This window comes from Peromyscus californicus, unplaced genomic scaffold, assembly GCF_007827085.1.
Source record: "Peromyscus californicus insignis strain IS unplaced genomic scaffold, ASM782708v3 Scaffold_10__1_contigs__length_136768540, whole genome shotgun sequence".
In the NCBI taxonomy this organism is placed as follows: domain Eukaryota; kingdom Metazoa; phylum Chordata; class Mammalia; order Rodentia; family Cricetidae; genus Peromyscus; species Peromyscus californicus.
The window spans coordinates 67377946-67498071 of record NW_026294391.1 but is presented as its reverse complement, the minus strand read 5'-3'; the positions used below and the strand labels follow the sequence as shown (position 1 = coordinate 67498071).

Here is a 120126-nt window from a genome sequence, read left to right as displayed (position 1 = left end):
ATCAGTAGCGAACTTCTGTCCTCTGGGGTTCTCCCATTGTGCTGTAAGCCTGTATTTAAGACCTCCTCCCTCCTTCAATAAACAGCATTAGTCATTCAAAAAAAACTCAAGCATCTAAATTCCATATGCATCTAAAAAAAAAAGAAAAGGCACAGTCTCTCATATCAAGACTGGAAGAGGCAACCCAGGAGGAGGAAAAGGGTCCCAAGAGCAGGCAAAAGAGTCAGAGACACCCCACTCCCACTGTTAGGAGTCCCACAAAAACCCCTGAGTTAAACAACCACAACATTTATATAGAGAACCTAATGCAGACCCATGTAGTCTCTATGATTGCTGCTTCAATCTCTGTGAGCCCCTATGAGCCCCTCTTATTTGGTTCTGTGGGCCATGTTCTCCTGGTATCCTGGACCCATCCAACTCCTACAATCCTCTCTCCCCCTCTTTTGAGGGATTCTCTGAGCTCCACCTAATGTTTGGCTGTGAGTCTCTGCATCTGCTCCCATCAGTTGCCAGAGGAAGCCTCTCTGAGTACAACGGGGCTAGGCACTGATCTATGAGTATAGTAGAATAATATTAGGAATCATTTCATTGTTTTTTTTAAAAAATTCTGGTCATGTTTGCTTCTACCCTAAGTCTCTGGGCTATACAATTTTCAGTTCCTGGCCATCCAGGCAGTGTTCAGCCTAGGCTACCTCTTGTGGCTTCAGCCTCAAGTTAAACCAATCATTGAGTGGTTGCTTCCACAAATTCTGAACCACTATCCCAGCACATCTTGTGGGTAGGACAGGTGTGGGTTGAAGGTTTGTGGTTGTGTTGATGTCCCATCCCCACTCCTAGAAGCCTTTCCTGGTTACAGAAGATGGCTAGTTCAGGTTTCATACCCTCATTACTAGGAGTCCTCACTAGGTCACCCTCATAGATTCCAGGAAATTTCCACTATACTAGGTTTCCATATCAACCACCAATTCCAGTCATCTCTCTCTCTCTCTCTCTCTCTCTCTCTCTCTCTCTCTCTCTCTCTCCATACTCTTTCCCTCCACCCCATACCTGATCATTACTGTTCCCATTTCCCCGACCACCACCCCAGTCCACTGGCAAAATCTGTTCTATTTTCCCTTCCCAGGGAGATCCATGCATCATCCCTCCCCCCAGCCCTCCTTGTTCCTTAGCCTCTCTGAGTCTGTGGATTGTAGCATGATTATCATTTACTTAAAAGCTAATGTCCACTTATAAGTGAGTACTTACCATATTTCTTTCTAGGTCTGGGTTACCTCACTCAGGATGATGTTTTACTAGTTCCCTCCATTTTCCTACAAATTTCATGATGTCGGTGCTTTTAGCAGCTGAGTGATACTCCATTGTGTAAATGTACCACATTTTGTTTATCCACTCTTCAGTTGAGGGACATCTAGGTTGTTTCCAGTTTCTGGCTACTATGCCACTATGAGCATAGTTGAGCAAGTGTCTTTATGCTAGGATGGAGCAGCCTTTGGGTATATGTCCAGGAATGGTAAAGCTGGGACTTGAAGTAGATCAATTCTCAATTTTCTGAGGAACTACCATATTGATTTATATAGTGTCTGTACAAGTTTGCATTCCCATCAGCAATGGAGGAGTGTTCCCCTTCCTTTACAACCTCACCAGCATGAGCTGTCACTTGTGTTACTGATCTTAGCCATTCTGACAGCTGTAAGATGGAATCTCAAAGTCATTTTGATTTGTACAGCTAAGGATGTTGAACATTTCTTTAAGTGTTTCTCAGCCATTTGGGACTCCTTTATTGGGATTTTTTTTGCTTAGATCTGTACCTCATTTTTAATTGGAGTATTTGATTTGTTGATGTCTAGTTTCTTGATTTCTTTATATATTTTGGATAGTAGCCTTCTGTCAGATGTGGAGTGGATAAAAATCTTTTCCCATTCTGTAGGTTGCTGTTTTGTACTATTGATGGTCTCCTTTGCCTTATAGAACCTTTTCAATTTCATGAGATCGAATTAACTAATCTTTTATTTTAGTGCTTGCGATACATGTGTTCTGTTTACCAAGTTGTCTCCTGTGCCAATGTATTCAAGGTTTTCCCTACTTTCTCTCTTTGGTGGTTTGAATAGGTAAGGCCCCCATAGACTAGTGTTTGCATGCTTGGCTCATAGGGAGAGGCACTATTAGGAGGTGTGCCCTTGTTAGAGGAATTGTGTCACTATTAGAGAAGGCTTTGAAGTCTGATATGTTCGAGTTATGCCCAATGTGATACACACAGTTGCTTCTGCTGCCTATGGATCAGGATATAGAACTCTTAGCTCCTTCTTCAGCACCATGACTACCTGCATATCACCATGTCCCACCATGAAGATAATGAACTAACCCTCTGAAACTGTAAACCAGCTCCCATTAAATGCTTTCCTTTATAAGAATTGCCATGATCATAGTGTCTCTTCACCGCAATAGAAACCCTAACTAAGACTCTCTTCTATCAGGTTCAGTGTATCTGGTTTTGTGTTGAGATCTTTGATCCACTTGGACTTCAGTTTTGTGCAGAGTGATAAATATGGATCTACTTGCATTCTTCTACATGCAGACATCCAGTTAGACCAGCACCACTTGTTGAAGATGGTTTCTATTTTCCATTGTGTCTTTCTGGATTCATTATCAAAAATCAGGTGTCCATATGTGTGTGAATTTATGTCTAGGTCTTCAATATTTTTGACTCTTTGTTTTTCTAGTTCTTTGCATATTCTGGATATTAAACCTCTATCAGATGTATAACTTGCAAAGATTCTCTCCCATTCTATGGGCTTCCTCTCTACCATGTTGATTGCTTAATTAGCTACACAGAAGCTTTTTAGTTTTATGAAGTCCACTTGTCAGTTGTTGGCCTTAATTCTTGGGCAAATGGAGTCCTATTCAGGAAGTCATTTCCTATATATATTCATGTTGGGTGCTGCCTATGTTTTCTTCTAACATTTCTGTGTTTCAGGTTTCACATTTAGGAATTTGACCCATTTGGAGTTAGTATTTGTGCAAGGTGATAGATAGGAGCCTAATTTCACTCTTTTGCATGTGGACATCCAATTTTCTTACCACCGTTTGTTGATGACAGCTTTCTTTTCTCCAGTGTATTTTTGTGGGGCTTTTATTTGTTTGTTTATCAAAGATTAAATGACTAAAGTTATGTGAGGTCATGTTTGGATCTTCAGTTTTATTCCATTGGTCTACATGTCTGTTTTTGTGATTGCACCATATTGTTTTGATGTCTATGACTCTATAATATATCTTATCATCTGAAATTGTAATCCCTCCATCACTATTCTTTGTCCTCAAGATTGCTTTGGCTATCTGGGGTCTTTTGAGGTTCCATATTAATTTTAGGATTTTTTTCTATTTCATGAAGAAATGGATGGAGATTTATATTTTTATTGCATTGAATCTGCAAATAGCTTTTAGTAGAATGGTCATTTTCACTTTAGTTCTACCAATCCATGGGCATGAGATGTCTTTCCATTTTTAGTGTTTATTTTTCTGTCTTTCCTCAGAGATTTATATTTTTCATTATATCCATCCTAAGTTTTCTCACAGACCAAATAGCTGAAATGAAAAGTGGATACGAGAAGCAGGTGGCTAGTTCCCCCTTCAGTTTCACTAGAATTAACAAGTGTTTTGAGCTCAATTGTTTTGAAACAGTCTATTATGTAGCCTAAGCTTGCCTTAAATACAGGAGGTGGCAGGTGAGAGAGAAAAAGGAGTATTGTCATATATCTGAGACCTGCTCAGTTGTCTCTATTTCTTGTTCTCTAAACTCTGAAAATCCTAAGAGTCTCATTTCCAGCCCAGAGGGTCCAATAAATGGTAATTCTTTATGCTCAACCAGTATTCAATATTCCTGTATTGTCTTTGAAAAATAAATGTTTAAATTGGGATCCAGACAAAGCCCATATGTTGTAATTGCTTAATGTGTTCCCTGAGTCAGTTTTTTATTTGTTCTTTGTTTTTGGAGACAGGATCTTACTACATAATTCTAGCTGGGCTGGAACATGTTATGCTGTCCAGGCTGACCTGGAATTTGTCATGATTCCCATGCCTCTACATTCCAAGTCCTGGGATTACAGGCATGCACCACCTAACCTGACTTGGGTCATTTTTGATTCCATTTACTAATAGAATTTACTAATTGCATTTACTTTATACAATGTGTTGTTGAAAACAAACTAATTTTCCTGTACAGTGTCTCTCTTTCACATTTTGTTTTTCCAGATTGCATCTCTCTCTCTATCTCTCTCTCTGTCTCTGTCTGTCTGTCTGTCTGTCTCTCTCTCTCTCTCTCTCTCTCTCTCTCTCTCTGTGCTGGAGATTGAAAACTACAACCTCATACATGTTAGGCAAGTACTCTACCCCGGAGCTATATCCGTAGTCTTGCTGGTTGATCCTTCATGGTGACTTTTATTTATTTATTTATTTATTTATTTATTTATTTATTTATTTATAATTAAGAAATTTTCTATTCACTTTAAATACCAACCACAGATTCCCCCTCTCCCCAACCCCCAACCTCCACCCCCAACCCACCCCCCATCCCCACCTCCCCCAAGCCAAGGTCTCCCTTGGGGAGTCAGCAGAGCCTGGCACACGCAGCTGAGGCAGGTCCAAGCCCCTCCCCCCCTGCATTATGGTGACTTTTAAAGTGTTCTTTCCTCTGTTGTTCTTCATCAGATCCTTGATGATATATAGTGCTATAATTGAGTTATACTCTCCAAATTTTATGTATTATATGTATTATATAAATAATTCCACAGGCAACTGTATAGTGACTAGATTATGAAGCCTCTGTCCTTATTAGTGGATTAATGTCTTTAATGTGGGAGTGGATTAGTTATCATAAGAATACTGAGTTTGAGTTCATCTTGCTGGCTTGCTGTTTAAAGCTCTCCCCCTTTTTATACCTCTTTTAGAATTCCATACAACACATTTAGAGCCTATTCATCCCCTTCCACCAGTTCTTGCCAGATCAACCACCCCTCTCCTACCTACTCAACTTTATGTCTTATATTTGTAATATTTCAAGACCAATTTGTGCTGCTCAAAAACCCATGGATATGTGGTCCTCTACTGAAGAGTGATCAACTTCCTGGGATCTACAGCATAGACTCTGTACTCTCAGAGAAAACTGCCTCTTCCTCTCCCAGCAGCTGGCCATCACCTCTTTAAAGCTCTTCTGCCATCTGTCTTAGTATAACCCAGCAAGACTGCCTGATGCTAACATGTTGACAATGTGTTTCCAACCTCTAGAACCTGAGAATTTAAATTTTACTTTTTATAAATTATTTAAGTGTATATGATGGTTAACTTTTACTTTCAATTTGACACAGTCTAAAATCATGTGTGAAGAGAGTACCAAAGAGGGATTGGTCTGTGGGCATGTTTTCTGGGAAAGTCTTAATTAATTGATGTCAAAACACCTGGACCATTGTAAGAAACACCATTTTTGTATAGCGGGTTTTAAACTATATAAGAGTGGAGAAATTGAACTGAACAAGAAAGAAAGATTGTATGCATTCATTTCTCTCTGCTCTTGACTGTGTGTGTAATATGACTAGCTCTTTGACATTCCTGCTTTGATTTTCCCACTATGGTGAACCATAACCTGGAATTATAAGTTGAAATTAACCCTTTCTCCTTTAAGTTGTTTTTTTGTCAAAATATTCTTTCAATAATAGAAATAAAACTATGTAAATTTGGCATTCTCTTATACAAAACAAAACAGATTAACATATCAGAATTCAAATTTTTGAATATAGTGTTATATATTTCCATCAGGAGGCACACAATGCCTATTTTTTTCCTTTGGGGGATATAGCTACTAAGGATATTTCTTAGATCTGTTAATTCACTGGGGTTTCATAACTTTGCATGACTATAGCAATACAAAGAGAACTATCTCTATAAGATTATAGTATTGTACAACTTGAAGTTTTCTTTGTGTTTCTAAGTTAAGTAGTAAAATAATCAGCTGAAGTGATTGCAGAGAAGATACAGTGGAGATTTGAGGAAGAAAAGACATGAAATTGCTACCAAAGAGAACGGGAACATGACTGGACTAGAGAAATTTAGAATGATTTTGGGATAAGAATAAAAGGATACAGATAAGATTCATGCCCAACAATTTACAATAAGGCCAATAAATGCAGTTATATAGTTTCCTTGAACCACTTTAACTTGCATTGATTTGGATAAATGGAGGTAAAGAATTGGATTTAACTTAAATTGCATTTTGATTGGTGAAATCGAGGGATAAAGATGTAAGCATATTGAGAGCATATGTGAGAGAGTGATGATAATGATGTACCATGGTATTCACATTAAGAAAAACTAAATCGAAGACTTGAGAATTATGAGGAACGGTTACAATTTGATGGTGTATAAAGAGTAAGTGTCCTGTACAGTTTTAAAAAGACTAAAGGCCCAGGTGCCAAAAGGATTAGATAGTAGTGTGTTTGAAATTGAGGATATGAAGAAAGTAATAAATAGGCCTACAGAATAACTGTGAGAATAAGTACTGAAGAGAAATAGTGTGTAGAATCTCTTGTCCTTGACAAAGACCTAACTACCCGGGGGACCAATATTTTTACTATCTTTTCTCATGTCCCTCTCTTTTCCATTTACTTCAAAATTTGACACTTACTTTTGATCATAGAATTAAGCCTTCAGACATTTTTGAAACTATTCTGAGTGACCCCAAGCAGGAGGCATGTAGATAACATTGGGCAAGTGTCTTAACTTTTCTAGGTTTCAGTTTTCTTATCACTGAACTAATGATAATATAAAACATCTACCATAGTGCCTGGACAGTTTGTTTTCAATAGCTGTGTTGGCTAGTTTTTATGTCAACTTGACACAGGCTAGAGTTATTTTGGAAGAGGGAACCTCAGTTGAGAAAACACCCCCACCATATTGGGCTTTAGACAAATCTGTAGTACATTTTCTTTATTATTTATTGATGTGGGAAGGTCCAGTCCATTGGGGGTGGTGCCACCCTTGGAATGGTGGTCCTTGGTGCTAAAAAAACAGACTCAGAAAGCCAGGTGGAATAAGCCAGTAAGCAGCACTCCTCTATGGTCTTCTGTTTATGCCTTCACGTTCCTTTCCTTATTGAATTCCTGCCCTGATGCAGATCTGTAAACTGAAACAAACCCTTTACTCCCCAAGTTGCTTTTGGTCATGGTATTTTATCACAGCATAGAAAGTTAACTAAGGCAATAGGTTACATATTCCTTGTTATTAAGGAAGGGAAAAACTGCAAAAACAAAACACTTGAATGGGTATACAGTGGTATACAACCTCTTTCCCTCTCCCTCTCCCTGTTCCTCTTTTTTCCTTTTCTTCCTCCACCTCCCCCATCTCTTTTTCTCTCCTAGTGTCATTCATTTATTAAAGAATACTTTGTTTTTATATTTTTTGGTTGTGAGCCTTGACTTTAATGACTGAGCTATCCCTGAGCCAGAAGCTGGAACAACCTAGGTGTCCCTCAACAGAAGAACGAATTAAGAGAATGTGTTTTATTTACACAATTTACTCAACCATTTAAAAATGACATCATGAAACTTGCAGGCAAATGGATGGAACTAGAAAAATCATCCTAAGTGAGGTATGACAGACCTAGAAAGATAAATGTGGTATGTATTCACTTATATGTGGATGTTAGCTGTTAAAACAATGATAATCAAACTACAATCCATAGAACCACAAAGGTTATGTACAGAGCAAGGGACTGGAGGGAACAGGTAGATCTCATTTTGCTAGGAAATGGAAATAGAATAGATAATTATGGATGGATGAAGGGGCCTGGAACAGGAGGATCAAGTGGGGATGGGGAGGGGAGAGGGAGTTGAGAAAAGGAATATGCAGAGACACAGCTAAAATTAAGGGACATTTAAAGGGTAGTATGAAAATCTACAGTAGAAGCTTCCTAAAATATATACATACATTGAAGGTGATCTAAATGAAATTGTCAAATAATGTGGGAGACAGAGTCCAAACGGAACATATCTTGTTACCAAATGAAGCTTCCAGTACCAGGATTGGGTTACATCTAATTGACTTGATTGCCAAAGGTGTCACATGGGAATGCCCAAACAACTTAGGCTGTTACCAAGACTACAGATTGCTCTCCACAAAGTGGTAGTAAGGCCCTATTGCTTAAGACAACACTTATACAACTCATTGAACTTGGAGAAGTTGAGGGGGTGCCCACATAGAGCCTTTACCCTTATGTTCTAGCATCTTTATTATAGCAATGAAGGTACTCTGCTTGCTACCAGAAAAGAAATGTAAACACCAATCCAGCCACAAACCCTTTGATCTACAATGTTGTCCTGCTACAAGACTTGCTAGGGAATCGTAGCACAAAGCTTATGGGAGTAACCAACCAATATATGATTTGACTTAAGGACCACTCCATGAGATGAAACCCATACCTGTTACTGCTTAGGTGACCAAGAACCAGAGACTGTGTATCCCAGGGACCTACAGTAAAACCAAATACTACTGATCAAAAATGAAACAAACAAAATGTGATGAAATAACGCCTAACATTATTCTACTATATTCATAGATCAATGACTTGCTCAATCCTCATCAGTGAAGCTTCCTCTTGCAGCAGATGAGAACAAATACAGAGACTCACAGCCAGTCATCCATAGAATTACAGACCTTGGAACACTGAGCTCTAAATGGGATGTATCAACAAATCCCTGCCCTCAGGTCTCAGGGAACTCAGCTAAAGAGGAAGCCATTGAGGGAGGACACCAAGAAAACAAAGACTTCTAAATCAACATGATAAAACTCATGTGAACTCACAGGGATTGAAGCAGCATGCACAGAGCCTGCACAGATCTGCACCAGGTCCTCTGTGGATACATTATGACTTCCAGTTTAGTGTTTTTATGGGATTCCTGAGTGTGCAAATGAGTGGGTCTCTGATTCTTCTGCCATGTCTTGGACCCTTTTCCTTCTATTGATTTGTTTTGTCCAACTCTAACATAATACTTTCTGTTTTATCTTATTATATTTTATTTTGTTATATTTTATTAATATCACTTAGAAGCCTATTCTTTTCTAATGAAAGACATAAAGCAAGTGGATCCAAATGGGAGGGGGGATGGGGAGGAATTTGGTAGAGTAGAAGAAGGGGAAACCATAATCAAGATATATAATGTGGGAAAAGAATCAATTTTCAATAAAAGGAGAAATAAAAAGTAGACTTCATTTTTATTTTATATGTGAAAGCAATAGGCAATATACACCCAACTATGACTTGTGCTGACTTGTATTGAACCTTTACTTCCATAGTTATAGTAAGTACACAATGGCTTCTTCATTTCTATGTTTAAGAACATATTCTTTCCCTCTAAGTCTGAGTACATGATTTCTTCAATATTTATGGGAAAAATATAATGTTAATGCAGTGACAAATCTAATTATAACTGTTAATATAATACTTTGGGCATTGAAATACTAGCTTGCTATAGTTAGCAAGGGAATTCCTCAATATTAATAATGAGTTCACTAGTGAGTAGTGTTTCTACAGGGAGCCCTGGGACACAATAGTAATTTAATACATAGTAAAAATACAGTGTAACAATGTAGTTTTACAATGGTAATATGTATGAGTTACAGCTTATTATACACACAAGCACACACACAGAGGGAGGGAGGGAGGGAGGGAGGGAGAGAGAGAGAGAGAGAGAGAGAGAGAGAGAGAGAGAGAGAGAGTATTAAAGTATAGAATTCCAATGAGAAAACTTAATGCATTTACCAGTTCTGTGTTTGAAAATTTATATGTTATTGTCAACTGTGACCTTTCTGAAATAGAAAACAATTTTGTAGAATGCAGGCTTCTGGCATAGAGGTCCTGTCTTTCATTTTGGAAACAAATGAACCTTTTTCTGTTTAGCCTAGTAAAATTATCAGGACTAAAGATTTTTAAGAACTTTTTGAAAGAATAAAACAGTCTGATTTCATTTTCTCAACTGCTTTCTGATTGGATTTGAAGGTTTGCTCCATTGGAGGGAATACATGCCTGGTATTGTAAACCTGCTCAAAAGCCAGTGGATGGGGAGGTCACAGTCCCAGACGGGGGCAAGCATCTACTACTGATCTTTAGTTGAATGGACATGTGATCAAACTGGCTTCTAAATATGTATGTTTATACATACAAATTTGTGCTGATCTCAGCATTGGTCAGAAAAACTTATTTGTAGAGAACCATAAGTAATGCAGAGACCTGTAAGTAGTGATGAACTTACTGGCTGTAAAGGACTGACGAGTGTTTAACCATAAACTATACATCTATATAACGCCCTTAGAAGAGTAAAAGGAGCTGGGCGGTTGTGGCACACAACTTTAATCCCAGCACTCAGGAGACAGAGCCAGGCAGATTTCTATGAGTTCAAGACCAGCCTGGTCTACAGAGTAAGATCCAGGACAGGCACCAAAACTACGTGGAAAAACCCTGTCTCAAACAAACACAAGAGAGGGGGGGAGGGAGAGAGAGAGAAGAAGAGTGAAAGGAGTTATGCAGAGAAGAAGCAGAAAGAATATGAGTCTGAGCTTATATTGGAGAGGATGTGGAGCAAGGGGAACACTCCTACCCTGTTGGTAGGAATGCAAACTTGTACAGCTACTTTGGAAATCAGTATGGCCATTTCTCAGAAAAGTGGGAATCAATCTCCCTCAAGACCCAGCTATACCACTCTTGGGCATATACCCAAGGAATGCTCAATCATACCACAAGGACACATGCTCAACTATGTTCATAGCAGCATTATTTGTAATAGCCAGAACCTGAAAACAACCTAGATGCTCTTCAACTGAAGAATGGATAAAGAAAATGTGGTACATATACACAATGGAATACTACTCAGTAGAGAAAAACAATGACATCATGAAATTTGCAGGCAAATGGATGGAACTAGAAAATATCATCCTGAGTGAGGTAACCCAGACTCAGAAAGACAAACATGGTATGTACTCACTCATAAGTGGATACTAGATGTAAAGCAAAGGATAACCAGACTGCAACCCACAGTTCCAGGGAGGCTAGCTAGCAGGGAGGACCCTAAGAGGGACACATGGATCACCCAGTGAAGGAGAAATGAATGAGAGCTACATGAGCAAACTGGGGAGGGGGGTAATGGAGGGCAAGGATGGGGGATGAGAACATAGGGGAACGGGACGTTTGAGCTGGAACAAGGACATTGTGGGAGAGCAAGGAAAGAGTGCTAGGGAAGTTCCCAGGAATCTGCAAGGATGACCCCACCTTAGACTACTGGCAATAGTTGAGAGGGTGCCTGGACTGTCCTACTCCAGTGATCAGATGGCTGAATACCCTAACTGTCATCATAGAGCCCTCATCCAGTGACTGATGGAAGCAGACGCAGAGATCCACAGCCAAGTCCCAGGTGGAGCTCCAGGAGTCCAATCGACGAGAGAGAGGAGGGATTATATGAGCAAGAGATATCGAGACCATGATTGGAAAAAGTACAGAGACAACTAGCCAAACTAGTGGAAATGCATGAACTGTGAACCAACAGCTGAGGAGCTCCCATGGGACTGGACTAGGCCCTCCTGATAAGTGAGACAGTTGTTTAGCTTGAACTGTTTAGGGGACCCCCCAGGCAGTGAGGCTGGGACCTGTCCTTAGTGCATGAGTGGGCTTTTTGGAACCTAGTGCCTATGGTGAGACACTTTGCACAGCCTTGGTGCAGGGAGGAGGGGCTTGGACCTGCCTCAACTGAATGTACCAGGCTCTGCTGACTCCCCATGAGAGACCTTGCCTTGGAGGAGGTGGGAATGGGAGGTGGGTTGGAGGGGCAGGCTGGGGGGCGGGAGGAGGGAGGACAGGGGAATCTGTGGTTGATATGTAAAACAAATAGAAAATCTCTTAATAAAAAAAGAAATATAACATAAAAGAGAATATGAGTCTGAAAATGAAGTGTACTATAAAATGCTGTCCTTTGGATATGATATGACCATTGTAGTCATGAACACAAAGTAGCTGTGGTGCCTAACCAAGTCTTACACAAAATTGGCTCCTCAACATCCCTTCATGGACAGATGAGGGGCTCATAAGGCCTCAACTTACCTAAATATTTTTGTAGTTAAGGGCTCCTGGGGAGGGGGGAGTCATTTTTTTTACTTCATTATGTAGCTTGGTATGTTGCTCAAGATATGGTAAACCAACTACCACCCATTCTCATGAAAGCAACTCTAATTAAACTCAGTGAGTCACACATAAAATGAAGACATGAAACCAGGATGGGAATTAGTTGGAGAGAGAAAAGGAGTCAGCAGCAGTGGGAAGGCGATTAAGAGAGAACAATTGGGATCAAATATGATTACAAAAATAAGGTATACATGTATAAACTTGTCAAAAATTAAAAGCAAAAATGAAGCAGAAATCTAGACATCTGGAATGTGGGCAATTTAGGGTGCAATGTAGAAACCTGGTGCATTGGGAACTCCCAGGAATCTATGAAGGTGACCCTAGCAAGGACTCCTAGTGATGCGGAATAAAAGACCTGAACTGGCCATCTTCTATTACCAGGAAAGCTTCTCAGTGGTGGGACTAGGACACCAACCCAATCACAAAACCTTCAACCCACACCTGTCCTACCTGCAAGATGTGCTGGGGTAATGGTGCAAAACCTGTAGAAGTGACCAACCAATGGCTGGTCTAACTTGAGGCCAAAGTCTCAAGAGTCAGCCTAGGGTGAACAATGCCTGGATATCCAGGAACTGAAAATTAGATGGCCCAGAGACCTAGGGTAGAAGCAAACATGATCAGAATTTTAAAAAAATCAATGAAATGATTCCTAACATTATTTTACTATACTCATAGATCAGTGCCTAGCCCAATTGTCTTCAGAGAGGCTTCCTCTGGCAACTGATGGGAACAGATGCAGAGACTCACAGCCAAACATTAGGTGGAACTCAGGGAATGCCTCAAAAGAAGGTGAGGGAGAATTGTAGGGGCCAGAGGGGTCCAGGACACCAGAACATGGTCCACAGAATCAAATAAGTAGGGCTCACAGGAGCTCACAGAAACTGAAGTGGCAATCATTGAGATGGCACGAGTCTGCATTAGGTTCTCTGTATAAATGTTGTGGGAGTTTTGTGGGACTCCTAACAGTTGGATGGGGTTGTCTCTGACTCTTTTGCCTGCTCTTGGGACCCTTTCCATCCTCCTGTGCTGTCTCTTTCAGTGTTGATATGAGGGTTTGTGTCTAGTCCTATTGCATTCTTGTTATGTGCATTCAGTTGACATCACTGTAGGAATGCTCTTTTCTGAGGAGATATGGAGGAGCAGTGGATAGGGGAGAGTGTGGGTCGGGGACTGGAAGGAGATGAGGGAGGGAATGCTGTGGTTTGGATGTATTGTATGGGAGAAGAATAAATGAAAAGAAAAAAGAAAAGTCAAGGAAAATGTCTCCTTTTCTTAATTAGTTCTCTGAGAATTCCATCCAATGTATTTTGATTATATTCACCCTTGCCTCAATTCTCCCAAGGTACACTCCCATTTCCTTCTCACTCAACTTTGTTTCCTTTTTTTTCACTTGTCAAGTCCAAATTGTGCAGCCTATATATGCTTGGATGTGTGATCTTTCACTGGAGCATGGTAGACTTACTAGAGAAAATAGTCTTAAACAAATTAACCTTCCCTTTCTCAACAGTTATTAAGTGCTAATAGCTCCTTGGCTATGGGCAGGGTTTCATGCCCACCTCCCATCTCCTTGCTGGAATTTATTCTGGTTTGAGTTTGCACAGGCCTTGTGCATGCTGTCATGATCTCTGGCACTTTATATGTGTAGTTGCCCTATTGTGTTCCCATCCTCTGGCTCTTATTGCCTTTCCACCTCTCTTCCAAAATGATCTCTGAGCCCTGAAAGGGAAAAGGTGCAAGACATGTTCTCTTTGGGGATTTACATTCCAATCTCTTATTCTGTGAACCTATCCTGACAAGTTGTGGATCTCTATATTAATCACCATCTACTGCTAAAAGAAACTTCTCTGATGAGTACTGGGAAATGCATTAATATGAAGGTATAACGATATGTCATTAGGAGTCATTTTATTGCTATGTTCAGGTAGCAGAATAACAGTAACTGGTATTTCCTAGGGTCCATGACTTAACTAGTCTTAGGTTCTTGGTCTCATTAATAGTTTCAGATACGCATTCCAACTCATTAAGCAGACCTTAAGCCCCATTAAGAAATGGTTATTTACTTCCATTATCATTTGCACCAGCAGATACATCTTGCAGGCAGGTTACTATATATTATTATAGTTAGCAGAGTTTGTAGCTGGGAGAGATTGATGATTACTTTTCTGTTCTTGTAATGTGTATAGTATAGTATAGTATAGTATAGTATAGTATAGTATAGTATAGTATAGAAGAATATCCAGCTATACAACTCTTTGGCATATACCCAAAGGACTCTACTTACTACTACAGAGACACTTGCTCATCCATGTTCATCGCTGACTATACATAATTGCCAGAAATAGCTAGACATTCACCATTTAATGAATGGATAATGAAACTTCAGTACATTTACACAATGTAATACTATTCAGCTATTAGGAAAAATTGAAATTATAAAAATGATTGTAAATGAATGGAACAAGAATCTTGGCTAAAGTAACCCAGACAATAAGACAAACACCTTATATTTTTCCTCATATATAGATGTTAGCTTTAAGCTTTATATATGTGAATTTCATTTAGAATATCCACAGAGGTTAGATAACTAGCGAAATACTGTGGAGAGGAGCAGATCTTTTGAGGAAGGGGAAATAGAATGTAGTGTTATAAAGAGATAAAGCAGAAAGAAGAATAGAAGGATTACATGGTGATGGGAATGGGAGGGCAGGGTAGAAGAGGGAATATGGGTAGAGATAACTAACACAAAAGGTCTTTTGAAAGGCTACTTTAGTAGAAGATTTGTTTGTGTGTGTGTATGTGTAAGTGTGTGTGTGTGTGAGTGTGTGTATGTGAAAATAAATTTAATTGGAATTACCATATAATGGAGGAGACATTGCCCTAGACATCATATGCTATGAAATAAAACTCTCAGTACCAGGAATAGGTTATATCTTTGTGAGTTGCAGACCAAAACATTACAGGCTACTGCCAATGCTACTGTTTACCCTCCACAACCTGGTAACACCCTATTTTCAAAGACACCAATTATTTATGTCAGTGAACATAGAGAAATCGAGCTGTCATTCAACTAGAAGCTGCATTCCTTCTGACTGCTTCTACTTTAGTAAGTTTCCATATGAGTTTTTTCAAAAGGCCTTTAGTATTTCTTATCTCTCCCCATATTCCCTCATCTATATCTCTCTCCTATCCCCCACCCCAATTTAATACTTCCTGTTTTAAAATTATCTTTAAGCCTTTATACTACTATTTTCTCACTCCCCTTCCTTGAAGGCTGTCCCTGCTATGGTCCTGAGTAAACTGGGAGTGAGGAGGGGCGATTGAGGGGAGGAGACTGGGAATGAGAACTTAAGGGAACAGGATAGTCGGGCTGGAACAGGGACAGAGTGGAAGAGCAATGAAAGAGATATCGTGATAGATGGAGACATCATGGGGATAGGGATAAATCTGGTGCCAGGGAAGTTTCCAGGAATCCACAAGGATGACCCCAGCTTAGACTACTAGCAATAGTGGAGAGGGTGCCTGAACTGGCTCATCCCAGTAATCAGATCAGTGAATACCCTAACTGTCATCATAGAGCCCTCATCCAGTAACTAATGGAAGCAGATGCAGAGATCCACAGTGTAAGGATTCTGTATATGCTCAGCTCAGGGGGTCTCATCTGCTGCCTTATTACGTCATCAGCAGGCGACTGCGTCTCATCCTAAAAGCTGCACTTGCACCCCGCGCTCTCTCTCTGTGCCTCTCTCGGTCTCTGTCTCTGTATCTCTCTGTCTCTCTGTCTGTCTGTCTCTCTCTCTCTCTCTCTCTCTCTCTCTCTCTCTCTCTCTCTCTCTCTCTCTCTCTGAGCCCCTCTGCGCCCCTCTCTTTCTGTTTCCTCTCTGCCAGGCCTGGCTTCTCCTGTCCTATCCCCTCTTCTCTCTGATAAAGCCCACTCTAACTCTGGTAACCATGGATCGTGATTCCTCTGCTCATGACTCTTCTGCCGCTAGCCAAATCGCAGCTGCTGCAGTAACCAGTGCTAGCCAAACCATCACCATATACCCTTTCACACAGCCAAGCACCAGTATGAGCTCCAGAAGTCCAGTAGAAGAAAAGGAAAAGGGATTTTATGAGCAAGGGGCATCAAGATCATGATGGGGAAACCTACAGAGATAACCGAACCAAGCTAGTGGGATCTGTGGTAGGTATGTAAAATGAATAAAAAAAATTTTAATAAAGAAAAAAATAAAAAAAATAATTTCCTAACCTCTATGGGCATTCAAAATGAAACACACTTCTCTGAACATACAAAGCTAAAATCCACAAATGAGAGAAAACTTGCCACCTTTGTCTTTCTGGGTCTGTGTCACCTCACTCAAAATAGTCATTTCCAGCTTTACCTATTTACCTGCAGTTTTGAGATTTCATTTTTTCTTAACAGCTGGATAATATTTGATAGTATAAATATACCACATTTTTCATTATCCTTTCATCAACTGATGGTTATCTGTGTTGTTTCAATTTCCTAGCTATTATGGTTAGAGCAGCAATACAATGACTTTGATGAGCAGGTATCTCTACAGGAGGATATAGAGTCCATTGGGTACATGTCCAAGAGTGGCATAGGTGGACCATGTGGTGTATATGTTCTTAGATTTTTGAGACAACATCTCATTGATTTTCACAGTACCTGTATCAGTCTGCATTCCCACTAGCAATGAATAAGTGTTCTCCTTCTCTCACACCATGCCAGCATTTGTCACCATTTTGTTTTAATGTTAACATTTATGTATGGGGTGAGATCAAAATCTCAAAGTAGTTTTAGTTTGCATTTCCTTTATGGCTAATAATCAATCCTGAACAAATTTTCAATGTTTTTTAGACATTTATATCTTTTGATAACTCTCTGTTAGTTCCATGCCCCATTTTTTTTATTGGGTTGCTTGTTTCCTTGATGTTTAGGTTTTTTTTATTTCTTTGTATATACTAGCCCTCTGTCAGGTGTATAGTTGATAAAAACATTTTTCCCATTTTCTAGACTGCTTGTTCACTTGAATGATTGTGTCCTTTGCTGTACAGAAGCTTTTTTTAGTTTCATGTGGTCTCATTTATTAATTGTTGGTCTTGATGCTTGAATGATTAGGGTCTTGTTCAGAAACTTCTGTGACAATGAGTTTAAGTGTTTTTTCAACTTGATTCTCTATCAGACTGAGAGAGTCAAGTCTTATGTTGAGGTCCTTCATCCATTTGGAGTTGAGTTTTTTGCAGAGTAAAAGATAAGGATTGACAAATAGGATAGGAATAAGTAAAAAACACCCTTATTTGCATATGATATAGTTCTATATATAAAAGACCCTAAAGATGCCACAGGAAAACAAATGACAAACACATTCAACAAGGTAGCAGGATGCTGTGGGATGTTCGGTATGCTGAAAATGTGTTGCTCTGATTGGATGATAAATAAAATGCTGATTGGCCAGTAGCCAGGCAGGAAGTATAGGCAGAATAAGCAGACAAGGAGAATTCTGGGAAGGAAAAATAGGCTGAGTCAGGAGAAGCCAGCCTGCCGTTCAGGGAACAGGCACACAGGTAAAGCCGTGGAAACATATAGATTAACAGAAATGGGCTGAGTTTAAGTGTAAGAGCTAGTCTTACACTAGCCTGAGCTAATGGTCAAAGAGTTTTAATTAATATAAGCTTCTGTGTGTTTACTTGGGGGATGCAAATAGGAGAGATTTGTCCTGACCGCCGGCCAGCCGGGACACAGGAAATGTTCTAGCTACAGCAGGATATAAAATTAACCAAAAGATCAGTAGCTTTTCTATATACAGATGACAAATATGTAGAGAAGGAAATCAGGGAAACAATGTCATTCATGATAGCCTCAAAAGTATCAAGATCTTTATCTAACTAAGAAAATGAAAGATTTATGAAACTGTAAAGAGAAATTGAAGAAGATATCAGAAGATGTAAAGATCTCCTATGCTTATGAATTGGTAGGATTAATATTGTGAAATTGGCCATCCTACCAAAAGCATATACAAATTCAATATAATTGCCATGAAAATTCCAGTATGAATCTTCACTGAAATTGAAAATAACAATCTTAAATTTCTTATAGAAGCACTAGTGACCCGGACTAACCAAAACAATCTTGAACAATAAAAACACTGTTGGAGGTATCACCATCCTAGATTTCAAGTTATGCTACAGAGCTATATAATTTAAAAAACTAGGGCATAAAAACTCTAGACCCATTCATCCATGGAATGGGATTGAAGACCTGAACATAAACCCAACACTCCTACAGCCACCTAATTTTTGATAGAGAGGCTAACAACATACATTGGAAAAAAGACAGTATCTTCAACAAATGGTACTGGACAAACTAGATACCAACATATTAAAAAATGAAGCTCACTCCTTCTCTTTCATCCAACACACACACACACACACACACACACACACACACACACACACACACACAGAGAGAGAGAGAGAGAGAGGAGAGAGAGAGAGAGAGAGAGAGAGAGAGAGAGAACTCTATATTAAAAAACTATTTTTAAAAATGACATACAGTTTTGTTAAAAGGACATGAAAATGCGGCATCTTGTAATATCTCAATAGCAGATCAATATTGCTAGATGTGGTAGTGTAAGCCTGTAATCCTCAAATGTTAAGACCGAGGAAGGAGAAACCTCATGATTTGAAGATAACCTTAGCTAATTAGCAAGATTTTGTCTCAATAAACCAAAAAAATTTAATGAAAAGTAAATTTCTTCTCCAACTGTGCTGGCTAGTTTTATGTCAACTTGACACAAGCTGATGCCATCTGAGAGGAGAGAACCTCAATCGGAAGTTGCCTCTATAAGATTGAGCTGTAGACAAGTCTCTAGGGCATTTTTCTTAATTAGTGGTTGTTTGGGGAAAGCCCAGCCCATGCTGGGTGCTGCCATTCTTGGGCACCAGGTGGTCCCGGGTTCTATAAGAAAGCAAGTTGAGCAAAGCCATAAAGAGCAAGCCAGTAAGCAGCACCCCTCCATGGCTTCTGCATCATACCCTGTCTCAAGGTTCCTGCCTTCCTTGAGTTTCTGTCCTGGGTTCCCCCTGTGGTTGATGGTTACTTAGAAGTGTGATCAAGTTTTTCCCTCTCCAAGTTGCTTTTGGTAATAGTGTTTTATCACACCTCCCTTTCACTGAGAGATTCCTCTAGCCACACTGATTCTTCATGTAGGCCATCATGGACTAGGAAAGGCAAACCCATACCCAGCTTCCAGTAATTTCACCCTTTCCCTGGAGGCCTCCTACAGCCAAACTTCATCATTATATGAAACCAAGCCTGGTGAGTACCCAGAGAGGTGGTCCACCTCGGACCTCATGGGATCTCTCCCTTGATCCACTGCCTTTCCCAGGCAAATTGCCAAATGTAGGTCTGGCATGGATCTGTAAGGCAGCCCCATCCTCAAACTGGAGCCCTGTCTAACTCACCTACCACAAGCAGCCTGTTAAAGCAGCCCTTTGACCCTGACCCACCCTGTTCTCCTCCCTCCAAACTTCCTAAGCCTCCTAGTGTGCTGCTTACCCCCAGATACTAGCTGAGTGGAATGAAAAAGCAAAACAAAAACACAACAGCAGACATCCAGGTGCCATTGGAAACACACAAACAGTAAGAAAAACCAAGACAACATGTCTGAAAACAAAAACAAAAACCAAACAACCCCATAGCAATGATCTCCAAGGAGAATAACTTAGGTGCATTCAAGACATGGAATTCAAAAACAATTATGAACCACATGCAAAGGTTTCAAAGAATTTAAAAGAGGAATTGTTGTGTAGTAGTTTCCTCTGAGATTAAAATCATCCATCTTGGAGCTAAGTTCTTTAACACCCAAGATATGGATAGAGAGATGAAATACTCAGATGTTATGAGGGAAGATAAAACAGACCATAATGCAGGGAAGCTCCTTAAGACAGGAAGTTGAGAGGACTGGGTGGCCAAACCAGGACCATAACAGGCTCCTCTGGCAGCCTTGACATGGACCAGGCCTTTGTTTCGGTTCACTAGAGCGGGCTGGAGCTAAGCAAGCAATTCTCAGAAAAACCACAACTTAGGGGCAAGCAATCAACAGGTGCCCCCCTAGCCTCCTGCCAGCTCAGCAGGCACCCCCAAGCCCCTTCTGCTGGCTCAGCAGGCACCCCCAAGCCCCTTCTGCTGGCTCAGCAGGCTCCCAAGCCCCTTCTGCTGGCTCAGCAGATGACCCCCCCCCCAGAATTCTGCTAGCTAAAGATAGCTTTCCCTACCCTCTTGCCAGTTAAGCCCCTAGACACTAGACCCCACCACCACCTATGGGCCCCTGACTACTACAGCCTCCCACAAACCAGCTCCTAGACTAATCTTTCCTCCACCAATCAGCACCAGATTAATACCTCCTCTCTGGAATTCCCCTAACTCTGTTTAAAAAGGAGCTTGCATCACTCCTTGGGGGTTGCTATTTGCCACCTCCATCATTCTGGAAATAAACGCTCTTGCTAAATTGCATAAGTGACTGTTGGTCTTTCTTGGTGGCTTCTCTCAGACCCTAAGAGAAGTAAAAGACTCAAAGTAGCTTCAGGAAATCCCTGAAACTTACCAGATTTACTAGCTACTGTCCTGTCACCCCAAGAGTATACATAAGCAGTAAAGTCTGCTGAGAGTCACTCTCAGACAAGTTGAGCTTCATAGACAATACAGAGATAGTCAAACAGTCTGGAAGATGCAGAGGCCAGCTGTACAGCCTGAAACAAGTAGAGACCAGTTGTGCAGCCTAGAACAAGCAAAGAGCTTCTGAACTGCCTAGAAGAAACAAAACCAAGCCAAGCTGCCTAGAAGAGGCTCATATCAACTGAGCTACCTAGAAATGATACTCTCCAACCTGCTGAGTTGCCTTCCGTTCATTTCAGTGTGCTCCAGGTTTCCAGTTTTCATGAGCTGTCATCCTTTCTAGGATGGACTTTGGTGATACAGCTGTCTTGGTGTCATTTCTGCTCCTGTAAGTAACTACTTACTCATAGTCTTACATGCAACTCTAATAAAATTCACTGGTTCACTAAGTTGGGCTTTGGTGGTATCCATACCCTAATTTTTCATCAGTTCCCTACCCAGAATGAGTAGATGTGTGCTCACATCTCTCCAGGAATAATTCCACACAATAGGCATTAATAAACATCTGGAAGAGCTGAGAAAAGTCAAGAAGCCCAAGTTATTTGAAGCCCAAGAAAACACAAGAATAAATAAGATAAGTCAGGATATGAAAATTGAATTCAATAACAAGAAATACTGAAAGAAACTCAAACTTCAAAGAAGCTATAAATGAATCAAACAAAATGATTGTAGCTAGAGTTTTCCTGCCTGGCCCACAGTCAGGACAAATCTCTCTCACCTGCCAGTCCCACAGCCGCTCAGACCCAACCAAGTAAACACAGAGACTTATATTGCTTACAAACTGTATGGCCGTGGCAGGCTTCTTGCTAACTGTTCTTACAGCTTAAATTAATCCATTTCTATAAATCTATACCTTGCCACATAGCTCGTGGCTTACCCGGCAATCTTCACATGCTGTTTGGTCATCATGGCGGCTGGCAGTGTCTCTCTCACCTCAGCCTTCCCACTTCCCAGCTTTATTCTCCTCTCTTGTCCCGCCTATACTTCCTGCCTGGCCAATGGCCAATCAGTGATTTATTTATTGACCAAATCAGTAACACATTTGATATACAGACCATCCCATAGCAATGATCATTGAAAAGCCTTTCCAACAGAATTTATCAAGTGTAAGACAAAGCATAAAGGACTGAAGACAGTGTGGAGGAATTGTATTATTCACTCAAGAAAAATTATACTAAAAGAGTCACATGAACAGAGCATGCAAGATCTTTGGGACACCCTGAAAAGATCCAACCACGTAAATTATGAGCATAGAATTTGAATAATTCCAAATTAAAAGCATAGACAATATAAATATCAAACTGTGAGCACTGCAAACTTCAGCAATGACTGGTCTGATAGGACATGTCCAGTGGTGTAATAATGGCAGATGAACATCATTTATTGGATATAAATCCTACTTCACAAAGTGAAACCCATGTTTGGCAACATTATCTGGCAACTAGCCTATTGCATCACAGGCCCTAGAGAAGAACCTAATACCATTATTCTACTAAATGGACATAGTATTAGACCAACCCATAATAACTTATAGATAGTCCATCTCTCAATAGTCATCTGTAAAGTTTCTATTTACAGTAGATGATGATTAACACAGAGATCCATTATTGGCCAAAGTGCAGAGATTTAGAGAATGAAGAATGCTTGCACCTTTAGGAAGCATATATACCATCACCACAACCTCCAGGCTCAGAGAACACTGTGGAAGAGGGGGCAGAAAGCATTTAAGAGTGAGAGGTGGTAGATGACTACCCACAAACATCTTTTTGATATAGCAAGGCAACTTCGCATATGAATTCACAGTAGTTGTGACAGCATGCACAAGACCTGTTCAAGCCTAAGCCAGACAAAATTTCAGCATGGAGAGAAGAGTTGGAGTTCTAGTTATGGTTACTATTGCTGGGAGGAAATACCATGACCAAAGCAACTTGAGGAGGAAAGGGTTTATTCAGCTTACACTTCCATATCACAGTTTATCATCAAAGGAAGTGAGAACAGGAACTCAAGCAGGGAAGGAACCTGGAGGTAGGAACTGATGCAGAGGCAATGGAGGAGTGCTACTGACCAGCTTGCTCCTCATAGCTTGCTCCTCCTTCTTTCTTATAGAATGCAGGACTATCAGCCCAGGCGTGGTCTCATCCGCAGTGGCCTGGGCCCTCCCCCATTAATGAATAATTCAGAAAATGCCATAGAGGCTTGTCCACAGCTTGATCTTATAGAGATATTTTCTCAACTGAGGCATCCTTCTTTCTGATGACTCTAGCTTATGTCAAGTTGATACAAAACTAGCCAGCACAGTTGAATACAAAATACCACCAGGGGTCATAGACTCTATGTCATAGAGGGATTGACAACTGTTAGGAGAGAAGGAAACAGTTTGTTTCTAAGAATGTGGCCCCTGGCAAAATTGGCCATATTCCAGTGGAAGATCGCACATCCAAGAATATTTGGGCATCACAAACTGGTTTTGAAGGTTTAAAAGAAAGAAGACACAAAGTTGGGTGAGCAAGGAAGAGAGGGTGGATCTTGGAAGAGTTGGAGGGGTGAATATGATCAAAACACATAAGAAATTTAAACCTCAAATAATTAATAAAGTGTTTTTTAAATAGAAAAGATTTTCAATAAAAACATTAAGGAAAATTTCCCAAACTTTGGGAAAGAGTTGCTCATAGAGGAATAAGAGACCTACAGAACACAAAATGGACAGGACCAGAAAATAAACTCTCCATATTATATTTAAATATATTATATTTAGCATAGTATACTTAAAACACTAAAACCACAGAATAAAGAAAGAATATTGAAAACCACAAGAGAAAGGGGTGAATTCACATTAAGTACAGCTATACTGAAATAATAGCTGATCACTTGGTAGAAAATTAACTTAGTTTTTATTTTATGAGTATGGAAATTCATTTGTATGTATGTTGGTGTACCATGTGTGGTGCATGCCCACCCTCCTCACCCAGGTCATAAGAGGTGATTAGATATCCTGGGACTGGAGTTATAGACAATTGTGAGCCACTATGTGGGTGCTGAGAATTGAACTTTGATCCTCCAGATGAATAGCCTGGTAGAAACTTTTAAATCCACAAGATCTGGAAAAAATATATTCCAAGTTCTGAAAGACTATAACTTCTAACTGAGGATACTATACACAGCAAAACAACCTTTTAGAAATAAATGAAAAATTGAAAAAAACTATTTTATGATTAAAAAAAACAACCTAAAGGAATTTATGATAACTAAACCAGCACTACAGAGAATACTGGAAGGTGTACTTCAGACAAAACAGGAAGATAACCAGACCCAAGAGGTCACAGGGAAAAGTACAAAATTCCAGGGCAATTAGTAAAATTATGTGTGAAGAAATAAAAACAGAAAATCACCAAAATGACAGAAATTAATACAATGTTTTTCAAAATTAAATCTGAGTATTAATAGCCTCAACTTCCTTATAAAAAGACACAAACTGGAAGACTGGATTAGAAAATAGGACTCATCGTTTTGTTACCTGCAAGAAATACACCTCAACATCAAGGATAGATAACACCTTAGGGTAAAGAATGAGGAATGATATTCTATGCAAATACAACTAAGAAACAAGCAAGCGCAGCTATTTGAAAAATATACTACAGACCAAAATGAACCAGAAGAGGTATATTTCTACTTAATACTCATCAAAGGAAAAAAATCTACCAGTAGGAAAAGAGATTTGTAATGAAGCTTGTATAGGAGTCCTACATGAAAGGGAAAAGAAATGTAGCATATGGGGAGTGAGTAACCAGAAAGCATTATGTACCTGTATGAAATGTGAAAGAACAAAACTTATTAATAAAAAGAAAGAAAATTATTTTCCTTTTGGAAATAAGACTAGGTCATTTTGCAGTCCTTGTGTCATCCAGAGCATAATTTTTTAGGTAATAGGTTTTCTTTTTTTCCAAACTCATCTTCATTACTTGACAAAAATAAATGGCCTGATGATCATTATCTAGAACTATCTTGGTCCCTTAATCAATCTTCTTCTTCTTTTCTTCCTCTTCTTCTTCTTCTTCTTCTTCTTCTTCTTCTTCTTCTTCTTCTTCTTCTTCTTCTTCTTCTTCTTCTTCTTCTTCTTCTTCTTGTTTATACAGTCTCTTTATGTAGCCCTGGCTTTCCTGGAACTCCTTATGTAGACCGGGCTGACATCTATCTCACAAGGATCTGACTGCCTCTGCCTTCCAATTGTTGGGATTAAAGATGTGTGCCACTGTGCCTAGTCACTTAATCTATTATTTTTAAGTCATTCATTTTTTATTATAGAGTCAAGACTGCCAAGAAACAGAAAACTGTTCTGTTTCTATTTTTAAACTCCAGGTACTATACATGTAGGATATTTCTTCCCCAAATAATATTGGCCCAGGATCTAGTTAATTTCTTGTTGCTGATGACCTGTGCTTGTAACTCTGGTCTGATAATTTGATAACAGCATTTTGTGACCTTGTTTTTCATTTAGGGATTTTGTTCCCCAGTTCAGAAGCAAGGGTTCTTCTAGATATAAGCTACCTTCTAGACCATTGTCCAAAATATTTCATACACATTAACCTCATTTTTACAATAGACTATTTCACATATGTTTCACTGGCTACTTTTTCTGGGTTGTTTTAAGTAATTTGCATGTCTTATCTCATTTAATCATCTTGACTACCATATGAAATACATAGACTCCTTATCTTGGGTCATCCTTCAGGGTTTGGATGATGCAAGTACCATATTATTTGTGATGAAACTAGAAGTTTAACACATTCATTTTATGGAGAAGGAAATTAAGAACCTGATGTCTCCTTCTTCACTAGCTCTATGATATTTTTCTGAATCTCTTGATCTTATCTGAGATTTCTTATATTTTATTTACTGCCTTACTTGTAATATGCTTCTTCTAGTCTAAAAACATTCCCATCTAGATACTTAACAAGTCTTCCAAATTTTTTAGATTATAAGTAACACAAATTTTGTGGATATATGGATAAGGTGTCTCAAACAAATGATATAAAAACAAATACCTTAAACATTCAAAATACCTACTTAAAAGTATAACAGTAGAAAATGGGAGAACTCCTACAAAATTATTTAAAACTCCACATGGATAAGTAACCCCTCAGAGATGGGCACGAACAATTTTGTATATAAAGTTGATACTGTTTTAATGATACTGCCAAAAGAACTTTAAATAATCTTAACTATAGAATTACGATTATCAAAGTAATGTAAAGTGGAGTATTCATTCTCTTTTTTAATATATATAATATATTATATATATATTTTATAAATATTTTTTATTTTATAATTAATTTAATTTTACATATCAGCCATGGATTCCTCTGTCCTCCCTCCTCCCAGCCCCCAGCCTTTCCCCCCAATCCACTCCCCATTCCCACCTCCTCCAAGGCAAGGTCTCCCCTGGGGATTCAGCCCAGCCTGGCAGATTCCATTCTTTAAGGATTCAGTAGCAGCTGCGACTGTGGCTTATTGGTAAAGTGCTTACCTGTCATGTGTGGAATCTTAGGTTCCATCTGTTGCACTGAAAAAAAAAATTCAGTGCAACTTCTCTCCTGGTTTATTTTTTTAGAGTACTTACTCTATTAACATATAGTTTTCTTTGACATATTTTGTCTCTCTCCTATAGTCAGGAGGAACAAATGTCATAAAGACTTGTAATCATGCTTGATAGTATCAGAAAAGCAAACTAAACTCACTTCTGTATCTAACAACAAGCAGTTGAAAATTAAACCTTCTCACCATAGCATAGATCTAAGAATCAACAAACAGGCCTGATGTCATAATTACACAATCAAATTAGGCAGTCCAAGGGACATATGTCAAAAGAATAATTATATTTGGAAAGGAGAGAGAGAGAGAGAGAGAGAGAGAGAGAGAGAGAGAGAGAGAGAGAGAGAGAGGGAGAGGGAGAGAAGTGGGTAGGAAGTTTGGAAAGGTCAAGTGAGGTAAATATATTTAAAAAAACATGGGATTTGTTTTCATTAGCCCAAGCGCCATAATTGGCAGAGAAGAGAATAACTATGATTAATTAACAATTTAGTATTTCCTGAATACTCTCTTAAGTGTTTTTGTATGTTTTGTGTCATTTCATACAAAAACCCTGTGAAATACAAAATTACTGTGATTGTTGTAACGGCATGAAATGGTAACATAATAGTTGTTAGTTGCCCAATATTCCACAGCCAAGTAAGTGTAGAAGGTAGGATTTTAATGCAATAGAACAACCACAGACTTGTGCAGTCTATTAATCATTATGCAAAATAACTTCTATATCTAGACTATGGCTTTGGTTATCCTGAGTCTATTCCCACATTGATGTGGGTACTCACAGGTGAAGACTCAGACAGTTCGGACAGATAGGGAACAACCACCCAGATTCTATTCTTAGGCCAGCCTTAGCAGTGACACCAATACACTAAACATTCAAAGTATATTACTGCTTAGAACTAAAGGAGCCAGAAAGAGGCTGATTTTCTATTAAATACCTACAGATATCATATTACCCAGGTCTGGTCCCATAGATCTCTCAGAATGAATCACAGAAATTGTTAACAACCTGAAGTCTGTTCTTATTCTGGACCTCATGACTTTCACAGGAAACATTTGACCACCCAGTATTCCTTTCAGGGCAGACCCAGTTAAGATACTTTCCTAAGACTGCCACATCTTCCAGAGAAGAAATATCTGAATGTAAAATATTTTTATCAACTTATCTAAAAAGTTATAATATGTATGAAGACCCTCCACCTCAAAAAGAAAATTTAAGTACAGTAGGACTGGAGCAAGAAGCGTGAACAAGAGTGGTTAGTAAAGAAAAAAGAAAATACACATTGCAATAGTTGCAGATGTTGGAGTCAGAGTAATTGTTGGAATAATTCTGGCTTTTACACTATGTATAGTCTTGGGTAACTTATTAAATAATTCAAAAATGTCAATTTCTCATTGGTACCTGGGAAAAATACTAGCACTCATATCACAGAGGAGCTATAAGAATGTCAGGAGTAAATTAATACAAAGCAATTTGCATTTTCTTGTGGAAAATATTCTATAAATGTTATTCTCTAATATGTATAAATACAGATGGTAGATGTCAGTGTAAACAGAGATGAAAAGAAACAGAAAAATACAGAGACTCATGCTTTGGAGTCTTAAAAGGTCTAACATTTAAAGGAAATTTAAGGTTTTACTCTAGAGTAAGTTGGAGATATTAAAGGATTTAAAGATATATGTAATGAATTTAGATTGGTATGCTAAAACACTCTAAATGTAACATGGCAATATGAATGTATGGAGGCAAGTGTGGCTATGGGGAAACCCAATGGCATCCTGTTAAAATTGTCTAAGCAATAGATGGTAGTGTGTAGTGTCTTAGACAAAAGTAGTGACAGAATGGAGACTGATGAAAATCTTAAAAGGGACATATTTGAGACATATTTGGGACATAGAAAGGGCCAATTATATCGCAATTGAACTGACAGCTGATTTTCCTATCTCCTCATCTCCCTCCCAAGGGGATGAAGGAAAGACTGAAGAATAACATCATGTTAGTTTAAGTATTAGTGTATGATACTTTGTAGTGCATTTTAGACCCTGGAGAAAGGTCCTGTTCTTTTACTAGAATCTAGCTAATATGACAGTATACCAGTTTTGTTGAAGAAATTTATTTTATTTTATTTTATATCCTCTAAGAAAAAACTAGATTTACAGTATGCTATTAGAAAACCTCTAATTTTTCACTCTCTCTTGTACCCATTGTATCTGAGCAGATGCTACCTTCAAAAAGTGAAGGTCATGAAATTTGAAAAACTGAACAGAGTCAATATTTTGTCTCTACTATATAGGTGCTCTTCTTGAGACAGAATGATCCAGGAAGTTAGCTAGGAGTAGGGAGAGTAAAAAGAGAAAAGAGGTTTGAGAGACTAGACAGATATAAAGAAATTGGAGATGAAGCAATAGAAGAACACAAGGAGAGAAACTGACTAGGGACTAAGGGAGGTCCGTCAGGTCCACCTTTCACAAATTTAGGGAATAGCTGCTGTATGTTCCCCTCACCTCCAAAATGGAGGCAAAAATAAATGTTATGCGAGACAGTAAAGTAGCTGCTAGAAACATTATGCTGAGTTCATTCTCCCTCAACTTTGAAAGTAATATATGTGTTATTTTAATAAAGAATTATTAAGGCCAGGTATGGCAGCACATACCTGTAATCATAGTATTGGGAAGGATGAGACAAGATGACCTTGAGTTTAAGACCAGTCTGGACTACATAGTGAGACCTATTTCAACAAATAGAGGAAGGGAGAAAGACAACCCACTGTTGTAGGCTTTGAAGATGGTAGGAAGGACCAAAAGTCAAGGAATATAGGCAGCCACTAATATCTGGAGAAACTTGGGAAAAGATTGTTTCACATGAAATATAGCCATGCCTATATCTAGTTTTTAGTTCAGTGAGACACATTATCAGATTTCTGATCTGTAGAATTGTAAGAGAATAAATCTGGAATGCAAACCAAATAAATTTGTGATAATTTGTTATAATACCATAGGACACTGACACAAATAACTAGTTAATTAGAAGTACTCATTTTTGGAAACATTGAATTTTAATACTTTTGAGGTATCCCACATAGGTAAAGAAGATATGTAAAATGCAGATTTAAAACTGAGAGTTAGTAGTGATGACAAAAATGGAGGTTTGGGGCTGGAGAGACGGCTCAGCTGTTGAGAGCAGGTATTGCTCTTACGAAAGACTGCAATTCAGATCTCAACACTCATGTCAGGTGTTTCAAAGCTGCCTGTAATTCCTGTCTTGGGGATAGCCAACACCTATGACCTCCTCAGATGCCTGCATTCAGGTATACATACCTCCTAGCACATACCCACATAATTAAAAGTAACAAAAATATACCTGAAATGGAAATAAGTGTGATCTCTAGGCAAACACAGAGATGGATTTCTGAGCTCAAAGGATGGGACCACTAGTTAGAGGCTGTGAGTCACATTCTCACAGTTCTCATGAGAAAAGTTTTCTCATTTGACTTTGTTTTAAAAGTTTAGTGTATATTCTAGCTTATGAGACAGAGTGAATAAATAGGACAGATTTGAGATACTGTAGAAAGAAGGATGATTTATGGAGCAAGATCTAGGCACATGTACCACAGAATTAAATTTTCAAAAAGCACTGCATTTTTGATGGAATGTGAGACACATTGAAACAAGATGATAGACTGTTTTTAGTTTTGGTAGTTTCTTTTTGGAGGGTTCCACTTATTTACATTACAAAGAAGGATGTGGCCACACCAAGCTGATTACCAGGAAGGTGATTTTCACTTCCTGTCATTCATTAGTACTTACCTAATCTCACCTCAGCCCAGCAGACATCAGCTTGCAGGTGTCTCTCCTCTCCTATTTCCTCCATTTCTTGGGACTCCACAGAACCTAGATTTGGACTCAGTTAGCTTCCTTCCCATGGACCTTCACAGCCCTCTCTTCTAGCTGATTCCCATTCCATTGTGTCCATCCATGAATACCCAGAAACCCTTCCTACCTGGGACCTACAGAGGTAAAACCAGGCTAGGACATAAGTAGGCAATGTTCATTCTGTTTTATTCCCCAAATTAGGAGCTCTCCAATCTCATCCTAGCCCAGTGTCAGTTTACCTGCAGGTACCCCTCCTCTCACCTCAACTTAATTCACTGGAGATTCCAACTCTTGGTATAGACCCAGGATTACCCTAGTGCTTTCATATCCTTCTCTACAAATTATTTGTCTCACTGCAACCCACTTTCAGGAGACTCTCCACCCAGCGCACCTCTAACTCCCTAGGAGTCCTGTCTCCTGGTGAGGACAGAATCACCACAGCTCTTTCCAAAAGTCCTTCTCAGCCTTTTCTCTGAGCCCATCTATACTACTCTCTGCCACTCAGCAACCTGCATAAGTACTCCCTACCAGGCAACCCACAGCCACCACATTCTCCTAAGATCCAGAGAAGGCAAAAGAAACCAAATAATGGAACACCTACCCAACATAAACAGTACCAGATATCAACACCTAGAATCACCTTAATCATCCTGATTCCAGATACCTAAACACCAACATAAAAACACAAATATTAACAGGAAAGACGTGTGTCCCAAAGAATTCAGTAACCTTACTACAGTAGACCCTGAGAAATGTAATATAACTGAAGCACAAGACAGGAACTTCAAAATAGCAATTATGAATATGTTGAAGGACAATAAAGAGGATATAAATATTCCCCTTAGTGAAGTGTATGAAAACACAAAGAAACCATGGAAGAAATATTGAAAACAATTCAAGACATGAGAGTAAAAAATGGAATCACTAACGAAAACAAAAACTGAGATAATATTGGAGATGAAAAAAAAAAAGGAATTCAAATGGGAACCTCCGAGGCAGTCCTTCCCAACAGAATATAAAAGATGAGAGAATTTCCAGCATTGAAGATAAGAAAGAAGAAATGGATACCTTGGACCAAAAAAAAAATCTAAAAATGTACAAATACTAGTAATAAAGGAGGAAGAAGTAACCTAGATCAAAGGCACAGAAAATATTTTCAACGCAATCATAGTAGAAAATTTCCCTAACCTAAAGGGCTAGAATGATTTAGCTTTATAAGATCTTCAGAGAAGAATTTATGCCAACTCCTCAAATTATTCTGCAGAACAGAAACTGAAGGAACATTGGCTAATTCTTTATATAAAGCCACAATTACCCTGATATTTTAACCATACAAATTCCCAACAAAGAATGAAAATTGCAGATCAATTTCCCTTATGGTCATAGATGCAAAAATTCTTAATATAGTACTTACAAACTACTACCAAGAGCACATCTAAAAGATTATCCACCACAATCAAGGAGGCTTTATTCCAGAGATGTAGGGATGGCTCAACATACATAAATCAATAAATGCAATCCACCAAATAAACAAACTGAAAGAAAAAATCCATATGACCATCTCATTAGGTGTAGAAAAGGCCTTAGACAAAATCCAACATCCTTTAATGACAAAAGCCCTAAAGAGACTAGGGATACAAGCACATACCTCAATATAATAAGGACAATTTCCAGTAAGTCCACAGCCAACATCAACCTACATGGAGAGAGACTCAAAACATTTCCACTAAAATCATGAACAAGACAAGCAGATGCCCACTCTCTTCATATCTATGTAGTACAGTACTCAAAATCTTAGCTAAGCTAAAGCAGTAAGACAACTGAAGGAGATCAAGGGGATACAAATGGGAAAGGAAGAAGTCAAAGCATTTTTATTTGCAGATGATATGATTTTACACATAAAAATCTTAAAAACCCCACCAGGGTATCTCTACAGCTGATAAACATTTTCAGCCAATAGCAGTCACACAAAATTAATACATAAAAAACAGAAGCCTGCCTATACACAAATGACAGAAGGAGAAAGAAATCAGGGAAACAATACCACAAAAATACCTTGGGTTATTTCCAATCAAGCAAATGAAAGATTTGTGTAATAAAACTTATTTGTGTAATAAAACTTGCATAAGGCACTGAAGAAATTGAAGAAGACACCAAAATAAACTGTTGATTTTTTTCAGTGTATTTATCCCAGCAAGATATAAATACTAACACGAAAACTAGTATGAAGAGAGTAACAATCTCTGCTATAAACCTGACCATGTGGTTCTTAGGGCTTTAGGACTTGAGGGAGAAATATAGAAGTGTTTGGAATGTTGGGCTACAAAAACCTTGAATGGTACAACCAGAGCTTAAAGTGTCATTCTAGTGAGAGCTTACAAAACAAGAAGCCAAGAGAAACTCAAACAATAGGGTCCAGGTCATGAGGTTTCAGAAGGGAATAAGAATTATCCTATCAGGATCTGGGCTGAGGGCCACTTATGTAATAGTCTGTCAAATAATACCGCTATATTATATCCGTGTTCTAAGGTGAGATTGAATTTAAACTTTATGGACAAATCGGGTTAGTGGAGAAAATTTTGAGACAAGATACCTTTCAGAGAATGGCATGACTAGTGTTTACTGCTGTCACTCAGGTCAAGTGTGCAAGTGAGCAAACCATAAGGCTGAAAGATAGTAAAAATATAAATTTTGGTGAGGAAAAGAGTGTGAACAAATTCAGCCGTACAGACAAGGTAGATTTGAAAGTTTCTGGAACTGCTAAGGAGATTAAAGGGAAAACCATTAAAGAGAAATGTGATGTTTTGTACTGAAGGCAATGCACCACCTATAAAGGCTACACTCTGCAAAAATGTATGTTCATTTGAAAGGAAAATGTGTAAGCTGAAAATACAAAATTCTACTGTAGGCAAATCCTTCTGGAAAGGAGTTTCCTAACTAATCAAATGTTTCCCCATGGTCAGCTCACAGAAGCTGGCACCACTATGGAGTAAAGGGAACAGGATCCATCATGAGGTGCCAGTGGAACTTGGCAGCAGCATCCATGGGGTGCTACAGGAATAAAAAAGCAAAACTGATGGTACAATGAAGTCACAAAACAGTTACAGAAAGACACAAAGGTCAGGCAGCATGTAGCAAGATTGGATTCTCTAAGAGGGAGTCCTTGGGAGGCAAATGCATGAGCCTGTGAAGGTGATCCAAGTTGTACTGGAGACCTCAGGATGTTGGAGATGCCACAACCATGGGAGGTCCACAGAGAAATGCTAATGACATAGAATGAATCCAGTTCAAGAGAGAGTCTATGTGTGCTTCAGGAAGTAAAGCTGGAGGGATTGAGCTACCTAAGCCCTTTGGAGCTCAGAAGATTCCATCAGGAGCATGAGATGACATGGACATAGAGTTATAAGATTTAGCATTTTCTCTTGTTTTCAATCTTGCTTTGCTCTGGCTTCATTTCTTTTGGAATAGCAATGGTTAGTTTGCACAGTTGTGTGCTACAAGTACATGACTTCCCTTTTGTGGTGTTACAGGGCTGTCAGTTAGAAATCATGTTGAGTGTCAGATAAGAAATGGATTTTTAAAAACAATTTTTTCATTTTTTGAAATTATAATTATATCATTTCTCCCTTTCTTTTCCATCATCCAAATGTTCCCATATACACTCCTTGCTCTCTTTCAGATCCGTGGCCTCTTTCTCATTATTTATTATATATGTATCATATATATGTGTGTATGTGAACTATTTATATTTTAATCAATATATAAATATATTTAGGAATATATAATATATGTAACATATAAGTATATTATTATACATAATGTATTGTAGATGAACAGTCTTATAAAATGAGAAACACAGAGCCAAATACAGAGTTAAAAGCCAAGAGGTCAGAGCAATAGCTAAGAGCTGAGACTAAAAACCTTACTCTTCACTGCTGCTGCTGTCCTACCTCTCCGCAAGAGACCTACTTCCTGTGTATCTGTCTTTTTATAGACTTTCTGTTCTGTCTTCTCATTGGTTGTAAACCCAACCACATGACCTCCTCATCACTGCCCATCTATACAGACTTCCAGGTCTTCTATGGTTGGTATTGAGATTAAAGGCATGTGTCTCCATGCTGGTGGTATCCTTGAACACACAGAGATCTGCCTGTCATGTGATCGGGATTAAGGGCATGTGCTACCACTGCCAGACTTCTGCTATGGCTTACTATTAGCTCTGACCTCCAGGCAACTTTATTTATTAACATACGAATAAAATCACATTTCAGCACAAATAAAATATCATATTTCCCCTTTTCTATTTAAATAAAAGAAAAAAGGAAAAGGTTATAACTAATATAAGAAAAACTATATACAAAAGTACAATAACTATATACCACATATACAAGCAATAACTACCTAAACAATGTCTAGTCCATTTGTATTTGACAAATTCAGAGAAAATAATTCCATTATCTATCCAATTTTGGTAAGTCCAAAATGTACCTAATTCACTTTCTATCCTAACTAATCTTCAACTATAACTAACTAATCTTCAACTGTAACTAACTCATCTTCAACTCCCTCAGAGATCCAAGAAGGAAATAATATTACCTAACAAAAATAAAAACAGGAAGTGCATGCAAGGAACTTCCAAAAAAAATGCCAGTTGACAGAAATAACCAGCTGCCTGGATAGTCACCTGAGGTTTCTCCGCAGTGTTGGGGCATAATCTTCAGCCTATAGGTTTAGCGTATCTGACAGACTCATTCATGAACTAGGATGTACACAAGGTCAATAGTTCAACCTCACATTTGGTGAGAGCAGTCCATGTACCAGAAACACCTGAATTCCACTAGTGTCATGTCATGATTCAGGATTTTAAATTCTGGAAATTGTTGATGTTTTTTTAATTCAGCTGTCCACTCTTCTTGGCTATGTGTGTGTGTGGCTTCATCTCAGCATCCCATTCTTCTCCATATCCCTCTATTAAATGCCAGTCTACTATTGAGAGGTGTGAGTTTAGTTACTCTTCAAGAATAACTGTTTCAGCTGCCATTCCACTGCACATCAGAAGCCATCAGCCCACTGCCTGTTCAGCTGCCTTCAAAGAAAAGGGCACTGTAACTTTTCCGGATTGCAAAGGCCACTTCAGGGATGGTGCCATATTGTCCTGGCCTCAGACGATGCCTTTTGATAAAGCCACAACCACACTTGTTTTGGCAATAATTGGTAGTCCTTTGTTTTGTGTCCTGTCTGTCCATTTTGTCCTGTTTGTCAGCAGTTGATTTGAGGATACTTTGTTGTCCAGTGGCTAACTTTTACCACAATGAAAGTTAACTCCATATGCAGTTTCTTCAATGCCCACATATTCTCTGAAGTAGATTGGTACTGCCAGGAGCCAACATGTCTCATAGTCATAACAAAAAAGAAAATTTTTCTAAGTTATTGAAACATTTTAAATGCCATATTCTGTAGATCTCTGAAGGGTTTGAAGATGACCTGTCTATCTAAAATATATCTGCTCAATCTTGAAAACATACCTAATATGACCACAAGTTCTATTGTAATGTCTAACTACTAACTTTCATTTCTTTATATCCTAATAGTTGGTAATAATAACATTCAAGGATCAGCAAATTGCATTACATTGATAAATAAATGGTATAAGTACAATATCTTGAACAAGATTAAAAATATATGTATAGCATTTTCTAACAATATCAATCTCAATATATATAATTTGTATACAATATAAAACAATCCAATCCAATGTAAAGTATTTAAAACTAGTAATTGTCTTTTTTTAAAAACAAGAACCTTAAATCTAATCTCCTTTGCTTAGCTCTTTTCCTCACCCTTAACAACAACTTGTAACCAACCCTCCTAAACAATGAAAATTATCCCAGAACCCAAACCATTAAACGACCAAAAAACCCACCCGCCCCACACCACCTCTTTGGGAATGTGGGCGTCGTATTCTTAAAATTGCTTCCTACTGGGTATGGGCGAAGGTATCTTTATTCTGAAAAGAAAAAATTTGGGTTAATTTTCAAATTCTAGGAAAAGTAACTATATCCTTGGTTATCCAGTCTGTGCATAATGCCAAAGTTCATAATTTATCTCAAGTTCTTATTCAAGTAGTCTTTGAAACTGGATCATTTCAGCTAGCCCTCTCAAAATTGCTCTGAGCAAGATGATGCCCCAACACTGCGGAGAAACCTCAGGTGACTGTCCAGGCAGCTGGCTGTTTCTGTCAACTCGCATTTTTTTTTTTTTTTTTTTTTGGTTTTTTGAGACAGGGTTTCTCTGTGTAGCTTTACGCCTTTCCTGGAACTCCTTGGTAGCCCAGGCTGGCCTCGAACTCACAGAGATCCGCCTGCCTCTGCCTCCTGAGTGCTGGGATTAAAGGTGTGCGCTACCACCGCCAGACTTCTGCTATGGCTTGCTATTAGCTCTGACCTCCAGGCAACTTTATTTATTAACATACAAATAAAATCACATTTCAGTACAAATAAAATATCACCATAATGTATTGTATCATATAATTATATATTTAATACATATCATTAATATAATCTATATTATATACTATGTATGATAATACAATACAGTATTATATGTAATGTGATATTATATAGCATATTATATATAATATAATATTGTGCGTAATGTATTTTTATATATGTTATATATCATATCATATTATGCATCAGTTTGTATAATGTTACTTATATGAGCCTTGATAATTCTAAATGTTAAATAGAAATGAAATTGTTAAAGATTATGGGAACAAGGGGTAGAAGAGTATGACTTCTAAAAGAAGTAATATGTTTAGCTGTCAAGTTGAAAAGAGGTGGAATTTTAATGTTTAATCTTCACTGACAGTGTGACTTGTTATAAAGTTACCTAGGTGACACATCTGTGATTGTTCTTGGGAGGGTATTTCTGGGAGAATTAGCTGGGAGAAGAGGAAATACAGGAAAGAGGAACCCAGATTTAGGCATTCTTCTTTTGGACTACTCAGTTTACAGAAACCATATGGCAATTGTGAGTTTATTTTCAGAATTTAATTCATGATAAATTTTTATGCTTCAAATAGTTATTTAATTTAATATATTTCACTGCAACTTTTTATCATATCACTATAAATTACTCATTTTTAAAAATTTGAGTAACTGTTATTTGTTTTGTGACAAATACATATATATATATACATATATATACATATATATAGTATATTCTTATTACTGTTGCATCCAACCTTCTCTGAACTTTCCAACTACATTTGCCATACCCTACTTCCTGCAGGTCCTTTTACCCCATTCCTATCTTTTATTACATTTATTTTTATTTATTGTTGATGGGAGTGGTGTCTTATACATGCAATTGCCTGCATGTGGAGGCCTGAGGACAACTTGCAGAATTGAGTTCTCTCCTTTCATCATGTTGATACTTGGAATTGAACTCATCTCATCAGTCATTGACAGCAAGCACCTTACTAAGCCATCTTAGTGGCTCCTCATAAATTTGTTTCATTATGATTTGCTGAGCTTTACAGGGGTCATCTTTGTGACTATGCATCAGGAGCTAGCCATTTGATCCTGGTGAGCTCATCAGTGGGTATGTAACTGAAGACATTGTCCCTCCCTACAAACTGTTCAGTAATCAATAATTGAGCAGGGAGAGGTAGGACCATATGAGCCTGCTCCTAACCCATGATTTCTTGTTGACAGGCTTGTTCTTGTTCAGGACCATTGCAGCTGACCATAACTGCAATGATCATGACCACATTGTCTATATCCTGCCCACAAGACAGCATTTCACTTTCTTTGTTCCTGTCATCCAGCTCTTACATTTTTCCCGCCCCCTCTTCCACAATGGTCTCTAAGACTTAGAGATTATATAAATGCCTGTTTATGGCTGAACATTCAACCATCTTATTCTCACACAAACACCCAAATAACTCTCTACTCATCCTCTTTTATTGCAGAGAGTAGCTTTTCTGGTTAAGTCTAAGAGTAGCATTTGTCGATGAATATAAGCATAGGTATTTGGAAGGCAGCTTTGAGCCATGGCAATTCAGTTAAATGTTAATAGTAAGTTCAACCCTAGGACCTATGTCTTCCTCATCCATGGGAATTTTTACTGGGTTTAAAGTACCAAGGAGGAATTACTTCTTGTGGATCAAGCCTCATGTAAAACCCGGATTTGTTGGTTAGTCCCATAACAGTTGTGCCACTAGTGTGTCAGTTGATACACCTTGCCTGAAAGGTTGGTTTTGTAGCTTGTAGTGTTCACAGATGGGTAAGATCATTGATACCTTCACTACCCCAGTAGCCAACATAATACTTTTCAGCACTATGACAGCTGGCAGCTGGAAAGAAGCTCCTAGTTCATTTCCAGCTTGATTTCTCTGTATCATAAAATCAGGGTGTGTGGTGTCTTCAGCAACAGGTTCTTATCTACTAGTTTCTGGTGGGCAACTAAGAGGAATGTCAAGAGTCTGTATCATGTTTAAGGGGGCCTCTGAAGTCTACCTGACAAACATCTCATAAGGTGGTATTCTACAACTAACACTGGGATTTTTGCTTAAAAACCCATAGCTTTTAGGAACAGCATTATCCAGCCCTGCTGGATTCCCTTTCTCTTATGCTCCTAACAAGGTACTACTTTTCATGTGACATTTTTATACACTTGTTGTTTTGGTTAATGCTTCCTCCCTCCCCACTTCATGTTCACTTTCTTCTCTACTCCATGAATCTTTGGGTTTGAACTCAGGTCATCAGGATTGACAGCAGATGCCTTTATACATCACTATTATTAACAGTTTGCAATTGATCTTCCATACATTTCACTGAACATACCAAAAAACCCATAAATCAACACCCAAATATTGTGCCAAATTTTGGAGATAATGAATGTCTGGAATCTGCTGAATTAATGAAATTGGACACAAGAAATGAAAGTTTTGCACTATGGTCATCAGGAGGGGGCAGCAAAGAAAAAAATTAAAGGCATAAAGAAAAGAATTAGCAGAATTGTAGGGAAAAATTATTTAAAGAATAGAAATCATATTTGTAGTGTTTTCTTGGAATATAACAAAAATACTTTCAAAATGATCATGAAATCTTACACACACAGATTTGCATAAACATTTATTTTTCCATTTGGAAATCAATAGTTGGATTTCATGTGAGCCCAGCCTATTTTGTAAGGCACTTCTAGTTCTTCATAAGCCGAGTGTTTCTTTTCTTTTGGAGAATAGGCTGGTCTTGGGGGCCCAGATGTGGAAAAATCCTGCAAGGAAGTTAAAAATATCAAAGTTACTGCATGACATTTCATAAAATATCTAAGCTTGCTTAGATATGCTAATGTATCAGAAAATTGAGCATATATCATGTGTCATTTTAGAAAACTGTTTAGTTGCTATTACAATTTCATAATTATTTTAAAAATAAAATATTTATTTTAGTTAATTAATGTTAGCTTCTTTTAAATAGCCACTAAATACATGTACTGCAACTCTTCTGAACTGGCTTAGCTACTATGCAATCCAGAATCTCTTCACTACAATAAGAAACAAACATTGCTGGATGGTATGTATGTAAGAAAAACAAGTAGTTTTGTGATATTATAGTTCCAAAGTTCATTTTGTTACTGTAAAGATGGATGTTAGTACATCCCTGAATAAGTCTCCAAGCATTTAATCAGTTCTCATTGGTTTCAAATCTCCTTTCTAATGATTGCAAATTTAAAAATATATAAATTATAATATACAAATTAATAAAAAACATGCTACATTTATCTATATATACATGAATATCTATTATATTTTATGTATTCTATATCTTTGACTCTCATTTCCTAATCCCATTATACAAACTTAAGTAGTAGGTATAGTGATTCATATAAAGTCAATTTTCCAAACCTATATCTGAACTAATTTTGTTTTATCATTTTAGCATAATGAATGCCAATGTTCACTATGTCATCTGCACTGGAATTATGATGATTATGACCACAAATAGAAATTGAAATGTTTTCTACATACGAAGATTGGCTTCATGTTTGTAGTTGACAAGTTGTTCCCATAGTTTATTGCAGGCTTAGTTGGTCCTGGAGAGTCATCCCAATTACGAGCAGGATAGTTGTAAAAAGTACCTTCTTTGAGTTCTTGAGCCATATAGCTATTTTAAGAATAAAAAATTAAAATATTTCAAAATATAGCATATATATATTGTTAAAGAACTATAATGCAAAGATTACTATGACTGTATTCTATATGAAATGAATGAAGTCATTAGATTGAAATAAGAGGCATAATGAAATAATGGTGTATTCATAAGATAGAAAGTACTAAACAATTTTTGTTTTAATTATATTGCAAAAACTAGAGGCTTGATATGGAATAGTCCCAATGTTCTTTCTCAGAATGCCTACAAAATTGTGATACTTAGATAAATGGGAAACACGGCATTTAAAGCTCTACAGTTTAATTTTCCTTGCGAAATATGCTAAAGAGCTATCTTTTACTCTGACAAAAATAACATTATATAAAAATTCACAGTTAGAAACTATTATCTATATACCTGTTTATCTCTGCAACTTTGCTTCCTACAAATACACACACACACACACACACACACACACACACACACACACACACACACACACACACATGTTTAAACTGCTCAAAGCAATTATTTCCAAATGAGATATTCTTTTCTTTCTTTTTCAGTATTTGTACTTTGCACTTCCATTTTATAGGATAGATAACTTACTTGGAATTTATTCTGGATAAATTTGATGATGGAAGAAAAGGATTTCCAGAAAAGGCTTCTTGGTGGGATAGACTCCAGGGATTCTACACAGAGATTTTTATAAGAGGAAAAACAATGGTTAGTCATGATTTGAAGGAAATGTAAAATACAGTGTATAATTGCTCACACTGCATCTCCATGCTAATATGTAAGTACCATAATAGTTCTAAGCCACTTCCTACAATATGACAAATGAACAATAGTAAGTAAAGCACTAGGAACTTTGCAAGCATCTATTAATCTAGCTATCTGCTATCATCTGCCTGTCACCCATATAGTGATAGAGAATGGTATTCTGAAGACGTGTAAATGGGAATTACACTTCAGACACAATCTGAGCATTAAGTAATGCTTTTAACCAAAGATTAAGCTTAAGCCTATCTTTCAACTGTCATAATGTGAACAATTTCACAGATAAAACACACTGAAGATAACTCGAGGAGACTAAATTTAGGTTGAATACAGAACTACAGCATGAGCCAGGTACAGTATACTGGAATAAATTTTTAAGAAAAAGACAATCCATGGAAATCATTGTGTTGTGGCTATTTAGGTAGCAATTTCAAAATCAGGGATAATTTTACATAACCACTTTCATATAATTAATTTTACAATAGGAAGCTTCAGACAGTCTATAAAACTACACATGTACTTTAACATTGAAATGGTTAAATGATATGAAATATACATGATGATCCATCCCCAGTTTTCAGGTACTATGCACAATCAGAGTGGTAAAGAATCTTAGAGTAATAATAATATAAAAGATAAGAAAGAGATTAAATATCATCTGAAAAGGCCTACTGACAAACAAGAATGAGACTGACCCTGTACTTTTCTTTCACTGTTTAAAATTGTCTCTTCTGTCTCTGGGCTTTTTCTTCTTCTTTGACTTAAAAAACCTCCTCAGGAGGAAATATAAAGCAATGATAAAACACAATAAAAAGGCCATAAATCCTGGGGAAACTCTGGTGAATCTTGGCCAGAAAAGTGAGCTTGTGTCTGTAACCTTCTTACTAAGCCTCTGATATCACAATGGGCAGAGTCATGATGTCAGAGTATACCAGGTCTCAGGTCTTAAAGGGGCCACGTTTCTTTTCATGGTGGATGTAATTTCTTTGGTTCATGCCTTTTCCTCTCTCAGGCAAGAGGGAAGAGTGCATTTCTTGTGGTAAAAGTTTGGACTCATGGTCATAAATGAAGAATTTTTAGATTGAGTAACATGGATGCTTTGAGGGGAAGGATCCTCAAACAAACTGCAAAGATACCTAAAGATGTAGAATTATTGTACTCTTATACACTTTGACTTATCCATTTGGGGCCTATTTTTTATTTTTTCATATTTATGTGTATTAATGATTTTGCCTGTATGTATGTCTGTGCACCACATGTGTGTAGAGTCTGTGCAGGACAGAAAGGGTGTCAGATGCCCTGGAACTGGAGGTACAAATGGTTGTGAACTGTGACATGGGTACTGGGAATCAAACTCAGGTCCTTTGGAAGTGTAACCAGTGCTCTTAACCGCTGAGTCATCACTCCAGCCATCAGCTTAATTTAAACTCATTAGTCTACACTTAGCCTTATTCCAAGTAAGCGGATACAGCAAAGTACTTTAGACAAAACTTGAAAGTAAAGATATATAGAATAATTAAGGCCAGAGTGAAACTGAAATGGTGAGATTGCATTTTTTAAACTCAGGCCTTTGGGGTGTTAGTAATGCTATCACTGGTAAGATTGTGGCAATCCACTATTATATGCACTTGGGAGTCAAGAAAGATCACCAGCAAGTTAGTAAAGACAGGTGTTTTTTTTTTGGTTTTTGTTTTTCAGAATTAGTAACTATCAGTCAGTACCATCTATTTCTAACCAAAAAGCTCGTGGGAATAATAAAACTATTAATAATCCCAAGAAAATAACAAGCAAACATAAGTAATGTAGTCACTCTGCTTTGAAGTCTAACAGTAGTTGAACCCAAAGCTGAATCTCTTCACATACTCCGGAAGCATGAAAAATGTGGGTTTTACTTTCTTCATGAAAAACGTTTCTTTTATATCATATTTCAGAAAATTTTGAAACACCATAATCAGCATTAGGGATTTATTGTTTTCCATCCATGTTGATGCAGAAAGAGTAGGGGGTGGATTTGCCCAATACACCATGAAACAAGCCATGGCCTACCTCATCAATTTTAAATAAGAAAAGGCCATGTGGAGGAATCCATTAGGGTACAAGAGTACAGGAGCCACCAGATTAAACATTTAAATAAATAATCAAAGAGTGTAAACACCATCTGTGTGTCACAAAAGTGAAAAAATTAAGAAAAAGTGAAACTCATGGTAGTATTATGAAGAACTGAATAATCACGTGCTTGAAGATATGAAAGTACATCTAATCTAACTAGAACAGTCTGACTAGGAGCCTATCTAGTGAAAATCACAGACAAGGAAGCTGGCCTGTTTTTTCTCTTCAATTTCAATGATGTTTTGCCAAATTTTAGATAATATGGGCCATCTCTATGATAATAATAGCTGGAACCAGGAGAACACTGTATCATGGAGAGGAGAAGACCCAAGTTTCTCAAAAGAAGTTCATCTTTTAAAATTCATGATTTAAAAAAAATATCTTCAGAGGTCCCGAAGCAATATTCAGCCTATCCTACAATTGCCTTATTTTTTATATTGTCTTCAAGTTTCCAAATCCTTCTCCATATATTTATTCTCACCTGATAACCTTACTTCTTAAAGAGCATATTGAGTGAGGTAACCCAGACTCAAGAAGATAAACAATACAAATTCTCTTGTTTACTGTTCCTAGTCCCAAGTCTTCAGATGTTGACTATATAACATGGATCAACCACAGAAACCACAAATGGAAAAGAACCATGTAGAAATAACAGAATGCAGGTGATAGAGAGTAGAAAATGGTGCTCGCTTCGGCAGCACATATACTAAAATTGGAACGATACAGAGAAAGTAGAAAATGAAAAATGGGGAGGTAGGCTCCAAATGGGATGGGGAAGGGAGGTCAATACAAAAGGAGCAGGAGAGGAAGGGATAAATACCAAGGTTGTTTGAAAAAAACTTCAAGGAATCATTATTTTATAGTTACCGAAAATTATGCATATAAGTGTGTGCATATATATATATATATATATATATATATATATATATATGAATATATCTTAAAAGATTTTAAGAGCTAGAGCTGTCAATGTCCCCCTAAAGAACTGTAGACTGACAGAAACCTCAGTACTAGGCACAAAAAAAAACTCCTTTAAAATAATATTGACTATGGCTATTGCCCTTGGTTGCCTCTCAGATGTTGAAGGAAAGCTCCTATTGCTGAAGATACTTCACATTTAGGACACATGACCCAGATTATATGATCTGATTCTAATCTGAAAGCCTCCATTCTGTGGTTTAGCTTCCATAGTACCAGAAAATACTGTACAAGCTGCCAAGAAGGGAAGCAATTAATAGTCTTTTCTATTTATCTGTGACACCTATGAACCACAACAATGACCAGCATGGCAAGATATCCATAAAGGTGCAGTAAGAAATAGTTGTTTATTTGAACTTAAGGCCCACTCAACAGGAGGGAAACCATGTCTGATATTAGAAACCTAACCTGGGGCTAATGAAGTCCTGTATCTAAAAGAGATCTGCCACTTTTCTAGACCAACCTTAATTCCTGTCTACAATCTGAATCTTGTCCTTTTACCCACAAATGGTGTGTAGATCACCTCTGATAAAAAGATGCTTTTCTTTCCAGCAAATGGAGACCATCACAGAAAACCACAGCTGGAGCCAGGCGGTGGTGCATGCCTTTAATCCCAGCACTCGGGAGGCAGAGGCAGGTGGATCTCTGTGAGTTCCAGGCCAGCCTGGTCTCTAAAGTGAGTTCCAGGAAAGGCGCAAAGCTGCACAGAGAAACCCTGTCTTGAAAAACAAACAAAAAAAAAGAAAGAAAGAAAGAAAGAAAGAAAGAAAGAAAGAAAGAAAGAAAGAAAGAAAGAGAAAGAAAGAAAGGAAAAGAAAAAAGAAAAAGAAAGAAAGAAAGGAAAAGAAAAAAGAAAAGAAAACCACAGCTGGAAACAAAACAGAGATCAACCAGGTCCCAACAGCCCAACCCCATTGGATACATCTATATCACAGCTCCTGCATCTATGGCTCAGGGGAACCTCTCAGTAAAGGGATAAAAAGATTTTAAGAACTAGACTACCAGGAAGTCTTCCGTGAAACAGTCTATCATAGAAATGGCTGCATAAACAAGATCTGACAATGACAACATCAATAGACATGCTAATGTGGAAGAAGGAAACTCTCATGGGGTCACACACCTAGACAAAAAACTGTAGGCAACTGATGACTTCTCTGAGGAGAGTTAGTCTATTCTAGGTATGTGCCCCTAATTGTCTAATACAAAGTGGTGAGTCCTACAACCACATACAAACAAACAACAAAAATGAACTCATCAGGTTGTATTTATATATTTATGCATATATGTGCATATGTGTGTGCACGTGCATGTGCATGTGTGTGTATTCATGTAACAATAGTAATTGGAAGAGGATATCTATTTGGAGGTGAGAGGGACATGGAAGGAGTTGGAGGGACTGGATTTGGGAGGGACTACAGGGAGGAAATGGAGAGGAGAAAATGATACATTTTAATGTCTAAAACATAAAGAAAGAAAAAATGTTCTACTTATTGAATTGTAAAAGAGAGAGAACTGTTTATTATCTACAAAATTTGTCAAAATATCTGCATCAATGTCCATAACACTTTGCTATGAATAAAACGTGTATGCTGATATCAAGCACAAGTCCTTCCAAGTCATCTCAAGATCATACCTCTTCTTGCCTCCCTAAGAATTTACCCAGTTATGCACATTCTTACAACAATTTCCTATCCTTTGCATCATACTTGTTAATATAAAGACATATATTATACAGAAACTCTTAACTCCGTCTACATTACTGCCTCATGTCTCTGCTTCCTATTACTGTAAAATAACTTTAAAAGTTTTCTATCATCTTTGTCCCAGCTACTTCATCTTTCTTTCACTTTTGCACCCAGGTCCAGCTTGCTTCTGCCTCTGCCAGTGTGCTTGTCAATGTTAGCAACCACTTCCATATTGCCAAATCCAACCCAGGAGTACATTTTCTGCCGTCATTTCACCTGCTTACTAAACACAGTTTAATACTGTGATTTATCTCAATTTCCTTTGATAATACAGCTTCTTCTTTACTAACAACCTCTAAATGTTGGAGAACCTTAAGGGCTTAGCAAGTCAACAAGAACTTGCTTCCTCTGTGATTGTCCTCCAAGTTTAAGTTCAGTGGTGTGGCATTAAATAGCACCCATATCATCATAACTAACACATGAATATTTTTCAGCCTATATATATATATATATATATATATATATATATAGGCTGAATATATATATATATATATATATATATCCCTTGAGAATCAAATTTACATATCCAACGACTGATTCAACACTTCCACTTGTAAGTCTAATAGACATCTCCAATGAATTATGTCAAAACCAAAAATTTTGATCTCTCCACACACCACTCCCAAATCTGTTCCTCCTCCAGTGATCCTTGTCTCCTTAGTTGCTGGAAAATTATTCCTTAGCAGGGAGGCTAGCTAGTAAGGAGGACCCTAGGAAGGACGCATGGATCGCCCAGTGATGGAGAAATGGATGAGATCTACATGAGCAAACTGGGGGTGAGGGGGAGTAATGGAGGGCAAGGGACGGGGGATGAGAGCTTAGAGGAGCGGGAAGTTCAAGCTGGAAGGGAAACAGAATGGAAGAGCAAGGAAAGAAATACCATGATAAATGAAGACACCATGGGAATAGGGAGCAGAGTGCTAGGGAGGTTCCCAGAAATCCACAAGGATGACTCCACCATAGACTACTGGCAATGGTCGAGAGGATGCCTGAGCTGGCCTTCTCTGGTAATCGGATGACTGAATACCCTAACTTTCATCATAGAACCCTCATCCACTGACTGATGGAAGCAGATACAGAGATCCACGACCGGGTCCCAGGCAGAGCTCCAGCAGTCCAATCGATGAGAGAGAGGAGAGATTCCATGAGCAAGGGATATTGAGACCACGTCTGTTAAAAGTACAGAGACAACTAGCCAAACTAGCTGAAAGGCATGAACTGTGGACCAATAGCTGAGGAGCACCCACAGTACTAGACTAGGCCCTCTGGATAAGTGAGACAGTTGTTGAGCTTGAACTGTTTAGGGGACTCCCAGGCAGTGGGATCGGGACCTGTCCCTAGTGCATGAGCCAGCTTTTGGGAGCCTAGTGCCTATGCTGAGAAACTTTGCACAGCCTAGTTCAGGGAGGAGGGTCTTGGACCTGCCTCAGCTGAATATACCAGGCTCTGCTGACTTCCCATGGGAGACCTTGCCTTGGAGGAGGTGGAAATGGGTGGTGAGTTGTGGGGGGAAGGCTGGGGGGTGGGAGGAGGGAGGACAGGGGAATTTGTGGTTGGTATGTAAAATGAATAAAAAAAACTCTTAATAAAAAAGAAAAATGGGATGGGACTTGCAATATAAAAGTAAAAGATTCTTGGTCATTTAAAATAATTTTTCTAAAAATAGTTTTATTAAGATATTATTTATATAATATAGAATACATCCAGTTAAAGTAAACAATTCATTGTTTTCAGTATAGCCATAGATTTGTCAGTATAATTTTCATCATCTCCAAAACAAAACAAAGCTCTGTACTCATAAGCCATCATCCATCATTCTTATCAAATCTTACCCCATTCCCTTGCCCTAGAAAGCTTGCAATCTACTTTCTGACTATGTGAAACTCCTCGAAATTTTATATAAATGGAATCATGAAATATATAATCCTGTAAGACTTACTGACATTTTCACATACTGAAATTATTTCAAGGTTAATCTATGTTGTAACAAATATCAGGATTTCTATTTTGTATTACCAAATGATATTTCATTACACAAATATGCTGTATTTTTATATCTATTGATTGATAGATGCTTTCGTTCCTTATTTTGTCTATCTTGAGTTTGCTATAAACATTCCTGAATAACATATTATTTGATTTTTTTCCTATTCTCCTGGTTATATACCTAGAAATAGAATTGCAGGTCCTATGGTAACACTGTGTTTAACTTTTTAAGCAAGTGCCAAACTGTTTTTCTAAAGTAGCTGTGTTATTGTACATTCCCAATAGCAGTGGAAGAAAATTCCAATTTAAGAATGTCTTCACTGAGCCGGTCAGTGGTGGTTCACATCTTTAGTCCCAGAACTGGGGAGGCAGAGACAGGTGAATCTCTGTGAGTTCAAGGCCAGCCTGAGCTACAGAGAGAGTTTCAGGACAGGCTCCAAAGCTACACAGAGAAACTTTGTCTCAAAAAACAAAGCAAACAAAAAGAATGTTCTCACCAAACCTGCTCTTTTCTCTTTCATTTTATGTATCCTAGAGTGTATGACATAGTTTCTTATTATGGTTCCAGCTCTCAGACCTCAGACAACTATTGATGTTGAGCATCTTTTCATGCATTTATTGTTCATTTGCATATATTGCTTAGTGAGAATTTTATTCAGAGACTTTGCCAAGTTTTAAATGTATTTTTTTTTTCAGTTTGAGTTGTAATTCTATGTACAAGTTCATCATCAAACAAATGATGTTTCTAAATTTTCTGTCACTGGGCTACTTTCTTCCTGGTGTCCTTTCAAGCACAATGATTTACATTTTGTTTATTTCTTGTTTATCCATTTTGTTGCCAGATTCATACTTGATTTCACAGCTAAGAAACCACTGTTTAAACACAAGCCATGAAAATGTATAACTGTAATCTACTAAAAATTATATTTTAACTCTTACATTTAGATTTTTCACCAATTCTGAGTTAATTTGTATATGATATATGATATTGATTATAAATATGAAGGCTTGTTTTAGAACTACCAATTTTATTGTATTGACATCTGTGCCAATTCTTCAGCATCCAAATCACAGTAGCTATGTTCAGATTATTAACCTCCAACTTTTAAAATTATCATTTCATTGTACACATTTATGAGATAGTGTGCAATGGACAATGCCAATACGTAAGATATACTTAAGTCAGGATCAATAAGGCTACCTTCTCTTTTTTATTAATTTTTATATGGAATCTTTGAGCTCTTATTTTCTAGATGTTCAAAAGATATGCAATAGGTTATCATGAAGTATATTTATCACACTGTGCTTTGAAACCTACAACTTAATTCTTCCATCTGTGTTTTGGATACCTGTTATTCAATCTCCTTCTATAATGCCTACAACCCCAACTTTCCAACCTCTTATATTCACTAGTCTACTTGAGGTAGACTTTTCAGACAATCCACATATAAGACTTGGTACTCCAACTTTCTACAACTGATATATAGCTACTCATCCATTGATGAACATCTAAGTCAATTTGTATCTTAACCATTGTTGATAGGTATACAATAACTATGACTTCACTGATATCTCCTAAATATACTGATATCATTTTTTATAAAACCCAGAAAATGCATATATATAGCGACATAGATGCTCAAATAGTTGCATCATATAATAGATCTAATGTTTACAATTTTTAGAAGCCTCCTGAAAGTACTCCATAGAGGCTGTATGAATATATAAAATTGGAGAGTTCAAAATCATCATATGAAAATAAGAAGCATTCTCATATATCAGCAACATTTGTTTGAAATAAATTTTAAAATTAATCCTAGTTATAGAAGGTACAGAAAAATTATCTCGAGAGAAATTTAACTAAAGAAGTGTAATATCTTTATAGTGAATAATAAAAACTACCCCAATGAAAGGACTCAATGAGGACACAGAAAGGAAAGGCCTTCCATGTTCAACCCACAGATTCAAGGTACTTTTCCTAAAAAGACCATTAGTACTCCTCATGTTTTTAAGAAATCCTGTAATTGTGTACTTCTGACAGGAACACACACACACACACACACACACACACACACACACACACACACACACCCCTCAAATGGCTTAAGCAATCTTAAGCAGGAATAAAACTGGAAACACAACACTACCTAATTTTAAAATGTAAGACCAAGTAGCTGGCGAGATGGTGAGACAGATAAGAGCTCTTGCCGCCAAGCCTGATGGCCAGCATTCGATCCCCAGAACCCACATGGTAGAAGGAGAGAACGGACTCCCTCAGGTTGCCCTCTGACCACCACATACTTGCTGTGGAATGTGTGCACTTGAGCATACACATGCTCATACACAGTAAATTAATTAAGTTTAAAAATTGAAAATATGCTACAAAGCGGTAGTAATAGTATCATTGCCACTTGTACCAAAGCAGACACACTGAAGCATGAGTCAGAACTGAGTCCCCAGTAAGCTCTCTGAGCATTTATAACCAACTGATTTTTCAAGTTGTATTAGTGTGCATTTTTTTATGAAGTATATAACATACTTTGAACATATTCACTCCCAGTCATCCTCTTATATACCACACCCCCCACTTTGCTCATCCTCTATCTCTTCTCAAATAGACCCCTCTCTATTTTCATGCCATATGTATGTGCATATTTTCTATTTTTGTGCCATATGTATGTATGTATGTATGTATGTATGTATATATATATGTTTTTTATGTATCTGCATCAACTAGGTTCTACATATGATAAAATACATACAACATTTATATTCCTAGGTGTGACTTATTTAGCTTAGTATGATGATTTACATTTCCTCCCATTCTTATGCAAATGGCATAATTTTGTTCTCTTTTGTGGCTAAATAAATACCACCATGCATATATATATATATATATATATATATATATATATATATATATATATATCACATTTTCTTTATCCATTCATTTATCCTTATACCTACAGTTAAGTGTAATCTTCACCCCTAATAAAGAAAACTTCCCTTTGCTACAGATAGAGACCACTACAGAAAACTACACCAATCAGAATGCAGATTTGTGGATCCTGGTTCCAACTGATACATCTACAAGACCATGCCTGCACCTAAGGTTCAAAGAACAATTTGGAAGTGGGGGTGGAAAGATTTTTAAGAGCCAGGGGATGATGGAGTTCAAAACGAGATTGTGTCTCCCAGGTATGTCAGAAATTAGACCCATAAAGTCTCACCAAACATGACTGCCTAAACATGAGCTGAACAAGGACAACAACAGTAGATATGCCAAAGTGGACAGAGGAAAGACCAGGAGGCCTCAAGCCTACACAAAGAACTGCAGGCAACTGAGGAATGCACAGAATGAGACAAATAGTCTTTTCCAAGAGAAGAGCAGACATATTGGTTGTTCAGTATCAAATGGTCAGTCCTGAAAACATACATACAAATCATATTATACAAATTGAGCATTTATTTTAGGAATATATGTATATACACATATATATGTATATATGTATGTATGCATCTAACAACAATTAATGCAAAAAGAGGCCATAAATTTGAAAGAGAGTAAGGAAGAATATATAGGAGGGTTTGAAGGAAGGAAAAGGAAGGGAGAAATGATATAATTACATTATACTCTAAAAAGAAAGAAAACCAATTAGTTACAAAATATATAACCTAAGAATGAGAAAATTATATGAATATGTACTTTTCAAAAGAAGAAATTTAAATTCCCAACAAACTTAAATAAATGTGATCAAAATCACTAGTGAGTCAAACCTGCAAGGAGGTACAGCATCTCAACCCATTAGAATGTCTTTTATATACAAAAAAGAAATAAATGTTGGCTGGGACGTGGAGAAAAGGGACTAGTACACACTGTTAATGTGCTCTCCAGCTTCCTCTTCTACAAAATTGCTTTGGCTCTCCTGGATCCCTTGAAATACATGTTTTAGGGTAAAATATATCTTTGAGTAAAAGCATTTAATCTGTATATGCAGTTGAAAGCTGTTGCCAATTTAACATCATTAAGATTTCTAACCCATGAATACGTGATATATTTCATTACTAAGGTCTTGTTAACTTTCTCTCAATCTTTTTGTTTTTGTGAAATTTATTCCTGAGCATTTTTATTCATCCTGGTTAAGTTGTAACTAGAATTATTTTGTTAATTTGAGGACAGATCCAAATAGATAAAAATTATTTATTAAAATAGAACTTTTCTATTGAAACAAAGAATTCATGAGACATTAGACAAATTTATTTTTATGTATCTAATTATAGACTAATCTATTCTAATCTTTATCATAACAAAAGTATATGCAATAGGTTAATTAAAGTTTTGTTTTACCCATATTTTAGAACAAGTTGTTTCAAAATAATTTTATTAGTATAAAAATGTAGTAAGTGTAAAATCTGAAACTGGACATTATAATTACTTATTTTAACTTCATAAAAAGGTATGCCTCGATATAAATAAATTAAAGGCTAAACTTCATTTGAAAAATAATAATTTTTTATGAGTACAGGTGTTTTGCCTGCCTAAACGTGTGTATGTGCACCACCCATGTGCCTAGTATCCATGAAGCCAGAATATCATGTGTCAGATTCCCTGGAACTGGAGTTACAGATGGTTGTGAGCTGCCACGTGGGTGCTGAAAGTGGAATCTGAGTCCTCTGGAATAACAAAGAGCTCTTAACCACTGAGCCCATCGCTCCATCCCCATTGCTTAATCAAGGGACCCATACATAAATTCGCATACCTATGGACACCAGATTTTTTTTATAAAGAAGCCAGAAATACACAGTGGAAAAAAGAAAGCATCTTCAACAAATGGTGCTGGTTCAACTGGTTGTCAGCATGTAGAAAATGCAAATAGATCTATATCTATCACCCTGCACAGAACTCAAGTCCAAATGGATCAAAGACCTCAACATAAATCCAGATACACTGAACCGGATAGAAGAAAAATTGGGAAATAACTTTTAATGCATTAGCACAAGAGGCAACTTCCTGAATAGAGCTCAAAAAGGGCAGATACTAAGATCAACAAATAATAAATGGGATCTCATGAAACTGAAAAAGTTATGTAAGACAAAGGATGCCAACAAAAGAACAAAACAGCAGCCTAAACATGGGAAAAGATCTTCACCAATCCCACATGTGACAGAGGGCTAATTTCCAAAATATATAAGAACTCCTGTCCCTGTTCTATGCGCAGGCTTCTGGAACCTGGTGCCTGTAGTGTGACACCTTGCACAGCCTTGGTGCAGTGGGAAGGGGCTTGGACCTGCCTAGGCTCAGTGTGCAGGGCTCTGCTGACTCCCCATGGGAGACCTCGATTTGAGGGATGTGGGGATGTGGAGTGGCTTGGAAAAGAGGGTGGGGGTGGGAGGAGGGAGGAAAGGGGATCTGTGGATAGTATGTGGAGTGAGTAGAAATTTCTTAAAAAAGAAAAATGAAAGAAAAAAAAGAACTCATGAAACTAGACATCAACAAACCAAATCCAATTTATTAATGGGGTACAGATCTAAACAGGGAATTCTGAACAGAGGAATCTCAAATGGCTGAGAAGCACTTATAGAAATGCTCAACATCCTTAGCCATCAGGGAAATACAAAAAAACAACTCTGAGGTTCCATCTTATAACTGTCAGAATGGCTAAGATCAAAAACACAAGTGACAGCTGGAGAGGATATGGAGCAAGAGGAACATGCTTGCATTGCTGGTGGGAGTGCAAACATACACAGCCATTTTGGAAATCAATATGGTGGTTTTTCAGAAAATTGGGAAACAATCTACTTCAAGACCCAGCTATACCACTCTTGGGCGTATATGCAAAGGATGCTCAATCATATCACAAGGAAACTTGCTCAGCTATGTACATAGTAGCTTTATTTGTAATATACAGAAACTGAAAACAATCTAGATGTACCTCAACTGAAGAATGGATAAAGAAAATTTGGTACATTTATATAATGGAGTATTACTCAGCTGTTAAAAACAATAAAATTTGATGGAAAATGAATGGAACTAGAAATGATCATTCATCCTGAGTGGGGTAACCCAGACCCAGAAAGACAAACATGGTATGTACTCACTTATAAGTGGATATAGGCTGTAAAGAATTACCATGCTACCATCCACAGACCCAAAGAAGCTAAGTAACAAGGGGGAATGCATGAATTCAAGGGGGAATGCATGAATCTCACTGAGAAGGGGAAATAGAAAGGACATCACAGGTGGATGGGAGGTTGGGAGGAGAGGGATCTGGATGGGAACAGGAGGGATCAGGTGGAGGAGTGAACGAGTACTGGGAAAATCAACTGGAATCAGGGACATCTCTGGGGTGAACTAGAAACCTAGTGCAATGGAAACTCCCAGGAATCTGTGTGGGTGACCCCTAGCTACAACTCCTAGCAATGGGAGATATGAAGTCTGAACTGGCCATCTCCTGCAATCAGGCAAAACTTCCAGTGGAGGGATTGGGACCACAACCCAGCCACATAACCTGACCTACAATTTGCCCTGCCTACAGGATATGCCGGGTAAAGGTGGGAAAGAAACTATGGGAGTGGCCAACCAATTACTGGTCCAGCTTGAGATCCATACCATGAGAAGGAGTCCACCCTGACACTGCCTTGGGGGCCAGGACGCAGAGGCTGGACAGCCCAGAGACCTAGGATAGAACTAAACATGACTGGCAAAAAAAGTCAATATAATGATGCCCTAACAACGTTCTGCTATACATAGATTGATGACTACCCCAATTGTCATCAGAGAACATTCATCCAGTAACTGATGGAAACTGATGCAGAGACCCACAGCCAAACATTAGGTGGACCTCCTGGAATCCTGTGGAAGAAGGGTAGGAAGAATTATAGGAGCCAGAGGGGGGTCAAGGCATCACAAGAAAACCCACAGAATCAACTAACCTGGGCTCACAATAGTTCACAGAGACTGAACCAACAACTAGGGAGCCTACATGGGTCTGACCTGGGCCCTCTGCACATGTGTTACCATTGTGTAGCTTGTTCTCCTTGTGGGACTCCTAACAGTAGTAGCAAGGGCTGTCTCTGACTCTGTTACCTGATTTTGGGACCCTTTCTTCCTCTTGGGTTGCCTTGTCCAACCTTAATAGGAGAGGAGGTACCTAGTCTTAATGCAACCTGATACGCGAATGGCTGATACCCACGGGAGAAAAGAGGAGTGTTTTAGCTGATGAAGAGGAGAAGTTGGGAGAGAGACTGGGAGAAGAGGAGGGAAGGAGGGGAAACTGAATGGGCTTGGGAAAATTGATTAATTAATCAATTAATTAAAACTTAAAATTGTAATTCTAGTAGAAAAGCAATGAAAGTATAATTATCCAAATATTTTGCAATGACATTTGCAGTTTTTCATGTACAGACAGGTTTGAGAATTCTTTCTCTGCATGGGTCATAGTTAATATATAAACAAAGACTTTCATCTAGGCATTTCCTTTCATACTTTACCATAACATCATAAAATACAGTTATACACAGCTCTTCCTAACTGCCTTAGGTCATTATATTTCCCCCCACGCTTCACTTCACATTTATAAAGATCATTAAGACTATGGTATGTGGAAAATGTATCAGTTAATTATTTTTACGGAAAATACAAAAAGCAAGAAAGATATTTAACTATACCTTTGACATTTTTTGTTTGTATACTGTGGCTCAATACTCTTTTATATTTGACATATTTTCCATGCAAGGAGGGTAAAATTTTACTTCCAAAGAGATTATGAATGATAGAGTACGCTAAAAATATTTCTGTGAACTTTTACTGGATCATATTATTATTTTGTAAGATAAACAATTATTAATGGAATTTTGGACTAAATTGTTCCATGTTACAATAAAAGAGTTGAGAGATTAGTGGCTTCCAAAAATATTTTTTTTAAGATTTAGATTTTTTAAAACCATGTCTTGTTTTAAGAGATAATGTTTTTATTCTACTTTTCAATATTTCAAGCAATTTTCAAATTCAAATAGATTTTGATCATATTCTTCCCCTCATCTAAGTCTTTCCAGATCCTCTCCCCTTCCCTACTCACCCAACTTTAAGTTCTTTCTCAAGAAACAAAAACTCAATAAAACAACAAAACCCCCTAAAGCGAAGGAAAGAAAAGAAAACCACATCCGAAAGGAAAAAAGAAGCAAAGCACCAAACTAACCAAATAAAAGCACACAAAACCCTTAAACAAACAAAGACAACCGCCAAAACCCTGTGGAGTCCTTTCTATGTTGGTTAACTACTGCTGAAATGAGGCCTGTCCTAGAGTGGTTGATATGCCCAGGGTCACTCCATTGGAGAAAAGTGACAGTTCAGTTGTTAACCTTTACCATGGTAGCAAGGTTTTCATTACTTCATTAATTATTAATATATCAAAATAAAATATAAGACAAAACAAAAACTATCACATCAAAGTTAGGCAAACCAACAGACCAGTTCAGTGTTTTTATGGGATTTCTGAGTGCAAATGAAGAGATAGTTTCTAATGTAAAAATAATCCAGAAATATGTGCTCCATTTAACTGTTTAATGATTAAAAAAGCAACTTTTCTTCTTTTCTACCATAACAAGAGTTTATATCATAATTTTGATTATTGAAGCACTTTACCTTTCCTTTCACATTGAAAACTCAAAACACCATTATGAAACAAAGATAGGTTTTCATGCTACATATCATATATATGATATGATATCAATAAATTGCATATCAATATATATCAACAAATATACATACATATATATATATATATGTATCAACACACACAAATTCATATCTCTATCCTGAGCTTTTGAAATAATTTAAGAGTTTGATTTTGTAGATTTATATTCATTTCTCTCAATATTTGATTTTAGAAGAGTGTACATACACACATACTCACAGCCTCTTCATGATATATCAGCTATTCTTTCAAAATAAATTTATAATTTTTCAATATTTAGTTTTTCAAGTTATCAATGAAAACTTTCTCTTTTAAGCAATTTTTATGATCTTGTCTAATATAGATCTAATCTTTCTACTTATAATTATCTCCTAGAACAAATAAAAGAAACTAAAATAAAATAGAGAACTTGTTCAGTAGTCCAAAAATATCTACAATTATATTTTTAATATTATGTTAAAAATTCAAAATCTAAAGGGGAATATTTTTAGAGATGTAACAAAGTCAAAAACACAAGTGATGAAACAGGATATGAAAACAGATCAGGGACTTGTAAACTAGAAGCAGCCCTAGTTATGGTCGTTTTGAATTGAATTCTCTAAATCAACATGTATCTTCTACCTTGCCTCTGCCTACTCCACTATTATTAGATCACAAAATACAAATTGGCAAGAAATGAAAATTAAAGTTTACTCACTTGGCTTTCAGGCTAAATATCTTTTAATCTATTCTCTGAATATGTGTGCAGAAGGCCAAAGATAACTGAGAAAAATGGAAGAGTAAAAAAAAATTTGTAAGCCAAGTGTAGTGGGCTCCCCTGTCATCCATGCACTCAGGAAGCAGAAGCAGGTGGATTGTGAGTTGTTACCAAAACCGGGAAACATAGACTATCAAAAACAGACAAAACAAAGGAAATCAAAGATGTTTGATGGCAAGAACTTCATTGTATATATCTTTGAATTCTGCTTACTCTCTCTCAGCATAATATGGTGCTTTGCTCAGGATAGACACTCAAGTTATATTTTGAAAACTCAGTTTTAATAAATTCAATAAGTGAAAAGATCAAGACCAAAAATGCTTTTAAAATTCTAATTATATGCTTCCAAACACAATAATCCAAATAGGAATATCAGGAAGAAGATACAACAATTACACTAAATAACTCTTTTAATATTACAAAATAAGCTATATAAGTTATTTTCATTGATTTTACTGAAAGAAATATTAAGACTAGTACTTGTCTCAAAAAAATTGGCCAGAGTTGTTGAGAAAATTGTTTTAAATATGCAAAATGTCCTGAAGTTGTTTCCTTATGTCCACACATGCGCTATGACATGAACACATGAATACATATACACATCACATAAAATAATAATAAATTTTTGAAGATTCATTTATGATTATTTTTTTTACATGAGTGTTTTGCTTGCATATATGTATTGTACCATGTGCAGGTATGATGCCCACAGTGGTCAGAAGTGGATGCTGAATGCCCTAGAACTATAGTTACAGATGATTGAGAGATGTCATGTGGGTGCTGGGAATCAAACTCAGGTCCTCTGGAAAAGCAACCCTAATAAATAATTTTTTAAATGAAAGAAAAAACATCCCTTACTCATACTATCCACCTTTTAAGTCCAAATAATTGATACTGGTCTTAGAGAGATGGCTTTGTGATTAAAAGCACATTTTGATATATTGACTCCTAAAATCTGCCAATCTATAGAACAATAATCCATATTTGTCCATGGTGCATAGAACAGCATCAAATAAAATATGACCACAAGGCAAAGGCAATCATGATTTCTATAAATAAAAACTATTTTAAAAACTGTACCTAATCAAATCAATTAAGGCCTTCTGAGCATTTTTAGTAATGGTGTTCCAATATTTTAAATTTACTTACACTATGAGAGAGGTATTATGCTCAGATCTTTGATTCATTTGAAGTTGAGTTTTGTATAAGGTAAGAGAGGGGTCTAGCTTCATTCTTCTGCACTTTGATGCTCAGGTTTCCCAGCACCATTTGTAGAAGATGCTGTGCTTTATCCAATGATATTTTTGGCATCTTGGTCAAAAATCAAGTAGCTCTACATGTGTGGACTAATATGTGAGTCCTCTATCAGACTGATTTATGTATCTGTTTTGTGCCAGTATCATTCTGCAGTATCAAGCATATAAGTATAGGTAGTGGTTGCTGTGGGATGTCCTGTATGCTGTGAATATATGTTGCTGTGATTGATTGATAAATGAAACACTGATTGGCCAGTAGCCAGGCAGAAAGTATAGGCAGGACAAAGAGAGAAGGTAGTTTTCTGAATAAGACTCTAGTAACACAGGAAATAAGATGGCAATTGACAAATGGGATTTTATGAAATTAAAAAAAAACTGTACTGCAAAGGAAACTGACAATCACATGAAAAGGCATCAGACAGAATGGGTGAAATTTTTTGCTAGCTACGTCGGAAAGAGATTCAGTACTTAGCATATACAAAGAGAAAACCTCCAAGAGCAAACAATCCAATTAAAAATGAACTACAGAATTAAGTAGGTCTCAAAAGAAGAAATGCACAGGCCAGTGAATACTTTTAAAGTTGTCTGCATCCCTAGCCATCCAGAAAAACAAATATTAAAACACTTTAAGATTCTATGTCACTCTGGTCAGAATGGCCCTCATCAAGAACATCAATAACAACAAACACTGGTGTGAATATGGGGAAAGGAGAATCCCTATACAGTTTTGGTAGGAATGTAACTAGTGAAGCTACTTTGGAAATCAGTCTGAAGGTTTCTCAATAACTAAAACCCAAACTGCCTTCTAACTCAGCTATACTACTTCTGGGCATCTACACAAAGGACTCTCTATTATACTACAGAGATACCTGCACATCCATGTTCATTGCTGCTCTATCTGTTAAAAACAGATGCATCCTAGGAGTCCATCAATTGATAATAGACAATAAAAATGTGGTATACATCATGTAATGGAATTTTATTTGGTTGTAAGGAAAAATAAAATTATGACATTTGCTGGGAAATAGATGTACCTGGAAAATACTAGACTGAGTGAGGTCACTGAGGCCCTGAAGAAAAAACACCACTTATTTGCTCATATATGGATTCTAGCTCTGACTCTTTTCTTCTGTTTGTTTAACATGGAGCATGTGTGGAAGCCAATAAAGTAGGAAGGGGATATGGGAAAAGGTAATCCCTTTGGGTAGAAAGGATGAAGCAGAGAGGGAGTGCAGTGATAGAGAGGTGAAAGGTGGGGTTGTACCAAGGAGTAACCAGTATAAAGAGATTAAAAAATCTACATGGAAACCTGCGATCTTGTATCCTATATAAAAATATATGATAATTTTCCTTTCATGGATGAATGCCACTGCTCCTAGAAACAGTGAGTAACTGAACATTTTCCCATTCCCAAGGATGGGATACTGGAGGCCCCAGGAGCCCTCAAAACAATGCAGGCTCAATCAATCCTTTTTCTTGCATGCCAGAATTAGGGGATAAGGTCTTATTGTTGAAGATATCTGTCCTGGTTAGTTTTTTGTCAACTTGACATAATCCATTATTATCTTGGACAAGCGAAGCTCAATTGAGAAAGTGTTTCCATCAGACTGACATATTGGTAAGTCTAGAGAGCATTTTTGACTGATGTGGGAAGGCCCAGCCCACTGTATGTGGTGCTACCCCTTGGCTTTGGCTGTATGAGAAAGATGACTGCGTAGACACTAGGGAATTGAGCCAGTAAGCAGCGTTGCTTCATTTACTACTCCTCATTCCTGCACTACCTACCTGAGTTCCTGCCTTGGCTTCCTTCAGTGATGAACTATGGTCCACACATGCGATCCAAATAAATTCCTTTGGTTATGGTTATTAGAAACCTAACTAGAATAATATCCCACACCTTGGTCGTAAGGAATATTGACAGCAGCCCAACCAGAAATGGAAGGCCAATCTGCCATGCATTGTATGCCCACCTGTGCAAGCTTCACTGTTGTGGGGTAACTAATAGCTCTATGATTGGTTTTGAGGCCCTCTCAAATAAGGGGCCCTGTATATTGTACTGTAAAAGTTGCTAACAGTCTATGTCTGGGGAGATCGCAGGCCCTGGGGGAAACATGGTACTGTAGTGCAGCTAAATTGGCATGGCACCAAACTGCCTTCGAAGAATCTATGCTTATGCTCAAAAGCTAATGCTGCTCCCAGCTTTGATCAGAAAAACCTCTCCTTGTAATGAATGGTACAAACATAGAGGCTATGGCATCCCAAGATGCTGAAAACAAGTAAAAGTGCAGTTCATTGACTCAGTTCTAAATAAGTTTCTTGAAACATTGCAGAGGGAACAGCGGGAAGTACTTCAGACCTATAATATAAAGATGAAGGGCCACAAAATGCAATCCTCTAGACTTAACACAACCACTGCAATCATTAGCTGGCATCTGCAGTTACCTACCTGCACTGGTCTCATGTAAGATTTGCCTATCAACAATTAGTCAAGGAAAGAGGAGGGATTTATGGGGTCCTACCATTTAGTTCTGAACTATTGGCTATTGATGAATTTTGGTTGGAGGTCACTGTCTTAATTTTGTACCCACTGCTGAGCCCAGCAGGCTCCAAAGGATAGTGCCAAACCCAATGGCCCTATTTGTAATATAATAAAGTGGAAAGATATGAACATTAGAGAGAGAGATTTAGGGAACTGGAGGAAGGTGGATGGGGTGGTATGGAGCTGGGAGAGAATAAGCTATGAGATTGGTCAGTATGAATTGTATACTTGTGTGAAGTTGTCTAAGAACAATTTTGATAGTAAAAAAATAGTTAGACCTTCGAAAATACATGTGAAGTTTCCAGAACAAAAGCTGTTTAAATGTGGATCACCATAGGGCTAGAGAGAGGATCTGCTAAAGAAATACCTAATTTTGTCTAGGCTACCATTTGATGATGTTCTTCCTGGGATAAACTTTTAAGTCAAGGATAATCTCCACAGAGATCAGTGAAGGCTAGTTGAATGGGTAGGGCTCAGCAGATAATCTTCAATAAACTAAATGTTACTCATTAATAAATGGGCTTCAAAGAGTAGCCTTGACATTTAACACACTGACAACACCGAGTTCAAAAAGGATGTTTTGAAATGCACAAGCCTAGTAAGTCAACCACTTTCTGTTGGAATGCCACATAGCCAATAATGTATGGACAGCATGAACTTCATGAATTTCATGGGTTTTCTGAAAAAAGGAAACAAAATGGGGGGTGAATCTGGGAACAACGGGGGGAGTGAATATGGTCAAAACATGTACAAAAGTCTCCAATAAGTAATTTTAAAACAATTGCTCATGCAGGCTAGCACGCGTGCGCGCGCTGCGCGCGCGCACACACACACACACGCACACGCACACACACACACACACACACACACACACACACACACACACACACACATACACACAATCCTTTTGATCCTTCACATGTGATGTTAAATCAAATTTAAAGCATGGCATGCAGAAAAAGAATACAGATGCTTAGATCTGACACTCAGGGAATCTTAACTGTCATTTAATCTGCTCCTTCACCTGAAGATTTCATTTGTATCAATTTTAACCTCATTGGAATATTTATAGTTTTGTTGCAAGCACTGCTCCTCGAATGGAACAACCTGTTATTGATTGTTCCAGTTGTTAGAAACTAAATGTATTACATTGAGGCGATGTTTGCCTTTGCTATTAGTTCTGATTCAGCCTTTTGGATCCATGCAAAAGTAATATAGGCCCTCTTCCACATGAAATATCTTATCTATGCTTTCAATCATGTCATGTATACTATGTACAGAATGTTTCCTCTGATGCTGTTAAATGCAGAGTCTAGAGGCAAAGTAGGTGTTTAAAGGGACCATTTATATACTGATTACCATGAATAATGCTGAAATAAAGGTGGGAGCATATATATTTCTTCATCATAGCAATTTCAATTATTTTGGCTAATTACAAAGAGGTAACAATTAAAATATTTGAGAACCTACATGGTGTTTTCCATAGTTGCAGCACTAATCTATGCTTATCCCCAATAATTTTGCCTTTTCTCCAAGTTCAAATATTTACTGTTTTAAAATTATATATAAAATAATATTATACAACCTTAATAATAAGATCCTATCATTTGGAACAACCTAGACAGAACTGTTGAACTTTATACTAAGTGAAATAAATGCGGAACAAAAAAATTGCACCCTTTAATTTGAAATCTTGAAAAACACGGAAAAGGTGAAGTAACAGATAAAAATTAAAAGGGCCTGTAGTCTTGGGCCTAAATAATGATGTGGTTAATTTGTTTGTCACTTTATGTCTGTAATTTACGTTTTCTTTTTAAGAAGGTAGTTGTAATCTTTTATCATCTCCATTTTCCTGGTTTTTCTTAATTGAGTCTTGTTTTAGAATACCTTTGTTTGATGCAAATCAACCAAATTTTTATTAAAATAATAATAATATATTGTATTATAGCCTCCAAATAATTTGGCTCAGAGACCTTAACCACACATTTCTTTTTTGAAAGTGAAATAGTTTAACATATTTATTGAAAGCAGTATATGTATGTCCATATGTGAATGAATAAGAAAATCTTTAAAACCAAAGTTTAGGCAACTTGAAATAATTGGGCCAACAGAATTGTTTGTTGAGGGTAAGAATTGAATTTCATTTAATAAGCTTTTAATAATTAGAGTCCTCAGAACTGAAGAGATGACTCAGTGGCCAAGAACACTTGCTGCCTTTGCAGAGGAACCAGGTTTGGTTCCCAGCTCTCACATGGTGGCTCACAACCACCCCTAACTCCAGATCCAGGGAATTCAACATCCTTTTCTGACTTCTTTTGTGAATAATCTTTTTACACTGTGAAGATGAGTCTTTGCTACAGCACCTTCTGATAAGTTTAATGAAGAGCTAAATGACCAATAGATAGGAAAGAATAGGTGGGACTTCCTGGGAGAGAGAAGAACTCAGGAGGAATCTATGCACAAGGGAGACACCAGAGAAACATAGAGGGAGTCAGATATATAGAATGAAAGAGAGGTAAGAAGCCACTTGGCAAAACATAGATTAACAGAAAACAGATTAATTAAGTTATAAAGACTAGTTGGGAACTAGCCTAAGCTAAAGGCCAAGATTTCATAATTAATAATTGTCCATTTCATTATTTGGTGAGCTGGCCATCAACAAGAGAAAGTTCAACAAGAAAATCCTGCTACAGACCTGCACAGTTACCAGGCACACATGTGATACAGATACACATGTTCAGGCAAACCACTCATACATATAAATTAAAGCAATTAAAAATGACATTCCTGATCTCAGAAGATGTTCTGTCAGTAAAGTGCTTGGCTGATACAGTAAAAAACCTGAATTTTGTCCCAAAGCCTGACATGGTGAGACACATGTCATCCCAGTCTGGGGAGGCAAAGGCAGGCTGATCTCCGAGGCTTGCTAACAAATGAGAGAACTCATCTTTAAAAAACAAGGTAGCTGATGCATAAGGAATGATAGCCAGATATTGTCCTCTGGCCTCTGCACACACACACACACACACACACTTGCACACACCTGTGCCAGCACACATGAATATCACATAGGCACAAAATTCAGATTCCTTCTATTCCAACCTTTAACATTTTTTAAACATTTAAACCAAATATTGGTTAAGGGTTTTTTTTTCTGCCTCAAAAATACAAACTGTTTCCCGTATGCAGTCAAAAATGTTGGAATTGGAGCCCTAAACCTCTCAAGGTCCCCTCCCCACCACCACAGCCTCTGATTCAATCTGAAGATGCTGATTTTGTTAATGAAGAGAAACAAGCTGTGTATATTGCACTGTCCTTTAATTTTAAGAATTAAAAAGAACTTAAGTTTGTAATGTAAAAACACCCACTTCATTATTTTTCTTTTAATTTTTGAGACTATAATTTAATCCCCAAAGCAGGTTTTTGAACCTTCTACATCATGCCTCTTGTTAGCCTGATTTCCTCCTATTAAGCCAACAGTTTATTGTCTGTTGAATTATTATTTAGTAATAGTCTAAGAAAGTTTTATGAATTTTAGAAAATTGTGATTATGAAAATATTTACTAATATTTACTAATTAGAAATATTTTATGTATTAAAACCACTTTATTTACTTATTATGAGTGTGCGTGCGTGTGTGCATGCATGTGTGTGTGCGTGCACGTGCATGTGCGTGTGTGTGTGTGTGTGTGTGTATGTGTGTGTGTGTGTGTGTGTGTGTGTGTGTGTGTGTGTGTGTGTGTGTGTGTGTGTGTGTGTTGATGAGGGATGTGTATGCCATGGCACAAGTGGAATTCAGAGGGAAAATCTCAGGAGTCAGTTCTCTCCTTCAGTGTGGGTTCCAGGATTCAAATTCAATTACTCAGGCTTGGCATCAAGTGCTTTTACCCAGTGGGCCATCTCACCCTTGCTGAAACTACTTTAGAAGAATATTTACACAATTTAAGTTTCATTCACTATCTGTATCATTGGCAAACACAAACAAGTTATCACATAGGCTTTTCCTCAAACCTGGGAGAAGATAGATATGTGAAGGTTATTTACTGCCATCTACTGGTCAAAGTAGAAAATTTCATCTAGTGAAGGTAAGGTGTGTATTTAAGATGAAAACACTTGATGTCCCTTGAAAGCCTGCAGTTTTCTGAAGAGGAAACAGAGGGGGAGTGGATTTTGGGAAGAAGGGAGCTGGAGGAAGCTTGGAGGAGTAGATAGAGGGGAAAGTGAGGTCATTATTTATTATATGAGAGAAGAATCTATTTTCAATAATTTTTTAATTTTAAGAATTAAAAAAGAACTTAAGTTTGTAATGTAAAAACACCCACTTCATTATTTTTCTTTTAATTTTTGAGACTACAATTTAATTACAGCACTTCTATCTTCCCTTTCCTCCTTCCAAATCATCCCATATGTCCCTCTCAGTTCTCTTTAATATTCATGGTCTCTTTTTTCACTAATAATTATTGCATGCATACATATAAATACATAATAACAATTAGTGAAATTGAAAGGTTGGGATACACACCCTGCTACCCTTGAAGAGTAGGTTCTTTGGTTACTACGTTTGTCTAACTGCTACAAAGTTTATAGGTGATTTTAAAATGATCTGACTGAGGAGACATGGGTCCTCTCCAGTGGTTTTAGTTGTCTAGTATGAACATGGTGTATAAAATTAGACAGATTTAGCCAGGAATGGTGGTGCACACGTTTAATTCCAGCACTTGAGTAGTGAAGGCAGGTGGATATCTGAGTTCAAGGCCAGCCTGGTCTACACAGCAAGTTCCAGGACAGCCAGGACTGCACAGTGAGACCCTGTCTCAAAAAACAAAACAAAAAACAACAAAAAAGACTAGCCAGACTTGGGGTATTCTAGCTTATGATTTTTGGAAACAGCAGTATTCAATGTCAAATCATTTCACAAATCTTCTAAACTTCCTGAATTATTGACAGACAACACCTCTAACACAGTATGAAAAGAACTTACTCAAATAATGAACATGGAGCTAGAGCTAATGTACCAACTCAACACCTACGTGTCCTTTGGTCTTAGAGTCTCTGACCATAGGATGGACAATTAATTTGCTCTCTAACACTCTGGGCTTCCCTTAGATGATATTATAATTTGATGTCCAAACACTCAGATACACTGCTCAAAGTTTTCTCAAAGCTAAACTACCTAGGGCCACCTGGGGCAAAGGTTTTGGGGGCCAGGTACAATGGTTAGGTCAGTATATTAATCAGGTAGATAAAAAGATCAACTTGTCAAGAAGGCTAATTAGTATCAGTCAATAATCACTGAGAAACAGTGTTCATATCTCACAGGCTATAAAACAGCACAGCAAATTCAAATTAAGGAATATTCAGAAGGCTCTTTTACATGTCTTCCTATCATTGTTGGTTTCCCAAATTTCCAGCCTTATTAATATATATGATCAAAATGTAGGTCATGATTCAGTCATAAATTACCAGTGAGCAAAGGAGGAAGACAAATAAGATAATGGTTTTTACTAGATTAGCTATATGGCTCCTATATAAAGTGTCATCATGTTTTCCCAAAGGCAGTTGCCAATTAGCAATTAATTTTAGTCCAGTTTAAGTCATACAAGACACAGGAGTTCTCAAGGCAATTGATCCTTGACAATGCTGCCTTCTATTACCAGGTCTATAGTAATGCATCTCTAGAGAGATAGCTGTCATTTCCATTCCATGGAGAAATGATACAGAGCATTAATCCCTTGCCCTTGCATCTGAGAGAGACTGTATTGGAGTCTAGTTGGTTATAAATCATACTCCATCAACATCTGAAAGGTAATTATATTTCTAAAAGCCAGTATAACATGTCATGGACTAGGCACCACACAGTGAACCACCTTGCTGTTATGCAGTAGGCTGTGGTTGTTTTGTTAGAGTTTTATGACATTATTGAGGGTTCCTATAAGAATAGGTGCAGAGATACAGTTTTATATGTCCATGCTTATATCAGAGAGATGGGTGAATTTGCTGAGGCAAAAAGAAGTTACAGTAAAATACTAATTAAACTGTTATTTTGGAATACAGATGCAAGCTCTGACAAGTATACTATCATTGTGCTTTATCTCATCATAGACTTTCTGGAATTAGGTCCACACTTCATGCTTATTTTGGAATAATTTCCAAGACAGAGGATGAAAATTTTGACAGATAATTTATTATCTAATCCTTCCCATTCTTCCTTTGTCTGTGCATTGCATTTTAGTACAAAGGATATATTGGCAGCAGAAAGCTGCTGCTCAGAGCTCTTCCATTATTCTGTGTGTACTCACAGCCTTCTGGAGTGCAAAGAGGATGCAACATACTAGTTTCTCCTGGTGGACAAGTTCTGCTTAATAGTTTTACTTGCTCACTATAACAGGTGCCATTTGTAGATTAATAACTATACTCCAGGCTCCATTCCATTATGTCTTTTCACAACCTTATACCCAAAACATATTTTAATGTGAATTTATAACTGAATAGTCTGAGTATCAGAAACTTTATTCAAAACTTGTTAAGTTCCTCTATTCCTCTGCTATTCCTCTGCTTCAATAGCTCATATTCTTATATGTTATCATTTCATTCCATGAAATACAAACTCTAGGTTTACCTGTAAAACTGCACCCTGACTTTAATCAGACAAGTCAGTGCTAGGCAGCCTAGAGCAACACCTAGTGGGAACACCAGACACTTGAGGAGAGAGTAAGGGGATGGGGGTTTATAACTGCGGTGTCAGGTGCTCTAGCCTCACCCCGAAGCTGTGACAAGCATTGTTACTATGACTGAGGCAAGCTCATTATTTAGCATAATTGTTACTTGAAGATTGAGACTCATACTAGGAATATAAGCCAAACTGAAAAAGGGACAGAGAGAAAGGGAAAAAATGAAAGCTTTAAGAGAAATGCTAAAGAGAATTCTAAAAGGTGTTCACAACATAGCTGAATAAAATAGAACAAGATATTATTGGGTCATAGAGAAAATAAAACAGCCATGAAAATTGTGCTTTTTAAGATCAAATTTTAACTTATCCAATACATTTGTGTGCTACCAAGTAAAGATTTTTTTCTATTATTAACTAACAGAAAAACATTTGTTAAATACTAGAAAGGAGATGATAAAAGATAAATGAAATTATTGATGTGCTTTTGGGGTCTTTCAGATAGACCCATTGGAGGGATCTTCTGACAGCTACCCTCGATGACTACATTCAGTGGGAAGAAGCCATATCAAATCATTGCGCCAATTCTACAGTGGCAGTTAGGGCTACCTCTTTAAAGTAAAGGGGATGATCAAACAGCAGGAAAGGCCCGTTAAGAGAAAACTCCTTGTGATCAAGAAAATATAATCTCTGGGTGGGGAGGGTGAAAACCTCACGTACCAGATGGGCCAGGTAAATCAATCAGTCAAGGGACCATTCCTAGGAAGGAGGGATCATAGCAATAATTTCCTGTTACTAGAGACTTCAAACAGTCAACATGTGCTGGCTAAATTTAAAGGAAAAATGTATAATATGAAGAGAACTGTAAGGAACATTTTTATTTCAAAGGTAGTTAACTCCACAAGGACCCATATTTCCTAAACTTCACACTCCCACCAATGAGACCTAGGGTAGGGATAAAAAACAAGGGCCATCTGGACCAAGCATATTCACTAGATCAGTTTGGGTTCTGGAACATTATTAGCATCTTTTTGCAAAAATAAATTACCTTGTTGGGGTTGAGAGGAAGAGCTGCTTGCTGATTTAGTGAAAAATTTGCAAAGAATCGTCTTAAGAGATAAACTCTCAGTAGCAAGCTCAAATGTTTAAATAGCAACTGGGAAAGAACTGGTGCTATTCTGAAGACAGATTGACTATGGAAAAATATTTCATTATCATGTGCGGTCTTAATACACCATTTTTATTTTTTAAACTTTCATTATCAATTCATACAAGACTAATTTTATCATTGTCCTGGATGAATAGTAATATCTTTTCTTTTTTTTTTTTTTTTTTTTTTTTTTTTTTTTTTTTTTTTGGTTTTTCGAGACAGGGTTTCTCTGTGTAGCTTTGCGCCTTTCCTGGTACTCGCTTTGGAGACCAGGCTGGCCTCGAACTCACAGAGATCCACCTGGCTCTGCCTCCCGAGTGCTGGGATTAAAGGCGTGCGCCACCACCGCCCGGCGTAATATCTTTTCTAATAACCCCTTTGATTCAAGAATCTCTAACCATGGTAAAAGTTCCTGAATGACATACTATTTCTTTTCAGTCAAGCTTAGGGCATTTACATTCTTACATGTATAGCCATCCCCCATGAAAAGCCCTATATTTTCTTGTTCTTTGAAAAGAATCGTTGAAAGGGGAAAATTTTGTATACAAGAAAATATTTAAATGATGTTGCATATCACAATTTTATACTCATTAACCATATTTCAATAACTTTATTGAAAGTATGGGACTTAAAGAATGTGTTGATGCTACTATAATATGTTCATGATCAAGCTTTTATATTCTCCCTGGATTTAGTCTTATGAGACTAGACAACTAACATGCCTTTAAGCAATGTTCTGTCTTTTCTCTTGTAATTACAACACAGTAACAGATAAGTTCGTACCCTAATTTGTTCTAAGTCTCATATTTGAACCTCTTGTTATTATTGCCCTTCATGTATTAATCAAAACAATGAGTGGTTTTTATTTTATTAGTATCTCTTAGTTTTAAATCCCCAATGATAGAAGATTTTTCTTAATACAATAGTCCCTCTCTTTGATGACCAAATCATTCACATACACTGAAAATATATGATGCTATATATATAGCAATACAAAATGCATGGTGGATAATCATTCATTTATTATTGAATTCATCTATGTACTTATGAATTTGCTTGGTTTTGTGGTTATATCAGGTAATGCTAACAGAAATAAACACATTGAAATTATGAATAATCCTCTACCTTGACCTTTAACAAGAGGTAAGCGCTTTCACTTTATCTTAAATATTATTTGTTGATTAAACACATTTTTGAGATAGGTTCTCACTTATGTAGCCCTGGCTGTAGTGTGACTCCCTAAGTAGACCATATAGATCTCAAACTCAAAGAGTACCACTTGTCTCTGCCTCTCAAGTGCTGGGATAAAAAGCATGCACCTTCAAACCCAGCAATACCTTATTTTTAGTGCATTTTTATCTTATAAATGTTTGCCTTTTGCAGGTTTTGCATTTTACAATAGAATCCCAAGACAATATTCTTTCAGAGACATATTTTGTGGTGCTTTTATTTTTTTTTTTATTAAATGCACCTGTTTTACTTGTGTGGAGGAGCATGCCACAAGAATGTTTGGAAGTTAGAGGCGAACTTGTTAGAGGCTTGGTTCTCTCATTTCACCATAGGATGCTGCTGTCTTTTAACCACTTTATCTGCTGAATTCCTCAATTGTTGCTTTTATGTGGAAATTCTCAATTTTCTTCAAGGCGCAAAGCCCAGCTTTGTAAAAAATAGTTTTAAATACAAGTGGATATAAAGATAATGTGCAATTTTGTTAATTGTTATTTTCTGCCATGAATTTAAGCTTAAGATTGTAAGGCAAACATTTTGCCTTTCACCAGAGCACAAGATTGGTTTTGAAGTTTTAAACAATTTCACTAAGATTTTTCAAGTTTCCCTATTGATCTAAAAACCACAAGGGAGAAGATTTGAAGAATAATATTCTCTTTTCAATTAAAGAGATTCTTCAGTGTTTCTAGAATGCCTTTTTAGAGCAAAATATTGAACCATTGCCTATTATCCCAACACTTGGAAGGCAGAGGCAGGAGGATTTCCATAAACTTGAGGCCAATCAAGACTACCCATGAAACTCTGTCTCAAGAAAGGGAAAAGGACTAAGACGTTATCATGGCAAAAGGACAATTTTCGCCTTGCTGATTTATATGGTGATACTTTGTTTGTGCTCTAACAAACAAAGCTTGTCTGAGATCAGAGTGCAGAGGTAGCCACTAGAAGCCAAGCAGTGGTGGCACACACTTTTAATCCCAGCACTTGGGAGTGGGAAACAGGAAGTGATATGGCTGGGTGGAGAGAGGAAGCAATAAGGCAAGTGGAGACAGGAGCTCAGCTCTTTCATACTGAGGACTTGGCGTGGTAAGAGGTGGTGGCTTTGGCTTGCTCTTTTGTCTCTCTGATCTTTCAGCATTTACCCCTATATCTGACTCTGGGTTTTTATTATTAAGACCAATCAGGATTCATGCTATGGATTTACATAATAGATTTTCTTTAGCAATTAATGAATTAGGAAAATGACAAAAAATAAAAACTTTAGTTATTTATATATCAATAAAATAATTAGTAACCTACTTGATGTCAAATATATGCAGAGATGTTACACATTAAACATGCAATAGTGATCTTGAGTTCATCAAAATTTTCACAGAACTGTTTATAATGGAAGGGAGGTACTTAACTATTTGAAAAATGATATTAACTTCTAAGGAGAAAGTAAGTCATAATAATAGTGTCACATATATATTGAATACCTTAATTAATTACATATTTTCATATATTATCTATGATGAATGATTTCCTGGGCTTATCATCTCTTATTTTGAATATACTCAATTTGTAAATAAAACAAAGTTGGCAACTGAGTATGTTTTGTGAGTATCACTTCCAAATTTGGAAAATCTAATTGTTAAAGTATTCTCTTTTGGGGGAGGACATTTCTCCTGAAGTGTTGTTACTATTTTATGGTTTTATTTTCTGGTTATATTAGTATTTGTTCTGTGATCATCAAAATATATTCTTTTTTGAAACTCTAATGAATTCAAAATGACCCAATATAGTTACTGTGCACTTTCGTACATGAAAATGATTCGAGTATGTTTATTCTGTGGCAAAGACTCCAGCAAGTAAGCTTATTTTAGAAGGCAAATTAATTTTTAAAAATTATTTATGATCAGAAGAATAACCAAAAATTACCAGCAAACTCAGTGGTGAATTCCCATAGGACTAAATTATACAGCATACACACGTTTGCTGTCAAAGGTTCAGAATATGTTGCACTTTCTAATTATATGCTCATGCTGCAATTATAACAACTTTGAAAGCTACTTTGTGCTAAATCTAAAGGTGTGAATGGGGTTAGGTGAAGAAGAGCCAACAATTACAAAGTCTTACCACTACTCTCTTAAATCTCATTGTTAAGTCAATTAGAAAAAAATTAACATGGACAATTCAAGGATTAACTCACACTCTTCTGTTTGTATATGTGTTCTCTAGCTGAATAAAGAAATTAACAATGGAAAACCATATTTAATTCAGTGGAAATAATTTGAAATCAAGCATCTGAAAAACCAGTATTTATCAAAGGCAATATTTTAAATGTATGCTTATAGTGCATCTAGACATCTTTCTAAATAGCAAAAGTCTCCCAGTGCTTTATTAAGTAGCTAACTGATTTCTATTCAATTCTGTTTTGTAAAGTCTCTAGACTAGAAAACAATTTCAAAAAGAAGAATGTGCTAGATTGGGAAATGTTGGATCATTTGCGGCTTCCCCAGTCAAGGAAATATTCACAGCACTTAAGAATATAAATATTTAGATAGACATAATAATAACAATAGCAAGCATTTATCCACACAAAAATTGAGAGGAGGAAAGGGAGAATAGAACATAATGAATATAGCCTAGCTCATAAGCATTTCATGTGCACTTCCTCGTGAGTTTTACCCACACTCAGAGTGTACCTGGCATTTTCTAAAAGATAAGAGGGGAGCAGAGAAAATGAAGTCAACTCGGAGATTTGGAAACTGGATAGGTGACAGTATAACTATGGAGGCAAAGAAGAAGCAAATTGTTAGAAATGCAAAAATGCATTCTGTATGCTAGATTTTCTAATTCATAGTTTCTTCCTACAAAACAAATGCACGCTTCAAGAGAAAAACAGCCAGCCAAAAACCATTTGATAGTTTTAGAGAATACCATTTTGGAGATATGAACAATATTTACATTAGGTTATTCATCCAGAGTGGTTTAATCTTTCTTGAAAGATGCTTTGGAACAGATTTTTAATGCTGCTATTTTAAAGTTCAAATATTTAATTTATTTGATCTTAGGCAGAAAATAACTTGCCACAAATCTTGCGTTCAATAATCGTTTATGTTAACCTTTTAGTGTTCCATTGTTTAACTGGCCTTGATATTAAGATGGTATCAGATTAGACACGTATATAGAAGTATACTGAGCTTGGGATTATTTAATTTCAGTACAGTTCTTACATCTATAGAATACAGAGATTGTTATTGGCATATTTAAAGATAAATAAAAGACAACAAAAAGATTTTGTGGCTGTCTTAGGGTTTTTTATTGCTCTGAAGAGACCACTGCAGCTCTTAAAAAGAAAACATGTAATTGAGATGGTGACTTACAGTTTCAGAGGTTCAGTCCATTATCATCATGATAAGGAGCATGGTGGCATGCAAGCAAACATGGTGCTGGCTACATCTTGATCAGAGGCAGCAGCAAGTTGACTGACTGTCCCACTAAGTGAAGCTTGAGAAAAGAGACCTCAAAGCCTGCCCCCACAGTGGCACACTTCCTCCAGCAAGACCACACCTACTCCAACAAGACCACACTTTCTAATAGTGCCACTCCGTTTGGGGGCCATTTTCTTTCAAGCCACCACATTCCACTCCCTGGCTCCCAAAGGCTTATGGCCATATTACAATGCAAAAATGCATTCACTCCAATTTCAGAAGTCCCCATAGTCTATAACAATGTCTCACACTTGTTTCAAAGTTCAAAGTCCAAAGTCTCTTCTGAGACTCATGCATTCTCTTAACTGTAATTCTCTGTAAAATTAAAATCAAAAAGCAGATCGTGTACTTCCAACATATAATGGCACAGGATATATATTACCATTCCAAAATGCAGGGAAAGGAGCATAGAGAGGAAATACTGGATCAAAGCAAGACTGAAAACCAGCAGGGCAAACTCCCAAATTCTGCATCTTCATGTCTGATGTTGAAACCCTCTTCATATCTCCAACTCCATTCAACTTTGTTGATTGCAACACACTTCTTTCTCTTGGGCTGGTTCCACTCCCTGTTAGTAGCTCTCCTGGGCAGGGATCCCACGACTCTGGCATATTTAACATCTTGGATTCTCCAAGGCAATCCAGGCTTCAACTTCACAGCTTCACACAATGGCCTTTCTAATAGGCATCCATTCAGGGACAGCCCTGGCACATGCCTGACCTTAGTGGCTTTATTCCATAACTTCCTTCTTCTATCCTTAACTCTAAAGTCAGAACCACATGGCCAAGGCTGCCAAGTTCTGCTGCTTGCTGGGTCTGGATTGTGGTCCCCTCATTCAATTACATCTTTACCAGCTTCTTGTCTTTCACAGCAGAAACTTGACTGTCTTGAAACTTGTTCTGTAGATCAGGCTGGCCTCAAACTCAGAGATCCACCAGCCTCTTCCTTTTCAGTGCTGGCATTAAAGATGTGCCCTACCACACCCAGCTCTGAGCTTTTCTTCAGTTCTTTTTCACAAGTTGAATACTTAACTGGGTGGTATCTTGCCCTGAGGTCACCAATACCTTTATTCCATTTCTTAATCACTTTATCTCCTTGAACATAGGATTTAGGTCTATTTCACTTCCTGGTTCCCCTTTTCTCAATCTGTGTACATTTTGTATTTTTATTTGCTCAGCTTGCTCCTTTTCATTATAAATCTTCATTAGAGTTAGCACCAATAACCACATGACAGAGTCTACACTAGGCTGTTTTGGCAACAGAATTAATCCAAAACTCTTCAATTTAGCCACAGGCAGATTCTTTGGCACTCTCTTTACCAAAATATCACCGTGAGAACCAAAGTTAATTACTATGCCTAAGCGATCCATGAATCAAAACTGTCTCGGATCTGCAAGCCTGTTGCTCAAAGACAGACAGCTTCTGAAACGCTGGAGGCTGTTGTTTATGGGAGAGAACAAGACACATGTTTTTCATTCCTCTAAGCAAGTTTCTTTGACCCATCTGCACAGATGTGCTTGATCACATGTGGGAGGTAAGTTCACAGGCTGGAGGTACATCAGGATGTATGCTTGGCCCAGATTGGAAATGATGGGAAATGCAATGAATTATGGGTTTTCCTTCTTAAACTGTTGCAAACTGTGATTCTGGGTCATGTCCTGGGAACTGCTAGGATTCTGCCACTCCTCCAGCTGCATGACTGTACATGGGCTGTTCAGTAGTAACTAAGCAAGGGGTCTTACGTCTCACATCATGAACTGCATCATTATATAATACACACAGCATGGTCATGCAATCTGCGCATGTGTAGCGTAGCTCTGTAAGCTCACCTGCACATGTGCAGGGGAATCCTTAAAAGCCAGACACAGACTCCTCCCCTCTTCTGCTCTCTCCTCCTCCCACTTCTCTCTTCTCCACATGTGTCTCTGCCCCAGGCCTGGCCACACTTTCTTCTGTCCCCCACTTCCTCCTAATAAAGCTCTGATACTGGGTTTTGTCATGCCTCGTGCCTCATGACCTCTCTAGAATGGTAACCAGCACCTCTTATTATTTTTTAAAACCAACAGGAACCTGGGTATGGACCTGGTCAGATCCCATCCACCTGGCTAGTATTTAATTAAAGCTTGTTTCAAATTTGGCTTTAAACTATGGTAGTGGTCTTGTGGGGGGCATAAAACAGCTTGACCACACAGCTACCATGACAGGCTTTGGGGCCCAGACACAGTTGCTGTGACAGGCTTACTGACAAGCAATACCTGGATCCAGGAAAATCCATAAGCTAACACCATCCAGGGATCCACCCATGAATGGGCCAATGGACCAGCATCTAAGTGGAAGTACCTGACATCCCAAACATTCCAACCATTAGATAAGATTGTCAGATGTCCCTGAGCCTAGTGCACACCTATTTCCCTTTTGCAGATACCCTTAGACAAATGTCAGCCAATCAGAGTCCTAGACCCTAGAAATCCCCTCACCCTGACCACTGCTATAATAAAAACTCCAGCCTGCCTGGGCTCCTGGCTCTCTGTTCTCACCACTGTGTCAGACAGGGAGTCCAAGCTCCAAGCTTGAAAATAAAGGCTCTTTGCTTTAACATATGAGATTCAGTCTTTGTGGTGGTCTTTTGGGGGGCCCCATGATCTGGGCATAACAGTCTTATTCTCAATCAGTGAGATTAACATTTTCTGGAGGCTCCAGCGAGATTCAGACCACCTACCCAAATTCTAAAGCTGGACCTTCACTCTGGATCTCTGGGCCTGAGGGGCTGCTTCAGGAGGCAAGTACTTTGAGACATTCCAAGGCTCTGAGGCTGCCTTCAGTTTGCAGACTATTGGAGTGAACTTTCATGCTGAGAAATGCAGCAACCATCTATTGAAGCCTCCTGGTGAGTCGTAGTCTGGTTCTATTCTGTAGGATCCCTATCTTGGACCCACAGGACCCCAATATTCTTCTGTCTAGGGCATACAGCAGCAAGAAGTTGCCTGCCCATCTGGTTCTGGCTCTGGTTGGAAAGCATTGGTTTACTTCCTGGGGAAAGTTTTGTTTGTCTTGTTGCAAAGATTTATTTGCCTACTTCTCCAGAAAGTTGTGTATGCTTGTTTTGTTGGCAAGTTTTGACTCTGTGTTTTCTGGTGTGCCCATGAAAGTTTTGTCTCTTTCTCAAGAGAGTTGTGTCTCCCTGTTTTGTTGGAAAGTTTTGTCTATGTTTTTTGGTGTGTCCAAAAGTTTTGCTGCAGTAATGGCACTAAGTCAGAAAAGGGTCAAATAGTTTTGCTATCTCTGTTGCTAACAGCAACCAGTCACCATCACTGTCATGGCTGCATTTATGGCCGTGACTCAGAATCTATCCCTGAGCTCTCTGGTCACTGGATTCAGGTTAGCAGGAATTCAGATGTCTTCTGGGTGTGGGTAACTTTAAAGTTGTTTCATGCTGTTCTTCTTTATTGGAAAACTGGCTCTAGAGTTGGATTATGGTGCTCCCTGCTCAGACCCAGGCATGCTTATTTCAAAGTGTCCTCTGTGTTTCTGTGTCAGTCTGAGCTGCCTGACAGTGATGGGGAAAAGAAAGTAAAGCAGAACAGACAAAAAAATTGGACTTGGTTTATGTGAACATTCTGTACCTTGAGATTTATGTTTATTTTGTTGGATATGGTTAAAAGTCTGTAAAAAATCTGAAAAAAAAACATCAAAACTAGTAGCACTAGGAGTTGATAATTAAAAATCTGTGCATGGGTAATTTTAAAGGAACAACTCTATACATATGTAACTTTAAAGGAACCATGTGGCATTCCATTTTGGATTGCTACCATCTTTAGGTTGAGAACCACTGGTTTAGAGAATGTCTCCTTATTTAAGGTCTAGTCATGCTTAAGAATGTATTTCTAGCCTCCTTATCTTTTCTTACTTTGTTAAGCTTAAGTTATTTTGATAAACTGAGTCATAAGAAGCTGCTATATTCTGTAATGGTGTACTATAAAAGGATCAGGAAATTTCTCAGTCTCTCTGTGGACTGTGTCTTTGAGTGAAAAGCTTTATTTTGATACTAAAAGGTGCTTCAATTGAGAAATTATTTTTTAAGGCTCAAACTTCACAGAGATAAAGATATAAATCCTATTCCCAATGTCAGGCATTTAGATACCCCCCCCCCCCATTCCTTCAGCGGCTTGAAGAAAATTCCTACTTGCTAAAAAGGGAGTTATTCTCCTTATCTCTGGCAAAAAGAACTTGTGGTCCTTCCATTAACATATGGCTATGGTACCTATTAACTTGACAATGCTAGCCTCTATGCTTCAGTCCCTGCTGGTAAGCCCTACCCCAGCAAGTCCTAGTCTTATGAAAGCTAATAAATTATTGTAAACTATTAAGGATAATTAAGAAAAATCTGACTAAAATAAAGTCTTTAAAAAAAGAATAAAGTAATCTATAAGAAAAAATAAGTCATGCAAGGATGCTCCTGGATCCTGTATGTTGCTTTATTGATTTAAAAAAAATGCTGATGAGCAAACAGCAGCTGCTGAGATACATTGGATTATGGAAAGAAGTGCTGAATTTTAAACCAGCCTATATACTTTAGGGATGCATCGGCTTCAGAATGGATGTTGGGTAATGTGTTGCTTTGGGGAAGAGGTTATGCTTTTGTTTCTACAGAAAACAAAAAGCTATGGATTCCTTCAAAATTAATAAAGATCAGATTTGACTGGGGAAACCTCTTGAGGAGGATGATCTTGGCTACAGATGTGAGGGAGGAAGCCAGGAGTGACTACAGGACAGGTGACATATATGCTGATCCATCTGCATGGGAACAGTTCTGAGACTGGACAACAAATGTTACAATTAGTTTTCCCAGGACTTAACCATTGTCTCCATTTTCTCAGATTCCCCTGGAGATTCCATCACATCTAGACAACAGGAAGCAGTCTAGAGAACACAGCACCCACATTCCCAAGAGTTAGGGTGGATGGTTTCTGGTCATTTGGTGGATGTTTGTCATTATTTAGGGGGGTTGGTTGCAAGTTGTTATTGGCCATGATCAGGAGAGAATGAAGGAGGTTAGATTTAGGGATCTTTTTTCAAAAAAGGGGGGGATATGGAAAAGGGTAGATTATTGGATCTACTTTTAAACTAAAAAAAAAAACAACTACTAGTCTCAAATATTTCACATTGGCATGGATTTTGTATATTGATACACATTTAAAGTTATTTTTGTTATACTATATGTGTGTGTTTCTACTCTTATTTAAGGTATTGTACCTATGCAGCTCATTTAAAAATGAAATGTATAATTAAAAAATACAGATTAGTAGTTAGTTGTCTATAATAATCAAACTTGTAGTCATGTTAGGTATGTTTTCATGATTAAACCTAGGTTCATTTAGCTCAGATACACTTAACTATAAGATAATGGTCTTCAAACTTGTCAGAGATTTGATGAATATAGCATTTAAAATGTTTAATGGAAAAAGCATACTATAACAGAGATTCTCAGATCCTAGCAGTGACCTCAATGTCTCCAAAGAAGATGATGGGGCAACACGATGACTCCACCGAGTTTGGCAACACTAACCACTCAGCAAGACTGCCCCAATACAGCATCTGCTACCAGGACCAGGCCAAAACTATGGAGAAGCAGGACACTGAAGAGTTTATTGCCCTACTTTGGCTAGACAAAGTAAGGTCAATCTCTCTCATGTTCCTCCTCCACATGAAAGCCTCTCATCTTCTGGTTCTGGCAGACAAAGACTGATGCTGTACTGATACCTCTGCTTCCAATGCCATGTCAAGGAGACCACAGGAACCTGGGATGGCTATCTAGGTAATGGACTAGTCTCTGTCATGTTAATTGATATATAGACCATTTGGATTATACTTTGTGCTATAATTTATTCTTCTCAGATCTGATGGTGTTGTCAGCTTAGCAGCAACAGGCAACCAGGCTCTTCCCCAAGGCTACAGTCACCTCTTTAGCTTATTTCATATGTAAAAAAAAATCAATCCTTACTTTTTCTAGAGCTACTAGGTCTCCTGTAGAGAAAAGGTAGACAGGTTTGCCTTGCTAACAGGCTTCCTATGAAAAGATAAACAGGTTTCAGATGTAATTTTCCACTAAAGAGACATGATTTAAAATGACTGTTCTCAGATATAATTGCTTATGTCTCTTGTAAATTATTAGATAGAAGAAAAAAGGGTTAAAGTCTGTGCAAGTTTTGAAGGTCTAAAATGTTTTAAGATATATAAAGGTCTGAGGATATGAAAGTCTATGCAAGTTTTGAGAGTCTTAGAAAATGATTTAAGATATAAATGTAAGTTGTAAAAATATTTTAAAAAATTAAAGTATATGAAAATGGGAAATGTTTCAGATTTCCTTTCCCTTCTATGCTATTGTTACACTAGGACTTCAAAAGTTCCATGTTTTGACATTGATCAATGAAGTTCAGTCACAAACTCAAGATTTTAGATTTCCTTTGGTTGTCTTCTAAGTATGTACTTAAAGGTGCTTCTCACCAGGCTGAAGACATCTCTGTACAATCTATACCTAGCTCTATGGAAACAAAGAAAATGTGCATGCTTTTTAACCCAAATCTATACCTTCTACTGGGACTCAAAGTTGTGAGTCTACTCCAACTTTTTTACAGACACCTGTTACCTGCTTTTTCTACAATATGGATTTCAGTACAGACTGATAATGCTAATATATCTAAAACTTTTATGTCTTTTTGTAAACTAAAAACATCATGTAAGTTTCAGAGAATCTGGGGAGTCATGAGACTTGAATCCACTTCTCACAGATCAAAAGGACTCTAGATAAGAACAGACTAAGTTTCCCCAACTGGCTTTTCCTGAGGATAGTATTTCTCTCTCTCTCTCTCTCTCTCTCTCTCTCTCTCTCTCTCTCTCTCTCTCTCTCTCTCTCTCTCTCTCTCTCTCTCTCCTGGTCTTTGAGGTTCCTCCACTTCCTCAATTACTAACACTATGGGCCTAAAAGTTCCAAGTGTAAGATTTTTATTTAAGTTCCTAAATTTTAACTTCTGTTTTAGTCTATATCTGACTCAGTAGGTTTCCACTTGGCTGACAGACACATCCAAGCATCAGCTGCTGACTATAACCTGCTCCAAATGCCTGTGAGCCTTGGACTTGCTGAAAGCTGATATGGACCAATTCAGCTGATATAAATGCTCCCTGTTTCTCCAGCTGGGTCAGTGAATCAGATGCTTCTGATGAATACTCCATTGCCTGAATTCCCTTCTTGCCTTTGACTAGCATTCCAGTCTTCCTGGGCCCTAACAAAAATGTCCAAATTTCAGCAGGAAGTAATTACAGAAGAAAGTACATCACCCATTGTCTCCCAACAAGCTGGAATATTAGATCAAAAGGAAACTCCCTGTCATTGGGGACCTGAGATGAAATAAGTGGTCCCCATTCTCATTTCTAGGTTCCTTCTAAATAGTAACTCTGTCAGTCATCACAGGGCCTTTGGCTCTTCTGCTTCTGCTAATTGCTGTTGGCTCTTGCATCATTCATGTCTTAACTAAATGATAATTCCTGTCAGGGTTGCATTAAGTTGATTTGATGGTTATTAGATCCCAATATAAACAGGTAACATTATAGAGTCAACGATGGGACTCAGGATACAACTCAAGGAGGAAATGTGAGAGCCAAAGTTACATTTTAAGTTTTAATTACTATGCCTAAGAGATTCACGAAACAAAAATATCTCTGATCTGCAAGCTCCTTACCCAAAGGCAGATAGTTCCTGAAATGTTGGAGGCTATTGTTTATGGGAGATAACAAGACACATGTTTTTCATTCCCCTAAACAAGTTTGACTCATCTGCGCTGATGTGCTTGATCACATATGGGTGGGAGGTTCACAGGCTGGAGGTACATCAGGATGTATGCTTACCCATGATCGGACCTGACAGGAAATGCAATAAATTATGGGTTTTCCTTCTTAAGGTGCTGCAAATTGTAATTCCAGGCCATTTCCTGGGAGCCTGGATATGGACCTGGTCAGAGCCCATCCACTTAGCCAGTATTTAATTAAAGCTTGCTTCATATTTGGTTTTAAACTGTGGTAGTTTTTTTTTATTCTCTATTGGTGGAATTAACAATCACAAGAATGATTTCTAGGCAACGTACTAAAATTCTTCTCTGAAACCTCTTGAGCCAGCTCCTGACATTTCAAATCATTATCAGCACCTTTGTCTTGTATGATCTCACTAGTATGGCCCATTAAGCAGTGCTTAAAGCATTTCAGTGCTTTCCTAAATCAAACTACTAAAGTCTATACCACTCCAAACAAAAGACTGGTCAGGCCTATCATAGCATCATAGCAATACTCCAGTCCCTGATATCAACTTCTGTCTTAGTTAGGGTTTTTTATTGTTGAGAACAGACAACATGACCACTGCAACTCTTACAAAGAAAACATTTAATTGAGGTGGTGACTTACAGTTTCAGAGGTTCAGGCCATTATCATCATGATGAGGAGCATGGTGGCATGCAGGCAGACATGGTGCTGGCTACATCTTGACCAGAAGGCAGCAGCAAGTTGACTGACTGTCACACTGAGTGAAGCTTGAGAAAAGAGACCTCAAAGCCTGCCCCCATAGTGACACACTTTCTCCAATAAGACCATGTCTACTCCAACAAGGCCACACCTCCTAATAGTGCCATTCCCTTTGGGGGGCATTTTCTTTCAAACCACAACAGTGGCACTTTATGATTTGTTTGAACAACAGTATTTCTGACACCTCTTATACTTTCGGTCTAATGTGACAGCAAGGTCCCTTTTATTTATTTATATTTTTTATTCAGAGTGACTCCTTAAATACATTGATTCTCCAAGATCTCCACACGACTGTTGTGGGTAGCCATCGTGGAGTTGCCTTAATAATTTCACCAATACATGACTTCTTTTAAATGATCTGTGCATTTGAAAATATACTGTTAGTTATAAGATTTTAATGTCTAGAGCAAATTCTTTTTACTCATATCTTCCTTGCCCTCCTCTGGCAACATTTGTTTCCTTTTTATTATGTATTTTAGTTTTCTCCAAGCCTGTCTTTAATATCTGTTTTAACTTGATTCTACCTGGAAGAAAATGACGGGAAGAAGGTAGAGAGCATTTGCAGTGTCCCTGCTGCGGGCCTGGCCTGTGCTCTGTTGGTACTTGGTATCTAACCTGGCACCAAACATCCCATAGTTTTGCAATTTTATCTTTTGATAACATTTACTTTTAACATTTGTATGCTCTGCTTTCATTCTCTATAGCATTTCTCTCTTTGATGTCTTCTGTAAACTTAGTTTATTTGACAAATGAGTTTCAGTGTTTACCTCGCCTTGATTAGGTTGAGGAAGATTCCTATCAGTATCAAAACCATATGTAGAATTTTGGTGAGGTCGAAGTTCTGGCATATTCCTCTCTTCTCTGGCACATAAAAATAAAAACACAATTCAGTTATGGTAAAACATTTGTATAACTTGTTATACCAATGTCTTAATAATTTTTTAAATAATACAGTATGAATGTTCCCATTTTAAGACTGTACTCAAGAAAAAGAATTGATAAAAGCTACAATCTATCAAATCTATTTCATGATCAAGGTGCTTTACTCCATCTGATTCTATACATTTCATTGTAAAAACTTTCACGCATATAGCAAAGTCAAAAGGAATTTCAGCAAATATTCATATATCTTCCAAATTGATTCAACCAATTACCATTTTATTGCATTTATTAACATATACATATTTATATATCCATTTTCCTATCCAACCATTAATCTATGTTATTTATTATACAATTGAAAGTAAATTTTAGAAAGCAGGATATTACACAAAGAACTGCACTGTCTCATTAGAATATTATAGAAAGCCTGCTAGTTAGGTGTTTTAAATTCAATTTATAGATAAGAAACTTAAGGCTAAGACAATTTAAGGAAACTCTCCTCTTAGGTAATGATTTGTGGGAAAGAGATATGAAATCTATTTAAGCTCAATAATTTTTACATTCTCCACTAAGCTAAAGAATTTCACGGAGTAGATTCAGAGTTATCTCATCAATTTACAATGCAGGTAATAAAAGAGCTATAAAAAGGAACTCAAACTAAAAATCATGTTAAGTGAAAGAAAATAGAGTAGTTTAAGTACACAGAAAGCCCAGAAATGAGCTCAAATCCTATGAAGGCTACTACTATCTTGATTCTGTCATTCTCAGTACCATTAGTTACTTAATTTAAATCACAGACTAATGAAGAAGTGAGATATATACTCCTCTTTCTATAAATGAGGAAACAGTGAACTTTTGCTTACTCAAAGTCACAGAGTCACAGAAGAAAGAGAATTGGAATATATGTCCATTGATTAAGAACTTTGCAATAGAGGACTGGAATTAAGTGCTCAGTGGTTAAAAGCACTTGCTGCTCTTCTGAAGGGCCCAAAGTCAGTTCCCTACACCCATGTCTGGAAGTTCACAACTGTCTATAACTTTAGCTACAGGGTATCAGATGCCCTCTTCTAGTGTCTATGAACATTCCCCCTCACGTTGTATACACAGACACACATGCACATATATAAAGATGATAAATCTAACAAAGAACTTTGGGATAGAAAAATTACAGAGACTATTTTTAAAGTGACCTACGTGTTACTTATAATGATTCTTTAGTGTCCAAAGGGGTTTAAAGCTTTTATCAACTGATAATATGAAATTCTTCATATTAATTTGAATTTACATTAATGTTGATTAACATTTATTATATATACCCATACATACACATATGAATACACATATGTATATTAATACACCACATGGCACTTAAAAGAATATGAAATAATGGCATAGAGATTGGAAATTTAAAATGATAAAATGATTGATGAGTTTAATCTTATGCTTTCAACAGACAAATACCTATGACAGTTCAAATTGCTGACTTTGTTGCAAATTCAAAGCCAGTTCTTATCAATATGAGGCAAACAGTACCAGTTAGTTCCCATTTTAAAATAATATTTCAAAGCATCCCCATGATGCTTAGAGGGTAACATTATCTTGTCACAGAGGAATGATAAAGTAAAGCAGATGATGATTTTAATTGATAGAAAGTTCATGAGATTATACATTGGTATTTAAGCCACATATTTCTAAAGTTCAGAAGCAATGAAAACTATAAAGGATGGAGTTTGTTTTACATAAAGAAATAAAGGTGATGTAGCAAGGCATACCACCTTTAATACTGTTTTAGTTGATCAGACTCCATTAGCACAGCATGGAAATTTATGCCTAATAACCAGACTCAGCACCACAACTTTGACCAAGTTATTTGATCTTTCTATGCCTCGGTAGTCTCATCAGTATTTTATAGGCTTGTTGAGAGGATCAAATGAATTAATAGTAATGATACATTTGTAACTTATCCTGTCATGCATAATAAACAGCCGAAACCTGATTGCTGCTTTTATTATCATCCCCACTGTCTCTGAAGTGAGTAGGTCTGATTATAAACATCTCAATTTTGTAGATGAGGAAATTAAAGCTCAAGGAGGTGCAATTAGTTAAATAAGACAGAATCTCATCGAAGTCAAGGCTATTAGATTCATCGTTTGGTGTCTTGGATATTGCTGCTGGTATAAAGGAGTTGGATGAACTAGCACAGCAGTGTCTGATCATTTGTTCCCACACCACCAGGGTGGAATGCATGGTGCATACAAGCATTGCCTTACTGGAAAGAAAACTCTAAAATGGGACATTTTTGTCAATTGCATTTGAGTTTTATCTGGAGAAGGGACTTTTAGATTTTTCCCTACTGAGATCCTAAACTAAATATGTGTACTTTGGCAGTGTTAATTTGATTTTGAATTATAATATTGATGAATAGGAAAGAAAACATACACATAGCATGCATGATAAATGGCATTCATTGTATCTTGATTCATTTGCTGGTCACATGAAAGACTATCTACTTTTCTTTGAAGTACTTAGAAATCTTTTACCTGTGATGATCTCCCTTCTTCTTTGACTTCCCTTTACAGTAGTGGATAATCTGGATTGCCACACCAACAATTAAAGCCAGTGCTATTCCAGGCAATGTTGCTACTAAAATCAGGTCCACAGTGTTCCAGAGCTGTTCGCACTTGTCCCCCATGTACCAGTAGTCTCCCAACTGGCCTCTGAAATTTTGACATCTAGGTAGAGATAAAATAAATATCTCACACAATGGGAATGCAAGTTATCTCATATGAGTGAATCAAACATTTTATTGTTGCTCGACCACAAAATTTCTCGTTAAGCTCCTTCTTAAGAGATTGACTTCATCCCATTTTTCCATTTGAGTAAGTGTTCTAAACTTACAGGTTTGAACACATTAAATTATAACACATATCTGTAAGATTTCAGGATTTCCTAACCATTAGCTAATGAAGAGGTGGCAGTTAACACTTGGGAACAGGGAGAGAAGAAAGGTGTTTTAAGAATGCTTTCGGCCGGGCGGTGGTGGCACACACCTTTAATCCCAGCACTCGGGAGGCAGAGCCAGGCGGATCTCTGTGAGTTCGAAGCCAGCCTGTGCTACCAAGTGAGTTCCAGGAAAGGCGAAAAGCTACACAGAGAAACCCTGTCTCGAAAAATAAAAACAAACAAACAAACAAACAAACAAAAAGAATGCTTTCAAAACTATCCACATTTTGCTCACTGCTTGTACCTGGGCCCTGCTTTGGCTCCTCTAGCTCTCTGGCTTCTGTAAGAGTTCTACTCAGTGTAAGCTTCCAGTTCTTTAAGGGCAGACTGTGTTCCTCCATCCCTCACTCACTTCTTTAATACAAGTTAACAGACTGATTCTACCACACCACAACAAATGCAAGAAGAAACAGAAGAGAATAGACTGCCAGAAAAATAAGCCTGCCCCCATCTTTCCCAGGACTCCAGAGTTTCTCTCTCTCTCTCTCTCTCTCTCTCTCTCTCTCTCTCTCTCTCTCTCTCTCTCTCTCTCTCTCTCTCTCTCTCAAGAAGAGACTTATTTATGAACTACATGTATTTTTATAAGTTTTGGGATGCAGCCAAATAATGTGAATATGGTTCTCTGGTGCATAGACTAGAAACTGACATGGCATATACCCACATAAAAATGTCTACAGGTTTGTGAAGACAGGAGAATGGGGTTTGTCATGCCTCCCTGGGAGTGACTAAAGGAAGAGTTTGCTGACATAGTGTCTTTAGAGATTTCGTCACTGTCTCCTAAAGGACTGATAGGAGATTACCCCATTGTTAAATAAAGGTGATTAATAAGTAAGCTATTTGTGACCTTTTTGTGTTGTTCCAACACATTAAATATTACTGCATGGTTGACATGAAGGAACTTATTAGATGATTATTATAATCTTTTATAGCGCTATGGTCTATGATTCTTTTTTTTTTTTTTTTTGGTTTTTCGAGATAGGGTTTCTCTGTGTAGCTTTGTGCCTTTCCTGGAACTCACTTTGGAGCCAGACTGGCCTCGAACTCATAGAGATCCTTCTGGCTCTGCCTCCCGAGTGCTGGGATTAAAGGTGTGTGCCACCACCGCCTGGCATATGATTCTTTAAGAAAATGTATTTGCCAGTTTCAAATTAATAGTCATCTACTTATAAGATGTGCCTTTTAGTATGTAATATACCTTCATTCATTTAAGGAAGTCAAAGAAGAGTTTGCATATGTTTCTTTCTGGAAAAAGACTTTGGTGAGAATATATTTCTTCTTTAGCCTAGCATAAATAACAAATGAATTATTTATTTTATAATAATAGTTCCCTCATTCAACACATATCTACTATGTCCTAAATATTATTCCAGATATTTGAAAATATCTGAATATTTGATATTCTCAGTATTTGAGAATACACTGAATAAAACAAAATGATCAATGTGCTCAATTAACTTACAATATAGCAGAAAGAAGTAGGAAAAAGTAATCAAAATTAGTAATTTATCTACCATGCTTAAATTTGAGAAGTGCTAGGTGGTTAAGTAAAGTGGGATGGGTTAAGGGGGATTGATATCATTAATATATTCTCCAACTAACACTGACATTTCTTATGCAACTTCTGGTGAATGAGATTAAAAATGTGGATTACATTGAGAAGTTGTTGGTCAAAATGTAGAATTATAATTAAATAAGAAACATTGATTTTACAGAATGATCAATGCATTTAATGATTGTATATTATCATCTTGAAAAATTGTAAGAGAGTGGCTATTATCTTCTCACCAAAAAAGTGAGGTCATGCATGTGATAATTAACTAGATTTAACCATATTGCAATGTATGTGTTTTTAAAATACCACATTTTACATGCTAAATACAGAGATTCATGTGTCAAATAAATAAATATTTAATATAAAGATTTTATTCCATAATGACAATATGAAACAAATAATTTTATATGCTACTCAAGACTAATTGAGAATTCAATACAAATAAATATTTCAAATATTTAGAATAGTAACTGTTTCTGACTCTGTTCTGAAATATTTCATTCTTTTTCAATATTCATTTATTTAATTTTACATCCTGACTGCAATTTCCCCTTCCTCTTCTCCTCCTAGTCGCTCCTCCACACCTCCCTTCTGCCTCCCAATCCCCATCCACTACTTCTCCTTCTCTATTCAAGAAAGGACAGGTATCCCATGAATATCAACAAAACATGGCATATCAAGTTGTAGTAAGACTAAGCAACTCTCCATGTATTAAGGCTGGGCAAGGCTGTGCAGTATAAGGAATAGCATCCCAAAAGCCAGCAAAAGAGTCAGTGACAGCCCCTGTTCCTACTGTAAGGAGTCCCACGAAAAGACCAAGCTATACAACTGTCACATGTATGCAGAGGACCTAGTTCAGTACCATGTAGGCTCCCTGGTTGCTGGTTCAGTCTCTGAGCTCCCATCAGCCCAGGTTAATTGATTCTGTGAGATTTCTTGTGATGTCCTTGAACCATCTGACTCCTACTATCCTTTCTCCCTCTCTTCAGCAGGATTCTCCAATCTCTGCCTAATGTTTGATGGTGGGTCTTTGAATCTGTTTCCAGCAGTTGCTGGATGAAGCCTCTCTGATGACTATTAAGTTAGGCAATAATACGAAGAGCACCTAGCAGGCTCCCTAGCTGTCAGTCTAGAGTCTGTGAGCTCCCACAAGCTTGGATCAGTTATCTCTGTTATACATTTCCCCATCATGATATTGACCCCCCCTCTTGCTCATGTAATCCCTCCTCCCTCTCTTCAACTGGACTCCTGGAGCTCATTCATTTCTTATCCCTAGCCACATGGTGCTAAAGCTAATTTAAGCCCTCATTTTGCTTAACCTATTAGCAACATTTAACATAGCTGATCACTCTCCCTTCACTGAATTTTCACTTGACTTCCAGAACATTCTTTTATTTATGCATTTTTCTAGCTCATTGTTTATCTCTAAATACCTTTCTTAGTTTCTTGTCTTCATCCCACCTACTTAAAGTTGGAGTGTTTCATGAATTACCATCAAATTTTTAGATCTGTATGCCTACCTTGGAGGACTTGTAGAATCTAGGAAACTAGAAAAAGACCATGGGGAGGAAAAAGAAATATCTTAAGATAATGGCATAGTAGAACACTGGTTATATGAAATGGGGGATAAGGGTAATGGAGGTTTAGGTGGAGAAATGGATGGGGAATAGGGCAGAGGCGAGGGTAAGAGATGGGATAACAAATATTAAGAATGTTTGGAGAGCCAGACATGGTGGTACATGCCTTTAATTCAGCACTTGAGAGGCCGAAGCAGGCTGCTCTCTGAATTTGCAGCCAACCTTGTCTACATAGTGAGTTTGACACCAGTCAGAACTACATAGTGAGACCCTGAATAAAAAAAAAAAAAAACAGAATGTTTGAAAAGCTATATAAGAACCTGTATTTGTACATACATACATACAGAGAGAGAGAGAGAGAGAGAGAGAGAGAGAGAGAGAGAGAGAGAAGAGAGAAGAGAGAGAGAGAGAGAGAGAGAGAGAGAGAGAGAGAGAGAGAGAGAGAGAATATTTATATAAAAGTTTAATTGTAGTCACCCTATTCAGGGGATTATACTCTTTCTAAAAGCCGAAGGTTGCCAAATTAAAAGCCCAATGCCAAGTGTGGGATATTTCCCCTCAGGTTGTTTGTCAGAGGTGACCAAAAAGTTCCCAAAACAATACAGGCTATCAATATTGCACTTTGTTGACAACCAGAACTTGGTAGTCAGACTTTATTATTGAAGAAACCACACACTTTCATCACAGGACATAGAAAAATCATGTTGATACTGATTGGAAGCTTCTTTCTTGGATGGCTAGGTTTCATGGTACCAGAAGGTACTATGTAATCTGCTGTGGGAGAAAATCATCACCAGTTTTACCTAGTTGTGAACTACAACAATGGCAGGTGTGACAAGATATGCCAATGGGCTCAATAGTGGCACAGATGTCATGGAGTTAATACACCACTTTCAACTGCATTTAAGGCCCACCCCACAGTAGGAGACACATGCCTAACACTAGAGATCTGGCCAAATACCCATGGATGGGGAGCTCAAAGGCTCCATAGTGAATCTACTATTACCATTTTGCTATATGGTTACAGCATCAAACTGCCCTCTAACTTAGTGTCTCTCTACACAGATTAGTGTACCTCTCACTTACCAATTATACATCTGACATTATACAATTATACATGTGTGAGTTATTATCTACAGTATACAAAAAAGCTAAAACCCAAACAATAAAGAAAACAAATAATTTAAAATGGGGTACATAACTATACAAAGAGTTCTCAAAAGATGAAACCCAATTGACTCAGAAACCCTTGAAGAAAAATTCAGCACCCATAGCCATCAATGAAATGCAAATTAAAACTACTTTGAGATTCTATCTTGCTCCAGTCACAATGACTAAGATCAATAAAATGAAGGATAGCACATGCTGGTGAAGATGCAAGGGGAACATTATTTATCTCCTAGTGGGAAGGTAAATTTGTACAGCCACTTCACAAGTCAGTGCTGTGGTTCCTCAGGAGGCTGGGAATCAATCTTCCTCAAGATTCACTCATGTACATATACTCAAAAGACTCTACAGCCTATTATAGAGATACTTGTTCATCCATGTTTGTTGCTACTCTACTTATAACAGCCAGAAATTGGAAACAGCCTATATGTCCATCAACAGATGATGGGGAATGAAAATATTGTACAGTTACACAATGGAATATTATTCAGCTGTTAAGAAAATAAGAAATTATGAAATTTGCAGGTAAATGGATGGAGCTAGAAAAAAATCATCCTGGGTGAGGTAACTCAGCCTCCCAAAGACAAATATTTTTAAGAATATTTCTTAGTTATTTGTATTTCATGTGAGAACTCTGCTTAGTTCCATACTCTACTTTTAATTGGGTTGATTTCTTTTCAGTGTTTAGAATTTTTATTTTCATGTATATTCTAGATACTAATCTAGCAAATGTACAGATACATCCAAAGTTTTTTGTTTTGGGTGTTTGTTTGTTTGTTTGTTTGTTTTCTATTCAGTAGGCTGGCGATGGCCATTTCTTTGAACAGTTTACTTGGCTGTGGATGCCGACCTGGCTACAGATGAAAGAACAAAGAAATTGGAAATGAATTATAATTTGAAGGAGATAGGCACTGAGCATGGTATCACAGGATGGTAGTTCCCGAACTCTGGAGGCAGAGACAGAAGGATCACAAGTTCAAGGCTATCCTGAGGTATATAGTTAGATTCTCTCTCCCAAACAAAAAAATAAAGAAAGGATCCCCCCTCTTGGTTTCTTAAACAACTAAGAAAGTAGTAAATGAAGATGCCAAAGCTTAAACTTCAGATCATTTATTTGAGGAAAATAATGAGTGGAGAAAATGGATGCTTCTTTCTCATGATCAGAATAGCAGCAAAGAGTTCAGATATCTGGGAAGAGAAGAATGAGGAGGAACTTGAGATTGAAAGACACACACACACACACACACACACACACACACACACACACACACTTCAGAGCTTTGCTTTTCTGCCTGACAACTAATAGGAGACAAAGAAAAAGCAGAACACATGCAAATATAGGAAAAGTTCTTCTTGTCAAAAAACTACAACTGTTCAAGTTTATACTATCCAGAAGAGTTAGATACTACAAAAGCTTAACATTTGGCCCCTTGAGAATCTGACTGCCTGGATGATGGGTCTCTGGAGCAAGGAAGAAAATGACACTTCTTTAAGAAGAAATGAAGCTGAGAAAATAGTTATATTATTTTTTTCTGCATCCCTAGGTGTCATGTTCATAATGACTGTCAAATCTAAGGAAATATTATCCTCACTTAATGGCTCATCTTGGGCAGGAGAGAGGCATGACCAATTGAACAGGATCTTCCAAGACAAGGACAATCCCCATGGGAAAATATAGAGGAAGGGAGTATATTATGCAGGAATTGAGCATTCAGCTATAATTTGTGCTCAGCTCTATCAAGGGCAAGATAAAGCCATTTTTATAGCCACAGTGAAAAATAGCTGTTACAAAATGCTCTTTGATAATGTGTAATCCCCCCCCCTTTATCCTGATAGTCAGCCAGATTATTAATTGTATGAGTGAGGCTACTTTGGGCCTGGGAAAGATCAATAATGGCCAGGACAAGAGTAATTTGCAACAAGACTTGTGGTGGTACTGTGTTCCCCAAAATATTGTGCACCCTAATAAACTTATCTGGGGTCAGAGACAGAACAGCCACAATATTAAACATAGAAGTTAGGCAGTGGTAGCGCACGCCTTTAATCCTAGCATTCCAGAGGCAGAAATCCATGTGTTCAAGGATACAGACAGGCAATGGTGACTCATGCCTTTAATCCCAGAAGTGAGCCTTTAATCCCAGGGAGTGATGGTAGAAGGCAGAAAGATATATAAGGTGTGAAGACTAGACTAGCAGCATTTTGGCTGGTTAAACTTTCAGGCTTCTAGCAGCAGTTCAGCTGAGAACCATTCTGGATGAGGACTCAGAGGTTTTCAGTCTGAGGAAACAGGATCAGCTGAGGAGGAACTGGAGAGGTGAGGTAGCTGTGGCTTGTTCTGTCTCTCCGATCTTCCAGCATTTCACCCCAATAACTGGCCTCAGGTTTGATTTTATAAATAAGAACTTTTTAAGATTCCTGTTACAAAGACTTGTTAGGAAAAAGAAGCAATTAAGAATAGAAGAGTGAAAAAGAAGTAAGGGCCAGTTAAGATAACAAGAAAGCAGATGTACTATGATTTACTTTCTGCTGATAACCTCAAATGCAATCTTGTTTCTTTTATGGAAGGAACTTAAGTCTAAAAAACAGTTCCAAATTTTTGTTCTGCTTCACACAGAAGAAGAAGAGCTTTCACATTCCAGCACTGACTGGTGTTTCAGCCTGGATTGCTCTGACTTGAAATGATTAAGAGTGAGCCCACAGTTGCTTCAAATTGATGATTGTCAGGGGCAACCAGAAGTTTTCCATGGTTGTGATGGAACCTCTCCAGTCCTTGAGAACTAGGACGGATATTCTGTAAAGGAGAACATTACAAACTTTGGTGGGGGAATTTAGACACAAGGACCAGATAGTCAATTCTGGCAGAGAGAGGGAAAGCAAAGCATCTCCTGGTACCAGGTAGCACGAGCTCTCAGGTAGACAGCTCAAATGGGAGAGACCACAAAATAGAGTACTCTGGGGTGTTATAAATCGCTCACCACATCTTCCATAGTCCTGCATTCCCAATAAAATTACGACTGAAACTTTGAGACTAATTGTTGACTATTGGGAATGAAGTATTTCTTATTTCCATTACAGTATCTAACATTTTCCAGCTACTTGGAAAAAAAACCCTCCTTTGACTTTGTCAGCACTCTTTGAATCAAACTCTAAACACTGAGTTACCTTCATTTGGAAAGGAAGAATGCAGGTTCATAATTGATACTCGATATTATCTATTTCCATTACACACACATGTATTTATGTATGTATGTATGTATGTATGTACATATATCCCAACTAGTAAAGACTATATCATAAAACATATAAGCTATTCTTTTCAGGGATTATTTATACAGTTTGTTATTAATATAGTGTGAATGATTATTCACTTACATAGAAAGTTATGGGTTGCCTACTTCAGGATTCAAGGTCTTGGGCCATCTACACAATTCCTAGGTGTGAGGGCTTCATCAGATATGAACAGCTTCATTTCAGACAACATGCAACATCATACACAAACCTTCCAATGGCCAGGATACTATGAGTTTTACAGGCTTTTGTTTGGCTCCTAGGCTATCTATGGGCTTCAAAAAATTTCTCACCTAGCTCACTACCTAATATCAGGCTTTGGGAATCGCCCGGTATGCCAATGCAGCTAGAGGTCATCAGTACAGCAGCTGGCATGAATCAGACTTTGTGGTAAGGTTAAGAATAAGAGGTATACATGGCTTTTTAGTAACAGCTGAAAAAGAAACTGAAGCTAGATGTACTCTTTCAGAATTGGAGCTTCTAACAGTGTACAATGCCTACTAGAGACTAAGACTCTATTATCTACAATGTGAACCATCCTACTCATAATAGGGGTGAGTAAATGCCTTATTTCATCAGCTCCAATATGCCATAAGGAAGACCTCTAAGTAAGTTGTAGTCATATTCATGACAGGCAAGTGTCCTTTTCAGTAGTTATTAACTCCCAAGATGCAACTGTTACCTATGAAACTGTCTCACCCCCACCTACTGGTTACCCTAGTACCTATGGTATGAAAAATTTAAGAAGGGTTGACCCCTAAACCAGGAAGTGCTTGATATACAGAAGGTTGAAGTGTGGGAAGCCAAGCATCTGGACGGACACTATAGTACAACTCACTATTGATGCTACCCATTTTAAGAGTAAAATAAAAAAGCAGACCAGCTAATGGCCAGAGCTGTATGGCCAGGGTAGTATGTCTGGTAGTATCACAGGGCCTGGGCTTGGAGCACTGGTATTTGTAATAGCAGTTGGGCAATAGCTGGGTTATTTATAATAGCAGTTGTACTGAGGTGTCACACCTTGGATGGCACAATGGCATATAAAACAGTGTAACCACACTTCCAGGTTCAGAGGTATTTAAAATGTAAGTGTGGCACATCAACAATGGCCTGGCATTCATTCTGCAGGGTATTGTGACCAATATTGTGCCAGGGCACTTTTATCTACTATATATCTCTCATGAAGTAGAGTTAGAATAAATAAAAAAAAAACAAAACAAAACAGGCATATTAACCCAAAACATGTGGAGCTGGAGAGATGACTTAGCAATTAAGAGCACTTGCTTTTCTTGAGGAACTGGGGTTCTAAAAGGGGCGGGGATAGATAGATGGCTCAGTGGTTAAGAGTACTGGCTGCTCTTCCAGAGGACCCAGATTCAGTTCCCAGCACCCACAAGGCAACTCACAACTATCTGTAACTCCAGTTCCAGGGTTTCTGACACCCTCACATAGACATGCATGCAGGCAAAACACCAACGCACATAAAAATAAATATATCTAAAAAAAAAAGATTATGACTAGGGTTCAGTTCCCAGTACTTATGTGGAAGCTCACATCTGTCTGTCACTCCAGTTCCAAGAGATCCAACTTCCTCATTTTGCTTGTGTGGGCACTACACACGTTTGATATGCATATATGCAGGCAAAACACTCATATACAGGAAATAAAAATTAAGTCTTAAAAAAACAAATACATGGATCTCTGCATCTGCTTCCATCAGTTACTGGAGAAAGGCTCCATGATGACAGGGCATTCACTGATCTGAGTTCTAGGGTAAGCCAGTCCAGTTGAGGAGAGAGAGAGGAGGGACTCTATGAGCAAGATCATGATGCGCAGGCCTGCGAAGATGGCCAGACCAAACTAGTGGGAACTCATGAAATTTAGACCACCACCTGTGGAGCCTCCACGGGACTGGATGGGCCCTCTGCATAAGCAAGGCAGTTGTGTGGCTTAATCTGCTTGGGGGGCCCCTGGGCAGTAGGATAGGGATCCATCCCTGGTGCATGAGCCAGCTTTTTGGAGCCCATTACCTATGGTGGGACACCTCACACAGCCTTGAGGCAGGGGGAGGGGCTTAGACCTGCCTCTACTGAATGTACCAGGCTCTGCTGACTCCCCATGGGATGCCTCACCTTCTTGTAGGAGGAAATGGGGGTGGGTTAGGGGGGGAGGCTGGAGGGGCAGGAGGAGAGAGGAAGGGGATCTGTGATTGGTATGTAAAATGAATTAAAAATTTTCTTTAAAAAAACAAATAAATAAGTCCCATTGGACAAATTCATCTTGTTTAGCTGGCCTGAATTCCTTGAAGAACCACTAATAAATTTAAACTCTTATGTAGCCACTATGCCTGCCTCTTATGCATGGTTGTGTGTTTTGGCTTTTGATCCAAAGAACTATGTCCAAACTTTACTTGTAGATGCTCCAAGCAGAGTTAACAAATGGGTAAAATGTGTCTGTTATGAACACAAAAAGCAATATATTCAGTGAAACAATAATTCAATGGGACTATGCATAGCATCATCTCCTTGGAATCATCAGCTAATTTTTGCCACAGTGTGAGAAATCTCCAGCCTTCATGATGTTTTATGCTGATCTGGGTGGATTTTAGAGCTCTTCTCACAGCATATATACAGAGTGGGTCAATGAAAATACATTGGAGTATTACAGCTGCCTTCCTAACCTGGTATGACACTCTATATATAGTTTTAGGTACTACTCACAGGCCCCATCATGTTGGCTAGCATGTGTTATATGCTCCACTACACCTGCCAGCATATTGTCTAACAGGAATTATTGCGCGGCATTGTTTAAATGTACATGGATGGCACACAGTTACCTTTACAATTTGCTACTAAATATTTACTGTTCCATCCATAACTAAAATCTTGCTATTTTTATTGTTAATGCTATAGTCTGTAGAATCTCAATATTTTATTAGGTATTATCTTGAGTGGCAGCCTTCTGATCCAAGCAACTGCATGTTCATCCAAATCCTGTTACAAAAGATTATCCCAGCTGGGCGTGTTGACTGTTGATATCCCTTCATAGAGGAACAGAGAGTGTCACAGGACCATCACCCAAATGTCTAGCTGATCCCTACCACCTGTTGTACATAACTCTGCCTTAATTGTACATGGCCTCATGGAGAGCTAGAGTATAAAAGCCCAGGAAGAGCAGGGGAGAAGGACACCATCTATGAGGCTACAGGGAAGCTTTCTTCCCTGTTGATAAAGGCTTTCCAAGTACATCCTCTTGAAGAGGAGCATCCACACTCTGTAAGTAACCCCTCACCTATGGTCTGTAAGTAATTCCAATAAACTCATTGTTTCCCCAGAGTGAATTCTGGTGAATTCTGCTTTGGTTTGTTATTCAGACCTTCGGAGTAGGGGTATAATTTCTCTCCCTGAGAGGAATTTTATCAACAAATGTTTATCTTATACAAAAAGTGATAAGACAGTGATTTGGTTCCTGTGGCTTTTGATGGGGGAAAATGACTATTTTTATTATCAGAACTGCCCTGTCTTTTCTGTGTATATAACTCTAATGTTGCTGTAAATTCTACTTACAAGTTTGACAAATGGCTACACTATATTACCTATGCAGTACATCTTGAAGGATCAGGGCACATCAAGGAAAGAGGTGGCATGTGAGAATATAAAAGCTGATAATGAGGAGTGGCAAGCATGGATTGAGCTTAACATTATTATAATCATCTTGATTCTTAACTACCACAATTATTCCAGAGTATCATAACTCAGTTTTGTCTGCATAGCTTCCCAACAAACTATAAATGGGAAAAATACTGAGTATTACAATTTATCCTGGCCACAGAAATGACTTAACTCAATGTTAGTTTATTATAGATCAAGTAAATTCTACCTTTGATCAAGTCATTTTTACCTCTACCCATATTTACTCCCCTCCTGAACCAAATTGTGAAAATCCAACCTGTCTTACTGAAATTATGAATAATCCTCTACCTTGACCTCTAAAAAGAGGTAAACTCTTTCACTTTATCATACATCTTCCTGCCTCTCTTTCTCTGGTCTCATGGCACCTTGGGTCAGTCCTCATATGTAAAGACCAGGTAGTTCCAAAATGTGGGCAATGAAAGAAAGTGAAAGGTCTATTTGTGTTGGGAAACCCAAAACCCAGTCCAAGATGAGATCCAACAGGAAAATAAATTGATGTCATTCTTATCAACTTAGTGCTGAAAACCTTAAAATATGTATAGCCTTAATATGATGTGACAAATAACAAGTTTAAACTCTTTTTAGGATAAATGAGGTGGGGTAACCATAATAAAGATTAGGGAGAAAGAGTGTGGTTAGCTGTCAGTCAAAATGTTGACTAATTGCTTCCATAATCCTACCATCAATTTAAAATATCTTATTAAAATTATAAAATTGCTAATGTATAGTCCTTCGTTAATGTATTACATTTACTTCTTACTCCCTGGGTATAATTTTGCAATATGATATTTATTACCACTTTAAAGAATATCTTAAAAGAATATTTGAAAGGTAATAATAATAAGGAAGAAGAGACCAGGAATTTAAAATGGTAGTGAAAGGGATGGAAGGAGTTAGAAGAAGGCATGGGGAGAAATGATGCCATTATATTTTAATTTTTTTTAAAAAAAAAAGGTTATCATTCCCTCCTCCCCCCTTAACCCTAACACCTCCAGCTGGCAGGGAATTTGACCCTTTTATCAGCTGCAATACTCAGGATAGTGGGACCTGTACTCATCAAGGCAACACAGCAGAGCTGACCCTATTGATCTGGACACAGGTCAGATGACCCAGAAATGTGAGCATGAGAGACCTGGCCCGCCCCTCATCTAGATATGGGGGTATGGGTGGGAGAGAGAAGTCTCCCCTTCCCATCAACACCTGAGGCAGGTGGGAGAGCTGGCCTTGAGGTCAAAACGGTTGCTAGAGCTACCCCTGCCTACCACCAGCTACAACACTCAGGAGAGCAGATCCTGCACCTCACAAGAGCAACATAATAGAGCCAACCCCATTGGCAGAGGTGTGGGTGAGCCCACTCTGAAGTTGTGAGCATGGGAGAGCTGTCTCCATTACTCACCTGTCATGTGGCAGTATGGGTGAGGGAGAGAGATGCTCCCCTATCAATGCCAGAGGTGGGTGGGAGAGCTGGCCCTGAGATCAGAAGAGAGAGAGAGAGCTGTCATTGCCCACCAACAGCTGCAACACTTAGGAGAGCAGGCCCCGGACATCGTGTGGGCAGAAAAATAGAGCCAGCCCCATTGGCAGAGGTGTGGGTGAGCTAGCCCAGAAGTTGTGAGCATGGAAGAGCTGTCCTCATTACTCATCTATCATGTTGCAGCATGGACAGGGGAGAGATGACCTTCCCTGCATCAATGCCAAAGGCAAGTGGGAGAACTGGCCCTGAGGTCATAAGAATGGGAGAGTGTTGTAGAATATTATTTTAAGATGTGTTACATTCGTTTATGTTATGGAACATTTGTTTAATGATGCAAAGATGTGTTGCCTTCTTTTATGTTGCATTTGTTTAACTGTGAAGCTGTGTTACTTTGCCTGTCTAAAACACCTAATGGTCTAATAAAGAACTGAATGGCTAATAGCAAGGCACGAGAAAGGATAGGTGGGACTGGCAGGCAGAGAGAATAAATAGGAGGAGAAATCTTGGAAGAGGGGGAGCAGAGGAGGGGTGAGAAAAGAAGGGGCTAGCCACCCAGCCACACAGTCAAACACAGTAAGAAGTAAAGAAAGGATATACAGAAATAGAGAAAGGTAAAAGCCTAGAGGCAAAAAGGGAGGTGGGATAATTGAAGTTAAGGAAGCTGGCTAGAAATAAGCCAAGCTAAGGCTGAGCATTTATAAGTAAGAATAAGCCTCTGTGTATTTATTTGGGAGTTGCGTGGCGGACCCCCAAGAGTCAAAGAGTAAAAAACAACAACTACAGGAGTTGGCCCTGCCCCACATTAGCTTCAGCACTCAGAAGAGTGGCTCTTATACCACGCCTGAGCAACAGAGTAGAGCTGACCCTGAAGGTGTAGGTGTGGGAGGTCTGACACTAGGGACACAAAAGCAGGAGAACTGGCCCAGCTCACAGCTAATTGCTGCAAAGGGTGAACTCAACAGGACAATGCAGGAGAACTCACCCTGATGGTGAGGACAAGGAAGAACTAGTGTGCTGACTAACCCCGCAACTACCCAGGCCCAGAACCAGGGTTATGTGTTGGCCCATCCCAACCAACATCCACCCCATTTGTGATCTGCTGGAGCACATGAAGGGACCAGTACTGCAGACCCAAACCTACAGGATCTCCACAACACAAGACAACAGCAGGATAACCAAGGGGAATCCCAGTGATGGTATTGATAGTGTAGCAGAAAACAGACGCCTTGAACCAGACCAATGACACTCTGCAATGAACACTTGCAAATAAAGATATATGGATAAAAGGGTACAATGTGTCACACTACAGCTTCCATGATAAGATTGATTTTTTTCTTTATCTTTTTTTCTTTCTTCTCTTAAATTTTATTTTATTTTATTTTGGGAGAGAGGTTGCAAGGGCAAAGGGTGGATACAAAGAGACAGAAAAGAATGGGATGGAGATACATGATGTGTAAAGACACAAAGAATAAATAAAAAGGAGAAAAAATAAATAAATATGCAAGATATAATTATGAGCCAGTGGCGCACGCCTTTAATCCCAGCACTCGGGAGGCAGAGCCAGGCGGATCTCTGTGAGTTCGAGGCCAGCCTGGTCTCCAAAGTGAGTTCCAGGAAAAGCGCAAAGCTACACAGAGAAACCCTGTCTCGAAAAACCAAAAAAAAAAAAAAAGTTTATCATTAAAAGTTTTGGTTTTTGATAAAGAAAACAGAAATACACACTGGAAAAAAGACATCATCTTCAACAAATGATACTGGTCAAACATAGAAGAATGCAAATAAATCCACACTTATCACCTTGCACAAAACTCAAGTCCAATTGGATCAAAGACCACAACATAAAACCAGACACATTGAGCCAGATAGAAGAGAAAATGGGAAATAGCCTTGAACACATTGGCACAAGAGATGACTTCCTGAATATAACACCAATAGCACAGATACTAAGATCAACAAATAGTAAATGGGACCTCATGAAACTGTAAGCTTCTGTAAGGCAAAGGACACTGTCAATTGGACAAAGCTGCAGCCTATAGAATTGGAAAAGTTTTTACCAACTCTACATCTGACCAAGGGTTAATATCCAAACTATATAAAGAACTCAAGAAACTACATATCAAAAAAAAAAACAAACCACCAAATATTCTAATTAAAAAGTGTGGTAGAAATCTAAACAGAGAATTCTCAATAGAGGGAACTCAATTAAACATTTAAATGTTCAGTATCTTTAGCCACTAGGGAAATGCAAATCAAAACTACTTTGAGATTCCATCTAACACCTGTCAGAATGGCTAAGATCAATAACACATGTGACAATTCCTGCTAATAAAGATGTGGAGCAAGGGGAACACTCCTCCATTGCTGGTGGGAGTGCAAATTTGTACAGCCACTATGGAAATTAATATGTGGTTCCTCAGAAAGTTGGGAAATGATTTACCTCAAGATCCAGGTATACCACCCTTGGGCATATACCCAATGGATGCTCCTTTCTACCATAAGGACACTTGTTCAACCATGTTCATTGCAGCTTTATTCATAATAGCCAGAAACTGGAAACAACCTAGACAACCCTCAACAGAAAAATGGGTAAAGAAAACATGGTACATTTATGCAATGGAGTATTACTCAGCTGTTAAAAAGATGACATAATGAAATTTTCAGGCAAATGGATGGATCTAGAAAAAAAATAACCCCGAGTGAGATAACCAAGACCCAGAAGGATAAATATGGTATATACTCACTTATAAGTGGATATTAGTCATTAAGTAAATGATAACCAAGCTGTAATCCCTAAACCCAGAGAGGTAAAGAGAAGGTTTCTGGCAGGATGGAAGCTGGGGGTCATGTTGTGGAGAGATGGGGTGAATAGAGAAAAGGCTGGAATTAGGGGACATTTGGGGATGTGCGGACTTCCTGGAATGTATGAAGGTTATCCTAATGAGGACTCCTAGTCTTAAGGATACAGAATCTTAAGTGGCCATCTCTTGTAGCCAGGCAAGGCTTCCAGTGGTTGCATTCAGTTGAGTTTTGGCAAAGATGATCCTACGGAAATCCCCAAACAACCCAGGCTGTTGCTAAGCCAAAGGGCTGCTCTCTGAAAACTTACATCAGGGCCCTATCATGGAGGACTACACACACACACACACACACACACACACACACACACACACACACACACACGAAGAAATCAAGTTGATGCCTACATGGAACCTTCACCCCTATGTTCTAGTCTTTTTGTTGTGGGAAGGTACTCTGCAAACTACTGAAAGAGAAATGTAAACACCAACACAGCCACAAAATCTTTGACCTGAAATCTATCCTTCCTGAAAAATATGCTAGGGCAATGGTGGCAGAAAACTTGTGGGACTAGCCAACCAATGTCTGATTTAACTTAAGGCCTAATCCATGAGAAGGAACCCATACCTGATACTGCTAAGGTAGCCAAGAACCAGAGACTCCATAACCCAGAGACCTAGGGTAAAACCAAACACTATTAGTCTAAAAAAGTATCAATAAAATGACTCCTAATGATATTCTGCTACACTCATAGACCAGTGCCTTATATAGTCATTATCAGAGAGGCTTCCTCCTGAAGCAGAAAGGAACAAATATAAAAATCACAGCCAGACAGTACACAGAGAGACCTTTGAACACACAGCTCTAAATGGGATATCTCCATCAAATCCCCCTCTTTGAATCTCAGGGAATCCCAAGGAAGAGGACATGGAAAGAGTTTAAGAGACAGAGGGGATTGAGGACAACAGGAGAATAAGATAGCCTGAATCAACTAAGTAAGGCTCATATGAACTCATAGAGACTGAAGTAGCAAGCACAGGCCCTTCATGGGTCTGTATCAGGTCATCTGCATATATATTATTGCTTTTAGCTTAGCATTTTTATGGGACTCCTGTGAGAATGATGGGTAAGTCTCTGACTCTTGTGCTTGCCCTTGGGACTCTTTTCTTCCTGTTAGGTTGCCATGTTCAACTTCAAAATGATAATTTTTCCTTCATTGTGTTACATTTTGTTTTGTCATGTTTTGTTGTTATCTCTCAGAAGTCCTTTCTTTTCTAATGAGAGACAGAAAGGAGGTGGATCCAGAGGGGATGGGAGGCAGGGAGGAACTGGGAGGAATAGAGGGAGGAAAAACTGTAATCAAGATATATTGTATGAGAAAGTAGTCTATGTTCAATAAAAGCAGAACAAGCAAGGTTTTCATTTTGTTGTTACTGTTTTTGAGATATGGCTCTTGCTCTTTTGCAAGAATATGCTCTTGGAACCCATGGGATTAAGTGGTCCCTCTGTCCCCAACTCCAGAATTGCTGAGAATACATGTACATGCTACCAGGGTCAACTTCAATGCCTTACTGTTTAAAATCATTTTTCATTGTTTTCAGTGATTCCAGTATTCTGCATTACTAGGCAAACACTTTTATTCAATGATTGATTCATTGAATACATCTGTATAAAGAAGAGAGATAAGATAGTACGTATATGGAAATGAAAGTACAGTCATTTGTAATGTCTACAGCATAATCTATCTGCACTTCTCCAACTGTAAAATTTTTCAAACCTCAGAGCCTTTGTCTATACATGGTGATGTTATTATTCATTTTAATTATTGGTCCTCCCTGGCTATCTATCCTCTTTTTCAGTCAATGAGGCAAGCTTTCTTATTCATATACTATCTTTATGATATCTAACCATATGATATACTATCTTTATAGTATCTAACCATACTATACAGTATGGTTAGAAAAAATAGAAAATCTGTTTGAATTTTAAAATAAAAATTTATGACTCAACATACTTTTATGCTTTAAAAACTGGAAAAAAAGAAAGCCTGTCACATGTCATAGTATGCCTAAATCATATCTGGATTTACAAACAAAAGACCTTTATTCATTACTGAATAAAATGATACACACCTAATTTTTCCTTGTTTGTTAGAGTTATAAAATAGTTTACTAAGAATATATATAATCTAGCTGTAAAATGACTATCTGTGGAAAGCAAATGTAAATGGTATTAATCTCATAAATTCAAACGAAAGCATCTAGGAAGACCATAACCACTGTCTCATGTGCATAGGAGCTGTTTCTGATTACATTATTATTTTCAAGTGTTACATCATTGCATATACCAAACAAATAAAAACAGACAAAATTATTTACAACATACCATGTTTCCTTTTTCTACAGCATAAATACTACTTACTTGCAGAAAGGCTTTCCATCTTTGCATGCACAGACAATGTCCTTTGGGCAGAAATCTGTTGTGTTTCCTAGACAATCATCAAAGTCTCTCACAGATGTACAGTTGGCTGTAAACAGTAAAATTTAAAACCATCTCAACAACAGGAAAAAAATGTTTCAAATGTTCTGAGTGTTAAGAAAATTGTTCATGTGGGAAGGAGCAGGAGGAAACAGACATGGGAGGGAAAATAATGAAATTATATTTTCATTAAAGAATAAAAGAATTTTAAAATACAAAAATGAAAATAAGTTTATGCTACTTTAAGATTTCCAAATATTATCTTGATAAGGATTAGGCCTCAAAATTCATGATGAATATCCAAATATCTTTTCTTTACACTATTTTTATACTGCTTATTTTGAAAATATGGCTTTAAAAGTTGACCCATAGCATTATGGGCAAAAGGTTATAATTTTTTTTTTTTTTGCTTCAGCTGCTGTTTACTGACATTCAGTTGGACACTATAACAATAGGCCTGGAGATGCTGCAGCAGCATCAGGGAAGGTGGAGAGAGGAGTGAGTGTTTGCAGTGACAGCTGAGAAATGCACAAGGAAGAGCAGGAGAGGCTAAAGCTGTCAGGAAAACAAGCTAGGGCCAGGGCCAAAGGTTAACTACACAGGAACCTTGGACCCATGCCCTAAGCACATACCTCTTGCTGTCTCCTGACTCCAGGCCAGGCTAATGTTTTTTTTTTCATACAAAATTTGTGTATACTCTTCTATGTAAGAAACAAAAGCATCTTATCCAAAGGTAGAGGCAGTATACAACTGGCATGCTTAACCTCAATTTATTCCTATTATCCTGGAAAAACAATTGCATCCCCTTCCCTGCAAAACAACACTAATATACACAGGTAGATTAAAGAAGCCATTGGATGTATCTCTCACTTTTTCCTTCTCTTGGGACTCTTTTCCTCCTATTGACTTGCCTTGTCCAGCCTCAGTGTGAGGGCTTTTGCCTTGTCTCATTATATGTTTTGTTGTGTTTGGCCATTGTCTCTTGGAAGCCTGCTCTTTTCTGAAGGGAAACAGAGGATGAGTGGATACAGGCAGAGGGGAGGAAAGGGGTAGCTTGGAGGAGTGGAGGGAGGGGAAACTGTGATCAGGATGTATTGTATGAGAGAAGAATTTATTTTAAAAAATAATATATTTAAAAAGTACCCTGACTACTAAGCCACAGAGAGTAATAGGCACATCAGCCCCAATACAGAATGAATTTTTTCAGGGCCTCCAAATAGACTTATTCTGCCAAGACTTATTCTTATGGCTGCAGTAACTCATTCCCACTGAGAATCGAGAAAAAGGTTAGAGTCCAAAAACAAGTGAAGAAAACTTGTTACAAATCATAGGACCCATAAAGCACAAAAATCTTAATTCCCCCACCAAATGGTGAATTATTTTGATCCTCCACCAGCACAGACAAAAAAACAAAGTATTTATAGAGTGAGATTTCACAATTGTCTGAATCATGGTATCTGTTTGGCATAGGAGATGGTAGATAATGAAGATCATACTTGTTGAGCACAGAAGGTCTTGCAGGCTGCAAGACTATATCATAGAGATTCAGCTGTGTATTAAAGCTGAACTTTGACTGGCCAAGGGTCTATCAAAAGGCAAAGCCATTTATTATGAATATTTGGTGTTGCCCAGCCTTTAAAATTCCAGCTGTCTTCTGCTATGAAATCCTTGAGTGCCCAGACCAATTGGTAAACAATTCAGCTCTCCAGACCTGCTGAACCTACTAAGTTACTAACTCCCCTGCTGAGTTTAGAAGACAAGCTGGCGGGAGACACATAGCTTTGTTTCTTGTGCTAATGAAGCTCCAACCATCCCCTGGCCTTGAGGAGACCTAGTGGTTCTCCAGAGCATTTGACTGAGAACAAAAGAGGTTTTTGCATATCAAGGTGAGAGGTAAAACAACATTCTAGAGGAGCAGGGAACCACCTGCCCAGGGAAAGAAAGGGCAGGCATTTTCTGTAGACAGGGACAGAGCAGCATGGTGAGAGAGAAGAGAGGATGACAGTGGTTCTGTAGAGGGTAAGCAGATCTTGGGTAGAATTTTCTGAGTGCCAAGAGTAGAAAGTAGAAGAGATCGAGATAGAGGATACAGAGGACGAAGATGAGGCTGGAAGCATAAGAGTTTAGTCGTTAGCTGGACTATGAGCTAGGGAGCTGGACGAAACTTTGCAGTTATGGAGACAGAATTTCATCCCAGAGAAATAAAGTAGATGGATATAGAGCTTGATATGTCTAGAGTTATTCCTGCCTTGAATGCCTGGTGGAGCTATAGCTGAACTGATGTAATTTTGTCTTACAGGAATAAAGTTAACAAACATAAGAACATAGTGTACTTAGATCTTTTCCCTCAGATATCCTACACTGGACATAGCTAGGCCCCCAGACCCGGGGTACTCCATAAGAAGGGAACCAAACATTTCCTGATTTTTCTATTCAAATATATTACTCAAAGGAACAAAAGAGAAACATCACAAAACATAATGGAATTTGTAAGCAAAGCCAAAAGTACAGTAGAGTACACTGAAAATTTGATTCTCAGTTTTTAAATATGAAAGCAACTTTAGCTGACCAAAATGTTCCCTCTAACTGCACATTACAGAAATTCCTACCACAATTACTGAACCAAATATTGCTGTTTAGGGGAAATTTAAGCCCTATCTGTTTTTACCAGGCAATGTTCAGATAAAGAAATATAGTTCTTGGTTTGGCAACAATTTTAGACTATTTTATAGACACATATGATTACATCCCCTATTTCTTTAACCATCACTTTATAGCAATCTATATGATTTTATTATAACAAATAAGTATATAACTAAATATATTGCACTTTGAAAGTTTTCTGAAAAACAAATTACAGCATTTACACATTCTGAAAAACAAATTGTTAAATATAAGTAGCCTAAATCTATTTCCAACATCCACTCAACTAAAATTTTAACTTATTTTCTTACAAAACTTTTCATATTTCATGTTTATCTAAAAGAATCAGAAAGAAACACATTAGCTTCAGAAGCAAAACATCCTTTCAGAAAGTAAACGTCTCAAATAAAAGAGGTATGTCCAGAAATTGCATATGTTTAATAGTAGAACTTTTGCTTAAAATGCTGGTTAATTCCTTAGGCTTGGACATTGAAACCTAATTAATTCATTATGTCTTCATCCTATAGAAATAAAGCAAGTAAAAATTTCTTACGTTGTGTGCAGTGTACCATCAAAAAACAGCAGATGAACAGAAATTGAATCAGCATAAATGTGCAATCCGCCATTGTGGGAGAAGTGCAGAACCCTTAGCAGTCTTAACAACTGAACTTAGATCTCCTGCTGTTATAATATCCAGCTGGCAAACAGAGATTGTGAGTGGCTTATCTAGGAGATACGTGAAGATGGATTTTGAACTTTTTCATTTCAGACTGTGTAAATTGCTAATTAACTTTTCATTGTAGACTTACTGGTTCCTGGTACCTGCTTGTTCTTGCTTCTAAGATTTTTGTATGAATTGTATACTGTTTGTGTTTATCTTCAACTCTGTATTATTTCCTAAAAACTATATGTTTATCTTTATACTAGGTGTCATAATGTTTTACTATTGCCAAAGAAGAATCTTTACTTGGAACATCTTTCTATGAATACAATTTTCAACACTGCTTAGAATCAGAGATCTCTGATCTCATGGCTACTGGGATTGCTAAGCAAGAATCAGAAAACACAATTGTGTAAGCATTGGCAATAAGAAAAGGAGAAATTAGAAAATGTAATAAAGACAGAAACAGGTAAAGAGAGCTGATAGGAAGAGAAAATAAAGGGATGAAGAGGGAAGTATTAGTCAGGACAGCAAATGTAATTCATTTGGGACACTGAACTTTTCACTCTAACAGGCAATGTTTAGAAAAAGAAATATAGTTTCTGGCTTAGAAAAAATTTTAGGATTTATTTTATAGACAGATATGATTACAATGTTTATTTTTTCAACCATCACTTTATAGAAATTCATGTGATTTTATTATATCAAGTAAATGTACAATTGAGAGTATTAATTTCTTAAGCTTGGACATGGTCACAGTATTTCTTTCTCACTAAAACCTAATGTATCTCTCTCTGTCTCTCTCTCTCTCTCTCTTTGGCCCTCTCTTTTATACACAGACACACACACAGACACACACACACACACACACACACACACACACACACATTTAGGTTTGCATCATCAGAATGACAGTTCACACTATAGTGTCCACATCTGCTATATATCTTCTACCAAGTGAAACTGTAGTTCACCTTGTATCACCCTTTTATATCTCAAAAATCCATTATTTCTCCTGCTTACTGGCAAATATATTTTATGTACTATTTCCTGTTTGGAATTTATCCATTCTTTTATTTTATATCCTACTCCTGGTTTCTGGCTATTAATAAAATGACAATACTGTGAGCTCAAGGAGGAAACTTCTTGTTACCATGAACAAAAATATTTTTACCTACTTTGCTCATCCTGATTCTGTATAATTTATTTATTATGAAAAATTTTATTTAATAGTTTAATAGTAAGCTGTTTATTTTATAATACCATAGCAGTTAAATACATACTTTATGATATTAGTGTATTAGTATGAAAATATAAATACTCATTTTGAGTATAAGCAATTTTATTTGTTTGATTCTATTATGGTGAAAGTAAAGTTCTTGTATATATATACATATATATATGTATACACATATATATGTATATATATAGCAAAAATAGACATAAAATTCTGTTATTTGTAACAAAATTTACAAATAATAGAATTTAATTCTCTCCCTATTATGTGACTTTCCTCTGCATTATCCACTGCTATTTTCTTTTGAGACAGAGACTCACTATATGTCCCCAGTTGGCCTCACACTCAATAGTGAACGTAGCTTACCAAGTGTTAGGATTGTGTGTGCCATCACAATTATTTTCTAATGGACTTTAAGACAAATCCCAGCCCTCCTTGATTCAGAACTTACAAATTACTGTTGTCATTCAAGAATTCTGCTTACATAGTCTAGTGACAGGTCACTGGGGCCTTCTACAAGCAGTCTTGTACAAATTGTTTTTGAAATGTGTAGTGGTTAATTTAGTGACTCGTAACTGTTCAAAGTGCCAGGTATTAAGAACTCTGAGTGCTGCTAAGCTTGGATGGGTCATCTGTATCAACCTCCCACTATCCAAGACTCAGAGACTATCGTGGAAAGGGAACAAAAAGAAAGTAAGCTAGCAGATGGGTAGGAGAGCTATGAAATACTGACTTCTGTACATGATGTGGCTATTGCATGCATCAACTAACAGAAGCTGTGGTGACCTACACAAGACCTGTACAAGATCAAGACTGCTGAAAATAGAGCATGGATGGGGGAGGGAATGATGAGCTCTCACCCCTAACTGAAGAACTATTGGCAGTTAATGGCTACTGGGAAAGGGAATATAACTCTTTGGGGGATGTGGCCACTGATAGATTACTCATGTCACAGTGGATGGCCACCTATCAGTATGTATAGTTACAGCACTAATTGGACCCAGAGAGTTATTGATAATAAATAAAATAAAATGAGAACATGAAACTGGTAGGGTGATGGGGTAGGGGAACTCAGAGGAGTTGGAGAAAGGTGGCAATAGATGGATATGGTCAATATACACTGTATAAATGTATGGAACTTTCAAAGAATAAAAATTATTATTAGGAAGTAAAATAAAAGTGGAACTTATAGTAACTATTTCATAAGTTGTTGAGATATTTAAACAAGTGACACTGCACTTATGAGGATCATACTAAGTGCTCATTGAGTGTGGCTACTGCTATTATTTTTTATTTCATGGAATAAATATAATAAAATTCATAACAAAAGTTTGTCATTGGAATAAACATATGATATATTTTTGCCTTGATCCTTAAATGAACTAAAAACATCAAAACCAGTCAATAAATATCTAGATCGAGGATGAGAACAGAGAAAATTTAAAGTAGGGCAAATGTAAGTTCAAAATTATATACATCTAATGCTGATAGCCTTTAGAGGGGTAGCCACTAAAAACTGCAAAGAACAAGGAGGTAGTAATGACATTTCTTGATTGGGTTTCCACCTGGAAATATATCAAAATGTGAACTTACAGTTTGTTGATGTAAAACAAATTGAAATTAATTTTTAAAATGGGACTTGGAATTCCTCATAGAAATAGTATCAGTTTAATGTAGACTAAAATCCAATATTTTACTTTGAAAATGTATTACAACTTTACTTTTTTTTTTACTGTTTTTTGAGTTTCATGCAACCTATTTTGATCGTATTTATCTCCCTTCCCAAACTCTTCCCAAATCCATCCTCCCTTTCTTTATCCACACAACTTTGCATCTTATATTTTTAAATCTTTCAAGGCAAATTTGTGCTTCCCAAACATTATTGGGTGTGTCGTCATCTATTGGATCATGGTCAAATTACCAGGGGTTACACTTTTAGAGAAAACTGTCTTTCCTTTTCCCAACAGCTAACAATTAGCAATGTCTCCAGGGATGGGGTGTGATTGTAATCCTAGCTGCCCCTCTACATTGAGATTTTATTGGGCTTAGTTTTGCACAGGTTTTGGGCATACACTTGCAACCACTGGGAATTTATGTGTACAGCTGTTCTGCCATGTCCAAAAGATATTTCCATGTAGTCATCTACCTCTTCTACTTCTTATACTCTTTCTTCCACCTTTCCCAAAATGATCCTCAAGGCGTTGGATGGGAGGGTTGGTATATATGTTTCATTGAGGCTGGGCATTCTGTAATCTCTTATTCTCTGAATCTTGGCCAGTTGTGGGTCACCTTGTTAATCACCATCTACTGCAAATAGAAGCTTTTCAGAGGGTATTTAGAGATGCAATGATCTATGGATATAATGATAAGTCATAACGAGTTGGTTTAATTCTATGTCCATTTAGCAGAATAACAGTGGTAGTCCTGTCTAGCCACAGGTTCCTGGCCCCAAACTGATCGCAGTTATGTATTTCACCTTATAGAGTGGAAATCAAATCCAAACCGAAAGTTGTAGTTTACTCCCTTGATGTTTGTTCTACTATTGCACCAGTGGACATGCCTTGCCAGGCCAGTCATTATTATAACTCAGATGGCTCATAGCTGAGTATGTCTGGTAACTGCTTTTTTCCTCTGGTAGCTTTAATCTCACCTTCCAACTCTATGAAAGCTAGCCAATAGGGATGAAGCTACCAGGTATGTACCAGCTTGATTTTGCCATGTTCTATGACTCAAGTATATGATTTCTTCAGCAATGGAGTTTTATCATCAAGTTCTGGAAGGTAACCAAAGAACAGTGGCAATAGACAGTAACGTTTGGGAGTCTATGGGTTATCACTGGACAACTCCAAAATAAATAAACAATTCCTGGCAATGGGCTTTTTGTTTGTTAGCCTTTGGTGTCTAGTAAAGGCATTACTGACCCTTATAGGGTAGCTCTAATTTGACTCTTTACACACACACACACACACACACACACACACACACAGACTCTTTACACACACACACACACACACACACACACACACACACACACACACACACCTACACTTTGCAGTAGGAGGTTTCTATATATTTTTTAAAGTCCTTAGTGTTGCTTACCCTTCCTTATACTCCCTCTTCTACCCTATGCTCTGCTCCCCAAACCAGTTAAAACCTTTCTATTCCCATGTTCCTTTTATATCCTTTATACCAGTGTTTTCTATCTCCCCTCTATCAAAAGCCCCTCTCCATGGCCACTTGGTAATTTCCTGACTCTATGAGTATTCCAAATGAAACACACATATCTGATGATTCAAAGCTAACATCCACAAATGAGAAAAGAAAAACATGTTATGTTTGTCTCTCTGGGTCTGGGTTCCCTCACTTAGAATGATTGTTTCTAGATCCATCCATTTACATGCAAATTTCATTTTTCTGAACAACTATACAACATTTTCAATAGGTATTCATTCAGTTAATGGATCACTAGGCTGTTTCCATTTCCTGGATATTGTGAGTAGAAAAGAAATGAACAGAGATGAGCAGGTAGATCTAGAGCATGATATGGAGTCCTTTGACTATCTATACTCAAAGATATTATTGCTGGACCATATGGTAGATCTATTTTTAGCATTTTGAGGAACTTCCACTCAATTTACATAGTTGATATACCAATTTAAACTCCCACCATCCATGAATAAATGATTCCTTTTCCTCACATCCATACTGCATTTTTGTCATCACTTTTTGAAACTTAACCATTTTGAATAGAGTGAGATGAAATCTCAAAGTTTCAATTTGCATTTTCCTAAAGCCTAAGGACATTGAAAATATTTTTAAATGTTTCTCAACTATTTGCATTTCACCTCTAGAGAACTCTCTGTTTAGTCTAATGATCCATTTTTGATGGTTTGATGCTTTATCCCTACATTGATTTAGAAGTGGGAATGAAAAGGGATCTTTTTTTTAAGCTCACACACGAGCTTAAGTTCTGACCCTGTCCTCAACTTCTTGTCAGCTCTTGAGAAGTCATTTAACATAATTGTTTCTTTTTTTAATACTTAAATAATATGACTCTTTATTCTATTTACCCAATACATATGTAGCTAGCATAAAATAAGTATATTTAACTTATCATATATATTGTCCTACAAATGTAAGTTAGTGAGTTGGTATGATAAAGAAATGAAAAACATAATCAATCATGTTGGTGTTTTCTTCACTAAAAATAACACTTTCATTGAAGAAGAGAGCTCATGTCTATTTCTGTAATCCTTGAATACTTTTAGCACATTACCCACAATACTCTAAGCTTTGAACAGTTCCTTTCCTTTTAGAATTTACTACAGGATCATGGTGCTTTGGAATTTGATTTGTATTTGTCTTTGTCCCTAGAAAGGAGATAAGATATCATAGACATTATCTGCAAAACACTGATGGGAATGTGGACAGGAATGCTGAATCATAAAGTTGGAAACTTCAGATTTATTTATGTAGATATTATCTCAGAAGAGAAAGTGGCTCCTAAGAAAACACTAGAAGCAGTGAAAGAAAGAGAACTCCAAGAATTTGCAGGCATTCTTAGAGAGGTTTCACAATCAGGTTAGTAAAGCTTTGGTATGTTTGGTTTTGCTGCAAAATGGATAGAATAGTTGAGAAGAATGGATCAGTATTTACACAGGGTTGTTAAAAATATAAGATTTACAGCAAAAGAAAATCTGTTTTCCTAGAACAACTCTTATTTCTCCATTATGATGCAAGTAGAGGTCTTGATACAGCACCCTTTGGACTAAACTATTGGTACTTAGCAGCCAGTGACAGTAGAGATTAAGGTAGAGAATGGCAATGAAATATGAAAAAATTACACCTAGGAGAATAGGAGATCATGGAAAAATGTTCAAATGATAATGAAAAAGAGAGTATGAAGAATATAGTGAAATCCGAGTGACTGAGAAGAAAAATGAAAAGAACCTTGTATTTTTATAGTAGGAAGATCAAAATCAAGTCCAAAGAAAATAACTACAAATAACCATCTCAGAACCAATTTAACAAGCAGTGGTCATTAGTGTTCTAATGATTATTTCAAGGAGAAATTTGTTTTATAAGCACTTCACTTGAACCCATCCCACCACTAGCACTCCAATCATCTGTTTTTTATAACCCTCTTTTTCTTTTATTATTACATTTTAGATGAAATGACTCTTGTTAAATGGTACAGTATACTACACAGTACAGTATACACTAAGTAATCTCACTCCATTTAAAGTTTACATTCCATTTGTAAAATTAACTCTTCAGGACTTTGATAATGTAAGTAGTTCATTAAGACAAAAGCAATTATATTTTTATTTTTTAATTGAAAATAGATTCTTCTGTCATACAATATATCCCAACCACAGTTTCCCCTCCCTCCACTAGTCCCAGCCCCCAGATCTCTACTCTCCATTCTTTTTCCTTCAGAAAAAAGCAGGCCTCTAAGAGACAACAATCAAACAGGAAAAACTAAAATACAATAAGACAAAGGCCCTCACACAGAGACTGGACAAGGCAACCCAATAGGATGAAAAGGGTCCCAAGAACAGGCAAACAAGTCAAAGACACACCTGCTCCCACAGTTAGGAGTCCCACCAAAACACCAAGCTAACAGGCACAACATATATGCAGAGGACCTGGTACAGACCCATGCAGGCTTCATGCTTACTGCTTCAGTCTCTGTGAGCCAATATGAGCCCTGCTTAGTTGATTCAGCCTAGGAATCCTCCATCCCCTCTGACTCCTACAATCTTTCTGCCCCCTCTTCTGTGAGATCCCCAATCTCCAACAGAAGGGACTTAATGGAGATGTCCAATTTAGACTCTCTCTCTAGATAATGTCTGGTTGTGAGTCTCTGGATCTGCTCTCATCTACTTATGGAGGATGCCTCTCTATTAAAAAATGAACAAGGCACCAATCTATGAGTATAGCGGAATATCATTAGGAATCATTTCATTGATTGGGGGGGGTATTCATGTTTGTTTCTACGCTAGGTCTCTGGGCTATCCAGTCTTCGTTTCCTGACTGTCCAAGCAGTATTGGGCATGGACTCACTCTAGTAAAGCAGGCTTCAAACTAAATCAGACATTGGTTGGCCAATCCCATAAGTACTGTGCCACCATTGCTCCAGCACATCTTGCAGGCAGGACAGATTGTATAGGTCAAAAGTTATGTGGCTAAGTTGGTGTCCATGTTTCCCATTAAATAGCCTGCAAAGCACCTTTTCACACCAAAGAGATTAGAACATAGCGGTGAAGGCTCCATGCAGGTACCAGCTCGATCTCTGAACTCAGTGATCTGTGTGAATGTTGTCCTTGGCAAAGAGGCTCTGCTCTAAGGTGTCAGTTTCCAGAGAGCAACCCTCTGTCCAATCATCAGCCTGGGTTGTTTGGGGATCTCTATATGACTGCTAGAGTCATCAACTCAAGCAAATTCACTTAGTCCTGCCACTGGGAGCTGGTCTGGCTACAAGAGATGGTCAGTTCAGACTCTGTATCCTCCATTACTGGTAGTCCTCAATAGGGTCACCCTCATAGATTCCAGGAAGTTTCTACTGCACTAGGTTTCCAGACCACCTCCAAAATGCCCCATCCCAGCCATCTCTCCCTGCATTCTCTCCCTCCATTCCATACCCCAACCTGATTCCTCCCAGTCCTGTTCTCACCTGCTCCCAATCCACCTGCAAAATCTATTCTATTTCCCCTTCCCTGGGAGATCCTTGCATCCATCCTAGAACTCCCCCCCCCTTATCTAACCTCTCTGCACCAACAGACTGTAGCTTGGTAATCATTACTTAATGACTAATATCCACTTATAAGTGACTACATATCCTACTTGTCTTTCTGGGTCTGTGTTACCTCAGTCGGAATGACTCTTTTTCTAGTTTCATCCATTTTTCTGCAAATTTCATGCTGTCATTTTTAACAGCTAAGCAATACTCGATTGTATAAATGTACCACATTTTCTTTTTTTCTTTTATACTTCTCTGATATATTACATCCTGACCGCAGTTTCCCTCCCTCCTCTTCCCCTAGTAAGGGGGGCACCCTTACTCCCCCCTCTCTTTTGATCCACTACTCCTCTGCCTCCCCTCAGAAAAGAGAAGGCCTTCAAGGGACATCAACCAAACATGGCATAACAAGCTACCATAAGACCAGGCTGGATGAGGCAATCCAATAGCAGGCAAAAGAGTCAGAGACAGCCTCACTTCCACTGTTAGGAATTCCACAAGAACACCAAGCTACTCAGCTGAAACATATATGTAGAGGACCTATATGTACAGGCTCCCTAATCTCTTCGAACCCCCATGACTCTCTGTCAGTTGATTCTGGTACCACATTTTCTTTATCCATTCTTCAGTTGAGGGAAATCTAGGTTTGTTAGGAGACATTGCTGGCTGGAAGAGGTTGCAATCTCCCCATGGCCTAGCAGCTTATCTCAATAGATTGGCAACATGGGGCTCCCACTCTCCAACAGAATTTCTTGCCTTTATCTGCTCTTATCTGGAGAATGTCCCTGGGCCTGGAGGACTGACCTTATCTGAAAGCTATCTCTAAACCAGATGCATGTCTCTAAACCAGATGCCTGATTTATCTTTAGCTTGAACCCTGACACAGAATCCTGCTAGAAGATGGCCTTGCTGCACATATAACTAAAACTTGTGCTAGGAGCCTTATGATAGGAGCATGGCACTTTATGGAAATTAAAGTTTGTCCCTAGGCTCCCCAAGCCTATATGTTTCTTATACTCTGAGATAAAGTTGAATTGATTTACTGAAGTCTGTCTCCCTGAGTTCTGTCTCTATTTGTGTTCATGGGCCACATAAAAAGCTTTCTGTTGGGGGTGGGGAATTTGGAGGGGTGGGAGGAGGGAAGAGGGGGATCTGTGATTGGTATGTAAAATGAATAAAAAAGATTCTTAATAAAAAAAGAAGAAGAAAAAGCTTTCTGTTGCTGCTACTGCCTCTTTCTCCCTCATCCTGGTGGCTGACAGGCTGAGAGGGAAAGAGGACCCCCACATAGACTGTTTCCAGTTTCTGGTTATTATGAATAAAGACAAAATGAACATAGTTAAGCCAGTATCCTTGTGGTAGGATGAAGTGTCCTTTGGGTATTTTCCCAAGAGTGGTATAGCTGGATCTTGAGGTAGATTGATTCCCAACTTTCTGAGGAACCACCATATTGATTCCCACAGTGGCTGTGCAAATTTGCACTCTCAACAGCAATGGAGGAGTGGTCCCCTTGTTCCACATCCTCACCGGCATGAGTTGTCAAATGTGTTATTGATCTTAGTCATTCTGACAGGTGTTAGATGTTTTGATTTGCATTGCCCTGGTGGCTAAGGATGCTGAACACTTCTTGAAGTGTTTCTCAGCCATTTGAGTTCTCTCTATTGAGAATTCTCTGTTTAGATCTCTATAGATTATTTGGGGTTTTTTTGATATGTAGTGTAGATGTAACCAACGGTCTTGTTAAATAAGAAACACAGAGCCGATTCAGAGAAGAAAGCCAAGAGGTCAGAGCTAAGAGCCTCACCCTTCCTGATTCAGGGGCTGGTCTTCCAGAGGTCCTGAGTTCAATTCCCAGCATCCACATGGTGGCTCACAACCATCCATAATGAGATCTGGTGCCCTCTTCTGGCCTGCAAGCATGCATGTAGGCAGAACACTGTGTACATAATAAATAAATAAATCTTTAAAAAAAATGTGGTGGTATTTTACTTGTACTGAAATGTGATTTTAATTGTATGTTAATAAATAAAGTTGTCTGGAGGTCAGAGCTAAGAGCCTCACCCTTCCTGATTCAGGGATCCTCTTCAGCCAAGAGAGCTCTCCGAAAAGGGGACCTACTTCCTGTGTGTGTCTTTATATAGTCTAGCTGTTCTGCCTTCTCATTGGTTGTAAACCCAAACATGTGACTGCCTCGTCACTGCCTGAATGTACCGCCCTCCAGGTCCTTAAAGGCATGCGCCACCGCCGCCATGCACTTGCTATGGCTCTAATAGCTCTGACCCCCAGACAACTTTATTTATTAACATACAATTAAAATCACATTTCAGTACAAGTAAAATACCACCACATTTCCCCTTTTCTATTTTAATAAAAAGGAAAAAAAGAAAAAGGTTATAACTAACAAAAGAAAAACTATATACAAAAGTACAATGACTATATACAATATATACAAGTAATAAATGTCTAAACAATGTCTAGTCCATTTGTATTTGACAAATTCAGAGAAAATAATTTTATTATCTATCCTATTTTGTTAAGTCCAAAATGTATCTAATTCACTTTCTATCCTAATTAATCTTCAACTATAACTAACTAACCTTCAACTCCCTCAGAGACCCAAGAAGGAAATAATATTAGCTAACAAAAATAAAAACAGAAAGTGCATGCAAGCAACTTCCAAAAAATTTGTGAGTTGACAGAAACAGCCAGCTGCCTGGACAGTCACCTGAGGTTTCTCCACAGTGTTGGGGCATCATCTTCAGCCTATAGGCTTAGCATATCTGACAGACTCATTTGTGAAGTAGGATGTACACAAGGTCATCAGTTCAACCTCACATTGGGTGAGAGCAGTCCATGTACCAGAAACACCTGAATTCCACTAGTGTCATGTCATGATTCAGGATTTTAAATTCTGGAAATTGTTGATGGTTTTTTAATTCAGTTGTCCATTCTTCTTGGCTGTGTATATATGGCTTCATCTCAGCATCCCGTTCTTCTCCACATCCCTCTATCAAATGCCAGTCTACTATTGAGAGGCATGAGCTAAGTTACTCTTCAAGAATAACTGTTTCAGCTGCTGTTCCATAGCACATCAGAAGCCATCGGCCCACTGCCTGTTCAGCTGCCTTCGAAGAAAAGGGCACTGTACCTTTTCCAAATTGCAAAGGCCACTTCAGGGATGGTGCCATATTGTCCTGGCCTCAGAAGATTCCTTTTGATAAAGCCATAACCACACTTATTTTGGCAAGAATCAGTAGTCCTTTGCTTCATGTCCTGTCTGTCCATTTTGTCCTGTTGATTCGAGGATACTTTGTTGTCCAGTGGCTAACTTTTGCCACAATGAAAGTTAACTCCATATGCAGTTTCTTCAATGCCTATATTTTCTCTGAAGTAGATTGGTACTGCCAGGAGCCGACATGTCTCATAGTCATAACAAAAAAGAAAAATTTTCTAAGTTATTCAAACATTTTAAATGCCATATTCTGTAGATCTCTGAAGGGTTTGAAGATGACCTGTCTATCTAAAATATATCTGCTCAATTTTTAAAACATATCTATTATGACTACAAGTTCTATTGTAATGTCTGACTACTAACTTTCATTTCTTTATATCCTAATAGTTGGTAATAATAACATTCAAGGATCAGAAAATTGCATTGTTAAATGAACGGTATAAGTACAATTAGAAATATACATATAGCATTTTCTAACAATATCAATTTCAATATATATAATTTGTATACAACATAAAACAATCCAATCCAATGTAAAGTATTTAAAACTAGTAACTGTCTTTTTCTTCTTTTCTTTCTTGTTGTTTTTTTTTTTTTTTTTTTTTTTTTTGGTTTTTTCGAGACAGGGTTTCTTTGTGTAGCTTTGCGCCTTTCCTGGAACTCGCTTTGGAGACCAGGCTGGCCTCGAACTCACAGAGATCCGCCTGCCTCTGCCTCCCAAGTGCTGGGATTAAAGGCATGCACCACCACCACCCGGCTTCGTTTTTTTTTTTGGTTTTTCGAGACAGGGTTTCTCTGTGTAGCTTTGCGCCTTTCCTGGATCTCACTTTGTAGACCAGGCTGGCCTCGAACTCACAGAGATCTGCCTGGCTCTGCCTCCCGAGTGCTGGGATTAAAGGCGTGTGCCACCACCGCCCAGCTCGTTTTTTTTTTTTTTAAACAAAAACCTTAAATCTAATCTCCTTTGCTTAGCCTTTTTCCTAACACTTGACAACAACTTGTAACCAACCACCCTAAACAATGAAAATTATCCCAGACCCAAAACCCATTAAAAAGACCAAAAAACCACCCGCCCCACACCATTTCTTTGGGAATGTGGGCGTCGTATTCTTAAAATTGCTTCCTGCTGGGTATGGGCAAAGTTATCTTTATCCTGAAAGAAAAATTTTAGGTTAATTGTGAAATTCTAGGAAAGATAACTATATCCTTCATTATCCAGTCTGTGTATAATGCCAAAGTTCAGGGTTTATCTCAAATCCTT

The 120126-nt window shown here is 37.8% G+C and overlaps 1 protein-coding gene across 2 annotated transcripts; it reads right to left on the bottom strand.

The window, feature by feature from the left end:
- Nucleotides 1-39512: 39512 nt before the first annotated feature.
- Nucleotides 39513-107619, bottom strand: LOC128115273 (uncharacterized). Of its 2 annotated transcripts, none has more exons than XM_052745782.1 (7): nucleotides 107547-107619; nucleotides 104294-104399; nucleotides 85864-86055; nucleotides 83181-83302; nucleotides 41120-41204; nucleotides 40390-40525; nucleotides 39513-39635 (listed from the first exon to the last, which is right to left on the bottom strand). In XM_052745782.1, the coding sequence occupies exons 1-7, from the start codon at nucleotides 107617-107619 to the stop codon at nucleotides 39513-39515; spliced, it is 837 nt and encodes a 278-aa protein (XP_052601742.1). The 2 variants fall into 2 exon arrangements, with proteins under 2 accessions (XP_052601742.1, XP_052601749.1); XM_052745789.1 differs by having other exon boundaries at nucleotides 41120-41202; nucleotides 83209-83302.
- Nucleotides 107620-120126: the final 12507 nt, after the last annotated feature.

What these genes read in the sequence shown, in the direction of transcription:
- LOC128115273 (XM_052745782.1), bottom strand. Translation starts at nt 107,619, where the DNA reads ATGGCGGATTGCACATTTATGCTGATTCAATTTCTGTTCATCTGCTGT. An exon ending in GATGGTACACTGCACACAAC is followed by an intron (nt 104,400 to 107,546) that starts GTAAGAAATTTT and finishes TACTGTTTACAG; the next exon opens with CCAACTGTACATCTGTGAGA. An exon ending in TGAAACTCATTTGTCAAATA is followed by an intron (nt 41,205 to 83,180) that starts AACTAAGTTTAC and finishes AAATCTCTGTGT; the next exon opens with AGAATCCCTGGAGTCTATCC.